General features: G+C 37.2%; 2 protein-coding genes and 1 long non-coding RNA gene across 3 annotated transcripts; 1 reads left to right on the top strand and 2 right to left on the bottom strand.

Moving 5' to 3' along the window:
* Nucleotides 1-2080: 2080 nt before the first annotated feature.
* On the bottom strand, nt 2081-21523 carry LOC118705646 (sulfotransferase 1 family member D1-like). Its single transcript, XM_036414638.2, has 7 exons — nt 21376-21523; nt 16364-16489; nt 14896-14993; nt 12753-12879; nt 9597-9691; nt 6252-6432; nt 2081-2445 (listed from the first exon to the last, which is right to left on the bottom strand). The coding sequence occupies exons 1-7, from the start codon at nt 21521-21523 to the stop codon at nt 2333-2335; spliced, it is 888 nt and encodes a 295-aa protein (XP_036270531.1). The 3' UTR covers nt 2081-2332.
* LOC123651248 lies at nt 21397-33726 on the top strand. Its single transcript, XR_006739838.1, has 3 exons — nt 21397-21533; nt 32469-32473; nt 33603-33726. It is a non-coding gene; the product is annotated as an uncharacterized LOC123651248 (long non-coding RNA).
* A 6785-nt stretch (nt 33727-40511) lies between these two features.
* Nucleotides 40512-60938, bottom strand: LOC118705644 (sulfotransferase 1E1). Its single transcript, XM_036414623.2, has 10 exons — nt 60819-60938; nt 60587-60660; nt 58766-58770; nt 56478-56634; nt 54774-54899; nt 52786-52883; nt 51303-51429; nt 49618-49712; nt 43656-43836; nt 40512-41263 (listed from the first exon to the last, which is right to left on the bottom strand). Exons 4-10 carry the CDS (start codon nt 56623-56625, stop codon nt 41151-41153), a joined length of 888 nt encoding a protein of 295 aa, XP_036270516.1. The 5' UTR covers nt 56626-56634; nt 58766-58770; nt 60587-60660; nt 60819-60938; the 3' UTR covers nt 40512-41150.
* Between the last annotated feature and the right edge of the window lie 44146 nt (nt 60939-105084).

Raw genomic sequence — 105084 nt, 5'->3', positions numbered from 1 at the left:
TCTTGGAGATATTAGAGAGCTAGTTTCGACCCAATCCATGCAGGCCAGGCAAGGGACCCACCAGTACCCGAATCATTGCACCAGGCCTCTAGTATACATATAGGGTCTTTGGTTAATCTCTTTCTACCCTCTCCCCCTTTTCCTCCCTCTGAGATTCATCAGTCTGTTCCATGTTTTCATGCCTGTGGTTTCTGCTTTTGCATTGAGTGTCTGCCCAGTGGTGGTTAGTGTGCATCATAGCTACAAGCTGGTTGGGCTGTCAGCTGGTTTCTTAGGCTTTTTTATATATAGATAGAAATTATTTATAATTATATATATATGTAATTATAAATAATTATATATATAATTATAAATAATTATATATAAATTTTTTATATATAAAAAGTTATATATATATATATATATATATATATATATATATGGACAAAAATGTAAAAAGATTAAGCCTTTCTTCAGTACAATTACAGATTCACATTGACATCTTTTTTATTTATTTATTTTTATTTATTTATTTTTTTAAAATATATTTTATTGATTTTTCGCAGAGAAGAAGGGAGAGAGATAGAGAGCTAGAAACATCGATGAGAGAGAAACATCGACCAGCTGCCTCTTGCACACCCCCTTCTGGGGATGTGCCCTCAACCAACGTACATGACCCTGACCGGAATTAAACCTGGGACCTTTCAGTCCACAGACCGACGCTCTACCGCTGAGCCAAACTGGTTTCGGCCTGACATCTTTTTTAAAATGTATCTTTATTGTTGACAATATTACAGATGTTCCCTTTGGTTTTCTCTCTCCCCCATTGACCCCCTCCACCTTGCACCTGCCCCTCCCAAGCCTTCATCACATTAACACTGACATCTTTGTCCTTATGTCCGATGACCATGAGTCACGAATGATAACACTAAAAATATTCTGAGGAAACAGGAATTTTAATGAAGACAGAGGAGTAGACAGTGGCACTTTTGTTATTTTAATTGAGATATAATCATCTCTAATAAAAGAGTAATATGCAAATTAGCCATCACTCTGCTATACCTACCAGCAGCGCCCACCAGCCATGCCCACCAGCCAATCAGGAGCAGATATGCAAATAAACCTAACCAAGATGGCTACGGCCATAGAGAGCAGGAGGGAGGCTTGGGTTTCCCCAGCAATGGAAGAAGCCAAGCTTTCCACCTGCCCTTGCCAGCCTAGGCCTCCATTCAAGGCTACAAAGTTTCAGTGATAGAAGATACATAAACTCAAATAGAAGTGGCTGCCACCACAGAGCAAGAAGACGACTTGGTTCCTCTCCAGGCTACAAAGTTTCAACTGTGGAAGATAAATAAATCCCATATACCAGGGCTTCCACTTGGGTTGCTGGGGGTGGTGGTGAGGGCATGGTCATCCTGCAAACCACCACAGGCCCCTCACCCAGGCTGCCCCATGCCCCAGGGGAACCCCCACCCTGATCCTGGACAAACTAGTCTCCACCGGTGAACCAGGCTTCTATCCTATCTAATAAATGAGTAATATGCAGATTGAGCATCACTCCAACACACAAGATGGCTGACCCCTTGTGGTTAAAGATTCTGCCCCCATGTGGTCACAAGATAGCCATCATAAGATGGCCAAAAGGGGAGAACAGTTGGAAGAGACAAGGCCTGAAAGGGAGGGAAGTTGGAGGCGATCAAAACCTTCAGGGGAGGGCAGTTTGGGGCAAACAGGCTGGCAGGAGAGCATTTGGGCACCAATCAGGCTGGCAAAGAATGGTTAAGGGGTGATCAGGCTGTCAGGCAGAAGCAGTTAGGGGCAATCAGGAAGGCAGGCAGGTAAGCAGTTGGAAGCCAGCAATCCTGGATTGTGAGAGGGATGTCCTCTGACTGCCCTCGAAGGGTCCCAGATTGGAGAGGGTGCAAGAATCCCCCCTCCGTTATCATTCTAAGCATATAACAAAGATAAAGTAAAACCTTTTAAGGGGATATTTTTTTTTTTTCTAATCACTCTATTTTAAAGACTACCCTAAATATCTGCTTTGCAAGTTCAAAGACCCAGAAGTTGAATTTTAAAAAATAAATCAGATAACTTTATAGATTTTTAAACTTTATTTTATTGTTTAATCTTTAAGAATAGTAAAGATTATTGTGGGAAGTAGTTAAAAATCACAGAAACAGTACTGATTCTTGATATGGAGACTTTTAAATTCTTTGAATATTCTATTATAAATCACCGTTATTAGTAAATAAGGAAATATCACATATAAAGTTCCTTTCACTAAATGTTTAAAGAGATTTTTTTTTTCTAATTTAAGTGCCAACAAAGGAGTTGGACAAAGAGCAGGTATTTCCTAGATCTCTGAACGAAACTGCAATGTAGACCCTTTCATTTTCTTTTTATAATCATCTTCAAATTGCTCATATTGAGCTACAGTGAACTTATTCTTCCAGTCTCCTGCAATGCCTGAAAAGGAACATAAATGGTAAATTTGAAATTACTGTCAAATTTCCATCTAAGATGAGTTCAAACTTGAATTATCATGCTTATATTTTAAACCTTCAACATATCTTATCTACTCTATAACTCTATTAATTACCTCCTGCTACCACTGCCACACTCCTATACCTTCTTAGTTTTCCAAAAATTCCATGCATTTTTTCTTGTATCTTATATGAAGAAAAAAACCTTTTAAGTAGCTTCAAGAAATGCCACTGGGAAAATATCAAACATATTCTCTTTGACTTCAAGATATTTGTTAACAAAAGATACAGAAAATGTTTCAATCCTTTTAAGACCCATTTTTCAATGTCAAATGGTACAGTAATTTATTTTAAAAAGTTCCACGATCAAGTAAGATTTGGAAATCACAGGGTTAAGTGTAATTAAGTGTATGTCTTTATTATAGGGTGCTCAATCTTCAAAATACTAACTGTGTTTAAAACCTCAAAAGAAAAATACAGGACACAGCATTCTCAATGAATATGTGATAAAAAAAATGTCATTTTTGTAGAATATCTCACAGGAGACACATCTAGAAGTTGAATTTTAGATTAAAAAATGAAAGAAAAAATGTCAAAGTAAAATTTTCAATCTGGCTCGGGATTTCTGAACTATGGCATTTTATTTATATCTCCACTCTTAACATGTGAAGCCAGAGGATTCTTTGCTAGGTAGGATGTAGGGCTGCTCTATGCATTGTAGGATGCTTATCACCATCCCTGGCCTCTATTAGAGGCCAGTTACACACCCTTCTCATGACCATCAAAAATACCTCCAGATGTTTCCAAATGTCTCCTGGGAGGCAAAAATCATACATGCTTGAGAGTCAGCTATCTCCAGCAAAACTTATCCATGGCATTCTTCCTAACTTTTTAAAAGAAAAATCTCTAGAATGCATAAAGAGACATTATAATTAAAGTTACTTTTAACATTCCCTTTATAGGCTTGTTCCAAAACTGTCTCTGTGTGTATTATTCTCTCTCCTTCATGGTAAAGAGATTTTACATCTCTGGAAATTGTCAAGTGTCGTGTGGTTCATCCTTGCCTCGCTAACTTTGGGCTTGAGTTTTTGATACGCTTTGGCTAATGAAATTTGAATATGTGCAATATATACCACATCTGAATTGAACTTTTGAAGAGGCATTGCAAGTTTCCACAACCTCTTTTGCTTCTCTTCTATACCATGATAGTGGTTGTATCCCACAAACAGGCAGTTCTTTCCACCTGAGCTTCAGAAAGAGAAAACACAAGAGACCAATCAACACTGATCAGACTCAAAAAGTGGTGAGCAGAACTGCAGCAGCCACAAATAACAAACATCCAAGTGAAAATTAAATCTTGTGGTTTTAAGCCATTGAGATATTTTGAGTTGTTTGTTTTATAACAAAGCTGACTAACATGTACACACAACAAAATCTCTCTCTCTCTCTCTCTCTCTCTCTCTCTCTCTCTCTCTCTCTCTCACACACACACACACACACGCAATTCAAATCAACTCAAATTTATTATTAAAATCAACTCAAATTTATTATTTATTAAAGAACTATTTTTGTGCAAGATGCTAGCTATACATTGAGTTCAATTCTGAAAATGCAACAATTTACCATAATCATAGCAACTACCTCAAGGAGTTGACACTTTCTCTCATTAATTTAGTATGTGTAATCCTATATACTAAAGCCCAGCTAAATAAGGGTGAAACAACCAGAATGACTGCTCATCCAGTCACCATGAGGTGCATTGAACAACTCTCAGTCTCCCTCCCTCTCCTCACAGCCTGCAGGCTTCAGTTGCCAGAAGGCAAAAGGGGAACCAGGGTGAGTGGCAGTAGGACAGGACTGGGGATTGGCAAGCGGGTGGAAGATGGCCCTGATCACAGGCTAGGCCTAGGAACCCTAACTACACATGGTTTCTAATTTCATATAGCTTTTTACCTACCACAGCAAAATTTCTAAGGAATGATGGATAGATATCTAGATAATTCAGAAAAATAAAGGGCATTCTTCTGATATATCAATGGATACCAAGACTCATGCTTATTGATACATAAGCTCTTGAGTAAACATTTCTTATTAAAGACTGGTCTTACCTGCCAATATTACAGCAATCATAGAGTTTCTTTGCCATAAATTATTTTCTCAAATGTTTTCAGTTTTCCTACATTGTTTCTCTCAATCTCTTTCCACTTCTTACAATATTGCTTTTATTAATCGACCTACATTCTCTCTAATGTGACTAACAAGCACTACAGAAACTATCGGATCTAGTAATAATTAATGTCGTTTTTAAACATTCGTTTAAAATAGGGGTGTCGAACTCAATCAGAGAAGGGGCCAAAATCTAAAATCCAGCCTAAATCGCGGGCCGAATGGTTTACTGAACATTCATAAACTGTCATTGTGATGGAAACTCAGCGGAGTGCAGTGATGACAGCGCTGTGCGGGCCACATTGCAAGGCCTGGTGGGACGGATTTGGCCCGTGGGCCTTGTGTTTGACACATGTGGTTTAAAATCTTGCTTGGCGTTGACTTGTATTGACATAACCTTCAAACATGTGGTATCTACAGAACGTATGAAGTGCAATTAACAAGTTTTGCTTGAAAAAGTTTGTGTTTGGTTTGGTTTTTGTTGTAAAACTAGGGCTAAGAAGATGGCAGATGAAGAGCATATTCGGCACTGCATGCTTTACGAGTTCCAATTAGGAAAAAAAGCAAGTGAGGCTGCAAAAAGCATCTGTAGTGCTCTTGGTCAAGATGCAGTTAGCGCCAGAAAATGCCAGCGTTGGTTTGAGAAATTTCGCGAGGGAAATTTTTCGTTAGATGACAAGCGTGGTCAAGGCCGTGTGTCCAATTTTGATCAAGAAACTCTTCAAGCTCTTTTGGTGCAAAATCCTCAAATTACCCAACAAGAGCTTGCGACAACTTTAAATTGTTCACAAAAAAACAATTTCCAATCAATTGCATGCACTTGGCAAAGTCCAAAAGTTTGGAAAATGGGTTCCTCATGAGTTGACCGACAACAACTGTAATCAAAGAGTCACAATTTGCAGTTCGCTCCTCTCTCGTCAAAACCGTTTGCCGTTTTTAGAGCAAATTGTTACCGGAGATGAAGAATGGGTGCTGTATCTTAATTTGAAAAGGCGGCCTCAATGGTTGGACAAAAATGAGGCTCCACAGCCCACGCCAAAACTTGACTTGCATGCGAAAAAAGTGATGTTGTGTGTTTGGTGGAATTTTAAAGGAATTCTTCATTATGAACTTTTACCATCTAACCAAACCATTACAAGTGCAGTGTATAGTGCCCAATTGGAAAGGTTAGCCCAAGCTTTAAGAGGAAAAGAACCCGCGCTGATTAATCGGAAGGGCGTAATTCTTCACCACGATAACGCAGGACCGCACACTGCAAGAATCACTGCTGAAAAACTGCGCCAGTTGGAATGGGAAGTTCTCCCTCAACCTGCATATTCTCCTGATATTGCCCCTTCCGATTACCATTTGTTTCGTTCTTTGCAAAACTTTCTTCTTGGAAAAACATTTAATAATGAAGAATGCCTCAAAAATGCATTGACCGAATTTTTTGCATCAAAATCACAAGAATTTTACAACAGAGGGATTAAAATGCTTCCTGAGCGTTGGGCACAAGTAGTAGAAAATAATGGCAACTATATTGTTGATTAAATTTTGTTGTATTGTTTAAATAAATTCGATTTAAAAAAGTATTAGAAAATGACATTAATTGTTACTAGACCTAATAGTATGTGATGTCCTCACCTTTTCTCATGAAGGGCGACACAGAATGATCCATATCAAATGTTGGTATAGTAGTATAATTTGCACAGGGATTTTGCTTCATCACATCAAAAGAAGTATGATAGATGATTTTATTCACAGTTTCTTCTGAAAGGTTTTTATCTAGAAATTTCAACATCTTCTGAATTTCACGCTTTGGATTCTAAAAAAATTATAAAGACAAATTATTTCATATAGATTTAGTCATAAAGTAAGCACAGTAAATTATGTTCTATATATCAATGTGGTATAGAAAATGATTTTATATTTTATACTTTTAATTTTGCTTTCCCTAGTATATATCCTACTCTTGGTTATATCTGCTAGAAGAAATTTTTTTTAAAGTACAAAGAAAAAGACTGAGTCAATATTTCAACTTTTTACATTCAAAAATAGAATTAACTTATAGAATAAAAGATGTTGATAAAGGAAGTTATTATTATCATAAGATATGATTTTCAAAATCCCCATTTTTATAGCTAATACAAGAATAGGCTACCTACTAAAATTTTTAGTAAGAATGAAATCCTTCTCAAACTCTTCAATAAAATAGAAGAGGAGATAATATTTTTAAAGTTATTTTATAAAGCTAGCATTACCCTGATACCAAAGACCAGGCCAGTACAAGAAAAGAAAATTAGAGGCTAACATCCCTGATGAGCACAGATACAAAATACTCAAACAAAATTCAATGGTATTTTTAAAGGAACATACACCATGTGATTAAGTGGGACTTTTTCCTGGGGTTCTAAGATGGTTCAAAATCGGTAAATCAATCAAAGTGATACACCACATTAACAAAATGAAAGATAAAAAGCATATTATCATCTCAATAGATGTAATTAAAAACTATCAACAAAATGGGTATAGAAGGAACAAATAGACAGGGCATATATGACAGGTCTATATCTAACATACACAGTGATGAAAAGCTGAAAGTGTTTAAGACCATGAATCATGGTGAACTACAGTTAATAATATTGTACTGTATATTTGAAAATTGCTAAGAGAGTATATTTTAAAAGTCCTCATCATAAAAAATTGTAATTATGTGTGGTGATGAATGTCAACCAAACTTAATGTGGTGATAATTTCACAATATATACATATATTGAATCATTATGTTGTATACTTGAATCTAATATTATATTATGTGTCAATTATATCTCAATGAAAATAATAGATTACTTATCTAAGAGAGTTTCTCATATAGTGGGGGGGAAAAGGATACTCTTTTTATCTTTTATACTTACATAGATTTTTTGTTAGTATGTGTACATAAAGAGAAAGTAAAATAAAATCCTGTCCATTTTACAGCATAAGGAATGATGGGGAGGAGGAAGAGACAACAATGAAGAAATCTATTTTATGTAGTTATTATGATTTCCCTCTTCTATGCATCACACTATACATAGGACAGCATGTTAGGTACAAATGAAAGAATGGCACTCAGGCCAAAGAGTTTGTACCCTGCTATTCATTGGTGAGGTGTCCTTGGTGGTACAAACAAAACTGAGGCAGATAGTCACGATCTTAGTGACCTGGTAAAATCAGGCATAAGGATAATCTGAAATTTAGTTTTCTGGAGATACCCATCTTAATTCATGGAAACAGAACTAGAGTTTCTGAAGTGGCTCTAAAATAATCTATTTATTGTAGCTAAAGAACTAAATTTGCTGAAAATTAGACACACAACTTAATTATTCTAGTGAAGGAATTACAATGAAAGTTTAATTCCCAGTTGTGCCAAGTCCATGATGTGAAGGTTAAATGGAAGAGTGATAAGGAAAATGTGGACTGTTCAAGCTTATAATGAGAATTTGGGGGTGATCTGATGATCAAGGACTCTAGGACCCTTGAGTATCTTTGAACTTTTTTCCTGCTAGCAGATATAGATTTTTCTCCCATATTTGAAGAGACTAAACTTCCTTTGCTGGAAGACTATATTATGAAATAATTTGGAAATTTTCCTCCCAAGATAATGCCTATCCTCTTAAATATCCACCCCAACCACTACTTATTGCTTCTAGAACCACAGCTAGGGTAATAAATCACTGTGAATCAGAGACATAGGTACAGAATTGTTTAAACAGGATTCAGAAAAGTCAAAGAATTAGACTAAGGAGTCTACCAGAGGGGATCACCTTAGCTGGGTAAGGTGGTTTCCCAAGAGATTGTAGAACAGATTTTCAAAATAAGAGATTAATGGTAGTCTTAATCATCTAAAGGAATTCAGAGAAATCTAAGGGACCGAGATGAGGCTAAGTCAAGGTACTGGATTCTGAGCAATTGAGGCAGATAAACAGTCTGTGGAGAGGGAGAGGTCAGTAGACATTGTTTCCAGGGATCTCAGTCCATCCTCATTCTTGTGATGTCTTATATAATTTGCCCTTTGCCACACACACATAGGTTCTACGTTAAAAAGAAAAGAGAGCTGTGGACAAGCTATTTGAAAAACATTCAATTTAAAGAAATGTGCAACATTTCTTAAATAGATTGTGTAAATAATAAGATCAAAACAAGTATTTTTATCAAATTAGGAAATGAACTTTTTTCTTGCTAATAATCAGACAGAAGATGAAGAAAAAAATGAAAATAAATAAGGAAACTATATTGTTTTCCTATTATGTTTGCCACTTGGGAAAACAATCATAGATAAATTAAATTTGGTCTCTACATTCAAGGAGCTTACATTAAAAAACAACAAATCATAAATAAAGAAACACATACATAAAATAATTAGAAATGGTGGTGGATACTATTTAAATATCAGCAAAACAGAGTTTATAGAAAATAATGAGGTAGATTATTTGACATTGTTAACATAAATGAACTTTGTGGAGAAGTTACATTTAATTGAAGACATGAAGGATGAGAAGAAGTTAATCTGAAAATAGTGAGAAGAAATATTTCAGGTAAGCTCACTTACAGAGAAAAGAAACAATGGCACCAGAAGAAGTTGTAGAGAAAGTCAGAAACTAAATACGCTAAAAATCATAAATTACAGTAATGACTTTATTTCTCATGTAGGGGTATAATCCATCGGGAGACATATTTTTATTTAGGTTTCAATATCATTCTTTCTAAATGGATAATAGATGCAAAATGAGATAGAATGAACAAATGAAAACAGTTGCCTAAACTAGAGTAAGAAGCAGTAGAGTTAGAAGAAGCTGATTGCCTGAAAGATGAATTTTCAAGTCAGAGTTAATCGAATAATAAATTAATCATATTTATAGATCAAAAGGAAAGGAAAGTGTAATACAAAAAAAGGTTAAGCATAGGTTTCCTTAAAAAAATAAAGAAGAAATTGTGGTTATTTCTTACCTCTTTCATGTCTTCATAGAATAGATAGAGGATACGATAATCTTTCTTTTTCTCCCACCAGCCCTTCACATGGTCATACCAAGAGCCAAAAGCCACTACATTAAAAGATAAAATGTTTGCAAATTAAAACCACTTACATGAAGTCAAGAATTATTAAATTGTTAAATGTTATTCAAGTGTAATTAAAAACAAAAGTAGTAAAGAATATATACTGCTTATTTATTAGTTCAAGAAAAAGATATGCTAGTATAAGGGAGCTATATCAAATCACCCCTGCTTTCACTGAATTTACAATCTACTTAGAATAAAATACTTCCATTATGAGATAAATTGTGTCCCCCAAACTTCTTCAGTTGAAGTCCCAAACACCAGTCAGTACTTCATAATATGACTGAATTTAGACATGGGATCTTTAAAGAAGTAATTAAGTTAAAATTATGTCAGTAAGGGTGGGCCCTAACCCAGATGACTATTCTCAAGCATTGAAATCTAATGGAATTTGCCTTGTTAAATTTCAGCTTCTTTTTTTTTCTGTCTTATTTGTTTTTTTCCACATGGGAATGTCTATCTTAATGGTTGTCCCAGCATTATATTTTTGAGGAGGACTATCTGATTTTACAAGTTCACAGTTAAAGAGGAATTTTATCCAAGGAGAAGCCTGCAACCAAGGCACGTACCCCTCATCAGAACTGAACCTGGGACCCTTCGGTCTGAAGGCCAATGCTCTACTGAATCAAACCCAGTAGGGCTGATTTACATGATATTTAGAATAGATTTTAGATTCAAAATTGATGCTGGAATAGTTTAAGACTTTTGTGGTTTGAGGTATATAGTGAATGCATTTTGAATGTGAGGACATAATTTATTTTATTTTTTTGGTGGGGGGAGGCGCAGAAAGCAGAGTATTATAGCTGAATTGTGTCTACCCTGAAATTCATGTGTTGAAGTCTGAAGCCCAATACCTCAGGAAAAAAAATTAATAAAAAATTATATATATATATATATATATATATATATATATATATATATATGTGTATGTGTGTGTTAATATATATTAAGGGCTAATATGCTAAGTGTCTATCTGTCTGTCCAACTGGTCACTATCATGCGCACTGGCCACCAGGAGGCAGATGCTCAAGGCAGGAGGAGCTGAGCTGCAGTGACTTGGCAGTGGTGGTTTTCAGGTGACACACCCTGAACCAGAGAGGAGGGAGCCCAATTCCTCCCATGGCTGCATGATTCCACCTTCTGCTGTGGGTTATGTTTTTGTGGGGGCACTGTCACCCCGAATCTGGTTTACTGCACACTTGTGATTGTGTACCATACCCTGCATGACAGCAACTTTGCAGAGTGCCCTCTCACACCCTGGGCCCCTCAGAGGTTGTCAGAGAGAAAATTTCAGCCCGATTCCCATAGGCCAGGCCAGGCCAAGGGACTTCATCTGCCAGAGGGATGGCTCCAGGGCGTGTTTGGCCCATCTGGCCCAGTCCCACCTGGCAGGCAATGTGCACAAATCTGTGTATGGGTCACTAGTGTGACTATATCAATGTGCACAAATCTGTGTATGGGTCACTAGTGTGACTATATTTGAAGATGGTGTCTTTACAGAGGTAATTAAGTTAAAATGAGCTCATTAAGATGTGTCTGTTGGGAATCAAAATCAGTCTCACCAAGATCTGCCATTCTGGCATACAGATTACATATTTCAAGCTAAAAATAACCAAAGCTCAGAGGCTCAGGAAGAAATTTTGGCCTTCTCCTTTATTGAATAAAATAACTGAAGAGAGTGGATCTGCTCCAGGAAGGGAGATATCATGGGATACTCCAGTTTAATTTGAACCAAGTATGGTGCAGGGAAGAATCTGGCAAAGCCTCTTTCATCAAAGTCCTTCATATGTCCCATTGTTTCAAGATGACCCATAAACATTTGTTTACTGAAAATCCCCTTGTATGTCTGCCTTACTTCCCTGGTTCTTCCTCCTTGATCCAGAATGACATATAGACCTCATTTTGCCTTCCTATCCTTAAAATTTTCATGCTTATGTGAATTCCCTATAGTGAAAGTATTAAAACTTTTGTTAACCTGCTTTATGTTCATTCTGCCAGCCAGAAGAACTAAGAGGGAAATGGGAAAGTTTCCACATCCCTGACAGGTTTTAATCCAATATTACTGATCTCTTTATAAAAAGAGATAATTACAACCCAGAAATACACAGAAAGAAGACCACGTGAAGACACATAGAAGATGGTCATCTGCAAGGCAACACAAAGGGCCTCAGAAGAAACCACCATGAGGATACCTTGATCTTGAATTTTAGCTTCCAAAACTGTGAGAAAATAAAGTTTTGTTGCTTAAGCCACTCAGTCTGTGGTACATTGTGGCAATCTTAGCAAATAAATACAGCCTTTGGTAAATAAAATTAAAACTAGGAGAGGAAGATGGCAGGTAATAATATAGACAACAAGTGGTACAGATGTTCATAGGAGAGGGAAATAGGGAGAGAAAAACATAAGGATGGAGAGATGTGGCAGCTGTGGCAGCAGTGGAGTGTGGCTAGTTCTAAGAAGAGTTGGGCATTGATAATATGAATGTGTAGACATTCTATGGACACAGAATAGTCCAAACTAATGGCAGGAGTAAAAAAAAAAAATAATAATTGCAAGATTCCATTGAGATGTATTTGCTTTGAAAAGAGACTTGGCAAATGTTTATATGAAAATTAATGTAAAGTTACTACCATGAATCTGAGTATATTATTCTGAAAGAGAAGATACACAGAAAAATAGAACCTTGAAGTTAAAATCTTCATTCAATACTTTTTAGTTTATATAATTAAACTGAAGAAATTTTTTTTAAAAAAAGGGATCAATAAATATGTATAAAATGATGACATATAGCAAGAAAAAATGCACCTGGCAGTAGTCAGCAATTACTAATGAAACAATGAGACCAACACCTTAAAAAAGTGTTTATCATATATTCTCCAAAAGTCCTTAAAGGGAAGAGATGCCAATGTATTCTTTTTCTTCTATTGTTTTCCTCACGGATTAGTATACTGCTGAGGACATATTAGGTTTATAATAAATACAAAATTTATATTTAAAAAAAGACTTTTCATTATGAAACTCCATGATGAAAGTAAGAATTGGACTCACCCTTCCCAGTCATGAATTTACCCAGAAACTCCTCCCAGGTACCAGGCTCTGGGTGCAATTTTGCCATTTGGTAGAAATAATAGTAGGACACAGCCACATCTTTAGCATTCCGTGCCACATAGATCATCTGTGGGGAGAGATGATAAATCATAATTTTGTTTATATTCTTTAAAAATGGCTGAAACCAGTTTGGCTCAGTGGCAGAGCGTCGATCTGTGGACTGAAAGGTCCCAGCTTCAATTCCGGTCAGGGGCATGTACGTTGGTTGCAGGCACATCCCTGGTAGGGGGTTTGCAAGAGGCAGCTGGTCAATGTTTCTCTCTCATTGACGTTTCTAGCTCTCTATCTCTCTCCCTTCCTCTCTGTAAAAACTCAATAAAATATATTAAAAAAAAAAAGAAAGTATATTCTTTAAAAATGTGTAAACGTTTGCTTATCTTGACAGAATGTCTATTTTTCTCTTTCTCATTTCCTGATCTGGGTGTGTGTAGATATACCTGACATAGGATATTGACAAAAACCTAGTTATTTTAACACAAAGTCTTCTTATCCCTTACACCTCTGGATTCTCTTCAACCTTTCAAAAGACATCTCTTGAGCCCTAACCGGTTTGGCTCAGCAGATAAAGCATTGGCCTGTGGACTAAAGGGTCCAAGATTCGAGTCCGGTCAAGGGCATGCACCTTGGTTGCAGGCACATCCCCACTAGGAGGTATGCAGAAGGCAGCTGATTAATGTTTCTCATCGATGTTTTTAACTCCCTCTCCCTCCCTCTTTGTAAAAAAAAAAAAAAATCAGAAAAATATATTTAAAAAAAAACATCTCTTGAAATATGGAAAGCCAAGCATAATAAGAATTAAATATTAAATTGACAAAAAATAATATTGTTCTAACATTTAGAATATTTTTGTATCATTACTTAGCAAAACTAATTAAAACACCAATATTTAGAGTTAAAATGTTATTTTTTCATTAAAAATAAATTACTTTTGGGTTAATACTAAAGTTTATATATTTTATAATTACAGACAAAAAAAATCAAACTAATTCATGGTGAAAAATTTCTGGATAGTGGTTATTTTGGAGATAGGGATTCTTGCCTGGAAATGTACAAGGAATAGAGCTTTTAGGGTGCTAGTTAATTTATTGGTTTCATGGGTACACTCACTTTGTGAAAATCCATCAAGCTATAGCATATGATGATGTATGCACTTTTTCCCCCTAAATGTTATGCTTAAATTAAAATGAGTATTAAAAGACGCCTAAAACAATTCCATAAATATATAACTTATAGATTATAAATTATATATAACTAGAGGCCTGGTGGATGAAATTCATGCATGAGTGTGTATGGGGGGACGCCCTCAGCCTGGCCTACACCCTTTCCAATTTGGGACCCTTGGACATCCCTCTGGCAATCTGGGACCACAGCCTCCTAACCGCTCACCTGCCTTCCTGATCACCTCTAATCCCTTTGCCTGCCTGTCTGATCACCCTTACCTTGCCCTCCTGCCATCCTGATCACTCCTACCTTGCCCCCTGCTAGCCTGATCAACCCTAACTGCCTCTGCCTCGCTCCTGACCTAAGCTATAGTCTGCCCTCCCTCTACAGGAGGCCACCTGGTGGATCAGGAGAAGGCATTGCCCCCGTTACCCTGCTGCTGCTGCCACTGCTGGCCTGAGACTGGGCTCTTCACAGCCCCAACTTGGCCCTCACAGCTGCTGTGGCTTTGTCGAGAAAAAGGTCTGGACGGTGGTCTGGTAGCCTTCTGCCCTAATTAAAAATTACCCTTTTATTAGTATAGTTTATATATTTATAAGTTGCAATGACACTGAATTCATAAATAAGCAGTTCTGGGGCATTTAAAGGTCTATTGTTTACAAGTAGACAGAGAAGGGATTTAAACAGAAAGGTATTTTAGAGAAGGGAAAACCTGAGAGAAACTATGGCTTAGGCACTGAACATTAGTAATCCCTTAGTTATAGCAATGAAATCCATTGGTATATTTTGACCTTTAATATATGGACCACATTATTATTTTTTACAATGATTTACCCAGGGGTTGAAATCTTATCTTAATCCCTGCATAATTAGTAAAAGAAATTACAACACAAATAAGAATAATTTCTTTAAATTTTGCTACCTTGCAGTTATTCTTCCAAAATGAAAAAGGAAGAAGTTGAACAGGCAGGTGTGTTTTCACTAATCGAGGAGACTGCATTTTTTTCAAGTCCTCAATGCCTATAAGCATAAAAGTTAAAATACATTATAAATGTGGAATCATAAAGGTCAGTTACAATATAATCTAAGACTTTGTAAACTTTAACCCCACCAAATGGCTTAAAATGATTATATGGCTGAATGGCCTCATATAAATCTAAATCTACACGAGATTAAAAAATAATTAATTCTTAGGCTGTTTTATTGCCTATGAATTGTAGAGTTTATTATCTTTGTAATTGTCTATAAAATCTTCATATATAATATCTGACAAGGCAGAAACAGCAGTTGGTCAAGATGTCCAAATTTTTCATTCATTTATCTTCTTTGCCTAATTTACAATGTGGAAAAATTGAACTAGAGCAGAGCAGTGTTTGGCAAACTGTGGCTCGAGAACCATATGCAGCTCTTTGGCCCCTTGAATGCTCTAACGCCACTTCTTCAAAATAGACTCACTGAGGCAGAAAACCGACTTCTGCTCATGGGCCACGAAGTTTCAATCGCACTGAACGTGCGCACCTGCACATGGTATTTTGTGGAAGAACCACACTCAAGGGGCCAAAGAGCCGCATATGGCTCCAAGCCGAGATTAGCAGACCACTGAACTAGAGGATTTCAAATTCCTTTCCTGCTTTCTTTTTTGGCATTTTAATTTTTAAATTTATTTTTTAATTATAATTGACATACAATATTATATTCATTCAGGTGTACAACATAGTGATTAGACATTATAATATCTTCTGAAGTGATTACCCTGGTTTAAGTCTTAGTACCCTTTACATCCCCATGACTATTTTTTATAACTGGAAATTTGTACTTTTTCATCGCTTTCCAGCTTTCTTGAGATCAAATTAAGCTATGAGATTCACGACTAATTTAAAAAATTTTAATAATGTAAGACTTTATAACAATGTAATAATGTAAGACCTTTCCAAGTGCTAAGAAAAAGGTGGGTCAACTCAATACTATACCAGTGGCCTAATCTACACAGGCTTAAGCAATGATTCACAGAACAAACGAAACCTAAATTCAACATTTTTTTTCTTGAGTCTGTAAAGATCAGTTAACTAGCAATAGATATCATTCTATATTGAATCAAACACTGAATTTTTTGTGTATAATGATCACTGAATATTCAAATGTTAAAGACTTCCACCAGTCCTATTAACAAAAAAATATATATATTCATCAAAATTTCTTCTTATTCAGATATTATCTTTGGGTGGAAGTGGAGTATAATATGGTTATTAGAATAAGTGAATACTCTTTTATTATAGATACTTATGATTCCTATCTGTATCATTTTTCATCATCATTCCTCTAGACATCACAAAAAATAAAAAATAAAGGAATTTGCTTCTATGGTGAAAAGGAACATTTAGAGAAAATACCATTTTCGATTCCAGGAACTATAAGTTCCATGAATGGCACTCGCTTGTATATTGCATCCCGTTTACATTTCTCTGTATCCCCATTGTTATAGATCAAATCCACTATTTCACTGACCCAGGTTGTTCCTGAAAAAAAAGAAAAGAAAGAAAGAGAGAGAAGGAACTCTAAACTTTTCTGTCAAAAAAGTATGAAATGGTCACAAGACATTAGGTAACATAAAAAATAAAAATGTGCTCTTAGAATTCATGCCTTTTTTTCTCTTCTCTCTTTTCCTAGTAGACATCCTTATATATCTTGAACATATACTAAATATATGTATTCTGCATATGTCTCAAATCTGATTAAAATACTCATAAAAGTAAAGCCTGAAAAGGAAGTAAAATATGGGGTATAAAAGAGACATTGTGGGCCTTGGCTGGATAGCTCAGTTATTAGAGCATCCGCCCATTCATCAAGCTTGCCAGTTCCAATCTCTGGTCAGGCCACATACAAGAATCAGCCAATGAATGCATAAATAACTGGAATAACAAATCAATTTTGCTCTCTCTCATTTCTCTCCAATCAATCAATTAAAAAATTAATAAACAAAATTTTAGAAAGGAGATGTTGTAGAAGAAATGATAGTTCACTTTTCTGTGTGGGATAGTTGGGGGAAGCAGCCAATTTTAATGACTCTGAACTCCAATTTCTACATTTTCTAATAATATCAAAATGACTATTATTCTTTGGGACTGAAGGACACTTTGGGTAAAAATGTTTAACATTTTGGTGAAGAGAAAAACAGGGTTGAAGGAAAACAAAGAGAATTTTGGCATTTTATCTGTGGTGACCATTGTTACACTACCAAGTCAAAGACAATATATTCTGTTTGAACACAGTGGATTAAGTCACTCTATTCTTTTTTTTTTTAATATATATTTTATTGATTTTTCTTTACAGAGAGGAAGGGAGAGAGATAGAGAGCTAGAAACGTCGATGAGAGAGAAACATTGACCAGCTGCCTCTTACACACCCCCTACCAGGGATGTGCCCGCAACCAATGTACATGCCATTGACCGGAATCGAACCTGGGACCTTTCAGTCCACAGACCAACGCTCAACTACTGAGCCAAACCGGCTTTGGCATCACTCTGTTCTTTATGAAATTGTGTCTCACCAGACTTTGAGAAATTGCTTTAATGTACATGAGCTTATACTCTATTTAATTGGCTATGTCACTCAATGATATGGCTATCAAGATACTGTTTAAAAAGTGATTACAATTCATAGAAGAAAAATATCTTCTTAACTGTTCCCATCTCTTTCCCCTTTATGAAACATATGATGATATGCCAAAACCGGTTTGGCTCAGTGGATAGAGCATCAGCCTCTCTCTTCCTCTCTGTAAAAAATCATATATATATATAAACATATAATGATAGTCTCTAAATTGAATAATTATTGAGGGTGAAAACTAAACAAATAAATAATTAATCCATGCAAACAGCATTGTTTTTGAAGAATGATCTGCACATGGAGGCACCTTTGAATTGGTTCCAGGTATTAAGAGTACTTTAGGCTTCGTTTTTATTTAGTCCTTTTTCTGGACAACTCTTACTCCTTCATGTTCCTAAATCACAAGTACCAGACTCATTCCCATTCTTCTAAGTCAGACAATCACAGTACTAAGAAAAAGGTGGGTCAATTCAATATTATACTTGAATACTAGTTTTTTGCCTAATCTGCATAGGCCTAAGCAATAATTCACAAAACAAAAGAGAGCTAAATTCAACATATTTCATTTCCAATCAGTGGGTGGTTTGAATAGTGGCCAATAAAATTTGATAGAAGGAAATTCTATTTTTTTTATATATATGTTTTATTGATTTTGTACAGAGAGGAAAAGAGAGGGATAGAGAGTTAGAAACATCGATGAGAGCGAGTCATCGATCAGCTGCCTCTTGCACACCCCCTACTGGGGATATGCCTGCAACCAAGGTACATACCCTTGACCGGAATCAAACCCAGGACCTTTCAGTCCCCAAGCCGACGCTCTATCCATTGAGCCAAACTGGTTTCAGCGGAAATTCTGTTTTAGATATGCTTTCAGTTGAAAAGTTTATTTTTCATTAGTTTTGAAAAAAAAAAAATGGTTTAATTAACTTTCCCTTGCTGGTACGGTTCAGTGAGAACATCCTTCTGTACACCAAAGGGAGGCAGGTTCAATTCCCCATCAGGTCACATATCTAGGTTTCATGTTCTATCGGGAGGCAACAAATTGATGTTTTTCTCCCACATGAATGTTTCCCTTTCTCTCTCTCTTCTTCTCTCTAAAATCAATAAAATAAAAAATTTAAAAATTATTTAATTTGAATATTTTTAAAAAAATTATCTTTATTGTTGCAAGTATTATAGATGTCTCACTTTTTCCTCCCCATTGACCTCCTCCACCCCATTTTCTGTCCCCTCCCCAAGTGCTTCCTATCTATCTATGCATATAAGCATGTAAGTTCTTTGGTTAATCTCTTCCTGTCCCCTCCCTCTGAATTATATCAGTCTGTTGCATGTGTCAATGTCTCTGGATCTTTTTTGTTCATCAATTTATTTTGTTCATTAGATTTCACATAGAAGTGAGATCATGTGATATTTGTCTTTCTCTGACTGGTTTATTTTGATTAGCATAATACTCTCCAGGTCCCTCCATATCCTTAACTTGGAATAAAAGAAAAGAAAATGATCATAAAGAGTATATGATTAATTTATGTGTAGCCACCTAGCCATCTAACATTAAGGACACTAGAAAAAATTCATCATCAAAGAGCACCTTTGTAGATGAACTATTTGTGTAATGGCACCTTCCAAAGACTTTCTTAATAGTTTCATTTTTATAAATATATAAAAATAGCAAAACAAAGCCCTGACCAGATTGGCTCAATGTATGGAGTGTTGGCCTGTAGACTGAAGGGTTCCAGGTTCAATTATGGTCAAGGGCATGTACCCTGGTTGCGGGCACATTCCCAGTGGGAGGTGTGTGGGAGGCAGCTGATTGGTGTTTCTCTCTCATTGATGTTTCTGGTTTTCCATCCCTCTCCCTTGCTCTCTATAAAAAAAAAAAAAAAAAAAAAAAAAAAATCAATAAAATGTGTTTTTTTAAAAAGAAGGATTTCTTACTATTTGCAACAGCATGGATGGAACTGGAGATCATTATGCTAAGTGAAAAAAGCCAGTCAGAAAAAGATAAATATCACTTGATCTCACTCATTTGTGAAATATAATGAACAACATAAGCTGATGAACAAAAACAGATCCAGAGACAGGGAAGCATCGATCAGACCGTCAGACCTCAGAGGGAAGAGAGGTGAGGGTGGGGGTAAGGGGAAGAAATCAACCAAAGGACTTGTATGCGTGCAAGTATTGGACACAGACAGCAGGGGGTAAGAGCATGAGTGTGAGTGGTGGGAGGCAATGGGGGAATAAGGACATATATGTAATATCTTAATCAATAAAGAAAAGAAAATACTGTTTTCCATCTGCCGTTAGTTGAATCTGCTGATGCACACCCTGGGGATATGGACAGACAACTCTATATATAATATATATATTAGGTCTAGTAATAATTAATGTCGTTTTCTAATACTTTTTTTTTAAATCGAATTTATTTAAACAATACAACAAAATTTAATCAACAATATAGTTGCCATTGTTTTCTACTACTTGTGCCCAACGTTCAGGAAGCATTTTAATCCCTCTGTTGTAAAATTCTTGTGATTTTGATGCAAAAAATTCGGTCAATGCATTTTTGAGGCATTCTTCATTATTAAATGTTTTTCCAAGAAGAAAGTTTTGCAAAGAACGAAACAAATGGTAATCGGAAGGGGCAATATCAGGAGAATATGCAGGTTGAGGGAGAACTTCCCATTCCAACTGGTGCAGTTTTTCAGCAGTGATTCTTGCAGTATGCAGTCGTGCGTTATCGTGGTGAAGAATTACGCCCTTCCGATTAATCAGCGCGGGTTCTTTTTCTCTTAAAGCTTGGGCTAACCTTTCCAATTGGGCACTATACACTGCACTTGTAATGGTTTGGTTAGATGGTAAAAGTTCATAATAAAGAATTCCTTTAAAATTACACCAAACACACAACATCACTTTTTTCGCATGCAAGTCAAGTTTTGGCGTGGGATGAGGAGCCTCATTTTTGTCCAACCATTGAGGCCGCCTTTTCAAATTAACACACAGCACCCATTCTTCATCTCCGGTAACAATTTGCTCTAAAAATGGCAAACGGTTTTGACGAGAGAGGAGAGAACTGCAAATTGTGACTCTTTGATTACGGTTGTTGTCGGTCAACTCATGAGGAACCCATTTTCCAAACTTTTGGACTTTGCCAAGTGCACGCAATTGATTGGAAATTGTTTTTTGTGAACAATTTAAAGTTGTCGCAAGCTCTTGTTGGGTAATTTGAGAATTTTGCACCAAAAGAGTTTGAAGAGCTTCTTGATCAAAATTGGACACACGGCCTTGACCACTCTTGTCATCTAACGAAAAGTTTCCCTCGCGAAATTTCTCAAACCAACGCTGGCATTTTCTGGCGCTAACTGCATCTTGACCAAGAGCACTACAGATGCTTTTTGCAGCCTCACTTGCTTTTCTTCCTAATTGGAACTCGTAAAGCATGCAGTGCCGAATATGCTCTTAATCTGCCATCTTCTTAGCCCTAGTTTTGCAACAAAAACCAAACCAAACACAAACTTTTTCAAGCAAAACTTGTTAATTGCACTTCACACGTTCTGTAGATACCACGTGTTTGAAGGTTATGTCAATACAAGTCAAAGCCAAGCAAGATTTTAAACGAATGTTTAAAAACGACATTAATTATTACTAGACCCAATATATATATATATATATATATATATATATATATATATATATATATATATATATTTTTTTTTTTTTTTTTTTTTTTTTAATAAGTAGACACATGCATTTCAAACCCATCAAGGGTCAACTGTACAAATAAATGAAAAGGTCTTACCAGATTTGGGATAGGTGGCAATCAAAAGGTCATCTGGTCGGCTTTCAAATGATTCCACCTGGGACCATTCCTCAGCAATGCACCAGAAGAGAGGGATACCCTGAACATCCACTAACTCTCTTCTGTAAACATCCGGCTTGTTGTCCATGTTTGAGACTGTATTTTATACAAAGAGACTTTGTTTTACATAACATCAATATGTTTATTACATTTTATTCACTAAATTATTAATTGCATTTTATTCACTAAAATAATTTTTCATTTCTCTAGATCTAGCAGCTTCAGATCATGGTACTGTGTATTATAAATCAGCAGAAGGAAAAATTATTTTATTTTATTTTTATTTTTTCCTTAAATAATAATTTTATGATTAATATCTAAATGTATTCATAAAAGTCAAGAAACCCTTCAATCACACCCATATTATTTACTTTTTTGAGATAATTTATTAGTTCATTTTTTTTATGTGTAATCCGGCATAAAGCAAACAAAGCAATAAAAAAAGAAAGTGGGCTAAGAAGAGGAAAAAACTATTTTAAAAACCAATGAGATCTTACACAGTTTATTTTATATGTACTGATTATATGATAATATCATCAATATTTTAAAATATATTTTATTAATTATTTACACAAAGGAAGGGAGAGGGATAGAGTTAGAAACATCTGTGAAAGAGAAACATTGATCAGCTGCCTTCTGCACACTCCCTTCTGGGGGTGTGCCTGCAACCCCAGGACCCTTCAGTCTGCAGGCCAACACTGAACCAAACTGGTTAGGGCTATCATTAATATTTTTAATGGATATACAAAGGCTTCTGGGAGATGTAATAAAATTTCTGGACTTTAGAGTTAGAAGAAAGTGTCCTTAATCACAGTGCTGTCAATTCATTGCAGTGGGAATGTAAATAAGTTCCATGACTACTCTAAATGTTTTTAACTATAAAATCAGGAGTGGCCTAACTTAGTACTCCTTAAATTACTGGCTGAACCACTAAATGTAAACTAGCTAAAGGTAAGTTATTCTTAGTTATTTACAACAGACCACAGAATAAAAGAGAGGGGGAGGGATTGAAGTAAGTGTAGCACTGGAATTACATTGCTCTGATGAAGGAGCATTAGTGACATGCCATTTTATATTCTGGACAGGGACCTAATGAAGGTACTTATTCCTCTTTAGCTGCTGTATGAAAAAGTGGGAAAGCTTGAAATATAATCTATGTCCTACTCCAAAACGTGTTGTTTCCAAATTGAGCATGGGCTGAATGGTTATTTTTCTTTCTCTAAAGAATGAGACAATCTAATAATTTCAGATTTAAAAGGCTTCCTGAGGTCCTCTAGCAGCTGCTGAATCTTACTTCAATAATTAAAATCAGAAACCTCTGGAGCCAATAGACATAACCTAACTTGTGTCTTTTCCAAAGTACAATTTCTTACCTTCTTTATTTCTCTTTTTTCAAGTCCTTACAACTCCACCCTTATCCTACCTCATCCAAATACCTTTTACTTTAAAAGGTTATGAAGTCACAGGATACTAAATCAATATTCAAATACCCGTTGCATGCATATAAGTTAATTAAAAAAAAAACTATCACAAAAAGAAATTAATAAAATAATTCCATTTGCAATTACATAAAAATGTCTAGAAATAAATTTAACTAGAGAAACAAAAGACCTATACACTGAAAACCATAAGACATTAAGGAAAGAAACTGGAGAAGACACAAATAAATGAAAAATATTCTGTACTCATGGATTGGAAGAATTAATATTTTAAAATGTCTATATTGTCCAAGGTAACCTATATATTTAATGTAATCTCTATCAAAATTTCAAAGATATCTCTCACAGAAACAGAACAAACTATTCTAAAATATGTATGGAACCACAAAAGACCCAAAATAACAAAAGTAATCTTAAGAAAGGAAATCAAAGCTGGAGAGGCATCACACTCCATGATTTCAAACTATATTATAAAGTTATAGTAATAAAAACAGTATGGTAGTGTCATAAAAACAGGTACATAGATTATTAGAACAGAATAAAGAGCAAGAGTTAATTTGGAAAAGAGGAGAACTTTCCAGCCTGGAACTAGTATGTGTTAGTATAAAGACTCTATCTATGCTGGGGGAAAGAAATAAGGTCCATGAGACTACAGTGCAAAAAGTGAGGATCAATTGTGAATACTTCACTAAATTATGTAGTAAAAAATTAAAGATTTCAGGGTTATTTCTTGCTAATTGTGCCTGGCTTATACTGGATTTCTGACTAGTCTCATCAGAATAGGATGGTGCACTGCCTGCCATTATGCATAGTTCCAGCAGAGGTTCTGTCATACTATGAGAGAATGGTGATATGCAACTGAATCTGGGATGTTCCTGAGTGTCGTTGAAGGAGGAGTATATAATTAGATATTAGTTGAAGTTTTTATTTTTGCTTTTACTAAAAATCATTTATAAATACCATAAAGTTTCAAACTTAATAATCATAAGTATAACTTATGAACCTTGTTCTTCAGTGAACAGTTCTTATCCTAGAGTCCCTATTTGGTGATACCATATTCACCTCACCATTAAAGTCAGCCATCTAGAGATTCCGTCTTCTCTTAGACTTTTCCAAATTCATTCATTTCACAAATCTGATTATTTCTTTTTTTTCTTTCAAGTGTCCCTGGGAAAAGCAGCTTCTCTTCATGAACTAGCTTAGTAGTTAAGACTGTTAGGTCCCTAGATTCATAAATAATATGCTAGACCTGTCATTTACTACCGATGTGACTCTGGACAATCAAAATTCTAATTCAATTTTTTAATCTTAAAATGGAAGTAATGATTTACTAACTTTACACAACTATTGGTGATGGATATAACATGTATATTGGTAAAAATGGTGTATATTTGATAAAGGGTAGCCATTATTGATATTGTCATTACTAGTGTCATTACTGGGATACTAGTAATGACATTTTGAAAGGAAATTAATTAGAAGAAATATTTTAATATTTGCCCTTTCTCTATAATAGAAGTGTCAACCAAATTCACGATAGACAATGACAGATAGAAACACACGTCTGAGATTGGCACCTGTGAGAGCTTTATATATATAGATAAACTTGCTTAATTAGACCTGCTTTGTGATTTAGCTAAACTTTTTCCATCCCAGTGAAACACCCCAATTTCTCTTTCAGGTAATTGTCAGCAACACAGCAGTAAATATCAACTCAAAGCAGATTATTATTGTATATCACACAGGGAGAAAAAAGGGTAAAATATTTAACTGTAGCAGTGTTTGACTATATTCTGTGCAGTGAGAAAACCTGAAGTCATTTTTCAAGGTCCACCATTTCTTAATTCTTTCAAGTTGGGCCACCTCATCTCTAAGCTCAGTTCCTCCCTTCTTCCTGTCAACTCTCTGTAGGAGACCTCTAAAATCTGAGTACAACTACATAATTGAAAGGGCAAAGTGTAAAGCACTTTACCATGGTCTTTTTACACTTAAACTCCTCCCTCTGTTTACTTCCCACTGCATTTAGACTTTAGCCTCTAGCAACTGGCAATTAAAAAAAAAATGTATCCACCCCCTCACACCTCGATGTTGCAATCTCATATTCCTGTCTTTGAGCTGACACTCTTACTTTTCTTATCTACCTGGAAAACTCCTGTTCATTCTCAAAATCTTGTATAAATTGCACAACCTCTGCAAAGCCTTCCTGGAAACCTAAAAAAAGTATTCTTTTTTCTTCCTTTCCATATCTTGAATATACTGATTTTATTTTATACATTTTTAGTGTATTATCAGTTTAAAAGTTCTGTTTCTTTTTTCCAGGAGGACTTGACTTTATTAAGGTTAATGAATGTGTATTGAAATGAAATGAAATACTTTAGCTGGACTAATCAGGAATTGAGTTATTTTATGTTACCATTATAATTTTGATTAGCAACCTAACACTTTGAGATATACTGGGAAGTATCAGTAGACCTAATCAACAAGAAGTTTACATTTCAAATCATTTTTCAAAATACATACACACTCTCATACACATGCAACTCCCCCCCCCCCAACCACACACACACAAAATCCTGTTTTTAGTGCAATTTAAATCTATCCTCCCCATTTTACCAAGAGGGAAATTAACATAGAGAAAGCTTAAGTAACTTACCCAGGTCACACTGTCAGTAAGTGGAAGGACTGGGTTTGAACCGAGATAGTCTAACAACAAAATCACAAATAATAATTATTTTCCTACACTCCCTTTGAAATATAAACACTGAAATGATAAATTTCAACAAAAAGTAGTGTAAGAGAAGTGCCAAATTATGGTAAGGTGTTCATCAGATCTAAAATCAATCATAGGTTGGTATGATTTGATTTTAACCATGAAGTTTGGTTAATTAGAGATATAAAAGAATATTCTAGGTAGAAAAGATAAGCAGTATTCCTTTTTGCTCCATATTGCATACATAAATCATATGGCTTTATAAAAATATGAAGATTTAACCTACTATAGTGCATATAAAAGGACTTTTATAAAACCTGATTCACACTAATAATTTGTTTTATTAATATTTTTCATTCAATATCATTCATATATTTGAGATGATGATACAAAATTTTATCTGGAACAATTTCTAAAGGGACAAATTGTACATTTTTAACATTGTTTTATGTTTGAAAATTGTATAATAAAATATTTTAATTTATGCACAGTATTTGCTAATTTTTGGAATATCTGTGTTTTTGCAATATCTGTTTTTTGGGATTTTTTTTAGGTCATCCCTTGAAGAGGAACAAATCAGATATGTGTATTCAAATTTTGCGTGAGTTCAATATCTTCAATTAGCATTATAATTCCTAAAACACCCAAATGTATTCATTGGAAGAAATGCAATCAAATTGAACTTACCTTTAAACTCCTGAGAGCTTTAATTCTTGAATATCCTCAAGAATCAGAGCCAGGTAATGTGGGATCCCTCACTTATTTATAATCCCACTAGAACCGTTAACATTAATTTCATAGGCCTTATCATGTATTAATCACTGGAGTTAATGAAAATTTTTCCTGTTATGACGTCCATTGCTATCAATGGACGTCTCAAAATCGTCAAGGAAGTCATTGCTATTGCACAATACATGATGACCCAGAACTTTTCCAAAAGCTTAAAAACATGGAATTTTATTTGACATTTCCTGACACCTGCGTTAATACTGTATGACTAATAAAAGCATGCCAGTTGCCTCGACTGAACCATCGATCAACATGTGCCCAGAAGGCACACGGTTAATTGCATATTTATTGAATTGTTTATATCTACTGTCAAGTTGTTTTGACATGGAAGGTTTTCAAGTAACATTGGCAGAGAGGTACAATATGTTACCCCTATGGTGAAAATAAATTCACTTGTTGTATATAGTTCCGTAAACTTTGAGGTAAAGATATGAGTAATAATAGGGTATGAATGGTTTAATCAAGGCTTTAGTTTGGAAGATAAATGACAGTGATGATTAAATTACTGCAGTCCATAATGTGGGCTTGTTTGTACATTAATGATTTTTCCGAGTACAACTCTGTCACTTTCTGCTAGCCATCAGCATGAGCCCTACTGCCTAAACTATTTCATTTATTTGTTTGGAAAACCCCAAAACATTTTTTGTTTGCCATTCTGTTTCTTTGGTTATGTTTCAAAAGTGTGAATGTTACAATATTTTAATTGAAAAACTTTTGTCAATTTTTTTTGTAAATTTTCTTTTCTTATAACTATCATCTTGTCCTTCAATCCTGTACCCTAAAATAAGAAATACTTTTTATTGGGCTAGGGGAAGGAATCAGAGCCAAAAAATCATTAAAAGGATGAGAGTCTTAAATGGCATATAACACTACGTTAGAGAAAATGAGCTGGGAATCTTTCAGGAAATGTTCAGAAGCTGATCATGTCCCTGAGGCAACTTTTGTTTACTTCTCCGAAGATGTCCCTTGAAACATAACTTCCCCTAGAGGATAATTGTGAGACTTTGGAAGCAATTTACTATCCTTTATGCTGTTAAAATAAATGCCAATCCATGTTTACCTGAATAAAGATATGGATAAAGTTAGGAGGTGTGCTTCTTGCACACTCCCTACCGGGGATGTGCCCACAACCAAAGTATATGCCCCTGACCAGAATCGAACCTGGGACCTTTCAGTCCACAGACCGAAACTCTATCACTGAGCAAAACTGGTTTCAGCCTAAACTGTATTTTTTAAGTCACGACAGAAAAAAACAAGAAAAGAATGAGCAGTTGAACAGAACACTCCTTTATTGCTGAAAGATCCCTTAATGAAAGATCTTTCATGGATTCTTAATGTCCATTGGTGAATTAAAACAATGAAATATTCTACCTAAAGGTATGATGTGCCTTAATCACTAAGAAAAATTGAATATTAAACCAATACAACATTATTCTCCTAGAAAGTGGTATTTTGATATTTAACAGATTCTTTTTCCTAAAGAGAATGGATTTTATTAGCTTATTTTGTGTAAAAAGTGAATGTATTTTAACAATAGAAATGCTATATTTGTGGGGTTCTTCTAAGTACAGCATTGGGAACCTGAACAGAGACTTTTGAGTCCAGCTCTTCCACAAACTAGCAGTATGACCCTGAACAACTTATCTCATATTTCTGAGCCATATTTTACCTACCTAAAAAATATGGGATGTTCAGCCGGTATGGCTCAGTGGTTGAGCATTGACCAGGTTTGATTGCTAGTTAGGGCACTTGTCCAGTTGCAGGCTGGATCCCCAGTGTGGAGCATGCAAGAGGTAGCCAATCAATGATTCTCTCTCATCATTTATATTTCTACCTCTCCCTCCCTCTCTGAAATCAATAAAAATATTTTTAAAATAAACAAATAAGTAATATGAAAAATGTACGAAGTGGTCACCCTTTTTTTTTTTAGTGAATTTTAAGTAAAATAATATTCTTTGATTACTAAACTGTATTTTTGTTGTTGTTGTTTAAATGAGGACAGAGTATTTTAATATATTTTATTGATTTTTTTACAGAAAGGAAGGGAGAGAGATAGAGAGCTAGAAACGTCGATGAGAGAGGAACATTGACCAGCTGCCTCTTGCACACCCCCTACCGGGGATGTGCCCGAAACCAATGTATATGCCCCTGACCGGAATCGAACCTGGGACCTTTCAGTCCACAGACCGACGCTCTATCACTGAGCCAAACCGGTTTTGGCCTAAACTGTATTTTTTAAGTCACAACAGAAGAAACAAGAAAAGAATGAGCAGTTGAACAGAACGCTCCTTTATTGCTGAAAGATCCCTTTAAGATACTGCTTCACTTTTATAAAAACTTAAAGTAGATATTTATAAAAGTGTCACATTCATAAAAATTCAAAAGTAATAAAATGTTATTATGTATTTTTCACAGACCTGTAGTAGTTTATCTTTAAAATAATTGATTCAATTACTTAGCCTTTGACAGTTGCATGCCTAGAAATGAGGCTATGTTCTATTCCCACACACTGCATCTTACAAACAATCTTAATTTATATCATAATCAAATTCAGTTGGCTAAAGCAATGTAATATTAAGGCAAAGGCTATGAAGAAGGTTAATATTTATTGAGCACTTATAGGCATTATAATTTCCACTTCTATCTATAATAATAGCTTTTATTCATATTATCATTAGGAATCACCAGAGCTTATGCAACTTGCCCAACTGCAAAAATATGGTAAAATCAGGTTTCAGATTCTGTGATGTAATACACCTAACAGTGAAAACATTTAGCTTTGTTGCTGGAAAAGACCACTGCTAGAAAAATATAGAACTTAGCAGCAAAAATCTAGATCTTGCCAATATTTTATCAGTTAGTATCCAATTCATAGAATCATTGTCAGTGTTATTGTCATTGTTATAATCTCATAAAGAAATGATTTAATAATATGTATAAAGATGCAGCATACTGTCTGGCATGTAAAAATTGCTCAATATAGCTTAAGTATTATTAAAATTATAATATTATCTCCATTTATACCATCCTAACCAAAAAGTTTGTGCTCTTTTTTAATTTCAACACTGCCTCAAAGCAGAAGAAAAATGCATTCTCTTCACCTAGAGAACCATTCACTGTCCTTCACTCAGTCCCACACAAAAGGAGATAATGAGTCTAGGTTTTTATATCTAATCTTTGCCTTGTAATTAATGACTCTTGAGCAAGTCATTAATCCTGTAAGTGCTTGGGAACTTTAGCCTTGAAGAGGAGATAATTGCACCTATCTCCTCCATCTCACAGAAATTCTAATGTTAAATATACCCTGATCTTTGATGTCCTCAGACACTTAATTTTACATAGTCAGGAAGTACTGGGTGCCATGTGATATTAGGCAGTATTTTATTGCTAGGGTCTTTTAACATAGGTATTTTTGGTGAAAGAGTTAATTTGGGATCCCAAGAGCCTAATAAAATCCAGAAAAGAGCCCAGCCAGTGTGGCTCAATGGTTGGACATTAACCTGTAAAACGAGAGGCCACGGTTCAATTCCCAGTCAGGTAGTGGGCTCAGTTTCGATTAGGAGGCGTGCAGGTGGCAGCCAATCAATGATTCTCTGTCATCATTGATGTTTCTTTCTTTCTTTCACTCTCCCTTCCAATCTTTGAAATGGATAAAAACATATTTCCCCACCCCCAGAAAACAGCTTCCCAAGTACCATAGCAATGGAAGACATATCAGTTTCTAAAAGTATAAGCAACTCTGCTTTATAATAGGTCTGGCTTATTTGCCCGCCTACATGACATATATGTTAGAAATAAGACAATAAACTTGTATCAATAGTAAAAACATAGCTGTGTATGTGTGGGGATTTTGAACTTTATTAGTTTTTAAATATAGGTTTCAGGTGTACAGGTTTCTAGCTCCCCCAACCCCCTTTCCCTCTGGTAATCACTGTACTGTTGTCTGTGTTTAAAAGCTTTTTTCATTTTTTGCTTAATCTCTTCCATTTTTTTCACCAAGTCTCCCACACCTCCTCCTCTCTATTAACTATCAGTCTTTTTTCTATATCTATGTGTCTTTCTATTTTGTTCATTAGATTCCTCATATAAGTGAAATAATATGGTATTTCTATTTTTCTGGCTGGTTTATTTTACTTAGCATAATAATCTCCAGAACAATCCAGGCAGTCACAAAAAATAAGAGTTCCTTCCTTTTTATGGCTGAATAGTATTCCATTGTGTAAATGTACCACAGCTTTTTTTATCCATTCATCTATTGATGGGCACTCTGGCTGCTTCCAAATTTTTATTATCTTTATTATTATTATCTTTATTATTATTTTCATTCTTCTTATCTGATTGCTGTGGCTAGGACTTCCAGTACAATGTCAAATCAGAGCGAATAAAGCAGACATCCCTGTCTTATTCCTGATCTTAAAGGAAAACTTAGTTTTTGCCCATTGAATATGATATTGACTATAGGTTTGCCAATATCAATATACTTTTAAATCTTTAAAATATTTTTAAATTTAATCTATTGAATAAATTATTATTGTGTAAGATCTTCCTCTGCATGCTTCTACTTATTTCTCCCAAATTTTTAAACATATATATGAGATTTTATTTTTACTCTGAAAATATACTATTTGAAGCATAAAAGTTTAACTGCTTTGTATTTATTATGCATTATAATATTTATTACCAGAGATTCACTTTTCTACCACTTAAATCTTTTTGTTTTGATTCTGTCTTATGAGACATAGCATTGTTAGCTTTTTTTTTTAAACCTATATATGTATCTGTTTCTCAACTTAAATACATATATATATATGTACACATTTATAAGTGTATTTATTTATACAGAGGTATTTAATTATTATTATATATATATTTAATTATATATATTATAAACAAAATAGAGAGCAAGCGAGTAGAAACATCAATGATGAGAGAAACATCAGTCATTGATCAGCTGCTTCTTGCACTCCCCACACTGGGAATCAAGCCTGCAAACTGGGCGTGTGCCCTGACCAGGAACTGAACCATGACTTCCTGGTTCATAGGTTGATGCTCAACCACTGAGTCAGATCATCAAGGCTCATTATTCTCTTTTAAAATAGGTTTCTTTCTTCTTCGCCCATCTTTACCTTCTATGAGTAAAGTAATTTCTATAGCAATTTCTTTTGAGGACAGTAGACAAAATGTGGTATCTTTGAGAAATAATGGTATTTATGTAAGCTAAAAGCATTGCTAATTTCTGGCTAATTGAGAAGACTAGAGTTAGGGTTAATGTTAAACCCACATTTCCAATAGCAAAGTGATCCATGGTGAGCTAAATCAAACCTAATGAAAAGTAACTGGACAATGTTAGATCTTTTATAGCCAAACTTTTTCCCTAACAATGAATTTTTCTTCTCTATGAAATGTTAGTGTTATCTCCACTTTTATTATATTTAAAATCTATTTTTAGAATGTGGTGAGATGAGATGGAGTGAGAGGTATACACTGCGAAGCTTAATAAAGCTGCCCTGCAATTCTCCATAGAAATAGATAACTACTTGCTTCAACCCACTAGTGTATCTTAGACATGAACATTTTAAAATTTGCCTTGTCATAAGTCCTTTGCCACCTGGCCACAGGTCCAGGATAATACTCTGCACATTTATAGAGACTTTTGAAAGCTACCTCCTATCGACTTTTGAAATCAATATAAAAGACTTTCATGATTATTTGTACTAAGTTTCAGAACACAAGAAGACATTGCTCTTAGATGCAATCAACAAAGACAAAACTTTGCTAATATTCCATGGAGAACAAAGAATGGAACTGATGTTGAGAACATCCTCGAACTTCTTTGAGCCATCATGAAATACAAAATGAGACTGATGAGCCAAAAATGAACTATTTTTAATCTCATAAACACTTCTATTAGTTTAGTTAGAAATTTAGATATTATATGACAGTATAAGCCTTCAACTATGTATTGTCTGGATTTAAGGATGTAATGATTTTAAAGTTCAATACAGCTTTATACAAATCTATATTCCATCTATAATAATAAAAGTATAACATGCTAATTAGATTGGACATCCTTCCAGATGACCTCCTGGATGAAGCCAGGGTGCAAGGGAAGTTCAAGTCCCAGGTGCCAGAGGGAAGCCAGTGTTGTCAGCTAGGGAAAGGAAGGCCTACTCTTGCACGAATTTCATGCACCTAACTTCTAGTTAAGAATAAAAACATAATTTTGGAACATTTCAGCAGATTGGTTTATGAATTTCAAAGACTTGAATTTTTATGTATCCAAGAAAAATATTTATATTTTTTTTAAAAAAGAATAGTAATAATGAAGCATTTATTCATTGAAAAAAAAGTATATTGACTAGTCACAAGCATTAGCCCAAATATTGACTTACTAGGACTTCAATTTAAAATATTTGGATATAAAAATAACTTGAGCCCTGACCAGTTTGGCTCAGTGGATAGAGCGCCGGCCTGTGGACTGAAGGGTCCCAGGTTCAATTCTGGTCAATGGCATATACTTTGGTTACAGGCACAACCCCAGTATGGGGTGTGTAGGAGGCAGCTGATCAGTGTTTTTCTCTCATTGATGTTTTGAACTCTCTATCTCTCTCCCTTTCTCTCTGCAAAAAATAAATAAAATATATTTAATCAGTTTTCAGAATGCCAAGGACACATTATTACTGTAGTAGTTCTGTGATTTAATTATAAAAAAGATGAAGTACATATTGTGGTGAAAAATATTCCATATGTTTTTGAAATAGGAAATAAAGCAGTCATTCGTAGAAAATGCAGTTATCTAGCAGCTGAAGGATACATTGTCTTTGGGAATCTGAAAACCATTTTTGGCAAGATTTGATTTTCATGTCCCCATACACAGAATTTTTAAAAATGCATCCTAGCAGAGGATCATATAAGAATATTTCTTTAAGTTAAATAGAAACACTGAGAAGGTAGAAGACTAATAGCTTTGACAATTATATTTAGGTTTTTAAACTTAAAATTAGTAGAGCAAACTACCTCAGCATAATTATAAATATGAAAAGCAATCCTATCCGTTTATGATGGGAAATCTGGGCCTAATAATTCCGAAACAATGTTTTCCCTTTATAAGGTAGAACATTCATAGTAGAATTTTCCAGTTCTCATTCTCTAATTTTTCAAATGTTGAGTTTAGTTTAATACAAAATATGGGCACTTTAAAGACAGAGTTGATAAATCACTTACCCAAGTACTTGTCTCGAGGAACTGGAAATCCAGGTTTTCTTTCTACAGTCACTGCTTAATGGGACTTTCACTTCGTAGGCTGTTTCCTTCAACCAAGATAATCTGTGTTATGCATTAAGAAATCAAAAGATAAAGTCTGTAGAGCAGTATCAAGTTAATGATTAAGCTGTTCGGTCTATTTTTTTAAACATTAAAAGCTTAAAAGAAGGCCTTTTGCTGTCATGTGTGAGAGGAAATAGAAAGAAACAAAGAGCCCATAGAAAGCATCTAGGATTAGCTGCTATGAGGTGACTATGTATAGTCAATGCAGGCTCTTTATATTTTCTTTTACTTTTGTTTCTGATTTCAGCTATAAAAGCCAAGTATTATCTCATGGCTCCAGTGCTCCTATTAGACACCCTTCCTAAAGCCGGGTTTTCTGTACCCCTAGAGCTGTGTGGGCAAGTGAGACAGGCAAGGGCACGCTCCCCATAAAGGAGCACAAGGGAAAAAACGCAGCCAAAACAGGTGGAGCACATTCTACATCTTAAATTATGCATCTACCGCCGTCCAGAGGTAGATCTGTATATCACCTTTCTTAGTTACCTGGTGGCTGTCATAAATATGCCTGATTCAAAATAGAAAAAACAGCTTGAGAATATTGTTATTTTCCATATAACCAAAATATTATTATTTACTTACTTACTTACTTATTTATTTATTTTTTTCCAATATACAAAATAAACCAGTCTCTATGCAGTCTTCACTTTTGGTTCTTAGGTATGAGGGTTCTCTCCTGCAACTTTTCCATTGTATATTTCATTGGATTTTTTCTGTATTTAGCTGTAATCCCCGTTTGTTCCTGAGAGCGTGTCCGTGCAGCATCCACTTACTCTGCCATTTTTAATATCCCTGAAATGCTTTCTATGATGTAGTGTTTTTGTTGTTGTTTTTTTGTTTTTGTTTTTGTTTTGTTTTTTTGTCTCTAGGCCCTGAAATCATGATGTTGAAAAAGAACACAGTTTTTAAAATCTTTGAGTTTATCAATCTATGTAATACAGTGGTGCCTCACACAACGAACTTAATTTGTTCCAGGAGCAAGTTTGTTATGCGAAAAGTTCGTTATGTGAAACGCGTTTTCCCATAACAATACATGTTAAAAAAAATAATTCGTTCTGTAGCATAAAATATGCTAAGATGACATAAAAAAAGATAAATTTTTTGTTATTATTTTTATTTAGATACATCTAAAAACATAATTTTTAAAAAAAAAAACACACATTTTTTAAATTTTAAGACAGACTAAGTAGACTCTACCGAATCTTGCACATCTTCATCCATTTTCTGCTTTTTGGCCGATGGTTTCATGAAAAACCTGAAATCACCTTCCTGCTTTTTTTAGAAGCCATGATATAAAAAAAATATTGAGTTTAACTTAAAAGGATGACTGCCGTGATACGTGCGTGATTTAATTCGTAATGAAGAACGATTGCCGCGATACGTGCTTAAGTTAAGCACAGTGACTAACGACTGCCTGCAGTGCCTGCGCGGAAGGATGCAATACATCGGCAGTGATTGTGGAAGTTCGGGCGAAGCAGTCGTGGAAGCTCGGGCGACTTCGTTGTGTGAAACGAAGTTCGTTGTATGAATCATGAAATGAAGTTCGTTGTGTGCAGCGTTCGCTGTGCGAGGCGTTCTTTATGCGAGGCACCACTTTAATGGAATTTGAAACCTCTTATTCAACAAAATATGAAGTTGTGAATATTTTATATTAGCATCCTCTGGGGACATCTCACATATATATTTTCTTTGAATCCCATGAAAAATACTAGATTATGATTTTTTCCCCCATGATATCCTTCAGATAAGAAACCAAGAAACAATCTGAATATTGGGCTGCAGAATTATAGGAAGGCAAAACAATTGGAGGCAATTAGATACCTTTACCTATTAGTTTTAAAAACAACATAAAAAGTATTACTAGTTTGCCTATCTACATGCCTTGACAACCAGATAGTCATCATCGGCTCTCAGCATGATCCTGTATCTGCCCCATGCAGGAGATTGGAGATTTATGTTCTAGAAAAATTGTAATAAAGGAATATAGCTTTAAAGTCACTAGATATAGCTGAAGAAAGTGTGTTATAATGAAAACAAAGAAATTAAATGTTAAGATCTTTTTAGTTAATTTGATTGGAGTATTCAGTCCACTTAACTTGAATTATTTTTCTTTCCCATCCTATGGAAGTTTATAATATCCCATCCCATTGATATCAGATTTGGGTAAATGACTAGCTCAGGTCAACAAAATGTGAATAAAAAATGGTAAATTCTATTTTTATAAAAAAGCTTCAAGCCATCTTAATGTCCTGTCTTCTCATTTATTTTGCTGTGTCACCAGTGATATCTTATGCAAAGTCTGCTCCTTCACCTTGTTCTGGAGTAAGACATTATTAATTAGGAAAATATAAAGTAAAACCACCACAGTGAGATGCAATTTCATATCAAAGAGACAGCAAATGGTAAAAAAAATAAAAATAAAAATAAAAATAAAAATAAAAATAAATGACAATGATAGGTGTTAGCATCAGTGTGAAAAATAAAGGAATATTAAGAAAATTGAAAATTTTCTTAATCAACAAATTGGAGGCCTATGCATGTAGTAAAAATAAAAGTTGTATAAGATCAAATATTTACTTAAGTGAATTTTAATAACACAATCGAGTTAGGATGAAAGCAAGTGACCAAAGAACACATTGAATATGATGGTCTTTATATATAACTACAGACTTGGTGCATGAAATTCATAAAATGTAATGATATCCTTCAGCACAGCCTTTGCCCTCTCCAATCTGGGACCCTTTGAGGGATGTCCAACTGTCTAGGAAGTTGGATATCCCTCCACAATCCAGGACTGCTGGCTCCCAACTGCTCTCCTGCCTGCCTGCCTGCCTGATTGCCCCTAACCACTACTCTGCCAGCCCTGATCGACAACTAACTTCTCCCCTGCCAGCCCGATTGCCCCTAACTGCCCTCCCCTGCAACCCTGGTCACCCTTAACTGCCCTCTCCTGCTGGCCTGATCACTACTAACTGCCATCCCTTGCCAGCCTGGTCACCCCCAACTGCTCTCCCCTGCAGGCCTGATCACCCCCCAACTGCCCTCCCTTGCTGACCTGGCCACCCCTAACTGCCCTCCCTTGCTAGCCTGGTCACCCCTAACTACCTTCCCTTGCCAGCCTGGTCACCCCTAATTGCCCTCCCCTGCAGGTCTGGTCACCCCCAGCTGCCCTCCCCTGCTAGCCATCTTGTGGTAGCCATCTTAGACCACAGAGGGTGGCCATCTTGTGTGAGGGTGTGAGGGTCAATTTGCATATTACCTCTTTATTATATAGGCTTTCCCAATAGTAAGAAAAAGTCTGATTTCAAGGGAAGAGATACATATTTATTATTTGTCTTGAAGGAGCTATTTTCTATCATTTGTGACTGAAGGGGATAGCAAATCCTTGTACTACCCATTCTAACTCTAGTACTTGTATTTTAAAATAGGGTATTTAGTCTCTGGGGCAGATTAACCCTGGTTGAAGATTTTTACTTTTAACACTTGTATCCCTAACACTAACTACCCCTAAGGTAGTTAGGGGTGACCAGGCTAGCAAGGGAGGGCAGTTAGGAGTGGCCAGGTCAGCAAGGGAGGGCAGTTGGGGGGTGATCAGGCCTGCAGGGGAGAACAGATGGGGGCCCCAAGGCCTGTAGGGGTGACAGTTCGGGGTAACCAGGCTGGCAAGGGATGCAGTACTTGTATTTTAAAATGGGGTATTTAGTCTCTGGGGCATAATAACCCTGGCTGAAGATTTTTACTTTTAACACTTGTCTCCCACAGGAGATGTTTGATATCAACTATAAGACCCTAGCTTCCAGCAATGTTGCTGTCTCAATATTCTGAAAGCTAATAACAAACAGGGCAACTGCGTTCTGGATAATATACACTGAGTGGCAGATTATTATGATCTCTGAATGCATAATCTGGCCATTCAGTGTATATCCTATATAATAAAAGGCTAATTTCCAAATTGTCCCTTCAACCAAGAATTCGACCAGCAGGCAGGCCAGCCAACTGCCCATGTCCACTCCCTATGGCCAGGATGGCTGGATCCCACCCATGCATGTATTCATTCACTGGGCCTCTAATATATGTATATTATATATACACTGAGTGGCCAGATTATTATGCGTTCAGAGATCATAATAATCTGGCCACTCAGTATATAGCTTTTGGTATATTCCTAGGCTTTCTAAAAATAGAGGATATCTCTGCATTTCTAAAAATGGGAGAAAAATAATTATCTAGGGAAGGTTCTGGAAAACTGCAACCTTTAAGCCAAATCTGCATTTCCATTTGCTTTCATAAATAACCAGTAGCCCTGCACACAAATCCATGCACCAGTAGCTCTCTGCGGGGCCTGGCCACTCTGCACCCACTGCCCAGAGGCTCTCCATGGCCCGGGGGCCCATCCGTGATGATGAAGCAAATATTCGGTTAGGCCACTCATGATGCCCACTCTGTGGCTACCCCTCCCCCCATGACTGGAGGACTTTGGCAGGGCTGAGAAGACTGGATGCCGCCTTCTTGTGGCTATGGGAGCCACCATCTTTGTGTCACTGTGGCAGTTAATTTGCATATTACCCTTTTATTAGATAGGATGTTTATTAAGTTTCATTTTTGTAATTTTTGTAATTTACATTCAATATTATTTTGAATATTAGTTTTAGATGGACAGCTTATTAGGTAAAAAAATCCTATGCTCTATAAAATGTTCCCTTTAATATTTCCAGTACCCAACTGGCACCATTCATAGTTATTATAATATTAGAGGCCCAGTGCATGAAAATGGTACACTAGGCCCGGCCAATGATCAGGACCAATTTGTGGGGTGACTGTGGGGTGATTGCATGGGGGTGGGGGGGCTCTCACTGGCACCTGCCTTGGCTGGCCTGGGGCCTGTGGCTGGGGCAGCTCCTGCATTGAGCGTCTGCCCCCTGGTGGTCACTGTGCATCATAGCAGTTGGTCTTTCCACCAGTGGTTTCACTGTTTGGTCAATTTGCATATTCAGCTTTTATTTTATAGGATTATTGACTATATTCCCTCTGCTGTACTTTACATCCTGTTCTCTATTTTGTAACTACCAATCTGTATTTCTTAATCCTTTCATCTTTCACACCCAGTCTCTCAAAGCTCCTCTCCTCTGGCAACTATCACTTCAAGTCTCTATACCTCTGTCTGTTTCAAATTTGTTTGGTCATTTATTTTGCTCTTTAGATTCCACATATAAGTGAAGTCAAGTCATTTGGTATTTGTCTTTTTCTGACTGACTTGTTTCAGTTATCATAATGCCCTCTAGGACTGTCGTATTGTCAGAAAAATGCAAATTGAAACCACAATGAGACACCACCTCATACCTGTCAGAATCATCAATAAATTAACAAACAAATGTTTGCAAGGATGTGGAGACAGGGAACCCTCTGGCACTGTTGGTAGAAATGCAGATAGGTGAAGCCACTTTGGAAAACGGTATGGAGGTTCCTCAAAAAGTTAAAAATAGAACTGCTTTATATAAATACATTTTTTAAATATATTTTATTGATTTTACACAGAGAGGAATTGAGAGGGACATAGTTAGAAATGTCAATGAGAGAGAAACATCGACCAGCTGCCTCTTGCACAACCCCCACTGGGGATGTGCCTGCAACCAAGGCACAGGCCCCTAACCGGAATCGAACCCGGGACCCTTCAGTCTGCAGGCCGACACTCTATCCACTGAGCCAAACCGGTCCTGGCTACATTTTATTTTAACAAGTAACATGTTCATTTGGTTATGTGCTGTTGTTGATGGCTGCTTTCAAGCTAATGACAGAATTGAATAATTGAAACAATATAGTCTGTAAAACTGGAAATATTCACTATCTGGTCCTTTACAGAAAAATGATAACTCAAAAATGAACATTATAGAGTTTCTTTATATTCTGCATTTATTTTCCCCTATTATTAACCAAGATATATTATTATTAACTAAAGTTCACACTTTGTTGGAATTGTCTGAGTTTTTAATTAATGTCCTTTTTTTGTCTCAGGATCTCATCCATGGATACTATGTTACATTTACAAGTGATGTATCTTTAGATTCCTCCTGACTGTGACACTTTCTCAGAGATCCTTTGTATTTAATAATCTTGATAAAACATGCATACTGGCAATATATTTTGTATATTTTTCTTCAATTTGGGTTTATCTGATATTTTCTCCATGGTTTTACAATGAACATAGCTTTTTGGACAAAAGCCATCGAGATAAAGAGCCACTTCATCACATATCAAGGATCTCTACCATAAACATGTCTTATCACTAATGATGTTAACCAGCTGAGGTAGTGGCCACGTTTCTTTACTGTAAATATGTTCTCTCACCATCCTTTCACTAACCTCTTTCTTACTCTTTAGAAGGAAGTCAGGAAGTGAATCCAACACTTAGGGAATGGAATGAGAGTCATACATAATTAGTTGGGAATTTTCTCTGTATGATACTCATCTATTCTCCTGAACTTAATTATTTATTCAATTATTTATTTATATCAGCATGTATGTATGGATATTCATTTTATACCATGCTCAGAAATCCCTATATTTGTCTCTAAATAGTAGGAAAGCAAACCATATTAACTTCTCCTTAAATTTGACCTTATAGGTTAGGAATTAAGAATGTAATAATATACTAAAGACCCATAGTGAATTTTTTATGATCTTGTGTGTCTTCTGATTTGGAAAAAGGGAACAATGTAGTATAGGAAAAAATAATCATCAATAGAATGCAGAAAAAATAGGAGACAAGCCAAAATAGCAGTTTATATAAAGAACCACTATTCTTTGATTCCTTTTATTGGCAAACATCACATTTTGTAAAACTTTAGTTTACAGAATGCAAATTCATTCCTTTTTTTATATGACTTTCAAGTATAAATAACACTCATTGGTAGTGTTGCTATACATCTGAATAATTCTGTTAGAGACAAAATTTATATTAGATTAAATTCCAAATTAAATATGTTATAAAAAAAAAATCAGGAACTACATAATAGGTACTAGTATAATTATGCCCCAAATTTTATTTGTTGACTTTAGTTATATCTTCCATGGTTTTCAAAGTTCATGTAAATAGGAAATATACTACTAAGTTAGGGGGGAGGGGGGAGATGTGGAGGGGGCAGCATAAAAATAATTTGGAATGCTTGTTTATTTTTAATGTACTTCTAAGTTAAACTATCTGTGTGTTTCTACATCACTGCCATAGATTACAGCTTTATGTAATATTTGTAAATAGAAGAAAAAGGAGGAGGAGGAGAAAAAGAATAAAAAACAAAATAAAATAAAAAGATATCAGGCAAAAAATCATTCTTGTCTCTGTACATTGAGATCTCAATAACTATGTGAACCTGATCATATAACCTTTCACATGACTCCTTTTCTACCAACCTAAAATAAGAAAAGCTATAACCTCTGATACATTAGAAAAGCCTTCCTTAGATCTCGGTTCTTAATTTTAGTGTAGACCCCTTCATTTGCTGCTCATAGTGCATATCAAATTTCTTATTCAGGGCCTCTGTAAAGTGATTCTTCCAGTCTCCTATAATCCCTGTAACATACAAAAAAAACAAACAAAAACAAAAAAACGTATTATGTTTTCAAGCCAGAATCATGAAGTTTTCTAACATTCATCACTTTCATTAACACCTTGATTACAATAATAAAATACATGCCATAAATAATATACATTTTTGAGCTTGCAAAGGGTTTGTTGTGATTGTTAAAACAACAGCAACAACAAACAGCAAATTTTCTTTCTCTTCCCGCTAATGCTACCTCATTGAACATTTTTTCTCCAATATTGGGGCTTCCTCGTAATGTGAGATCCACGTTTTACACATGCCCAAGATATTAAATATCATGTTCTTGCTGATAACACTTAAATTTAGCTTTATATTTCCATATCCAACTGCCACCTGAATTACATACAATTATACCAAATTTAACTAGTTCACAAATTAATTCATCGTGTTCCCCACCAAATTGTTTTCTTTTTTATAACCTGATTAATAGCAGCACCAGTTATCCAAAACATAAACTTGGAAGTTGTCCCCTCAATCTTACATCTAATTTTTTTATTCATATTCAGACTTTCTTCAGACTCATTTCCTTTTCTCTATTTCTGCTACCACTGACATCAGAATTCCTCGGCGTTTCCCACCTGGGTTATCACAACAGCCTAGAAGGCCCTTCTCCTTTGCTTTCCGCCACATCCAGCTCTCTCCTGGCAGAGGAAATCACCCTGTATTTTAAATGTCAGCAGTCCACTTTCCACCTGAGCTCAAGAAGCTCTAAACTTTCCCAGTGAAATAACCCAAAAAGCAAAAGGTACAATAGAATATATGTATTCTGGGTAGGACATTGACCTATGAACCAGGAGGTCATGCTTCGATTCCAGGTCAGGGCATGTTCCTGGGTTGTGGTTGTGGTCTTGATCCCCAGTGGGGAACATGCTGAAGGCAGCCAATTGATGAGTTGCTCTCATCATTGATGTTTCTATCTCTCTCTTCCTTTCCTTTCTCTCTGGAATCAATAAAAATATATTTCTTGAAAAATATATGGACATTGTGCGGGTGAAAAGAGTGAGATAATCTGAGGAATGGATTGTTAAAATATCTTTTTTTCAGGGGCTCCCTGTTTTCACCCAGTGGCAGGTTTATTATTCCTATTATTTAAAAATTGTCCTCACCTTTTCACTGGCAATTTAGTTCAAAGAGCAAGTTTTTTTTGTTTTTGTTTTTTTTCTATTCTGCTTATAAAAACAAAACAAAACAAAACAAAAACCCACATTTTTTTTTTCACATATCAGTAAGTCCAGATGTACCAATACTCTACAAATCCTACATGTGTTTGGCATTAAAAATGGCATGTATCTCATCAGACCATGCCTCCTGGTCACTTCTTTGTTATTTTGATGTTTTTTCCAAACGGAGCCATATTTGCTAGTAAGGGTTTTCAAGCCTAGTCTATTTAAAACTGTTATTGAGCTATGACCTATATATATAAAAGTCTAAGCATGAATGACCAGTCAGCCAGTTGCTATGATAACACACTGACTACCAGCGGGCAGACACTTTCACAGCCAACCGCCCTTGGTCAGCCAACCTCCTGTGGTCCCTCACCCTGGCCAGAAGGCCCCGAACTGCTGGATTGCTGGGTAGGCCAAGGGACCCCAACCATGCACAAATTCATGCCCTGGGTTTCTAGTTAATATACGTATAAAGAACCGTACAAATATAATGTACTTACAATTTGATGAGTTTGGACATTTGTCACTTAGTTTTGAAAATGTCTACCTCTTGGTCAAGGAAAAGCTGACTAATTATTGTAAGCTTTCTTCATCATCTTAAAATGAGATAATAACAGAAGCTCTCTCAAGAGTTTCTAGTAAAAAATTTAAAGATAATTAGAATTTTAAATTTATATGTGTTAACATAATGTACATAGTATAGCACCAAGACTCCCAGGCCTTGTAAACTGTAGGTGGTAGAGGGTCTGAGGCTGTTTTGGGTCTGAGGCTGTACTAAGTGCTGGGAATTCTTATTATAGTATCCTATATAATAAAAGGCTAATATGCCAATCAACCGAATAGTGGAAAGACCAGTCATTTTGATGTGCACTGACCATCTGGACTGCAAGAGGGCACAGGCCAGGCTGAGGGACTCCCCTACCCCTTTGCCAAGTGCACAAATTTTGTGCACTGGGCATCTAGTACTAAATAACCAATAAGCAATAGCAATTTATTATTATTAGTAGTAGAACTAGTGTTTTGTGTCTCTGAATACTGGTAACACAATAAAGAGAGTTCTCATATGTGAAACAGCTCTGCAGAAAACAAGCTGAGTCCACAGATATGAATAGGCCTTCATAGGTTTTTGTCTATAATTATTTCAACGTGTGACCTCCTATAGTAATAAAGGCAAATCATGAGACCATCTCACCCTTTCTCATGAAAGGAGATATTTTTTGGTTCATGATTTCATCTGGTAGTATTGTGTAATTGGTAGATGGATTATTTTTCATCTCTTGGAATGAAGTGTGTTGAACAATCTTGTCCACAAGCTCCTTTGATGACTCTCTTCCCAGAAATTGTATAACTTTTATCACCTCTCTTCTGATATCCTAGGAAGAAAAAAATAATTTGAAGACTCAATTACTAAAATTGGATGCATTAATATTTGGAGGGGAGAGAGAGAGAGAGAGAGAGAGAGAGAGAGAGAGAGAGAGAGAGAGAGATCCTCTCTCCACTGATATTGGGATTGGATTTCTAATGAGGAAAAATGCTTCCTATAGCAGTATTTTAAACTTCTCTAAACATAATTTTCCTCAGCCATAAAATGTACATAAAAGGTACTTTATACCATGTACACTACATATCACATACAAAATACCACTTTATTACACCGTCTACAAAAATAAACTGAAGTTTATGATTTACTTAACTGTATGATATGAAACTAAAACTTCTAGGAGGAGATACAGTCAGTAAACTCTTTGACACTCATCTTAGAAATATAATTTTGAATATATTATCTCAGGAAAGGGCAACAAAAGCAAAAATAAACAAATGGTACTACATCAAACTTAAAAGCTTCTGCACAGTAAAGGAAACCATGAACAAAAAACAAACAAACAAACAAAAAAACTACCTACTGAATGGGAGAAGATATTTGTGAATAATATTTCTAATAGGGGTTAATATCCAAAATATATAAGAATCTCAGACAACTTAATATTAAAAAACATGATTAAACCTAGGCAGAGGATGAATAGAAATTTCCTCAAAGAATACATATTGGTGGATAACAGACATGAAAAATGCTAAACGTCATTAATTGTCAGAAAAAATTCAAATAAAAAAAACATAATGACACAGTGAGATATTACCTTCCATCTGTCAGAATGGCCATTATGAAAAAAGTTAACAAATAAGTTTGGAAAGGATGTGAAGAAAAGGGAACCCTTGTGCATTGCTTGTGGGAATGTAAATTGATGCAATCACTATGAGGGTCCTCAAAAATTTTAGAAAAAATACTACCATATGACCACTTCTGTATATTTATCTGAAGAATATAAAGCACTAACTCAAAAAAAGTACGCACTCTAATGTTTATTGCAGCATTATTTATAATAGTCAAGATATAGAAGCAACCTAAGAGTTTATGGACAAATGGATTTAAAAGATATGGTTTATAGCCTAAACCAGTTTGACTCAATGGATAGAGCATTGGCCTGCAGACTAAAAGGTCCCAGGTTTGATCCTGGTCAAGGGCATGTACAGTGGTTGCAGGCACATCCCCAGTAGGTGGTGTGCAAGAGGCAGCTGATAGATTCTCTCTCATCGATGTATCTAACACTCTATCCCTCTCTCTTCCTCTCTGTAAAAAATCAATAAAATATATTTTAAAATAAATAAATAAAGATGTGGTTTATATCTTTGAAAGAAAGAAAGAAAGAGAGAGAGAGAAAAAAAAGAAAGAAAGAAAGAAAGAAAGAAAGAAAGAAAGAAAGAAAGAAAGAAAGAAAGAAAGAAAGAAATTTCATCATTGGCAATAATATGAATGGACCTATAGGGTATTATGCTAAGTGAAATAAGTCAGAGAAAGACAAATACTGTATGATTTCACTTATATGTGGTATCTAAAAAACAAACAAACAAACAAACAAACAAAAACCAGGACAAATGAGCAAACAAAACAGAAATAGACTCATAGACTCATAGATACAGAGAACAAAGTAATGGAAGCCAGAGGTGAGGAGAATGGGGGGATGGGGGATGGGGGAGGGGACAGGTGAAGAAGAATAAGAGGTACAAACTTCCAGTTATAAAATAAATAAGCCATGGGAGTGTAATGTACAGCACAGAGAAAATAGCCAATAATCCTGTATAATAAAAGGCTAATATGCCAATAGACCAAACAGTGGAACAACTGGAACAACTGAACAACCACACAATCAGTCACTATGACGTGCACTGACCACCAGGGGGCACATGCAGAACATGGTGGGCATCGGTAGCAGGTGGCAGAGAGCAGAACATGGTAGGTGTCAGGTGTGGCAGGATGGTGGAGCAGGTGAGCTGGGGAGCCAGACCAAGGTGAAGCACTGGTCACTGTCATTAGGGCCAGCCTCTGGTGGTTACTGAAAATTTTTTCTCCCACACCACAGTCCTGTAGGTGCTTGCACCTGCTGCCAGTGCTGGCCCTCACTCATTGCCGGCAATGGAGCTACTGCTCACACCCACTTCCAGTGCTGGAGCCACCACTCACACCTGCTGCCAGCACCTGGTGCTGGTACCAATTGCTTGGTGCAGTCAGCGAGTGCAAGCAGCAGCTGCCAGCCCTGATTGCTCCTGAGGGCTTCTCCATCTCCCCCTGCTCCTGAGGGGTGATTGGGGCAGCAGCTGCCACTCACACCCACTGAGGGTGCTGGCCATGTTTGCACCTGCTGCTGGCACTGGCCTCAATTGCTCTGCACAATCAGTGAGTGCTAGGAGGGCTGGCACCATCAGGGAGAGGGAGAGAGAGATAGAAACACATGGGAGCGGCAGCAGCAGAAGTGGAGTTGCCAGCAGAGAGGGAACTGGGGGTCACGGCAGGAGGGGCTGGGTTGGCATGCATAAGATGCACCAAGACCCACCCCTGTGCCCAGAACAGCCTCAAGGCCCACAGTTCTTTTCAAGGTGCACGAATTTGTACACTGGGCCCCTAGTACCATTATAATATTGTATAGAAATAGATGGTTATTAGACTTATTGTGGTGATCACATCATAAATTATATAAATGTCAAATCACTGTGTTGTATACCTGAAACTAATATCATCTAGTATTCCAACTGTACTTTAATAACATATATATTTTTAAATAGATACTTTGTCCAACCAGGTTGGCTCAGTAGTTGAACTTTGACCTATGAACCAGAAGATCAAGGTTCAATTCCTAATCAGGGCATATGCCTGGGTTGCAGGCTTGATTCCCAGTGGGAAGCATGTGGGAGGCAGCTGATCAATGGTGCTCTCTCATTACTGATGTTTCTATCTCTCTCTCCCTCTCCCTTCATCTCAGAAATCAATAAAAATAAATTAAAAATAGATAATTTAAAGATTGTTAGAACACTAAGATAATGTTGTACAATACTTTTTGTAGTCCTCAATGCACTCAATAAATATCTATTAATATTAACCTACATTATCAAATAGTACAGTCTACTGTGACAGATAAAGCTTTGAGTTGAAAATGTGCAGATATAAAACTTTCATTTTTCTTCTAATTTATTGGTGTAACTAGTGAAAAACAAAGGAACCAGACAAGTTAAGAAAATGTGTAAAAAGTCAAATACTCAACATGGAACATTAGATGTTATATCTGAACCATGACTACAAACATCCCCATCTCTATATATTTCCATACTATTGTATACCTTATTATCCAGCTACATCATGCAATGCAACTATTTTCAATATCAATCATAATGTTTATTCTGGAATGTAATTTTCTGTACATAGAATGCTATTCTCAGATTCTCTGTCCTACAAATTTAGCCTGCCTATTAAACCAGCTTATGTGTCACCTTCTTTAGGAGGAGGTCCTTGACCTTTCCAATTTGAATTAAATGATATCTTTGGTTATTACTTATATGTGTATTTGGGTTGTTTCCAATGTTTATGGTATGGGGATTGCTGCTTTGAGGTTTTTTGTATATATATAGTTGCTCAAGAATATATATCTATCCGTGGAATTCCTAGGTCTTCAGTTCCATTCTTGTTTTTCCCTTTGTAGATAGTGACAAGTTGTTTCCATTGTGTATCTTTTACACTACCATTAGCAGTATGTTACTTCTCACTGATTCATATCCTGACTAAATTTATTATTGTTAGACTTTTTCATTGTTGTCAGTCTGGTGGGTATGAAATAATATCTCATAGTGATTTTTATTTGGAATTATCCTGCTTACTAATGAAGCTAGAGAAAAACTAGGTTATAAGAAAATTTTGAGGTTATCAGATTTTTATATATTGCTGTTCTAAGCATTCTCTTAACTCTCTTCTTTTGAAGGTTTGAGTTGTTATATATGGAACCTTATCATGTTATCCTACATATCCATTACATTTTAAAAAATAAAGTATTCTATTTATCTCAATGTGGTAAATTCTATAGAATTAACTCAGCTCCATTTTCCACATTATTAATCCATGATTTATTCTTGTTTTACTATTATTTAAACCAACTCTTAATTTCTAATTTTAATTTATTATTTTAGAGATTCTATTTTGCTATTTTTTCCCAAGTTGACTTGTTAAGGTTAGTAGCCTTTTGCGTTTTTGCAAAATATTAATTTCTTCTTTTATTTCTCTAAACATCCTATATAATAAAAGCCTAGGTGGCTTCATGCGATGCCCTTGTGCAATATCATCACAAGATGCCAGTACAAGATGGTTAGCAGGGGAGGACAGTGGGGGTGGGGGCAAACAGGCCAGCATGGAAGGGCAGTTGGGGACAACCAGGCTCACAGAGGAGGGCAGTTGGGGGTGAGAGGGACCAGACCTGCAAGGGAGGGCAGTTAGGGATGAACAGACCAGCAGGGGAGGCCAGTTGGGGGCAACCAGACCTACCGGGGTGGACAGTTGGGGATGATCAGGTTAGCAGGAAAGAAGTTAGGCATCAATCAGGTCAGCAGGGGAGTGGTTAGGGGCAATAAGGCTGGCAGGCAGAAACAGTTAGGGGCATTCAGGCAGGAAGGCAGGTGAGTGGTTAGGAACCAGCAATCCTGGATTGTGAGAGGGATGTCCCAAATTGGAGAGGGTGCAGGCCAGACTGAGGGACACCCAACCATGCATGAATTTTGTGCACATGGTCTCTAGTATTAAGCATAATTATATTAAAGCCCTTACCAGACATATATAGATTTGGAAACTACCATATTTTTCGGACCATAAGACGCTCCGGACCATAAGACGCACCATTTTTAGAGAAGGGAAATGAAGAAAAAAAGATTCTGAAACAAATAGTGTCCTAAAATATTTTATGTGCATTAAAACCCAACATCACAGTCATAAACACATGTAATCAACCCTGTAAAGTAAACAGCAGCATTTAGAACCATTTTAGAGCCGGGCAAGCACACAGAGACCACACAGAGCCGGGCAAGTAAAAAAACTTTTTTTTAAAAGTATATGTGTAGGCTATATTTGGACCATAAGACGCAGGGACTTTTCCCCCCCACTTCTGGGGGGAAAAAGTGCGTCTTATGGTCCGAAAAATACGGTAGTTGACTCTTCTTGCCTGTTGTAATTCCTTTTGTAAGCATGTGCATGTATTGTTTGTTTTATAAACTCAAGCTCTTCCAAATTTTATTGTTGGTAATTTTTTGAGACTTGGTTTTAAACATATGCTTTCATTCACAGGAAATTTGTACAGGAATTCCTTGGGTTATGTTGGACTCAACATCCATCATTTTGTGGTTATGTTGCTATCTCCCACTTACAATATTTATGGGGAAAAAAGTTCCATCATTTCAACATATGTCCATATGTGTTTTATGTTTTTTATTACTTATTTGCCATAAGTAAAGGTCAGGAATTGTTATCTTTCTTTTAAATTTTTTACTGTCTGACTTCATTCCTGCTGTGAATGTGCTCCATGTGAGTGAGATAGGTGCTTATGTAGGTGGGTTCCAACTTACAGCGAAAAAGGCTCTATGTCTCACTGGAGGAATGGACCTCAGACATAACCCAAGGACCTATTGTATTTACTAACTTTAAATCTGTATTAAAGTACCTGGATAACTGTGACTTTTGGAGGTGACAGCATCATTTATTTAGAGGTAGACCTTTATCTCTAGATATTGCCAAAAGCTAACATTTTAGAAATTACTAAATTGTCCATTTTTTTAAAGTTTCTCACCTCCTTCATGTCTTCATAGAAAAGAAATAGCAAATGTGGATTCTTTCTCAGTTCCCACCAAGATTTTACATGTTCGTACCAGGAACCATAGGGAACTAAAATTAGAGATAAAGACAATATAAGAGCACAGTATCATCTCTATACAGCTTGAAAGAATGAGTGTTTAAACAAAAGTAGCAATAAATAAATATAAATAAATGATCACGAAAGATTTCCCTGCAGCAAGGAGGCAACATATGTTGAATAATGTATATATGGAAACATATTCTCAACTTCCATCATTGTGACATGGTTTCTGACACAGAGAACAAGTGAAGAAAGTCCCCCCTCCCATCAATTTGATTCATACTTTATGAGATCATTTTTGAAATGTGTGTGTGTGTGTGTGTGTGTGTGTGTGTGTGTGTGTGTAAAATCAGATTGTTAGTGAAGGGAGTTGAGTTTTTGGAACTATCAAAGTTCTTATAATAAGAAGTCAGCCCAGTTTACCGATTTGCCATTTACAACCTGGCTTTGACAACTGAAGATAGTAACTATATAATAATTTATTACAGTACTTACAGTTTCTATGATAAGAGCTATTCTCTTGGGAATCTTTAGTGTCATTCTCACTCTAAAAGAATTAGATTGGGAGATGATGTGATATGTTATCTCTTCCTTTCTCTTTCCTTATCTTTTTCTCACATATATCCAAGTGTTTCAGCCAATAAAAGCTCACAAAATGATTTAATAAAGTGTGAGTCCAAGTATTCTGCTTTGCACTAAATCATTGCATATTTCTTCTATTATTTGACTCTATTAGCAATTTTTCTTTTCAGGAAAAGTTATATGATGTTATTTATAATTATCTTATTCATCTCTTTTGTGGAGATACAACTTTGTGTTTCTTTACCTTACAATGTTAGTTTTAATGCTCTTGAGGCAAATATTTTATTCATTATGCATTAGCATAAAATTTCTCAAATACAATAATAAAAATAAAGCACAAATATCCTACTTTTAGTGAGTGAATATTAGCTTTTATGGGTATAAAAGTGACGTTGTTATCATTTTCCTTACTACTGAATCAGAATGGCCTTCTTCAGTTAACATTAGAATCTCCCGACCACTTTCTTCCTTAGTCTCAAGTTAAATAAAAAGGTAACATTTTTCAGAATTACTGCTCAAGTAATTCTTGTACTGTTCTGAGAAATCTAGTTGAATCATTCCGACTATACACTGTGTGAATGCATAAAAACTCTGTAGATATTCAGACTTCTTTATAAATTGTGGCTCATGTAACACCTGAAATTTTCCTTGGAAACAAATAGGCACTCTATCTCCTCTATTCTCTCCCTCCTCTTGTTCAATAGAGTGATACTAACATTCTGTGAAATACTTTTCTAATAAAAAAGAACAAGAGAAAAAATTGGACACTGAGTCTCAATCTTAGAGAGAAAAATTGTTACCTCCACCCCCTATATATTTATTTTTAGACATGAAGCTGAACTTTCTATATTCTACAATTTGCCGTCCACATCTGCAAATTTGCTCTAAAGTTCAAGGGCATCTAGAACATCTGTGTTTTAAATAAGGATCAGGGAAAATAACAGACCAGGAAAAACAACAAACATTTTAGCTCAGAGACGCCATTTGTCTTGTATCGTTGACTTTGAAAGAATTCAAAGAAAGGAAGCTGTTTTTACCTTCTCCATCCATGAATTTTTCCACAAACTCTGGAAAAGTTCCAGGATTTGGATGACCAGCCACCATTTGAAAGAAATAATAAAAAGAAACAGCCACATCCTTGGCATTCCGGCAAAGATAGATCATCTAAGAAGGCAAAATCAAATATTAAAATACCCCAAATTTTTAATTTAGTTCCATCAATAGTTAAAAAGAAGGCATTTGTGTTTTAAACTATAAATTATATACTCAACTTAGAAAGTATATATAGTTATTTAAAAGTTCTTTAATAGCCTGAAATGACAGCATCTTTTATGGTGTTGCTCAATGTTAATTCTCACTTTTTCATTTTTATGCTATTTTTATATATAACACCTCATTTAAGTGTTACAATTCCATTGTTATAAATTGATTATTATCCTTAATTTATAAGTGAAGAAACTAAACTAAGTCATAATACAACACTGAGAATAAATGCATGAGAGTAAATGATTTAATAAATTGCTCAGTCATCAGTAAAGTCTTCTGATTTTTATACTACACCACTATTCTGTATAGTAAAGAAAAAAAAAAGTCCTATTGTTTCCTCACTCATACTCTTTTAAAAAAAAATCATGTTCATGTGGGTCAATATGCACATTCATCTCAGCAAAAAATGTAAACTTCTCACCAATATCTTATTGAGTTTCCGTTTTACATGAAGGGGAAACACTAGCAAATTAACCAGCAGGGTCCTCGGTTTTAATTGCTAGTTCTAGCACTAAGAATGTCTATCATCTTGTACAAAGCACCAAGATTTTGGACCTAAATTTCTATCCACTAAATAAGTCAGTTGGGTCAGATCTATGTGGTCGCTTCCTAGTAGGTCTGATACACAATGCTGCTGAAAACGTTCTACAGAAGTAAACTGCATATCCCTGTGGTGTCCCACTTCTGCCCTCAGGCTCCTGAGCAATGCCCTCAGGGAAGAAAGGCTCTGCTTGATGTATCCACCTGCAGGGATGGGGAACCTTCTTTCTGCCAAGGACCATTCGGATATTTAATGCAGCATGTAAAATTGTCAACTTAAAAATTAGCCTGGTCCAACATTTAATGAACTTACCTTTAATGCCTTTGCAGGGACAGACCAAATGACTGTGGGCTTTACATGGTCCTTGGGCCAGATGTTCCCCACCCCTGGTTTGTGAGATATGATTAGTCTCACTAACTTGTCTTATTCAAGTCTTCACCTTTTCAAACAATTATAAGGAAATCTTCTATTTTATTCTAAGAAAAATGGATCTCAATGTTAAGATCCTACTATAAAACCTCTAATTACTACAGAAAAAAAAGTGAATTGTCTTTTCTCATCAAAGCTATTATTAACCCTGTTGAACATTTATTAAATGTTTATAGATTCAATGAAAGAACAAAGAAATAAGCGTGTATACAACATAGTTCTGACTTGAATATTCTAAAATTTCCTGGAATTGGGTAGTTTTAAGAATACTTGATTCTGGTTACCTTAGAGTTCTTTTCCCAAAATGAGGCGGGAAGAAGCTGTGCTGGCAAATGAGTTTTTATGATTCTAGGAGATGCCATCTCTTTTAATTGTCTTACCCCTGGATTATAAAAAAAAAAATGAAAGGTTAGATAACTTTTAAAATTATAAATATTTATATGGTTTTAAAAAATAGAAATAACTTTAAGATTTTATCTTTCATTAATGATAATATTATATACAAGGTATATGACAGAATTTTAGATAGAGAAAATAATAGAGAGGGGAAAAAAACAAGATCAAATAAAATTTCATCACTTTGGAAAAATAATTCTTAACATTTGGGTCAATAGTTTTCTATACAAATACTAAAGGCCCAGTGCATGAAAATTGATGCACTGGAGCGGGGGTGTGGGGTGGGGGGGGTGTCCCTCATCCTGGCCTGATCCCTCTCACAGTCTGGGAGCCCTCAGGGGCAGGAGGCAACCTAGAGATCAGGGGAAGGTAACACTCCATCACACCTCTGCTAATGCCACTGCCGGCAGTGCAAGCCTTGGCTAACCCTGGTTATCTGAGTCTCAGGCAGCCCTGGGTGGCTGGGAAGCCACCATCTGAGGCTTGCCTGTGCCTTGGGCCAACCCTGAGAATCTGAGGTTCTGAGGGGGCTGTGGTACTCCAGAGGCAGGCTGAGGGGACTGGACACCACCATCTTGTGGCTGTGGGTACCACTACCTCTGAGGGTGTGGCAGTCAATTAGCATATTTCCTCCTTATTGGCTGTGGGTGCTGCCATCTTTGTGATAAGTGAGGGTCAATTAGTATATTCCCTCTTTATTAGATAGAATATCTATCTATATGTCTAGACTGACAGCCACCCAAATATCACATACACACATAAATTTTTAAATATTTTTTAATTCTTTTTTTCCCTCAGTATATTACACTGATACTGCAATGTCAAGAAACATACGATAGCCTAACATTTTCAATGATTTCATAGTGTTATTAGTAGCTCATTGTGTGATATCGCACACAGCAGGCTACCCACCACTTCCACGGGAGCCAGCGGGAACTGCAATACACTGCCCGGAGCTGTGCTCCTTCCATGGGAGGCAGGTCTGCCGTCTCCTCTCTGGGCCTGTGCTCAGCCACAGAGGCTGAGGGCTGGCCCTCCTATCCCCCCAGAGGCTCTCCACAGCCAGGGGGTAGCTTGCCTCATCGCTGTGGTGATGAAGCAAGCATTCTGCCAGGCCACTCACACTGTCCACTCTCAGAAGCTGCCCCCCAGGACTAGAGGACTCCAGTGGGATTAAGAGAACTGGGTGCCGCCATCTTGTGGCTATGGGTGCTGCCATCTTTGTGACAGAGTGATGGTTAATTTGCAAATTAGCCTTTTATTAGATAGGATTATATAACTTCTAAGTATTCTTTTCTTAACTAACATGGTTAAGAATTTTTTTTACAATGTTAAAACAATCTTCAATAAATATTTTTTTGCATAGATCCTTTAAAATGTATCTTTTTCTAGTGTTCAAAGTATTACCACATTTAGCCCTTAGAGTAAGGTGACCAGAAATCCCGCTTTTGGCTAGACAGTTTCAATTTTTAACAATTTGTCCTGCATCCTGCGGCATTTTAAAAAAGTCCCGATTGTTGGAGAAGAATCTTTCCAACAATCGGGACATTTTAAAAATGTTGTGGGACGCAGGACAAATTGTTAAAAATTGGAACTGTCCCGCCAAAAGTGGGACATCTGGTCACCTTACTTTACAGACATAAATATATATTACTAGGGTCTACTGAGACATATAAGAGCTATCCTTTTCATTCTTTTCTAGATACATGCTACAGCATAAGCTCTGTCAAGATTTTACTTTAAATTTACATGTTTTGCTATGTAGAAGACATACTATTAATTGCCATTGTTGCTTACAGTCTCTTTCCACATATCACCTACATCCACACTTTAGAAATATGAAATGTATAGCTTTTAAAATCAACTTAAACATTACCATTCATCATCTCTTCTTTTCTGCATTCCAAGAAAGGTATTCGATTAAAAATGGCATCTCTCTTGCACTTTTCCACATCACCATCTTTAAATATCATGTCTACAATTTCACTCAGCCAGGTTGTACCTGTAAAGATTAAACAAAACTGAGTCTTCCATTGACCATTCTGGGCTGGTGATGGAAGTGATGAATTTATAGCTGGATAAAGTAGGGTGGTACCAATGCAATATTATTTGAAAGGTGCCAGAATAGCCACAAGACTCAATAAAGATGAATATTATAGTAAAACATTCCTGTTGTAGGAGTCCCAATTTGTCCATGATGAATCCGGACATTATGCACACTGATAACAGTTTGGATCTAAATGTTTACACTTAAAAACTAAGGAGGCTTGAATGACAGATGATACACCCGAGTATGCTTTCAAACACAAACTTACTGATAGTTTTTTATGCTTGCTCAAATTGTCTTAGTTCAGAGGATATTGAAAAAAATAAATCTGGCCCTTGATTCAATGGTGATCAAAGGCCCTTTGAAGAGTTAGAAACAATGTTCAATAACTACAATAGTTTTTTTTTCTTCTTAAGATGTTACAATACCACTGAGCACAGGGATTTTAAGGACTGCAAAAGAGAAACATTCAATTCAGTATGAATCTGCTGTTGTGATTTTTAAAAAAATATTTTATTGATTTTTTACAGAAAGGAAGGGAGAGGAACAGAGAGTTTGAAACATTGATAAGAGAGAAACATCGATCAGCTGCCTCTTGCACATACCCCATGAAGGATGTGCCCACAATCAACGTACATGCCCTTGACTGGAATCAAACCTGGGACCCTTGAGTCCGCAGACCAACGCTCCATCCACTGAGCCAAACCAGTTTTGGCAATGCTGTGATATTTAGAAAAGAAATGTCTTCAATAATTGAGCTTAGATTTAACAAATTATTGATATAAATTCACCAGTTTTGTGAGGTAGGGAAAGATTTTACCAATCAGGACAACTGTCCTTTTTATTATTATTTTTTTTTAATTTAAGGTCAGATATTTAAGAATATTATAGTGGTGAGGTTAAGAATTGAAAATAGATTGTGAAGCCTAGATCAAAGAGTCCACCTGAAGAGATGGGTGGGCATGAAGCCATAGGGGCAATCAGACAGCAAGCATAAAATACCTGATAATTCATACTGAAGTATAGAAAGGCATTGGCATACATTAAATAAGAGAACAAGTTTATGAGGCTTGAGTTTTAGAAGTCCTCTAGTGGCAGAGTAAATAGAACAATGGAGTGAGATTAGCCCTTCTATGTCACCACCACTCCTATCAGTCTCGATGTGGCTTTTTCTTTATATCATTAGTTATATAACTTATGTTCAGCTACATTTCAGGTGGTTCTGAATGATGGTTATTTTGTAGTTTAGTTGTAATTTTGATATAATTGGGGGAAATTTTAAGTACTACTTTTATCTACAGTCATTTTACCAGAAACCAATAATACCCTTTTTTCAATAAGTTCTAGGTATAAATTATGATCTTAGAATATATATATTATATGGCCCTTTTCCTATGTCTATAGAAACTACTATATCTGATCTTATTTAATATGGAGAATGAGTGTGAAGGAAGTAAATAGCTTAACACTTACCATTCAAGCTAGTCTGTCATTATTAGGAGACAAGAACAAGTTAGATATAGGGAGACTCACCAGATTTGGGAAAGGTGATAATGACAATGTCATCTGATCTTGCCTGAAATGTCTCCACATCATCCCAATATTTGACAAAATCTTTATACATTAGAATTCCGTGGACTCTGCTAAAGAATTCAGAATCATCACCTTTGGAAGAAGCCATCACAGAATTCTAATTCATGAGAGAGGAAATAAAATTAGTAGATACTATAACAATGGATTAACCCTAAGGAAGAAATAGCTTATGATAAAATTTTAGAAAGGTAAGGATCCTACAAATGAAAGCAAATAATTAGACCATTGACTTGTTACTGAAGTCTTCTTCCTGTACTGTTTCCCCACTAAATTTCTAGCTGCACATTACAGATGCAAACTTCCAAATGTTGCCTCCTAACTCATCCTTACCAGAATATGACATTAAATCCCATTGATTCTATCTCTGTTATTTTCCTCTATTTTCTATAGTTAAGGTCACTGCCCTACCGCTTTTCCCCGAAAATAAGACAGCCTCCTAAAATAAGACCTACTTACAGGTTTCCTTCTTAGTGAAATATAAGGCATCTCCCCCGAAAATAAGCCCCCCCCCAGGCTAAACATGAGAGATTTGGTCCACTGATTCTGAAAGAAATGGAGTCACAAGAAATTCACCAGGAAATTCAGGAATTGGATTGTTATGATGATATTCCAGAAGATGATGATATGATTGTCATTGAATAAATGAGTAAATTCTTGATACTGTAGGATTCACAGTTTGTCTGGTTTGTGTTTACAACTACCGTACTACTGTACCGTATACAGGTAATAAATTTCCTTTATTTTTATTTAACAATAAATGTGTACCATATTCTTCTTCATGGAAAAATAAGACATCCCCTGCAAATAAGACCTGCGCATCTGTGGGAGCAAAAATTAATATAAGACACTGTCTAATTTTCGGGGAAACAGGGTATTTAGGAACCTCTCCAACTGTTGACTGAATATACAAAAATAGCCTTTCCTTTGGCCTTCCTGTAAAAAGTTCATATATCCTCTTCTATAAGCACCAGAGGAAGGAAAATGAATGCTATTTACTTATGTTGTGCTAGACTTAAAAGGTTTTATTTTAAAATCTTATTTGTAAGTCATATATTTCTATGAAATAGCAGACATCATTATCAATTAGGTTAGGTTTGTCCTACATGATACTTATTGAAGGTGCAACCATATTTGTCTTACACAAGAAAGAATAAATATACACACATGTAAACAAGTGCATTTAAATGTATAATTTTGGGCACAATATTTGAAAAAAATTAAACAACTTAGAGAAAAGTATCCTCTTTATTATACTATTAAGAGATAACCATTACTAATAGCATTGTATTTATGCTTCCAAATATCTAAATATATATTAAAATCTAGATTTTATATGACATTATCCATTTATTTGAAATCTATTTTCTCACTGAACTATATAATGTGAACATATTTTTGTCTTAATATGTAAATTCTGTTTTTAGTCTTATTAATGAAACATAGTAGTCCATAGTGTGAATATAACATGGATGATATAATTATTTACTGATGGAAATTCCTGTTTTTACCGATTATTTTGAAATAAGTAGTATTTTAATACTATCTTTGACCATATGTATTTTCACATTTATCTTTACAGTAATAATGGAATTGTGAAAATAAAAGTTATGCATGTGTAAGATATTGATATTTTTTAACAAATCACTGAGATATTGTACACATCTGCACAACATGTGGAATTGCTTATTTTCTCATATCCTCACCAGGACTGGAAGTTTACAGCTAGTAATTTACTGTTGATAAAGAAATCTATTGTATTTCCCCCTTTTTAAATATTGCTGTATAGAATATTATTATATGTATAAGCAAGTATGTTACATTTTTGTCTTATGATTTGTATGGTTACTTAAATACTTAAATATGCTCATATAATGAAAAACATATGTGTTAAAGGTTATACATGTACATTAATTTAGCTGATTAATGTGTAGATAGCAGAGAAAATAGTTATTAAGAATATGAGTTCTAAAGTAGACCATCTTAGGTTAAATCCTAGCTCTGCTAATTGAAATTGTATGACCCTGGCCAATTAACTTGACTATGCTCCATTTTCCATCTACAAATTGAGGATGATAATAATTGTACTTACCTGAAACAGTCATTGGGAATCAAGTGAGGGAATAAGCCTGACCAATTATAAATGCTTAATAAGTATGAACATTTATTGTTATTATGCCACATCTATATGATAATGTAGGAGAACCAGACCCTGGACTCTCTCAGTAACAGTACACTTTACAGAGTAATGATATATCTGTTCCAAGCAGGGAAAATATTTTATTGTTTAAAATTTCCCAAGGATATTAATATAAAATTGTCTGAAGAAACTCATAGTCAGTGATCTGTTTTCTACTGGAGAGGATACCATCTATGCATGTCTAATGTGAATGTTGTCCCTGTTTTACTTGTCTAAAGTTCTCCGGTATGACATTCATTTCATTTAGGCTCCAGATTGCACAACAGAATAGAGACACAATATAAAAGCTTTTCTATTGTTTGTTTTTAACCAAAGAATGGTTTACCATGTGTTTTTGGAAACCACAGAACAGAACTAATTATGGTTGTTCTTACCAACAGGGGAAAATAATCCCAGTCCTTAAGGGCAAACTTAACTATTTTAAAACTTCCTTCTCAGGTTTATCAGAGTTAATCTCACCAAAATTACATTTTTAATAGAATCAGTTTGTTAATAAATCTGTTTGTTCCCCAAACATTCCCTTACTCTCAAAAATGAGATCTTTCACTAGAAGAAATGTTTATAAAAGACTTCACTTGCCCTGCCTACTAATTTGTTTATTCATCTAAACAACTTTCTTGGTGTCCTGCCAAGTTTGAAAGAATTGGCTTATAATCATCTGGGAGTAGCTGATTTATCATTAAAGAGTTGTTTGACTTTTGGCTGCCCCTTTATGATCAATTTTGGACTTGGAATTAAACTAGGTGGCATATAATAACATCTCTTTGCTTAACTTTTTTTGGTAAATTATCTCATATTACAATGTATGGACACACTGTCTAACTGCTCTGTTCTTTCCCAAAGAACATATTTCAGTTGGAAAGGGTGAGTTTTATTTTCTGAGTATATAGGTTACTGTTATCTAGGGACACCATCAAAACCCTTGTTAAAACTCTGATTAATAAATTCAATTCAGAAAGATGTTTTCTTCTTTTTTATACATATATTTTCTTTATTGTCTCTCTTTTTCCTTTCTTCCTTTTTTATTTGTCCTGCCTTTCTCCATCTCCCAATCTGCCTTTGATTTAGAAAACATTCTCTATGCAAGCACTTACTTCATCCCCAAGCACAGTGTCAAGGGCTGGGATACCATGGTGAGTATATGCATAAGGTTCACTTAGTCCTCATCATCTTGGACTTACCTAGATTTAGGTAACATGGCTGAAAGCTGAGAATATCTTTTTGTACACAATTTTATCCCAGGCTTCAGCACAGTGTCATTAAGTAAATGCTCAAAACCATTCATTAAAGTTGTTAGTTCAAGTCACTCTGAGCTTTCTAGGGTTTTCTAAAGACTTCTAGATAAAATAGGTATTATACTGCTAATGATCTATCTGTCAGAAATTTACCAAGGACTTGTATTTCTGCTGTATTCATCTGTTGTCTCTTACTTAATAGTAACAATAATGTTTGCAAGACCCATGGTCATAATAGACTGCTTCTGACAGATTACATGCAAGTGAACTCCAGTCTAAAAGTCAGTCTTCACTCTGTTTCTGCCTTGCTTGCTGTATTTCTTTATCAATAAAATGGAGAATATGTCTAGAGAGCAGGACTTACAAAATAACTAAGATACTGTACTTTTATGTTAAAACTCTTTACACAGAAAAGCACTACAATAAATGCAGGGTGTTATTTGTAATGACACACACGTGATTTAAAGAGGTTGTAAATACTTTACATTATTAAGTGACGAAAGCATTGATAAAGATTTTATATTTCCCTTTTAACAGCTTTGTGATAAACAGTTTGCATTTATGTTTCCTATATGATAATCTAAATAAAAATGTTAATAGTAATAATAAAATACAACCTGTCCAGATGATCCTGTGAAGGAAACTGAGTGATTCAGCGTAGTATTCCTCAAATCCCCACTCAGGTTTTAAGCTGGAAAAAAAAAAAAAAAAAAAAAAAAGATGAGTTGTGCATCTAGGATGTTTCTGAGGAGCTTTTATTCCTAATGCCAGAGAAGGAGGTGGAGATTAATTTGTGGGCTTGGCTTTCTAGTCTGTGATGCAATGGAGTAACAAATATAGAATACATACCTGCAAATGCATTCAGTCCCACACAATCCTGCTCATTCATACAGAGATGTGGAAAGCCTCTGCTGTTATTTTTCAATCTTGGCTCAGGTTGAAATTCCTAGATCTGTCCATAGCAATCAGTGGGCTGGGGATCGGGAGGGAGAGGAAGTGAAGGGGAAGATGAGGGAGAAGATTAGAGCAAAATGTACGGCAGCTTGGGAAGAAAAAGCCTCTTACTCACTGATGAATAATAAGATGGTTAAGGTTGACCTTCAAATAACAAACTTGCTGGAGGAGTGAGAGGAGAGAAGAAAATGACAGGGAAGAAATAGGTGGGCGGTAAGGACCCTGAATCAGAGACCTAGATCAATTTACTAAGAATTGTCAAAGAAGGCTTTATAGTGCTTGGTTGTATCCTAACAAGTCACTTGGAAAACATCTTCTATCTAAAATATTTGCTTTCAGCTTTTAAGCAGTCCTGAAAATCAAAAACAGATGACAGCTAAGGAAAGAATGTAAATACCATTTACCTTTAGATTACTACTTTAAAATCTCACCTCTCTCTGCTCTAAATCACATGCATAATGAAAGGCTTAGTATGGAATTTCCAGTTAAATTTATCCATTAATACCATTGGAACTTAGATAAAAGCATGAAAAAAAAAAGTTTGTGAAATCTATGATCCTACACTTTTCTTTTTACATCTCTATACCTACTCTGTCTTTAGTTAAGAAAATTCTTCCTTGCTACCACAACTCTATTTCCATCAATACCTCCAACTCAATTCCAAACCTAATTCGTTTTCATTTGTCTCTTAATTTTCACTTGACTGCATTTCCTTTGAAAGGCCTTTAGTGACACTTAGAGGACTGAATATCCCCTTGAGCGAGTTTCAAGCTCTCTATTAGCTATTAATTGGCCCTATTTCACTATGCTGAAGTTAAAATTTACTTATCTAGCTTGAGTATTAGGGAATATATTAGACTATATATGGCTTAATAAATGGGTCCTACTATATAATTAGCACACTGCTTAGCATCTAAAGTCTAAGGATTAAATATATACTAACTAAATAAAAGTGGCTGATGTTCAAGAAAGATAAGAAATTAATCCTTACTTGATTTAGTTCAGTGGATAGAGCGCCTGCCTAAAGACTGAAGGGTCCTGAGTTTGATTCCAGTCAAGGGCACATGCCCAGGTTGTGGGCTCAATTCCCAATAGGGGCATGCAGGTGGTAGCCAATGGATGATTTTCCCTCATCGTTTATGTTTCTACCTCTTCCTCTTTCCCTCTGCCTTGCTCTCTGATATCAATAAAACATATTTAAAAAATAAAAAAAAGAAATTAAGAGAACCATAGTAGTTGCTTATTGAAGCCATTAATATCCAGCTCTATCTAAAGTAAAAAAGGACAGTTAAGTTGTTTCTGAGAAATAGCACATTTTTTGATGAAAAATCAAGGTGGAGCATGAGAACTTAGGGGCTCAAGTTTACATTTTATATTATTTGGTTTGTATAGATGGTCATTTCAATTTTTTATATCTACTTGTGTGAAATAAAATGTACTATATAACATTTAATCTTCAAATATGAAAATATGACATGGACTATAATTTTAACCCTGCTGCATAGCTTAATTATATATTTTTAATTATGAGGATTTGTGAAGCTTTCTTTCTTGTTTACCAAAAATAATCTTTCATCCAAAAAGTTAGCATGTGGTCATAAGCTAATCTGAACAGGTATTACCTTCTGACCATCTCTCTTATCTTTTAGATATAAGCAACCTGCTGTAAGGATGTTGCAGATGCTTTAAATAATGTGATGCTGGCAAGCACCAAAAGCCAAAAAACCATAAGCCTTAGAAAATTTTCTAACTGAAGAGAATTCACTTCTAAAAAAAAAAAAAGGAAAATATCCAGCTTAACCTCCACTCTTCTCCATTAGCTGTGAGTACAAAAGAAATTACAAAATGTTTGAGTCTTAGTCTGACCTTTCCTCCTTTGTACTAGTACATTCAACCCAGAACTAAAAATTCCAGATAAGCACCTACATCTTTAAACGTTTATCTTTGACTTTGCTATCATACCTACCATACTGCTGCTGTCATATTCTAAAACATTGAAAACAATGTGGAATGTATATGTCTGTGTGATAAGATGTTTCTAAGACAACAGCTGTTCCTTAAGAGTGATCATTGAGCTTTTTCTTTTTCTTCTGTACCACATACTTTTTTTGGGTCAAGTTTGAGGATCCTAGCTTTTGTTTTATAAATGACATGATTTCAAAACTAATAATAAAAAAATAAGTGGCAGTGTGACTGAGCACTTTAAAATATTATTATTAACATAATTTATTTATTTTAAGAACAGTTTTGAGTTTACAAACATTTGAGCTAATAGTACAAAAAGGTTTTCTTTCCTGTATAGTTTTCCCCATTTATTATAATTTTGCATTAGAGTGGTACATTTGTTAGAAATGAAGAACCAATATTAACACATTAGTATTAAAGTCCATAGTTTTTATCAGGGTTTGTTTTTGTATTGTGAAGTTCTATGGTTATTGACAAATGCATAATGTCATGCATCTACCATTATGGTATCATACAGAATAGTTTTACCCATCTAAAAAATCTCTTGTGTTCCACCTATCCATCTCCCTGCTGCTGATCTAAGAAACATCCAAACCTTTAGAGAATTTTTATATCAGTTTACTTGAGCCAAATTGACAATATTTTTGGAAGCAAGATTGCAAATGCTCTGGAGAACAACCATTTTGCAGCTTCTTTTATGCATTTAAAATCAAGGAGGGACCTAAGGAAGATTATATAAAGGTGGGAGAAAACAAGGCAGAGACTGAATTACAATGTAGTTAATTTTATTTTATCTTATTTTTTCCATCACTATTTATCCCCTCTATGCTTTTTCAAAGGTATGTTAACCTAGATGCACAGAAGGAATGGACAGGGCTTGCTTAAGGCAAAGATAAGCCTTTTAGTCAAGAAGTTACGTGTCTGAGGTGTGACAAACCGCCAAAGATCTACCCAATTAGGAATTTGTGGTAGGGGAGCATATGAGTCTTGGTTGGAAAGTTTGTAAGGAGGACATTCTGAGAAAAGGGAAGTATGTGGAAGGCCGCCTGCTCTGTGTATGGGAATTCTGACTTAGGGGAGTGCCTAGGTGGTGCCCCTAATTATTCCTGGACCTTTCCAAACCAGTCTGTGCGCATGCAGACCCACGGGTGTTTACTGGATCCTTAGGCTTAATCTTTAGGTGTCCTTGCTTAAAGGACACTACAAACACACATGTCTTCCCAAAATTGCTTGCCCTGCTGATTGTTATCTAAAAGATAGACTTTACCTTAAACTGCTGTTACGATAAAAGTCTGAGGAGGCAAGCAATTGAGCTGTCAGGTGGCTTTAGGCCTGGCTTTCCCGTCTTTCACAGCAAACAGAGTAATGCACTCATCCATCACTCAGGGTCTGCCGGTAACCCCCGGCAATTATGACCTGATCCCATGGTGAGATTATGTTCCATAGAACTGTTGTTTTTCATCCACTCTCCTTCCACCCTCTTTCCCTGACCTCCTGACAGCCGGGGATCTTTTTATTTCTCTATAATTTTGCCTTCTCCACACTGTCATGTGGTAGCAGCCAAACAATATGTAAGCTTTTCAGATTGGCTTCTTTGGCTTAGTAATGCACACTTCAGGTTCTTCTGTTATCATCAGGAGTGGAGTTTTGGCGGTGTGAGAGAAATGAATTTTCTGAGGCCCTGATGGAGGGGGATGAGTTTCTTGGAAAGCTTTATTGATGATGTAAAATTAAGGGGGTTCCTCTCCAAGGTACCATCTCTGACCATCCTGCCATGGAAGAAGTATAATCAGCAGGGCCACAATAAAGGCCACCGTCCATAGTTTCTGCTCCACATTACAGTCCAGTCCAGCATCAACCTTGTGAAGTCCACATGACCATGGGCCATGAGTTTGCTAAGGCCACATGGCTATGGAGAAAGAACACACAAAAGCATGGGCAAGTGTGTGTCACGAAGCAAGAGGAGAACAAGAGAGAGAGAACCTTTTGTCTGTGGATTTTAACTAGGAGCTTCTTCAGACTAATCAATTAACTTTCTAAGATTTTGCGTGCTTCTGATGGGTCCACTCCCTAGCCACTTAATTGTTTTCCAGACTAGACTGACAGGTAAGCACCTCCTCTGTGTCACCCCAATACCCTGTTTCCCCGAAAATAAGACAGTGTCTTATATTAATTTTTGCTCCCAAAGATGCGCTAGGTCTTATTTTCAGGGGATGTCTTATTTTTCCATGAAGAAGAATATGGTACACATATATTAAGTGAAAATAAAGGAAATTTATTACCTGTATACGGTACGGTAGTATGGTAGTTGTCAACACAAACCAGACAAACTGTGAATCCTACAGTATCAAGAATTTACTCATTTATTTAATGACAATCATGTCATCATCTTCTGGAACATCATCATAACAATCCAATTCCTGAATTTCCTGGTGAATTTCTTGTGACTTCATTCTTTCAAAATCAGTGGACCAAATCTCTCATGTTTAACCTAGGGGGGCCTTATTTTCGGGGGATGCCTTATATTTCACTCAGAAGGAAACCTGAAAGTAGGTCTTATTTTAGGAGGATGTCTTATTTTCGGGGAGACATGGTATCTACTTCCAATGTGCCTATCTTCCCCTTCTCCTCCTAACAATCCAGAGCTGGGTGGGGGAAGGGAGGAGTGTTAATCTCCTTAGAGGAGCAATGCTGTGTGACCATGCTTACAGTATCAGACTTCCCTTTGCTTGCTTTCCTTTATTGAATTAATTAGCTAATTATGATGCTAACAATTCCATTTTGGGCTATTTCATTTCTTTTTACTGCTGAATAATATCCTATTTTCTGAATGGACTACAGTTTATCCATTCACTTACTGAAGAACATCTTGGGTACTTCCAATTTCTGAAATTTCAAATAAAGCTATTATTAACATTGATGCACCGTTCAGATAAATACTTAGAACTGTGATTGCTGGGTAGAATGGTAAGATTATTGTTAAAGAGCAAAACTCCAATCAAGCAAATTTGGAAATCTACTTTGCTTTATTAAATGATTCATGAAAAGGGCAGCATTCCTTGTAGCAAGTACAAAGTTGCTCCTGAAACCCTGAAATATTGAAGGCTTTTTTTGTTAATCCTCACCAGAGGATATTTTTTCATTGATTTTTAGAGAAAGTGGAAGAGAAGGGGGAGAGACAGGGAGAGGGGAACATTGATGTGAGAGAGATACATGGATTGGTTGCCTCCCACTCACACTCCAACCAGGGTCTCAAGCCTGTGACTTGATATGTGCCCTTGACCAGAATCAAACTCAGGACCCTTTAGTCAATGCTCTATCCACTGAGCCAAACTGGCTAGGGAGAGTGAAAGCTTTTATAGGCAGAAAGTGGGTAAGAGAAGAAAGTTATTGGCAAAAGAAAAGAAAGGATTGTTTCTGGCAAAGTTACCTTCCCTTAGGGGAAAGTTGGGGGGAGGGGTCTCACCAGGCAGATTGCCTCTGGCTTCCTTTGGCGAATGAAGAGGGATCACAGATTACCTCATTAATACTAACCAGAAAGTTCCAGACTGATTTAATAAAATACAGATGTGGAGAAGTTTAAATTGCAATTCAGTCCCGTATTATTAACTCTAGGTTCAGTGTCATGTTCTTAAGCACAAGTGACTCCGTTTTGAGCCTGTGGATTTCTCTTTAACAAGTCTTAAAAAATAAAACTCAATAAAGTCTTATCTTACTCATGAAATGTCCCTCAGAGTCTTTTCAGAAAAGAAAGACATAACCACAACGTTTTAGTAGCAATTACTTTAGCTACTTTACTGCGGGTACTTTGAAATGTTAGAAATTTTAAATGGTTTACAAAATTCAACATCTTTACTTAATAGCAGTAAAAGAAAATTTCTTGAATTCAGATTTTGGCAATATCAAATTTAGTAGATAGGTTCTTGCTATCCATTTGTTGAATTAGCTTTAAAGCTAAAAACAAAACAGAAGTTGTTGGCCTATAAATTATCATGTTAATAACAAATTAGGCTTATAAATATTTGAACCATCCTGCACATTTGAAAGTAATAAACTACATGTAAAAGAGATTACAATTCATATTTTCTTAACCACAGGAGTCAACAAAAATTAGTGTAGTATTACTATACTTCTAAAAAAAATGGCGCTGAAAATTTTATACATTCTTTTGAAAATTCTCACATTATGGCTCTATTCTTTTTGGGTTTATTTACTTTGTAGGTAATTTTCCCCTTGAATTCAAGCAAGTATGAGCTGGCAGGAAGACTGCTAAATCACATTTTCCTCTTATTGTTTTGATTCCTTTCCTCCTCAGTGGGTATACTTCTCCAAGATGACATCAATATGTAGGTTCAAGTTTCCTCACTTACCCCTTCCTGAATCCTCTACTTTAAATTCTTGGTCAATTAAAAAATATTTTGAAAAAAATATTAATAGCAAACTTATTTTATGGAAGTCAGCCTTGTTTCTGGTGCCACATTAACCTGCTCCTACTTACTGGGCTCTTACTTCCCTGAGGCATCTGCTGCACCAACAATGACAATAAGAAGAGAAATGGTAAAATTTACAGAATATATACTACCGTATTTTCCGGCGTATAAGATGACCCCCTAAATTTACAGTTAAAACATAGGTTTAGGCCTATATTCGCTGAATAAGACTACCCCCCACTTCAAAGAAAAGACTTACTTTGCCGTCAAGATCTGCAGGTAATTTTTGTGCAATTTTGGTCTTTTGCCCCCGATTTTCGGTTGACTTTTTTTCGTTTTAAAAGTCGTCTTATACGCCGGAAAATACGGGTATATGTCCAATCGTTTATGTGACGTTATGTGTGGTTTTCATATTTATCATGTGGACATATGTTCTAGAACTATGTTCTGAAACTTGATCAGCAGGTGGGAGGACACCTGTTGGAATCCAGCTCTAAGAAGAAGCTCTGTGGTAAGGCTTGATAGAACTTGGGCTAGTCATAAACCCTTTCCAGAAGGCATATTTTTAAAAATATATTTTATTGATTTTTTTACAGAGAGGAAGGGAGAGAGATAGAGAGTTAGAAATATCAATGAGAGAGAAACATCGATCAGCTGCCTCCTGCATACCCACTATTGGGGATGTGCTCGCAACCAAGGTACATGCCCTTGACAGGAATCGAACCCGGGACCCTTCAGTCGGCAGGCTGAAGCTCTACCCAATGAGCCAAACCAGTTTCAGCTCCAGAAGGCATATTCTTAATCTTTAAAATGATCTAGAGTTGAATTAATTTTTTTTATATAAAAGAATAATAATCGCATAGCAAATAGGCAAAAAGTGATAGGACAGTGGAGTAGAGGAAACATGGTAGTAGTCAGGTGGGTGTGTGGAGTCAGGAATTGGAGCACAGGGGGATTTGTGGCATTCTGAGAGCCAGGATTTACATTGACAGCTGGCAGACAGGGTGAGAAAGAGCCAAGCCAGTGGTAGAGGTGTTGCTACAAGTCTGGAGCTCAGAAATGGGACTAATTTCCAGACAGAAAAATAGCAAGTCTGATTCCTACATGAGAGGAAAGATAGCCAGATGTATGTTCAGATATGGGGGGAAAAGTGAGAAACCTGTGATATGAGGTTTTTGGACATAAGAAACAGTCCCACACTTGATTTGCAAAACTGCTAAATCATAGCTAACTATTTATAATATTATCTAATTTTTAATAAGGGCTACACTAGGTACTTTTTTTTAATAGATTATCTCTTTATTCTCACAATAAGCCTATGAATTAATACTATAATCTCATTTTAAAAGAAAAGAATTTCCGGCATATAAGACGACTTTTAAAACGAAAAAAAGTCAACCGAAAATCAGGGGCAAAAGACCAAAATCTCATTTTAAAAGAAAAGAACCCAGTAGGCTAGATAATTTACAGCCACTGAGTGGATGACTTGAAATTCGAACACGCTAGCTAACCCAAGAACCTACTATTTATACAACCCTATAGAAAAGGTCTGTAACAGCTAAATATTCTTAAGCTCACTGTATCACCCCTAGTTTGGTCTCAATTTTTCCTCTTTCCTCCTAATTCTTGGCAGAATTGGCCTCAAAGCACGGAGAGAAGCCACAGCTATGACAAGTAGGACATTTTGGGCTTGGATTTAGTATTATTATAAGACTTTTATCAGAAAGGACTGAAAGGGATGGCCAGTTAGCCACTGTTCTTCCTAGAGGCAGGATCAGCACAGCCTGCAGGTTCCATCTCTCTGGCTAAACACAGGGAGGCCCCATAAATCTCTACCAGACCGCCTGTCCTCCCATGAACACAAACCAGGCTGCTCAGCATAGCTGCAGGTGGACGGATCGGCCATGGTGAAGAGGGGAGTGGGAGCTGGGCTGCCTGCCATCTGTCGGGGGTGGTCCCCTACCTGGGGTGTGAGATTTGTTTCCCAACCCTGTTTTGCTGCCTTCTCAGGATGTTCCTATGTTTATAAAAGTGTGTTTATTTCTAGAAGTGTTCTGGGCTGTGTAACCTTCAGCATGAATCACCAGCCCATCTCTCGGATCCTGCAGGATCTGAGCTCCTGATTACCGCCCCCCCCCCCCCCCCCCCGGCCATGTGGGCATTGGGAGCCTGGTCTTTGTTCTGGGGGTTAGCAGTTTGTGCTTTGCCTCGATTACCTCCTGTCCTTCCCTTTGCAAACAACTCTCTGTTATTTCCATCCAGATCCTCCTGTGCCATTTATAGAGCCTGCTTCATCCTCAGCCAGCCTCCAGCCATCCTCTCCACAGGCACTGAGGCCATGCAGGACTGCAGGAATGTGGAGCTGCCTGGCCTTGAAAAACAGATCAGCTGTGGGGGCTGAGCCTTGGCCTGCCTGTGTCAGCTGGTATCAGAGCTGGGAAAGCCCAGAGCTAGCTGGACCAGAGAGTGCAGAGCTGGCCCTAGGAAAGCCACATAGGACCCTCCCTTCATGGATGGGGAACTGAAACCTGTGTTTGGATGTGTGTGTTGACCATGTGTCTTTTATCATTTGCATTCTTATGCATTGCCATCTGGGCTTCCAACCCGGGGGCACTGCCTCTCCCAGGGCTAGTCAGTTCCCAGACAATTGAACACAGGAAGGTATGTACAAGACAGCCAGGTCCCTCCCTCTGCCCAGAGCCAGCCACTACAGTTATTTTCACCAGCCAGTCCTGGGTCTTCCAGTGGAAACCAAGGCATAAGCTCTAGTGCTTATTCCCCCTGCCTCCTGAACCACCCTAGCCTTCGCCCATGATCCCCATGGCCTGGCGTTTCCCTCCTCCTGGGACCTGCATGTGAGAGGGATGTCTGACTGCCAGTACATCCCAGGAGCAGGCCTAAACTGGCAGTTGGATATCCCCTGAAGGGTCTAGGATTGCAGAGGGTGCAGGCTGGGCTGAGGGTACTCCCCCTCTCCACCCTGTGCATGAATTCCATGCACTGGGCCTCTATAGTCTATAATAAGAAACAAAAAGTAGATAATGCTATGTTAAGTAAATTAGTGTTACTTATATTCATTTAATTTACTTGTTCTTGACATTATGTTTAGATTACTTATGAAAATTTTACCATATCAAATTGTTTTTCTTGCTGACAAGTTTGCAACAATATAACATGTATTTATTTGAATAATAAACCTAAGTAGAGTAAAAGTATTATAGTTAACTAGAGGCCTGGTACACAAAATTCATGCACAGAATGGGGGTTGTCCCTCAACCCAGCCTATACCATCTCCAATCTGAGACCCCTTGAAGGATGTCCAACTGCCAGTGGGATTAGGCTTAAAAAGGCAGTCAGACATCCCTCTCACAATCCAGGACTGCTGGCTCCCAATAACTCACCTGCCTGCTGTCTGATTACCCCCAACTGCTCACTTGCCTGCCAGCCTGATCAACACCTAACTGTTCCCATGAGGGTCCAATTGCCCCTAACTTCCCTCCCCTGCCAGCCTGGTTGCCCCAAACTGTCCTCCACTGCTGGCCTGATCACCCACAACTGCCCTCCCCTGCCAGCCATTTTGTGGTAGCCATTTTGTGTCCACATGGTGATGGCCATCTTGGACTATATGGGGGTGGCCATCTTGTGTGTTGGAATGATGGTTTATTTGCATGTTACTCTTTTATTAGAATTCTGATAACTCTAAAAACATGCCCATTTAAACCAAAGCAAACTCAAGCTTTAATGCCAAATATTTTTCCAGACCACATAATTCTGAAAAGAATTTAGGTTAATTTCTGTTATATTTTTGAGAATTCTTATATAAGAGCTTATTTAAGCCAACTAAGTGGAGCTTTTAAAATAAATTAACAATATAATTGTTAGGTAGAAAATAACACACAAAACACATGAACATATAGAGAGACACAGAGACCTCCTAGTTTTTACCTTAAAATTACTGCCATAAAATGTAATTTTAAAATAAAAGAACAGTTTGATCAAAGCTATGTTTCTAGCAGACGGAATAAATTCAATTTTTTCCTTAGGTGGCTAAATATTTTCTTATTAGTATTTGCCAAGTAAACAATTAAGGTTTATATTTGTCCTTAATAAGGAAGACTTAGAAAATTTGATTTTCAGAAAAATCTTTGCTTTCAGAATAACACCCCTTGGTTTCCTTTTATTTTTTTATTTTTCTTTAGTCTTGGGAACTGGGAATAATAAAAACAGGAGAACTTTGAACTACTTCTCAAGCTGTATTTCTGTCTTCACAAAGATTTGTAATAAAAGAACAATTGCTCTTGCCCAGCCAGTGTTGCTCAGTGGTTGAGCATTGACCATGCACCAATAGGTCATTTGTTGATTCTCGGTCAGGGTACATGCCCAGTGTACAGGACACAGCCAATTGATGTTGATGTTTCTTTCTCACTGATGTTTTTCTCTCTCTCACTCTCTTTTTTGCACTCTCTAAAAAAAAAACAACTACAAAAAACCTAATATAAAAAATGACAAATAAAAAGAAAAAAATAAATATAACAATTGCTCCCAACTTAACAGCTATTAACCTATCTAACTACATCTTTCTAATTTGTGTATTTTCTCTAGGTATACAGTTCTTTTGTTGATGTTTTGTTTTAAATATATTTTTATTGATTTCAGATAGGAAGGGAAAGGGGGAGAGATAGAAACATCAATGATGAGAATTATTGATTAGCTGCCTCCTGGGATCCACAATCAGGGCATGTGCCTTTGACTGGAATCGAACCTGGGACCCTTCAGTTCATAAGTTGACACTCTATCCACTGAGCCAAACCAGGTAGTGCTTTAGGTATATAGTCTTATTTTAGCTTGGGGAGGAGGCTCAAAATAAAAAATCTACCATGTTCTGAATCTCAGCTTCCTATTTGGCCAAATTTTGGATCATTGGATTATTAATTCCCTTCAAATATCTTATCAAGTTTCAGCTGGACAAGCAGTAATGTATCTGACAGTTCTAAAAAATTTCACAGACTAAAAGGACTGAAATCGCAGAAGTAATGACTTTCCAGAGTTATTCCCTCTGATAGACAAAAGAAAAAACTGACAGAAATGTGTTCCCGGCAGATGTAATAATACCTAATCCCATATAACATTCATGTAAAGTTAACATAACTTCTTTACAAAAAGCTTGTTTAAATATATCAATTTTCATAATTTTATCAATCCTTACATTTCTTTATCTTTTAAAAAATCTAGCTGCTACCTGAATCAGGGCTTCACAAATGGCATTTTTACTACAATTCATGGAATGTCTATTTAAGAATCATGGAATTTTTCTTCTTTTCTATCTCCTGACAATTTTACCCAATTTTATGTAAAAAGGTGCTGGGTCCCAGTGAGAAGTCAAGCCAAAAGAAACTAGACTGTTATTAGGTCCTATTATTAATCTTAAACTTGATTTCACTTTAACCAGCCTGACTGCTTCCCCAGAAATTGATGGAAAGTTTCCTTTCTTTTTTAATATTATTATTTTTAATCTCTGTCTGTCAGCTTTATAAGTTTTTCCAAACTGGGACAAGTAGAACATACTTTTGTGGTGTCTTTTAATGTTGGGGAAACCAACAAGGGTTGTTTGCGGGAGCGGGGGAGGGGGGTTTGTGTGTTTTTCGTGTGTGTTTTTTTTTGGTGTGTGTGTGTGTATGTTTTGGCCCATTTAGCCTTTGATAATGCTATATTAAAGCCTTTGTGTTAACCCCATCAATGTTCATTTTACTTATCTAAATTATTAATAATCATCTAAAGATTTCCATCCTGCTGGTATGATTCCTGTCACTCTCCTGTCTTCTCTTCAGTTCACCCTTATCAATATTTAAAAATATGTATCTCATCCTGCTTATTTGATTTGGATTTGCTTTTTCATTGAACTTTTAAATGACCTAATATAATTGTCACATTCTTCATCATAGACATTGTAATTTTAGGTTATAATTTCCTTGAGGGCTGGCTGCAGTTTGGTAGAACCCTAGCTACAAATGGAGTATAGCCCACATTCTGTGTGGTCGTATTTTGGAACTTCCAACCTGATAGTTTCCAAGTCAAGTTCTTAAGACATAAAAATTTTAGGCTATCTTTTAGTAAGATTTTGCCATTCTTTTCTTTTTCTTTTTTTCTTTTTAAGTTCAGGACCATTGTACTTGGAGTATCCTGATTTCTTACATTATCTGCAAATGTCTGAAGGCAAATAGAAAGGAATCAGAGCAGACTTTGATTTTTATTCTAATTTCTGTTTTTTCTCTATTATGGAGGGAATCTTAATGACTAGCCATTATGACAATATGAGAGCTCCTTAAGGAAAAAAAATTTAATTCAGAAGTTATATCAAAAACAGAGATAAAGAATCAAAAGAATCCATAATCTGACCTTGATGATTAGTATCTTAATAGCTATTCAAAGCAATAAGCTTTTATGGCTTAACCAAGGAAGCAAAGAAAATAGTCTGAGAAAGCAAAGACTTTTTGTTGCACAGGTGGTAAGGATGGTGTAATTCTGGTCTCCAGCTGTTACAGAGATCCCAAACAAACAATGCAGAGGAAAGTTTGGAGAGATTCACTTTATTCACCGTGGTGGGCTTAGAAAATATGATTTCAAATTCTAAGCAAAGGTACAATTAGAGCTTCCCCTTTTATTAAGGAGCCAGCTCTCTGTGCAATTAGTGGTTATCTTGCTGCTGTCTTCGAAGACAAATACAGCTAAATTTATGAGCATACCTAGTCTTGACCTGCAAGGTCAGACAGCTAATTTTATAACCCCCATTTTATATGCAGGCTAAAGCAGGCTAGAAAGCAAACATTTTTAGAATAAGAGGCCATCTAAGAAAAAACAGCAGAAAATTCCAAGCAGCAGTTTTTCTTTTTCTTTTTTTACAAAACAGGGGTTTTTCTTCTCACAGCCACCAGCCCACTAATTCGTGGCACAGGGCAGGCAGTACTGTAATGCAATTTTCCCAGTACTTTCAAGTAACAAAAGGTTAAAACTACAAAGACCCTTGATGGGCTGAGGGTATGACAAACTTCCCTAAGAGTTGGCAGGACTGAACAAAGAAGACCAATACGCCTTTTTGGCTTAGCTAAGGCTTGGAACTAACCTATTCAACTGGCCACCAGATGCAGACCTGTAAGTGCACCTTCTAGATGGCGCACTGACCATCTCTCGATCCCTTTCTCTGGCCTGTAGGCTCTTATTGCCTGCCTGATGGCCACCCTCGGTGGGCGTGGGAGTGGGGCTGGTGAAAGGGCAGGAACAGTCGACCTCTCAGTCCCTTCCCAGAGCAGTCAGACACAGATCACCTGATGGCAAATGGGAAACCAGGGATGGGTGGCAGCAGGGGGTGGGGCTGACTGCAAATAGCTGGGGAAGAAAGCGCTGATTGCAGGCCAGGCCTAGGGACCATGCCTACGCATGAATCTCATGTGCCAGGCCTCTAGTGTATGTTTACAATAAAGGTCTGTGGTTCTAACTTCCCCTTCCCTATTATAAATACTCATCCATGCTAACACTAGGCAGAGTGTGCATGAGGCTTGCTGCATCTGCATGCACTGGGTTGCAATACTTTCTATGTCCCAGGATAAACCCCTTTTGGTGATGAAATACCTAGTCTACATTATTTTACGGTTGACACTGTGGAGGCTAATTAGAGATTCCAAGAGAAGAACAACCGAGGGCTTCAGGGTGGGTGAGCAATCAGGTGCTGGCACCCACAAGCTTTGGCTCTGCTTGGCTTTTGATTCCGAAGCTTATGGTGAGTCTTATTCTGGAATTAAGCTTCTGCCTTCAGCATTTTGAAGCATTTTGGGCTCTATTCGGTAGTCATTTAGAATTTTTTTGGTCGAACTTCTTGTTAAGAAGTCTTGCTTGTTTGTCTTATCTAAGTACTTGATTTTGCAAGTTGGCTTGATTTCTTTGAAAACGGGTTGTCTTTCAAGACAAGCTGGCTTTTGCCTAAAGGTCCCAACAGAGGATCTGCATTAACTGAAAATTTAAAAGGAGATAACATGGCCTCTGAAATCACTTGTTTTCTCTCTGCAGTGTTCTCTTGCCCTTTGGCCTCTATTCCATTGTCAGTTTTCAGATCTGCCCTATTCTGCTATGAATTCTTTACCTCACCATTCTTCTCTAGTTGCACAGACTCCTTTGCCTCAAGCTCCAGCTTCCCACACATCACATTTTTTTACTTTTAGTTTGACCTTCAGGCCATTTTCCCTTAAATCTGAAGCAGGAAAGTTGGAATAAGAAACAAAGGTCTCAAGCTCTACCCATCCCTTTTTCTGTCTTGGACAACACAGATGTGACCTTCACTGACCTCCTGTTCCTCCACTTCCAACTCTCCAATTTCCTATAGTTGAAAGGACCCCAAACAATTACTATCAGGAGAGACAAGGACGCTCATCAGCTGTCACCACACCAGCAACAAAGGCTGAGAAGTACCTTATTCTCCCTTCCTTGCTCACTTTTAATAAAAACCTTCCACTTAGACCCCATGGGGGCATCTTGTTCTCAAGGTCACCTGCTTTCATTTCTTGAGTGCATTCTACTGCTCTAATAAGTTGACTGTGGTTTGCTCAATTTTTCTGCCACACTTTTGAATTCTTTCTTGTTCCGTGACAAGAACCTGGACCAAGTTGAGGCTTCCCATGGTCTCCTAAGCTTTTGAACCACATAGTTTAAGCCTCACATGCTGCTGACATCTATACCAACTGGAAGTAAATTCTTTATGGAAATTGGTATGTGTAGTCCTTCTTTAAGGTCCCAATTAATAAAGCTAGCCAATACCATTTTGCCTTCACTTAGGAAGGAATACAATTTACATGGACAGTCTCAGGGTATTACCAAAATATTGTTTTTTATTTCTTACAAATTCTGATTTGAATGACATACTTTTTTCCCCCAAAAGCTCCACCTTATTGCAATATACATTTTTCTATTATTATTAACCCTCACCCAAGGATATTTTTCCATTGATTTTTAGGGAGAGTGGAAGAGATAGGGAAAGACAGAGGAAACATCAATTGAGAGAAACACATCACTGGTTACCTCCTGCATGAGCCCTGACCAGGGCCTGGGCCTGGGAAGAGCCTGCAATCAAGGTACATGCCCTTGTCTGGGATAAAACCCAGGACCCACTGGTCCACAGGCCGATACTCTATCCACTGAGCCAAACCAGCTAGGGAATGATTTAATTTTTTTCTCTTCCTCTTATGGCTCCTCACAGAAATATAGCTTCTATCTGTTGGAAATTTTGGCCTTAAAGCAGTGGTTCTCAACCTTTCTAATGCCGCAACCCTTTAATACAGTTCCTCATGTTGTGGTGACCCCAACCATAAAATTATTTTTGTTGCTAAATCATAACTGTAATTTTGCTACTGTTATGAAATGTAATGCTAATATCTGTGTTTTCTGATGGTCTTAGGCGATCCTGCTAACGGTTCTCAACCTGTGGGTCGTGACTCACAGGTTGAGAACTGCTGCTGTAGAGCCCAAGCATGTTTTACTACAGAATGACAGTCCTGGTACAATTTTATGGGAAGAACCTTTAAAGCCTCGAAGGACAGTTAATAAAGCTACCTGCTCTTGGGCATCTTGACTATTAGCTTCTCTTTTTTTTTGTTATTCATGAAAAGATAAGAAATGCCCAGGATTACTCACTGAAAAACACGGGGATCACCACAGATTCCCTAAAACCCTAAATTCAGTAATTGAACCTAGTGACTTGAGATATTTCCCTTAGAGCAGTGATTTTAAAAATTTCTCATCTCATGGCACACATTTACTAATTCCTAATATTCTGAAGCACATCAAACAACATATTGTATTTTTTGCTGCACTAACAGAAAAAATAGGTGTAATTTTGATCCGTTTATAACAGACAGCTATTGTTATGCTGCTGTTGTCACTTTTTTATTTGACAAAATAAGGGGAAAGTGGTCAGTGCCCTTAACTACATAGACAAGTCTTGTATGTTTTAAAAATTCTTGCAGCACATGCGTGTGCCTCTTGCAGTACACCAATGTGCCATGGCACACCAATTGAAAATCATTGTTTTAGAGCCATTGCTGCTCCTGCCCAGTTCACAGAGAAAATAGTTATGGGATTTCATCTAACTATCTTTGTACCTCATAAAGTAGAAGCTCTCTTGAATTCTCATCACACCTGGCATTTTCAATTAGTTGCAGTATTTTCCAAAGAAATTCTTCCATTAGACACTTCCTACTTAAATATCTCACATTGCAATAACCTTAATCCAGTTATCCTTCCTTCTTCTGAAACTGATAAAGGCATCTGCTGCAGTCAATACTCTGTCATGTTCCCCAGGTGTTCACTGACCTTATGTTGTTAAACTCCAGGGAGTAGATTCTTGGATGTTCACATCTAAAGAAGACACTGAATCTTGACTGGAACTGACTGCATTCAGAATGTTGGCTTAAATTCCATTCCTGAGAGAACCTGAAACTGCAATTTTTAGGTATTAAGACTTGGTGGGGCTTAACAAATGTGACTCCACTGAGAGCCTGTTGTTTCTTTTTAACACTATTACAGACTTAAAGTGAAAGTTCAGAGCTGATATTTGCAGAGAAATGGGCACTAGCAATTAATCCAATACCTAGAATCAAGAACATGAAAATATCAAAGTCAGATTAATGTTTTAAAGAAACATTGACACAGGCAATGATATAGAAAGTGTCCCTTCTAGATTGTAATATTAGTATCCCCCTAAAAAACAAAGACAAATCTAGAGCTACTAAGAAAGAACCTTATTAAAAATTATTAGAAAGAATTATTTGTAAAATGACAGGAGATGAGGGTGGAGAAGAGGGGTAGTGCAATAGAAAGAACATTCTGATCATAAGATCACCAAGTATCTTAAGAGTTAAACAAGACAAAGACTGCATGATCTTACAAACATGTAAAATTTAAAAAGCTAGACATGTAGAAGCAGAGAATGGGCCATAGGTTAAGAAATAGGGGGAGATATTGGTCAAAGGGTACACACTTTTTCTTATAAGTAAATTATGGGGGCCTAATGTATAGCATGGTGACTATAGTTAATAATACTATGTTATATATTAAAAATTCACTGAGTGTATCTTTAGTGCTCTTATCACACAAAAAACAGCAAATGGTACCTTCATGATAGCCATTTTTTATTAGCTTGATTTTGGTAATCACTTCACAATAAATATTTTTATCAATTTATCACATTGTACATCTTAAATATATACAATTTTTATTTGTCACTTATACTTTAATAAAGCTAGTGTTGGAGGGGGAAATTAGGCAAGAGTGTTATTTATTTATTTATTTTTTTTACAAAGAAGTCAATAAGGTTTGAAAAAACCTTATAGGAGAAGTGAACTGAAAGAGTAACATGATGAAATAAAAGGTAAAAGAATATTTAACTCTTAGGACAGCCCATTCTCAGGGATAGAATGCTAAGGAGAAGTTGTTTATAGATTCAGGCTGAGGGTAAGGCAAAGTTTGGGGCAATGTGAGTAGGGAAAAAAAATATTTATTTTAAGAAATGTATTTGTATTATTTTCAGAGAAAGGAAGGGAGAGGGAAAGAGAGATAAAAGCAACAATGATGAGAATCATTGAATGGCTGCACATCCCAAAATGGGGATGGAGCCCACAACCTGGGCATGTGCCCTGACTGGGAATCAAAAAGTGACCTACTGGTTGATAGGTCAATGCTCAACCACTGAGCTGCACTTGCCAGGCAAAAAAAACCAAAAAACAAAAAACAAAAAAAACAAAAAACATTTACAAAGTGTAATTAGCAAGTACTTTGTTCCCATTGATCAGTGGGGCAGGCAGTTCAGCTAATTGTTTATATGGCAAAGGATGGGAATCTGGAGCTGGTATCTGGCCTTGTCACCAGTAAACAAGGAGGCATCCATGAATCTTAATAAGTCATGTGGTGAAGGGTGCTTATTTGCACTAAGCTCATTTTCAGTGCATGAAATAGTGAAATAATTTCTTTAACCTTTATTGTTTTCTAGGAATACAGGCTTCAGGTAAAGTTCAATGTTGTCAGAAATGTCTCAAAATTGTAACTACATTGAGATGAGGAATCAAGTATTATTTGCTCCCCTTGAAGTTCACTGTGCCCTCCTTAGATATTGTGAGGAAATTGAAAAATTACCCCTTCCCTCCTCTGGTTCTTTTGGCTAGTTGAATAATCAAATTGACATGAGTTCAGTAATCAGTACTTTACCACCGCATAGATAAGCTTAAAAAAAAAAGTTTATATCTGATAATCTCTTTATATGTGCACTAACACTAATTTAATTTTTTTTTCTGGGTATTTGAGTGGAGTCAGAAGTTTTGCTTGGGCCCACAAGGACTCTGTAGTCTTTAGCACAAAATTATCCAAATACCATAGAACTACATTTTGGTGTGACTTGTTCTGAACCTCTACACAGGGTAGTAAATGAAAATAGAGTTGATAATAAGAAAGCCTACTGTTTGTTTGTGTGTGTGTGTGTGTGTGTGTGTGTGTGTGTGTGTGTGTGTGAAATTTTATTAATTTCAGAAAGGGTGAGGGGAAAAAGAGACAAAAACATCAGTGGTAAGAAAGAATTATTGATTGACTGCCTCCTGCATGCCCCCACAGAGAATCAAGCCCCCAACCTGGGCATGTGTCCTGACCAGGAATCGAACTGTGGCCTCCTGATTCATAGGTCGATGCTCAACCACTGAGCCACACTGACTGGGTAGTCTGCTGTGTTTTAAAGGGAAACAAAGTATGCTACCCTGAAGTTACCCTTTTGCAATATTAATTTTGTGTTAATTGAAAACACAAAAGACTCAGAAAGAACTTTTGACCTTCCCAGTTCCCTGCCCGAGTGATTCAAGCTGAGGGTAAGGCAGAAATGATATACTAGAATGTCAATGTCACCTTGGCCTAATATGAATTAAGTATTGTGAATAGAAGATTTCAGGAAGGAAGACTCCAAGACTGTTAGCTAGATACCCCCTGTGTCCCATTGTGTCTGAATCACTCAGCAAGACTTTTTCCCCCAGATATGTTCCCCTCTCATTTACTAGCTGTAAATACCGATTCTCATTTCCAACCGCCTTTTCTCTTTTTCCCAAAATGTCTTATCCTATCTAATAAAAGAGTAATATGCAAATTGACCATCACTCCAACACCCACAAGATGGCCACCCCCATGTGGACACAAGATGGCTGTCACAAGATGGCCAGCAGGGGAGGGCAGTTGTTGGCAATCAGGCCAGCAGGTAAGGGCAGTTAGGGGTGACCAGTGACCAGGCCTGCAAGGGAGGGCAGTTAGGAGTCCAGGATGGCAGGAGAGGACAGTTGGGGAGGACCAGGCCTGCAGAAGAGGGTAATTGGGGGGTACCAGGTCTCTAGAGGAGAGTAGTTGGGGGGGGGAACCAGGCCAGCTTGGAGGGCAGTCAGGGTGACCAGGCCTGTAGGAGAGGGCAGTTGGGAGGACCAGGCCTATGGGGGAAGGGAATTGGGGGAAATCAGGACAGCAAGGGAGGAAAGTTAGTGGCGACCAGGCTTGCAATAGAGGGCAGTTAGGGGTGACAAGATTGGCAGGGGAGGGTAGTTGGTGGGGAACCAGGCTGGCAGGGGAGGGCAGTTGGGGGCAATCAGGCCCACAGGGGACAGTTAGGGTGACCAGGATAGCAAGGGAGGACAGTTAGGAGCGACCGGGCCAGCAGGGGAGGGCAGTTAGGGTGATCAGGTCAGCAGGGGAAGGCAGTTAGGGTGATTAGGACAGCAAGGGAGCAGTTAGGTGTCCATTAGGTTGGCAGAGGAGTGGTCATGGGGTGATTAGGATGGCAGGCAGGAGAACAGTTGGGAGCCAGCAGTCCTGGATTGTGAGAGGGATCCCAGATTGAAGAAGGTACAGGCTGAGCTGAGAAACACACACACCATGCACAAATTTTATGCACCAGGCCTCTATTATACCAAATATTGCCTCACTGTCTTTGGAATTCATGAGTATGTAAATTCCTCATTCACATGTATTCAAAACATTGATTTTTATTTTCTCCTATTAATGTCTCCCTTAATTTGATTATTAGTTAGGTAGAACTTAGAAGGCGGGAGAAAAAGTATTATTATTTTTTTTTTAACTCCCACAGTTATAAACTAAGTAATGCAGGGTAATTTTATCAGAAAAAAAAAAGTTTTTAAAATGTGGTTTTTAATGATTTCAGAGAGAGGAAGGAAGAGGGAGAGAGAGAGATATATAAACATCAATGATGAGAGAGAATCATTGATTATCTGCCTCCCTACCCACCAGGGATCAAACCTCCAAACAAGAATGTGCCCCAACCAGGAATTGAATTGTGACCTCCTGGGTCATAGGTCTATGTTCAACTATTGAACACACCGGCCAAGTGAAAATATATATATATTTTAAATTATTTACTGTTTAGTATTACATACACTATTACATATGTCTCCTTTTTCCTCCATTGAACTTTCTCCAGCCACCCCTAACCCCTCCCAGCACATGCTAACCGCCCCCACCCCAGTGTCTGTGTTCATTGGTTATGCTTATATGCATGTATACAAGTCCTTTGGTTGATCTCTTACCCCTCTCCCATGTCCCTACACCTTCCCTCTGAAGTTTGATGGTCTATTCTGTGCTTTTCTGTCTCTGGATCTACTTTTGTTCACCAATTTATGTTGTTCATTATATTTTACAAATGAGTGAGATCATGTGATATTTATCTTTCTTCGACTGACTTATTTCACTTAGCATAATACTCTCCAGATCCATCCATGCTGTCGTGAATGGTAAGAGTCCTTTCTTTTTACAGCAGCTGAGTAGTCCATTGTGAAGATGCACCACAGTTTTCTAATCCACTCATCTGCTGATGGTCACTTAGGCTGTTTCAATTGTACTGTATTGTAAATTGCATTGCTATGAACATAGGGGTGCATATGTTCTTTTCTGATTGGTGTTTCTGGTTTGGGGATATATTCCTTGAAGTGGGCTTATTGGGTCAAATGAGAGTTTTATTTTTAACTTTTTGAGGAAATGCCATACTGTTTTCCACAGTGGCTGCACCAGTCTGCATTCCCACCAGCATTGAATGAGGGTTCCTTTTTCCCCACATCCTCACCAGCTCTTGTCATTTGTTGATTTATTGATGACAGCCATTCTGACAAGTGTGAGATGGTACTGCATTGCGGTTTTGATTTGCATCTCTCAGATGATTAGTGACTTTGAGCATGTTTTCATATGTCTCTTGGTTTTCTGAATGTCCACTTTCAAAAGGTGTCTAAGTCATTTGTCCAATTTTTGATCGGATTGTTTGTCTTCCTTTTGTTAAGATGTATGAGTTCTCTATAAATTTTGGATATTGGGCCTTTATCAGTGATAACAATGACAAATATGTTCTCCCATGCAGTAGGCTTTGTTGTTTTGTTGATGGTTTCTTTTGCTGTGCAGAAGCTTTTTATTTTGATGTATCCCATTTGTTTATTTTCTCCTTATTTTCCATTGGCCTAGGAGCTTTATCAGTAAAGATATTGCTATGACATATATCTGATAGTGTGCTGCCTATGGATTCTTTTAAGATTTTTATGGTTTCCCATCATACATTTAAGTGCTTTATCCATTTTGGGTATATTTTTTGTGTATGTTGTAAGTTGATGGTCTAGTTTCATTTTTTAATTTTTTTTTGTATGTGCCTGTCCAATTTTCCCAATACCATTTATTGAAGAGACTCTTTTGACTCAGTTGTATGTTCTTTCTTTCTTTGTCAAATATTAATTGAGCATAATGGCTTGGGTTAATTTCTGGGTTATTTGTTCTGTTCCATTGGTCTAGATATCTGTTCTTGTGCCAGTACCAGGCAGTTTTGAGAACAGTGGCATTGTAATATAGCTTGATATATGGTATTGAGATTTTCCCAACTTTGTTCTTGTTTCTCAAGATTGCTGTGTCTAAATGAGTCTTTTTTAATTCCATATTAATTTTTGGAGAGTTTGTTCTAGGTCTGTGAAATATGCAGTTGGTATTTTAATAGTGATTGCAATAAATCTACATATTGCTTTGGGTAGTATAGACATTTTAATGATGTTGATTCTACTAATTCATGTACACAATATATTTTTCTATTTGTTTATGTCTTCCTTTATTTCTTTTTTTAATGTTCTGAAGTTTTCTGAGTACATGTTTTTTAACTCCTTAGTTAAGTTTATTCCTAGATACCTTAATTTTTTTTGTGGGATGATATTAATAAATGGGAATGATTTTTGTTGTTGTTTGTTTGTTTGTTTGTTTCTCTTTCTGTGAGTTCATTACTGGTGTATAAAAAAACATAGATTTATTTGTGTTAATTTTGTATCCTGCTACATTGTCAAATTAATTTATTACATCTATTAGGTTTTTTTTATGTACAATAGCATGTCATCTGTGAATAATTACAGTTTTACTTCTTTTCCAATTTGGATGCCTTTTATTTCTTTTTTTTTTTTTTAATATATTTTTATTGATTTTATACAGAGAGGAAGGGAGAGAGACAGAGAGCTAGAAACATCGATGAGAGAGAGTCATCGATCAGCCGCCTCCTGCACACCCCCCACTGGGGAAATCCCCTCAACCAAGGTACATGCCCTTGACCGGAATCGAACCCGGGACCCTTCAGTCCCCAAGCCGACGCTCTATCCATTGAGCCAAACCGGTCCCGGCGGATGCCTTTTATTTCTTTTTCTTGTCTGATTGCTATATGGCTACCACTTCCAGTACTATATCAAACAGGAGTGGTGAAAATGGGCATCCCTGTCTTATTCCTGTTTTTAGGGGAAATGGTTTTAGATTTTGTCAGTTTAGTATGATGTTGGCTGTAGGTTTGTCATATAAGGCTTTGATTATGTTGAGATATGATCCCTCTATTCACACTTTTATGAGAGTTTTTTTTTTTTTTTTTCAAGGAAAGATGTTGGACTTTGTCAAATGCTTTTTCTGCATCAATTGATATGATTATGTGATTTTTGTCTCTCAATTTGTTTATGTGATGTTTCACATTTATTGATTTGCAGATAATGTACCATCCTTGCATCCCCAGAATAACTCCCACTTGGTCATGTTGTATGATCTTACTAATGTAATGCTGGTTCCCATTTGCTGAGATTTTATTGAGGATTTTAGCATCTATGTTCATCAGAGATATTGGCCTGTAATTCTCTTTCTTTGTAGTGCCTGTATCTAGTTTTGGGATTAGGGTAGTTCTGGCTTCATAGAAAGAGCTTGGAAGTGTGTCTTTCTCTTGAATTTTTTGGAATAGTCTGAGGAGAATAGATTTTCGTTATCCTTTGAATTGTTAACGGGAAAAAAAAACACATTGAAACCTGTAAAGAATTTTTGTGAGTTTATTTGAGCCAAACTGTCCACATATGCTGGGAAGCAGAACCTCAATGGATTGAGATAATGCTCTGGAGAATGCAGGGTTACATTTATATCTATACATTACAATAAAAGGAAAGGGATGTAAGTGAGTTACATGAAATTTATTGGTGATAGATTAGGGAGGTGGGACAGAGCAAAGATGGGTGGGGGTGTGTGGGAGGAGAACCTCTGGGATAGGGTAAAAGGTTAAATGATGGACATGTGCTACTTTACAGAGATGGATACAGGATACTTTAATGTAATTAACAGTTGACAATTAACTTGATAACAATAACAACGAGGGGATGTCTGGGTGCCAATTGTTGTACCCTGAGGGATCCAAGGTAAAAAGGAAGTTATAAGTTAACCACACATCTCACAGATATGTTATCTTAGAGGCAAAAAGGCAAATGGGCTCAGTAAAGAAGATCTAAGTTGATCTTTGTCAGGTAAAATATCGGTCTAGGACATGACTACCCACTATAACCTGTTTGTAGTTAGATATTTAATTTTCAAACCATCTTTTGTGGTTATTGTAGGTCTCTGAGTTTGCAAGACCACCACACAGGCCTCCCCTGAGCTTGTCAGGTTAGCATGTGGCTCTTTTCATTCACAGAATGTTTGTATAACTCCCCTGTGAAGCCATCTCGCCCAGGGCTTTTGTTTGCTGAAAGTTTTTTGTTTGTTTGTTTGTTTTATTTTGTTTTGTTTTTATTACTGAAACTGAATTTTTGGACTGGAACCTGGATTCTTTGTCCACCAGAATTAAAGAATGAATCCACGGACAGAAGGTGATATAGCAAAGGTGGAGATTTATTGAAGAGCAAGTACAAACTCTCACATAGGGAGGGAGAAAGGGCCCCACAGAATGGACTCCCAAGTAGGGAGGGGGAAAGGGTCCCACTGAATCCTTTTTTCCTATGGCTTATAAAGGCTGCAGATCCTGATGCCTTGGTATCCCCTCTGGTTGGTCACTATTCCCTTAAGCTGGTTACTATAGTAACTCCTGAGCTCAAAGGTCCAACCTCACATGGGACATGTGAGGCTCTCCCCCGCCCACTTCCTTATTGTTTTCCTATTCCCTTTGGGCTTTCTTCTTCTCATTCTGAATGAAGGGCTTCCTTCCCTTTATTTTGTAAATATAGACCTTTTGCTGTTCTCAGCTCCCTCATTCTATGAAAATACACCTTCTGCTGCTCTGCAGCCCTATGCTTTTCTCCATGGTCCCTTAATTTCCAAAATTTCTAAAATTTCCTAAAACTGTCCTATCTTACTCCTAAAATTCCTGTTTCGTTACTACTTTAATTTCCTCCATACTTATCAGCCTATTTATATTTTTTAAATTCTTTCTGATTGTGTTTTGGAAGGTTATATTGTTATGCCCAGACTTCGTGATCCCCAAGGACCACCAGGGAGCCGAGTCCAATGCAATAAACAAAAGAGCCTTTTCCATGCTAGCATGGGCTCTGTCCCACTCACGCCGGCAGCATGGCAGAAGAGAGAGCGAATTTCGCCCAGTCCAGGGGTTTTACTCCAGTCGGTGGTGATGTCACTGCCTTGGCTAATCCTGATTGGTTGGGTGAGGGCTAGGGATAACTCTGCCCTGCAGGGCAGAGTCTGGAGCTCATCCTCGCCCCTCCCTGCCCTCTCATTCCCCCCTTGTCTAATGTGCCTAGTCAAATCATTGACTCAGCCTACTTCCTTTCAGCATAAACAACAAATACAGTTACCAAGACCCTTAGTACCACAGTTCCCATCAGTATTGTCCTCACTGAAGTCCAGTTCCCCTCCTGCAGGCATCAGTTCTCCTCCTGGCCTGTAGTTGCCAGGATCCAGGTCATGCAGGAGCTGGGAGTCATGTAGTCAGGTTTGGGTGCCATCTACTCCAAAAGCAGTGGGCGTGCTCAGGATAACAGTGCAGCGTCCCTTTGAGTCCTTGGGCAGTGAATTTTTTTATCCACATTGAGTTCCTGGGCTACAGGGTCTGTGGTGGGCACTGGCAGTGCATCTGGAACAAGCAAACTGCAGAGCCTGTAAGGACTTGAGCAAGGGAATGGTTACCATATATGATCCCCTCCCAAAAAAGGGGAAACTTGTCCCAGTAAGGGGTACACCTGGTCCTCAAGAAGGCAAAGGACAGAGGGTTGGTCCAATTTTCACCGATCTTAGGACACATTTAGTTAAACCCCTTTTCCAGAGTCTCACTTACTTGTCCTAAGGCTAGAGCTATACTCTGAGATACCTTAGCTACCAAGGTGGGGCTGTTATCTGATACTGGCAGCCCAAATCTAGGTATAATCTCCTAGGTATAATCTCTTGAGTACTATAGAGGTAGTTTCCATTTTAGTGGGGTATACTTCAACCTAATCTGAAGTGTCTATAGAAACTAGATTTTAATGCTGGTGGTTTAATCTCTGAAATCCACCTACCAATGCTCTCCTGGGGAAGTTCCCTGGGACAAGAATTCCCAGGGGGACCCCCTTACCTTGCTTAGCATTTACCTGTGCACGGACAGTACTTCTAGCAACTCTGCCTCACAGAAGTTCAGAAGTCTTGGTGACACTTAAGTGGGTAACCTGGTGTCACTGGGCAACTCTGACCTAGAGCCTCTGAGTCCAACAGTCTTGTCATCTGGAGGGTCCACCAATCATCTGATCCTTCAGTGGCTTGCTTCTGTTCATCCAATTCCTTCTGGCTGCAGTTGGTAACCCTCTTTTCTCTGTGGATGGCACAGTGTCTCCATCAAAGGACCTGGATTAAGGCCAAAAGTTCTGGAGCTGTGCCCAAATGCCGTGGTCCAGGGTAACTACCACTGCCCCTGCATATCAGGTCCCATTCTGAATATAACTGCTCCCATCTGTGAACACTACCTTGTCGTCTGTTACCTCTGTGCAGTCATGAATGGCTTCCTCCATCATCATCTGGAAGCAGGCTGGCAGGGTTGATGGCCAAAGTCTTATGAATCCGGACACAGGGTTGGTCCAGGAGAAAAGCCTGGCCCATCCAGGTTAGCTCCTGGCCCAGAGTCTGCTTATCTGCCTCTTTCACCAGCAATGTTGTGGTGGCCACTGCCTGGAAGCACTCTGGCCACCCTGCTGCCACAGGGTCCAGTCTCTTAGACAGATAGGCAACAGGTCTCTTCCAGGGACCTAGAGCCTGAGTGAGAACCCCTTTGGCAATGCCTCTTACCTCACTCACGGAGAGGTGGAAGGGTGTCGCGATGTCTGGTGAGGCTAGGGCAGCTGCTGAGATGAGAGCCTTCTTTAGCTCCTCAAAGGCCCATTGTTCCACTTTGGACCACTTCAACAGCTGCATTCCCCCAGTACGGGTTCCTTCCGAGGACCACAGTCCTTCTTGATGTCCAAGGAAAACAGACAGTTTTTCTGGTGGCTTCCTGGGCTGATGTATGGGTCCTATTGGCTCTCTCAAGACTAAACAGGGTGCCCCAATGCCCATCAGGAAACTAACAGGCTTGCCTCTCCTAGCTAACCTATCAGGACATTCTTTATATAACTTTTATAAAAATCTTATCTTCCAAAAATACATAACCATGCCTCAAATTTTAAAGAAAAGGCAAGGGAGGAGGGAGCAGGTCCAGTACACTGTTTCCCGGCCTCTAACCGCTTGAAATTTAAAATGCCACATCTTTCCTACAGATTCAGATTTATCTGCATTTCTAAGCCCCTCTCTACTCCCCCCACAGAACATCGGTGAAAATTGTCCAGGCAGTCGCAGGGGGTTAGATCATACAAATAATTGTTTTCACACAATTCTAAGTAAATTATAAACCTTTGTGATGAAGTCTACTTAAATCTATAAAGTAGACACACATGACTGAAACAAAAAATGATTCCCAAAGTTTAAACAATATACAAGATGCAGGTACAAGCCCAAATTCAACAATTGCATATGAGAAAAGCAAAACAAAACAAATCAAATATAAAAGTTTCATATGTTACATTAAACATTACTTCAGAAAAACTGACTTCAAAAAATACTGCATCACTGACTTAAAATAATTTTTAAGTGTAAGCATTACATACTTTTTCATCTGACAAATGAGAATAAATCAATCCTTGAGATCTTTGATCATTACTGCTTATTCTTAACACATATTATATAATACAGTTTAGCCTGCCATATTCTAGGCACCTAGTTACTGCAATTAACTTTTCTTAATTCAATTTATACTTTGAACTTTTAAAGCTGGCAAGTCAAATATATTTGGCATTATTTTAGATTAATAACATTACATTTCTAATACATCCTGCTTACTTAGGGTAAAGTTTCAGCAACAGATCTGGTCACACATTTTTTTCAGATCTCAAAATTTTTTCTGAAGTTCAAACAAAGCACTGAATAATCTCTTTGCAGGATAGCAAATAGTCTTGCCCTCTCCGGCCTCCTCTAGACCTCTCCGCACCAGAGGCAGTTCACTAGGATTTAAGACAATGTCAGAAAAAAAGAATGAATTTTGTTCATAGGTAGATCACAATTCATACATAAGTAGCTATATGACTCTGCTTAGCTGATACCAATGACAAGGAAGACTAACCATTGTATGCAAGGCCATCTGGGCAGCTTCACCATGAATCACATGCCACTCCCTGCAGATCACTGGAGTAGCATTCAAATGCAAATGAACACATTCTTTAGCTGAAGACTCCCAGCCATTACCTTCTAGTTTCTGCCTCACGGGGAATTTCAAAAGCTGCTTACAATAACTTGGGAAACAAGTTTGAATTTATCTCCCAGTTATTTCCACCAATTTTAAAGCTCATTCTGTTCACAGAAAAGTTTTAAGCACAGCCCAAAACTAGGAGCACTCGTTTTGAACTGGCCTTTTCTCTTTAGTGAGCACAGAAATTCACCTTTGAGCTCTTCTCCCATACCCAATGTTGCCACAGACCCGAGGCCTCCACACCGGCCCAGGCCCCCGGAGCGAGGCTGCTTCGGCCACCCCAGCCACCCTACTCAGGCGGCCCCTGAGGAGAAAGCACAGGTCGCTCCAGTGGCTTCCCGACTCCGCCTCCCCTTCTCCAGGCAGCCAGCAAATTAACCCAGGTGCCTGCTCCCTGAGGGAGGCCACCACTGCCCAGCCGTGCTCCAACGCGCAGACTGAGCCCGAGGAAGCCACCCCTCTGACCCAACGCCGCCAGGGGGCCCCGCACCACCACACCGGCCACACTTCGCCAGCTCCATCCTGGGGCGCCATGTGGCCTGCAGATACCAAACTCAGACCTGGGAAAGGTTCCGTCACTTTCCGCAGGTGAGGCAATGGCTAACGCCGCTCACCTCATCCTGGGAGAGGCTTCCATTCCTCTCCTCATACGAGGGTCCCTCTAGGGCCCTCCCGGGAGGTCAGAACATCTTCTGATCCTCCTGACCGTGGTCCTATGGCACATCTGCTAGACGTATTCGGGCACCAATTCCATGAGGGGTTTTACGTCCCTCCAGAGCGCTCACACAAGGACAGACAAACACACACCTACTGCGGCCAGTCAGACTCTCTGGATCGGGGTCCCTCATGGTCCCGGCTGGGGATCCCGGACTAGCCCCCATATGTTACGCCCAGACTTCGTGATCCCCAAGGACCACCAGGGAGCCGAGTCCAATGCAATAAACAAAAGAGCCTTTTCCATGCTAGCATGGGCTCTGTCCCACTCACGCCGGCAGCATGGCGGAAGAGAGAGCGAATTTCGCCCAGTCCAGGGGTTTTACTCCAGTTGGTGGTGATGTCACTGCCTTGGCTAACCCTGATTGGTTGGGTGAGGGCTAGGGATAACTCTGCCCTGCAGGGCAGAGTCAGGAGCTCATCCTCTCCCAGCCCTGACCTCTCAACATATATATATATATATTCAAATATATATATTTGAATTATGTCCATTTCTCCTAGGTTGAGCAGTTTGTTGGAATGCAAAATTATTTTTTGTTGAGTATATCATTTCCACTAGTTCTACCTGTGGATGAAAAGGGGCCACATATAAAACTTGACAAGCTCAGGGGAGGTCAGCACTGCTCAGAGACCAAAAGTAACCACATAGGATGGCCTGAATTAAAACTGTTTAACTAAAAGCAGTTCCTGGCCGGTAGTTATGTCCTAGGCCAGTATTGCTATCCTAACAAAGGCCAATCTTTACCTTTACTTAGTCTATTTGTTGTCTCTTTACATCTAGGATACCATACCTGATAACATGCCTTCAGAATTACAAAGTAATGTCTTTCCTTATCCACCCACTTCCTCAAAGCACAATACAGGGCTGAAATTAGAAATCCCCTCATTGTTATTGTTATGGTGTAAATTATTAACTGTAACTATACTGTACCCAACTTTGTAAAAGAATTATGCATATATCATTTTACTTTTTTGTTCAATTCCAGAGGTACCCCCACCCCCATTTTGCTTTCTCCTGCCTCCCTCATCTATCACCAATTGATTTCATGTAAACCACTTATGCCTCATTTTTGGGTTATAATATATTTAAAAGACTAATATACTAAGTGTCCCTCCTACCATCCAACTGGTTGCTATGACATGCACTGACCACCTGAAGGCAGATGCTTAATGCAGGACTTGCTGAGCTGCAGTGACTTGGCAGTGGCAGATTTCAGGTGACGCACCCTGAAACCAGAGAGGAAGGAACCCAATTCCTCATGGGGCCATGCGATTCTACCTTTGACCATGGCACTGTCCGCATTCCACACCCTGTACAACAGCAACTTTGCAGAGTGCCCTCTCATGCTCCAGGACCCTTTGGGGGATGTCAGAGAGACAGTTTTGGCATGAGTCCCATCCACCCCCCAGGCCAGGGCAAAGAACCCCACCTGCTAGAGGGACCCCACTCTGCAGACACCCTTTGAGCCATGGCACCACCCCAGGAGCAGCCAGCCAGGGAGGGATCATGGGAGGTTGGCTCCAGGGTGTGTCCAGCGTGTCTCACCCGGTCCCACCCCTCCGGCCACCTTCTAATTAACTTCCTTTCAATGTGCACAAATTCATGCACTGAGTCACTAGTGTATAAAATAAGATGCAAAACTGCCATTTTCCAGAGCATTTGCTCAATCTGCTGAGATTTTGTTTTCCAGCAATTGTTCAGCTTAGCTCAAATGAACTCATAAAAATTATTACAAGTTTGGGTATTTCTTACATTGACCAACTAAATTTGATAAAGCTTTGTGGAGAAGAGAGTTTTAAATTATTTTCCACATTTTAACACTATCCCTAATTTTATTTTCTGCATTATTAGAGTCTTTTCCATTAACTTCTGAAGTGTGATAATCAAAACACCACATCCTCCATAGCCTCTCTCTGTGCATGGAATTCTGTGCTGAACTTCAGATTCATTTGAAGAAACGTTGGTATGTGCCCCAATTCTCTCTTCATAATCTCTCAAATTAGTGGGGAATTTTTACTGCAAAACGACAACCAACTAGAACATAAACACGCAACTTTCCACCTTCTACACACTGATTTACAAATATTACCACTATCAGAGATTTCCACATAAAATTTTTCTCTAGCATAGATATGAATACTGACCACTATTACACCAGTAGGCCTCGTGCTTTAATTTATGAATTAACTTCATAGTTAGGGGAACAAACCCTAAAAGGTTCAGTTTCCTTAATTCTGTAGTATTTCCTTTTTTCCTCCAGGTCTCATAGGCCATTAGAACAGAAGTTAACGGCCTGAATGGAAACAAAAGGTTTTACTTTAAAAAGACAATATTTGAGTTAAGTTTTAAAGGACAACTCATATTTAACAAATGGCAAAGAAGGGGGAAAATAACATTCTAATTAGGAAGGAAAGCAAATACATGACATCTAACTACTTAGTACTTGAAAAAAATGATGTGTATATATTGAAATAAAGTTATCTCTAAGACATTCTTGAGTGACAAGAAATGGGGGGGAAATTTATAGTGTGATCACCTGAATGCAAAAAAAGAACAAATATATATATATTGCTTTCTGTGTATTTTGTTTGTTGTTTTGTGTTTTTTTTAGTATTTTTTATTGATCTCAGAGAAGAAGGGAAGGAGGGAGGGAGGGAGAGAGCGGGAGAGGGAGAGAGAGAGAGAGAGAGAGAGAGAGAGAGAGAGAGAGAGAGAGAGAGAAAGAGAGAAAAATCAATGATGAGAGAATCAATTATTGGCTGCCTCCTACATGCCTCACATTGGGGATTGAGTCCATAACCTGGGCATGGGCCCAACTGGGAATTTAACTTAGTCCTCCAGGTTCAGAGGTTAATGCTCAACCATTGAGCCATGCCTGTTGAGCTGTTTTTGGTTTTTCAATCCTCACCTGAGTGATGAAAAAATAAAACATATTTTTTGGGGGGAGACCAGTAGCCTGACTCTGTACCTAGTTAATTAGTATCCCTAATGCACATTCTTGTTAGCCTATAGTCTAGTCACTGTCCCTTCCTTAATTATCTAGTCTTGCAAGACCTGTTCACCTAAATACTCCCATTTTACAGAGGCCATAAGCCATGAACAATACACAACCTCTGGAGGGGGTCATCAGCACTGGCACCAGGCCAGGCCTTTAGGTGTGGTCTCACAGCCCCATCCCAACACATGGGGCTTTTTGCAAAGCCTGTGAGAGGTCTGAAAGTCTGATCCTTATTTGCGGGATAAAGAAATCAAAGGGTATAAAGAGAAATCTTCTTTCATATTGGTTTTCTCAGGATTTGGAAACAGGCTTCCCTGAGTCCCGGTTCTGGTACATCTGGAAATAAATGGTCTTTTCCTGTATCTCGTAGCACTCCTGTGAATGCATTTTCCAGTCGTCTGGTGAATTCTGTAACATGAGGACATGCATAGAGAAAGGGGGAGAGAGAAAGAAACATGAATGTGAGAAATATATGTTGTCTTCTGTACTTGTCCCAGTGGGATCAAGCCCGATACCCAAGTATGTGTTCTGACCAGGAATCAAACTGGCAACCTTCTGGTGGACAGGGCAATGCTCAATCAACTGAGCCACTCTAGCCAGGCTATATATTTCTTTATGTATATATATATGTGTGTGTGTGTGTGTGTGTGTGTGTGTGTGTGTGTGTGTATGTATGTGTATATATATATATATATATATATATATATATATATATATTTTTTAGTATATTGTCTTAGTATATGTATACATACAAACAAATGCTTGTAAATTGATCTAAAAGAATCTCAGAAAAGGAATGTGAAATAGGATGGCACCAAATAGTGGCTTTACTTTATCTAATGGTTTGAATATATACAATGTCATAGTGTAGAATTGTGTGTATGCATGTTTATTATTTGGAATATTAAAAACAACTTTCAGGAAAGAAATAATATAAATATTTAGTAGAAGAAAAGAGCATTTGATGAAAAGATTAAGAGGTGTCAGGGCTATAGATAAAATGTTTTTCTATAATTAAGGCTTTCTGAACAAATAAATCTGGAATCTAGGTTTACAAACATGGTTTGGAAGTTAAAAGATGCCTGGATTGAGACTTTCTCTCCCCTGGAAGTATTGGGGGTGGTGAGAATGCCACCAGGTGTGAGACCAGTGGGATCAGACCTGACCTGGGTTCAGCAGCCTCAGTACTTGAGCCTAGTTAGGAAATAATTCAGAGCCAAGACTCAAACTATAAAAGAATACTAATTTGGAAAATCACTGAGGGAAGGTCCCAGGGGGGAGATCTCATAGAATATTTAGCAGCTTTCCAGGTGTATCCTTTCAGAGTTGTGGTCTCCACAGATTGGTTGGTTGGCACCAGGGTAAAGTGTCATTATTCAATGCTACTGATCCTGAGATCAGCCTTGATCAAGATACTGCATGTCTTGTTTTGTTGCTTTTCTGGGCTTGGAACTAAAATAGAACTGAGACCTAGATGTCATCTCTAGGGAGGAAAGGTCACCCTGGGGACAAGGTCCCACCCTACCAGTGTTTTTTGATTTCTGTCCTGGTGACCTTCTGTACCTAGCCCATAATCCTTGCTTTGTTCATATCTGTCTGTCTACCGCATAAGTATGGGTTTACATTGTAAAAGGGTATAAAATCTGGAATGTAAGAAATTTTCCTGGGTTTGCAAAGTTGGAGGCAACTTTACATTCCAAAGGAAAAAAATCTTGAAATCCTTTCTTTTATTTCTCATTTATAATATGTGTAAGAGGGAAAGAGGCAAATAAACTCTCAAACACATATTTTGTGGTTCCTCTCCTGTAGTGCAAAAATGCTTGCAGGTTTGTCCATCTGGATCTTATCACATTGCCTGAGAAGGAGTAAGGCAAAGCTAAAGAACAAAGGGGAGCTGGTAAGGTTATCTTTGTAGGTAACAATACCTCTTATTTCTACTAAAAAAAAGAAAAATCATGTTTATTTTCAGAGAATATGAATATAGGTTTTAAAAACATAGCACTGCACCAATATTTGATTTCATTGTAAAAGGGCAGGGCAGAGCAAAGCTAACTCCTGACTCCATTTTGTATTGTGGGGCAGGGCAAAGCAGGGCAGAGTTATCCTCCATTTTGTGTAACTGGACCCTAACCCTCACCCAACCAATCAGGGTCAGCCAAAGCAGTGACATCACCACACTTATAAAACCCCTTGACCTGTTGAAGTTTGGCCTCTCTTCCGCCATGCTGTCGGGGTAATTGGGACAGAGCCCATGCTAGCATGGAAGAAGCTCTTTTGTTTATTGCGTCAGACTAAGCTCCCTGGTGGTCCTAGGGGATCACGAAGTCTGGGCATAACAATTGAAACTAATAGTATTTTTCTGATGTTCATATAAGAAACATCCAAACCTGCAGAGAATTTTTATGAGTTTATTTGAGCCAAACTGACAATTATCTGGAATCAAAATCTCAATGAATTGAGAAAATGCTCTAGAAAATGGTAGTTTTACCACTTATGTTATTGTATATTAGAATACAAAGGGAAGCCCTTGCCAGTTTGGCTCAATGGATAGATCATAGCCTGTGGATCAAAGGGTTCTGGGTTTAATTCCCAGTGAAAACAGGAATTTTAGGGGGAGATAGGCATATTTAGGAAATTTTTAGAATTGGGATCCATGGAAAAATCCCAAATCTCCCAGACTGGGAGAAGGTACATTTCCATAAGACAAGGGAATAGCAACATATATATCTCCATAACAAAAGGAAGCAAGGGGGAAGCTCCATTTCCATGAGGCAAGAGAACAGGAAGTAGACAGAAAAGGTCTGTTTATACAGAATAAAGAAAGAGGAAGGACTATGAGGGAGGAGGGCCTCAGGAATCACCATAGCAATCAATTCGAAAGGGAATATTGACCAATGAGAGGGGATATCAGGACATAGAAACTGCAATCTTTATAAACCATGGAAATTGGAACTCTGTGGGACCTTTCCCCCTCCCCACATGGGAGTCCATTCTGTAGGACTCTCTCCCTCTCTCCATGTGGGAGTCTGTACTTGTTCTTCAATAAATCTCCACCTTTGCTATACTACCCTCTGTCTGTGGATTCATTCTTTGGCTCTGGTGGACAAAACAATCTGGGTTCCAATCCAAAAATTCTGTTTCACCATGCCTGGGCCTTGTGCTTTTATCACATAGATGTTTCTCTCAGTCTTTCCTTCTCTCTTCCACTCTCCCTAAAAATTAATGAAAAAGATCCTCAGGTGAGAATTAACAAAAACAAAACAAAACAAAGCAAGAATAGAAGGGAGAGACATAAAGAGGTTACATAAAATTCAATGGTGATAGATTAGGAAAATGTTATACAATTTATGGGATTGGATAAAAAGTAAAACAAATAGACACGTCTTTCACATAGGTGGGTATAGGAGAGTTACCATTTGACAACACAATAACAATAATATTGAGTTGCTCTGTAATCTCCAGGTCTGATAGGAAATTGTGCACTGAGATGTCTGGAAAAGGATTATTGTAGAGGCAAGAAGAGAATGGACAAGCTCATTTAAGTTAAAAATTGACATTTGTCAAGAAAAATAGTAGGCTGTGATATGACTACCTACCATGACTCACTTTTAGCTAGAAAAAAATTTTAATGCATTTTATTGACTTTTTACAGAGAGGAAGAGAGAGGGATAGAGAGTCAGAAACATCGATGAGAATCATAGATCAGCTGCCTCTTGCACACCCTCTATTGGGGATGTGCCCACAACCAAGGTACATGCCCTTGACCGGAATCAAACCTGGGACCTTTCAATCCATAGGCCGACGCTCTATCCATTGAGCCAAACCGGTTTCAGCTTAGCTAGAAATTTGTAATTTCAGATCATTCTATGGGTTACCTTGGTCTCTTGAGTTTGTAAGGCTCTGTCATGCAAGCTTCATCTGAGCTTGTCAGGTTTAGTATATGGCCCTTTTTTTGGTCCACATTTCTTCCTTTTGGTCATAAACCAATCCAAAGGATGCATTAATGACCAACCTTTTAGTTGGATAATGCAGTGCTATGGTGCTGGGAAGACTCATTTCTAGGGAAGTATTATTGTCAGCATTTGTATTGCTGGACTATAGACCAATGTAAATGAGACTTTATAGATGTAACCTTGAATGTTTTTCAAAAGTGAAAAGCAAGTAAATGGGAGTCAGGCAAGTCTTACGGACCTTCATTTATAAAACACTGGATTATTTCTAACCTATAAGCTATCATGATTCATATTTTGCTGGCAGTTCCACTTCTCTAAATTTTGCATGTAGTATAACATTTGCTTATAATTTGATGTAGGTACTTCTCTCTTTCCACATCCAGCTTGGCTAAAGAGCGGGTCCAGTTCCTGAGTAGGGGTGGCTGGGGATTGAGAAATAAAAGAGACAAGACACAGAGATAGGAAAAAAAAAAAAAGCTGGGACTGGGTGGGACCACCATCCTCTTCTGAGGGAGCGACAGGGACAGTGACCCAGAACCAATCCAGTGAGTTTATTTTATATCCCAAATATCAGGAAGTTTCACCATAAGGTCAAAACAAAGGGAGGTTATTTGCATTCTTGAGTAGGCCCTGAGCATTCCTGGTGCTAGGCTTGATTTAGAAATCAAAATGCCACAGATCTTTCTGTAAATTTCTTATTTTCATGCTTAGGGCATTACCTACAAAACCGCTGATGACATAGGCTTGTGACAGTGATATTTAGCATCAAGCCTGTGGGACCAATCCAATACATACAAGTCAGAGACAGAAATAGAAATATTATGTCTCACTGGTACAGGATTGGCACAATTTTGCCATTGAGGAAATGCTCCCAACTCAGTAGTGGTGCTATTAGGGCAGAGGGGAGTGGGGGATGCTTATCAGACAGTCATCAGGTGGTCTTAGGAAATCCTAGTTTAGTAACTGTCTGAACATATTTTCCCATATCCCAGGGGCCTTCAATGTTAGCAATGTTTGTGCCACCATAGGAAGTCTTATTTTCTCGGCCAAGCTACAAACAACCTGAAGTCCCCCTTTTTGATAAACAAATAGGGAGCTCTCCACTAAAACCATTATAAATATAATCACCTTGGGAAGAAGGAGTTATATGCTTGTCAGAGCTCTTCTCGCCCTGACCATGTTAGTGTTGTTAGTAAACACTGGCACTGATTCTCCGGTCCAGGTGGCTGGATTGACCATAGGGGGATCTGGAACATAAGTCCAGTAAGTTTCTGCTGCAGCCAAGTGCTGTCATAGCAAGAAAAAGGTTGTAAGGGGGTTACCTGAACCCCCTGTTATTCCACCACTTGCTGAGCATTGCTGGTCAGCTTCTTCAGTTGATTCTTATTAGAAAAATGTAGAAATATATTTAAATAATTTGCTTACTTATTAGTAATATCTTCTTTCCCTTCTTCAAGACCATCTTCAATTATTCTTAAGAATGCATTGCATAGTTTTTAGAAAGTACTGAATATATCTAAATTTAAGGATTGCTTGGGGTATTTTATAAAGGTGAATGCAAAATAATGTTGAAATTGTTTTCTAATATCTTCTTCTACATGAGATTAAGCAATCCTTTTTAAGGATTTAATATGTGCTACTTTTTCTGTGGCAAAAATACCACATATTAAAATTCACCTTTTCTCATAAATGGGAAAACTTTATGGTCCAGTGCAAAAGAATCTAGTGTTGTATAATCTGTTTGTGGATTGTCTTTCACCAACTTGAATAAACTGTTACGAATAATTGTATTTATAATTTTGGTCCTTTTCAAGAAATTGCATGAATTTTTACAATTCATGCTTTGGGTCTTATTGAAAAACAGCTAAAAGCCTGACTTGTAAGGGAGTTAATAAATTAAGAACTTCTTTGTCTTTTCTTAGTAAATCACTTTACAAGCATTATTACTAAGTTGCTCATCTGGTAGAATACTGGATCACAAAGCCTTTTTTCATCCCTTCTATCTCACTCCTCATCATCCACCAAAGGAACTTTCTCAGGATAAATCCCACATATACAAGAATCCACAACCCTCTCCCAGCAAAAAAAAAAAAAAAAAAAAAAAGTTTATTTTGGCTGAGGATTCTTAAAGGAAAATAGCATCAACATTGGAGTCAATGCCTTGGGAAGAGGCCCACTGTTACAGAATCTTGTGAATATACAATGCAAGAGCATAATGCAGCTGGTTTCCATTTCCTTTGGAGGATATGGCCTGTTGGCCTGTTGTTGAAGAACTTTGAATTCCTTAAACAACTGATTAAACTTTAATGTGTAATGTATGTTTAGTTCCTAAGACCTCTTTCCTCTTGCTGTGTGTTTAATTATCTTCAAACAATTGACTGTAAAAATGGACTAGCTACCACTTCCCTGGATAATTTTTCCATTAGATCCTAGCTTCAGATTCCACTGTTTCACAAAATAGAATGAATTAAATTTAGTTCCTAATCTTACTTTTGGAAAATACTCAGCATGTTCCTGTTTGCTTATCTCTCATTTGAAGGATTTTCCTCACCTTTTAGATGTCCTCACAATGCAGGGAAAATACATCAGCATCATTCTTCTCCCTGCAGTCTTTTATAAGGTCAAGTCAGGCACATTAACACACTACAAGGAAAAACAAACTAACTTAAATAATGGTTTCTAGTCTGATTATCTTGGTGTCTATTTTATTTAGTTTTGATAAGAATACTTAAGAAATATTTTACAAACAAATTCATATTTAACAGATAATCCTTGATAGGTTCAAAATTCTATTGTTGTTGGCCAGATGGTGGATGTTTTGAGTTGGAAAAAGTTGGCTCTAATTAAAACCAACAAACAAAAAAATCTCAAGTGACCAAGTCACCTATGTCTGATATCTTCTTTAAAAATTATAAAGGGCAAATGAAAAGTCTTGTATCTTTTCTATAATTTTTATTGATTTTGTTTACAAGTATATGTATGATCTATTTGATATCTTTGTCTATAAATGCAAACTATATTATTACAATCATTTAGATATTTAATAATTGATAAACAATTAAGTAGTAATGTTATTGGTGAAATTGGAGATCTTGGGGTGCCACAAGGAAAAGAATTTTCTGAGGTCCCCACAGGAGGATGGGGTTTTATGGAAAGCTTTATTAACGATATAAAATTAAGTGTGATCGCCTCCAAGGTCCCCTCTCTGTCCATCTCTCCATGGAAGAAGTCTACTCTTGTCTTCAGCAGGGTCAGAATTAAGGCCACTTCCCAGAATTTCTGTTCCATAGTAAAGACTAGACCAGCCCATCATCTGGCTAGCGTAGCTTGTGCTCCCAGCTACAGTCCATTGGGTGTGGAGTTCACTTACGTCTACTGAAGGCCACATGGCTATGGAGATAGCACGTGGGCAAGTTCTATCACAGAGTAAGAGTAGCAAGTGTAAAGAGAGTGTTTGGGTGTTTTAATTTCCAAGATTTTGAGGACTTGCATTGCCTTCCATGCTAAACTGATAGGCAGGTACCTCTCCTATGTCACCCTGACTTCACTGGTCAGGCACCTATTGTCCCCTTGGCTTGGTTCCTTCCCCTAGTGATCTGTAGGGAATGGACTAGTGGTTCCCTGAGAGCTTGAAACTGTAGTTTCTTGGTGAAGCTGCCCAGGTGAACATGCTTATAAACTCTGGCCTTCCTTTCCTCTTTTCCTATTATTAATATTAGTAACAAATAACAATCACAACAGCATAGTCTTTAAATAAATGTAGTAAGCAATGTAATATTTTACAGAAAATAAATATGAAAGTACATGGTTTTGCCAGAGAGATCTATTAAATATAAAAAATTGATGTCTTTAATTTGTTGATGCTAAAAGTGATATTCCCGTTAGGTCCACTAGGAGGAGGTAAAACCTAAGGAATTTTAAAGAAAGCAGCAGAGAAGAAACATCAAAAGTTAAACAGAAATCCAGAGTTTAAGATTAATTTCTCTCCAAACACTTTTGTGGGAAATATTCCAAGTCTTCTAGAAGTTCAAAGTTTTGCTTTTTAGGTTAGGTGTTTTCTGACCATTCTGAATGGAAATATTTGAATTTTCTATCTGGGGAAGAATTGTCTGGTCAAGCAGATGTGAGCTAAACGGACTAAGAGAAACTACAAAGTACCACTTCTTTTTCTTTCCTTCTCTGTCTCTCTCACACACATACACACACAACTCACAACCTGGGGAGAATTAATCCCTTCTCTGCCCCACAGATGTGAGAAGGAACCATAGATTTTAATTTTGCTCCTTTTCTTTTCAGAAGTGAAGTATCACCTTTGGTCATTAGGTGGCAGCAAAGAACAATATAATATGCTCAGATGAAAACATGCAAAGTAAAGGAGGAAATGAAATAGGTTCTGCAATAAACTATCATTGTTTAATTAGGCAGGCAGATACTATATATCTTTATTAAAATAGAGGTTTTTTTTTTAAATTTCCTAAGGATAACCTGTCAATTATTAAACATCTTAACAAAATACTTACTATAAATTCTACAATTAAATATATAACTTTATCATATAAATTACTTTATCTTTGCTAAAACATAGGAATTCCTAATTTTATCATCAATGGATTAGGTCTTAAACATTTAAGTTCATTAATAAATTTAGGTGCTAGACATCAAAACACTCAAATAAATTTGCTATCTGTCTACCTCATGTCCTTATTTGTTCTATGTCAAGGCTATGGGTTAGGGATGAATAGACAATTCAATAAAAAACTATCAATTTATGGCCAAGAGTATTTCAAGTACTGCAGGTTGTTGATGATACAGTTATGTTTACCCTTGCCCTCAAAGAATTCACAATTGAGAGAGGGATGACAACAATGTAAACCGAACATTAAAATGTAATGCTTGTAAAATACAATATCCATCCTTGCAGTGCTTGTGTTCAAGTAACCTTCACTTATTTAAGGGCCCCAAAGTGCAAGAATAGTGATACTGTTATTTCAGATGTGCCAATGAAAATCCATTAAGTGCTCCATTAAATGAAAAGGTGAGTACAGTACATTAAGATATATATTGAGAGGGAGGAAGGGAGAGGCAGGGAACATCCTCACATAACTTTTATTATATATTTTATTGTTATAATTTTATTTTTATCAGCTATTGTTATGAATCTCTTAATCTTTTACTATGACTAATTTATAAGTTAAACTTCCATAGGTATGTATGCATAGAAAGAGGGACACTTGTTCTATTGAAAAGGGAGAGAAAGAGCAAAGAAAATTGTAGCGGAATGAATTTGCAGGTTTGCTGGCAGGAGCAATGAGGGCAGATCTGTGTCAAGTAGAGAGCATTTGAAGTAACAGAGTGGAACTAGAAAATATATTCCTTTCTGTGAGAAACATTCATGACCCAGTTAAGTTTGGAGCACAGAAATACACCATGGCATCAATGAGCATGCTCTTGTGGTTTTCTTCTGAAGGGGCCAGTAGTCCAGTATTGGAACAGATAACCCAGGCCAGGGATATCTATGGTGAAAATGTTCTATTCTATGCTGTTCAATTCAGCAGCCACCAGTTAGTTACACATGGCTTTGAGCACTTGAAATGTGGCTAGTGTAACAGAGAACTAAATTTTCAATATCAACTTACTTTAATCACTTAACATTTAATTTAAACATGTGGCTGGGGGCCACTTCATTACCCAGCCCAGAGTGAGAATTGGGATTTTGCAATTCAGTTTGAAGAGACGCTAGCTAGGAAACATGTACCTCCAGGTGAAATCCTGATTTCAAACAGAGTATTGGAGCACATTCATTTAAGAAGCTGATAGTAAGGAAAACTTATATTTAACATGAAATTATAATGCCGGGAGCAGCAGTCTTTAAATTGATGGGTACATCCTTAGGGGCTCATGAAAACGTTTCAAATGCTATGAGACACAGGTTTACTTAAGGAATCCGCCCTGGCTAGTGCAGCTCAGTTGGCTGGAATATAGTTTCATACATGGAAAGGTTGCAGGTTCAATCCCTGGTAAGGGTACATACAGAAGGCAACTGTTCAATGTTTCTCTTTCACATCGATGTTTCCCTCTCTCTCTCCCTTTCTTTCTCTATAAAAAAAAATCAATAAAAATACATCTTTGGATGAGGCTTTAATAAAAAGGGGATCAATTGATCCATATTTCTTCCATCAGCATCACTCTCTCTCTCTTTCCCTTCCCCTCTCTCCAAAATCAGTGAGTATGCCCTGTCCATGGGTGAGGATTTAAAAAAAATCAGTTTACAAATACTCAGCTTTCAAACATACTCTTCTCTAAACTGTTGTACTGAGAACACGTCATGGAGGTGCCATGCTGTTCTTTTCTCATCTACTCTTCCCCAGTAAAAGTCTCACCAATTAAAGGTAAATGAAGGCATACCCCTACTCAATCCAAATCTAACTATGGTACATTTCTCTAAATTGGGGGGGGGGGGGGGGGGGAACACACACACACAAAAATTTTGGAGTGCAAAACAAAGGATTAGTTCAAGCTATAGGTATTGGCAAAACCTCCTTTAACCAAGGCACCTAAAAATTACCATCCTCATAATTGTTATTTTGATCAATTATGTAAAAATAACTCAAATTATAGGTGTATCTTAATACTTAGAGAGGCATTTATGGTCACAGAAAGTTTAAAAAATACTACATTTTAATATAGAAATATAATTCTATCATTCTCTAGAAAAGGTATAAAACAAATAGTTGTGTTCTTATACAGAAAGGTATATTTTATCAAGATAAAAATATTGAAAAATCAACCAAAACAGAAGGAACTTTTTTGAATTGATTATCCTTTCCTCAGAGCGTTTTACAGAAACTAGAAAGGGAAACAGAAACTTAAAAGTAACAAAAAGTAATATCCTTCCTTTAGGTAAATTCTCAAATTTATACAACGAGATGAAGCAAATAATTTAAAGACTTTCTAAAAATAAGATTCCATAGACTAATTAAAGTGTAATTTAATAATTTTAGTATTTATAATTTTAACATTCTTCATTGGAAATTCTTTCTTTTTTAAAAAAATATATTTTTATTGACTTCAGAGAGGAAGGGAAAGGGAGAAATAGAAACATCCATGATGAGAGAGAATCATTGACTAGCTGCTTCCTGCATGCCCCCCACTGCAAATCAAGCCAGCAATCTGGATATGTATCCTGATGGAAAGTTAAATTGGGATCTCCTGGTTCATAGGTTGATGCTCAACCACTGAGTCACCAGGTGGGCAGAAATCCTTCCTTTTAGATAATTCAACCCTTCTTGATTGCTTTAATATATGTATTTTTTTCTGTCTTTGTTACTCGTCTTCATAGCTAATTTGGTCTTCTATATAATGTACATTAATTTGTCCTAAAAAACATATGTGATCAATAAATAATTATTTTTGGTTGTCTTAGAGTTTGAGTACTCTGAGATTTCAACAGAATGCTTCCTGCTCAGAAACCTGATCTGTGGTTTCCTAAAGTCCATTTTCCTTCTATGGCCATTCTTGTCAACAGGTAATTTTCTTAGAGCTATTGTTTGTTCTCTCATATTTCACAGGAAATATCACATATTAAACAGTACAGGTTTTGAATAAGTGAACCTTAATTACAAGGAAAATATACAAAATGGCAAATGATTTGAATATAACACTTTACATATCATTTAAAGCTATACTTTTTATCCTATTTCATAACGCAATAATCTGATATAAGGCAAATTGAGATTTGGAGCCATAAGACCACATCCCACACTGAGGTAAGTAGCTTAATTGTAAGGTTAATTGGGAAACAGGAAGAATACTGGTAGTGATAGTATCACTGGAACATATGCCCAAACTTCTTAAACTTCTCTTTTTATATACATATAATTAAATGATAAAAAGACAGGAAGAAATTGTGTAATGAGGAAATGTTATGCCTCTACAATAAAATATTTATTTGAAAGAGAATTATTTTATCTAAGTTAATAACATACATGTATATAGCAAAAAACCCTGCTT

Source organism: Pipistrellus kuhlii, unplaced genomic scaffold, assembly GCF_014108245.1.
Source record: "Pipistrellus kuhlii isolate mPipKuh1 unplaced genomic scaffold, mPipKuh1.p scaffold_m20_p_1, whole genome shotgun sequence".
NCBI lineage: Eukaryota > Metazoa > Chordata > Mammalia > Chiroptera > Vespertilionidae > Pipistrellus > Pipistrellus kuhlii.
Note: the sequence above shows the minus strand (reverse complement) of the source record. Positions and strands in the feature narration are given on the sequence as shown.

What these genes read in the sequence shown, in the direction of transcription:
- LOC118705646 (XM_036414638.2), bottom strand. Translation starts at nt 21,523, where the DNA reads ATGGACAACAAGCCGGATGTTTACAGAAGAGAGTTAGTGGATGTTCAG. An exon ending in TTTGGAAGAATAACTGCAAG is followed by an intron (nt 12,880 to 14,895) that starts GTAGCAAAATTT and finishes CTCTCCCCACAG; the next exon opens with ATGATCTATGTGGCACGGAA. An exon ending in GTCGCCCTTCATGAGAAAAG is followed by an intron (nt 2,446 to 6,251) that starts GTGAGGACATCA and finishes GTTCCTTTTCAG; the next exon opens with GCATTGCAGGAGACTGGAAG.
- LOC118705644 (XM_036414623.2), bottom strand. Translation starts at nt 56,625, where the DNA reads ATGGCTTCTTCCAAAGGTGATGATTCTGAATTCTTTAGCAGAGTCCAC. An exon ending in TATCACCTTTCCCAAATCTG is followed by an intron (nt 54,900 to 56,477) that starts GTGAGTCTCCCT and finishes TAATCTTTACAG; the next exon opens with GTACAACCTGGCTGAGTGAA. An exon ending in TCTATGAAGACATGAAGGAG is followed by an intron (nt 43,837 to 49,617) that starts GTGAGAAACTTT and finishes TTTTCTTCCTAG; the next exon opens with GATATCAGAAGAGAGGTGAT.